We start from the raw sequence: 123,003 nt of genomic DNA, 5'->3' as shown, positions 1-123,003 counted from the left end.
GAAGACTGTACCACCTCAGTCAACCGTGACCATGGGACCTGTAAAGGGCCCGAAACGTCGGTTTGTTTGAAAAAACAAATATACGCGATTTAAATCCGGAAAAATAGTTTCATTTCCTATGTGTAACAATCGCGAAAACCTAAGAACTCGATAAAACATATTAATTAGTACTGCAGTCTTATGCCTGTTTGGGATTTTTCAACAAATAAATAATTTAAATTTTAAGTAGCAGTCCTGCGAACGAAGGCAATAATAATTGAGCGCCATAACTATGACATCAAATTCCACGTGTATTCATGAATGTAGATCCTACTGTCAAAATAATTATCAATGATTAAAATAGCATTCACTGATCATAATTTTTTTGCAAAATCAAATACTTTTTTAAAGTTTAGTTATATTTTTCTAAACTTTACTAAGCAAAACCCTGTATCGCGCGTAACATGGACACACACACAAACAACCACAAACTACTCCCAAATTCACGAGACAAATAAATTGTAGGGGATATAAATGTTTCTCCTGTCTCGGGAATCGAACCTGGGACCTCTGCGTTGCAAACCAGCACGGTAACCGTTCGGCCACGGAGCCAGTTGAATAGTTTCACAACCTATCGATAAAATTATATGACCATTTAAAATTTTACGAAACTACAACGTCTACAAACGTCGTTTTACTTCGTCTTTTTTATAATACCAAGTGACGGGACGAACAAGTCGTGCGCCTGGTGGTAAGCGACATGTCTGTCCATAACAGTTGCAGTACCCCTCGGAGCTTTTGCAAAGATACTGCACTACCTCTACGCCGGTTGCGCTGATAAATAAATTGAAATAAGTACGATGGTGGTTCTTCCTAGGACGAATTCTATCACAACGAGCTCTAGGTACTGCTACCAAAAACCGTCTTCAAAAAAGACAGACTACAAGAATAATAATAATAATAATGTATTTATTTAGAAGCATTAGTTCACAGCAAAACATTAAATCTAGGATAAGATTAGAACATTACAAGATATATTCCCTGATTCTCAAACTATGATAATCTGTGATATAAGAGCCAGTGTTCCTTCGTGTCTTAATTAACAATTCTACTCCAAAAAAGAGTGACAACAAGGTTTATTGTATCTATTCTTAGATAATTTTTTCCATCCTCTAAGCTTGTATTACACTGTAACCAGAAAAAAAAGTAAAATGTAATAATGTAAAAGAAAAAAAACATCAATAAGAATAACTCAAATGCAAACTAAACAAATTAAAATAATAATAAAAAAGAATATATAGACATTTCATCCAACCCACCACATAAATTACTAACGTAAATAATAAATCTTTCCACTTGAAGCGCAAAACACGGAAAATATGCATATGTCATAAAATTCGTGTATACAATGTACCTATAACCTTACATAAACATAAATTTTCATTTCCACGTACAATTTATATATGTTTGAGGATCAGGTTTTACAACCAATGCATGTGTGCTGCTCACTAGAATGTAAAGCGCAGGCCACACCGCGAGCGAAGCTAAACTAACTTAGCTCACGTGGCTGCATGCAACCAACTATGCGACCTTAGCTCGGTTAGCTTATTTCGCGATATGAACAGATGTACGAAAAAATGCCGCGGCCACGTGAGCTAAAGCTAACTTAGTTTAGCTTCGCTCGCGGTGTGGCCTGCGCTTAAAATTTGTACCGACCCGAGGCGGCGCGAGCGCAGCCACGCGGCGTCACCCACCAGCGCTATATTTTTCAGATGTTTAACACTCATAAGCCCGTATTAAAGAAATCCTGTATCGCGGGTGACATGGACACACAAAAAACAACCAAAAAAATACACCCAAACTCACGAGGAAAATAAATCGACACCTCCAATACGCCAACTTAGTTTTTGGAGCTGTTCTGTTTTTAATTTTGTTTTTTGTTTCTTTTTTCACAAAATTCGTTTTTTTTTGTTTTTAAATATAAAAAACTAAAACATTGTTTAAATCGACCTTTATATTCACTTTCAACTTTTTGAACTTATGCTCTATTAAGTAGCTAAATATCCTTCGGTCCCCAGCTGCTTAATTTTCGAATTTCGGAGATGCTTTGGCGTCGCCGCCAGAGCATTGAGCGTGCCGACAGCTTCGCTACCAAAACGGAAATTTTGAACTTGAATTTAGAGTCAACGGCTTAGCGGTGTCAACTGCTAGTTGTGCAATGTACAACGGGAGGTTAGCGAGCAAACAGCCAGCAACAGCTCCGGCAACCATCTGAAAAAACAAGACACTAGCATTTTGAGAACCGGATGAAGCCTATATCAACGGACTCATCTAGGGTCAGGACCTGACTGATAAGGTTCCTGTGCAGCCCTGCTTGGCAGGGCAGATACGGGAAGGGCACTACAGGTAATAGTGCCCTATTACCTGCAGTGCCCTTCCCGTACCTATTATCAAAGGTTAATAGAAAGAAGCACTATAAACAAAACTTAGCAGAAGACATGGGACTGTACTTTATCAGGTAGGTATGTAGGTACTGTTACCGGCAGTAACTTAATGAATGCTTATAAAAAAAACAATCACATAAAAATAAACGCTCTTAATTTAAGTCTAGTATGAATTTTAGCAGCAGTAGAGAGTAGGAAACAACGTAAAGTTCAACTACCAATAAAAAATATTTACTGTGTAGACAGGTGTTACAAAAAGGAGCAACCATATTGTAGTGGAAGTAGAGAAGCAGAGCTCCTTGTGAAAGAGTACGTCCAGGAAAGTACTGCTTGGCGGCAGGAATAAGTTTGTGGGAGAACTATTTCTGCCGCCAAGAAGTAATGTGAGCATTACTGCATTCTGGTTTTGATAAAGGTGGTGGTGAAATTACAGGGACATGGAACTTGTCAATTTATGTCTCAGAGTGACAGGCGCAGTATTAGTGCCCCTCAGATCTTTGCGATTTAAAGCTCTGAGCGGCACTGCATATGTTATAGACAGGCGTGTCGCTTAGGCACCACCAGACACACGACTTGTTCGTACCGTCTCTTGATATAATAAATCTAGCGTGAGTAGGATGCACGTACACGGGAACGTAATTCCAATTTTTAATTTGTGTTTATATGATACAACGACACATCACGCCCGGGCGCGAGACGGAAAATGCGCCCGCGTGGTGTGTTATCATCCATATAAATACACGGAATTACACCCGCCGCGCTCCCGACTCGACACGCGCCGGACTGCGCTGCGGGCCCGCTCTCTGTGTGTTTCACGCTTTAAAATCAATTTTTTTGCGAAATAATTACAATAAAAACAAATTCTTAAAACGTCATTCACTAATGATGCCATAAGAAGTCATACTAAAATAAATTTTACGGCTCACCTGTTAAAGGTTAAGTTTGTTTAACAATTCTCTTAACACTATGTACTCAGTCTCAAATGGTCGATCAGGTGGTGAGTTATCTTCGGGCATCGGCAGTACAATATTTAAAGTACTTTCCCGTGTTCCATAAATTCCTGTCAAAATCAATAACCAGCAATCATTGACTTACAATTAAAAGTCAATGCCAGCAATAGTTATATAACAATCTGTGATTAAACCTTTATTTTATAATTAAAGAACGGTCTACAAATTATACTTATTTTAAGCTTAAATTGCCCAATATTGCACTTGAAGAGTAAAAAAGGTATTTTGTCCAAAAACGGAGTAAACGAAGTTTTCAAATTTAGACACCGATTTACACTTAAAAAAGTCATTTTTTAAGCTACTGATCGTTCACTGTGCTTCCCTGATGCAAGAAGATCTATACTCTAGGGAAACTCTAGGGATTGCTCTATTCAAATAATAATAATAATAATAATAATAACGCACACACTCAACATAGCCTCGCACTAGGGAAACTCTGTGTCGCGGGGTAGGTACTCTATGGCGGGTGCCATGGACACACACATAGACAACCACAAACTACACCCAAAATATAAGAATAAGAAAAGGAATAAGAATTAGAATGAGAGCGAGAGCGACACTGTAACATTTTAAACTTAAAAGTATAACAAATAGACAAAGAAAAGTAATTTGCATACAAATGTAATTTACTTTTGATAATCTGAAACATCACAATAAACACAATAATAAAAATAAATTACTGTCGCGGCACACGCAAACGGGACTTGCTCAGCGTTTATCTACGGGCAGGAAATTCTACCTGTAGCGCTGGTTTTCAGCAAGCCCGATTGAGTGAATAGAATACAACATAGAATGAAAGTTGGTATGTGCTAAAATAATGACACTCAATAAATAAATAAATACATAAAGTGGCCCGGAAATGGAACCTGGGACCTCTGCGCGGCTGTCCGGCATGGTAACCGTTCAGCCAAGGAGGCAGTTGAATAAACTAAACTTAAATGCTATGGAACACAATTTGAATAAAATTTGTGTGGAATCTAGAGTCACGTCGTCTTTCCATGCATCTTTATCTAACACGTAGACTTCAATTTTGTAATATGACTTTTCAATTAAAATATTTTTAATGAAGGTTTTATACTTAGGAAAATGATAATCTTAATATATGCTCCGGAATCTTATTGTAAAAACGTATACAGTTCCCCATAAAAGAGTCATTTGCCTTAGTTAAACGAAATTGTGGTATCTCGAATTTGGTCTTAGCTCTAAGGATAATATTATGGACATTCTTCTTTCTTAATTAGGTATATTTTTCCCGGCACAAGATATATGAGTAAATGTATGTAGGTACTGCGATGCCACAGTCATGATACCAGTCTCCTTAACTTTTCTCTGAGAAAAACCCGAGAACCTAAATGGTTCACACGATGATTCGCTCGTTTTTGCAATACAAATATTATTTGTATATCTGCCACTATACATACACAAACAACAACATTAACAAACAAGGAACAAGAAACAATAATTCAACATTATTTAATTACAATAATTGAATACCAAGTACCGAAACACTTAACAACGGCAAAACTATTTCAATTATTTATTTCTTGACCGCAAATAAGATTTAAAGTGTTACATGCGGACATTGCATCGTTAAATATAAATGATAGGTACCGGAACGTTCTGTTAACCATTACCGGTATTACGTATTGTCGGTACACAGTAATAGTTATTTAATAGAGTGCTTACACTAACATTTACGAACCAACTGACTACATTGGATTCAATTGACAACCGTTGCATTTGACATTGACAAGAAGAGGCTTATAGGTAACTCGTAAAGTTACCTGCTTATGGGTATTTTACAGGATATATCACAGAGAGTGTGTGATGGAATTACAGGATTTAATTCCGCCTTCCCCTTTCCACCACCGGGGGACTACGCGTAGGCTTAGGTTCCACCCGTATCTTGTGGATATTCTAAAGATTCGCACGACGCGTTATGCTTCCACATTTATATGGCGAACGGCTATGGAGTGGAATTCCCTGCCTGCAGACTTGTTCCCTGAGCATTGGAGCTCCCTGTGAAAGAGTTTGTCCAGGAAAGTCCTGCCACCTTTAATATTTTGCCGCCAAGCAGTAATATGAGCGTTACTTCTTTCCGATTTTGGAGAGTAAGAGATCTGGTGAAATTACAGGCATATCAGTCCCTCAGATATTTTCGATGTAAAGCTCTAAATGACACTGTAACTGTTATGGGCAGGCGTAATGGCAGTGTCCCTGAAATCTTCAGTTCAATTCAATCATTCAATTATTTATTGCTTATCACATTACAATCTTTGCGATTGCAACTGTTATGGACAGGCGTGTCACTACCGCCAAATGCACGACTTGTTCGTCCCGCCGCTTGATCACAAATCCGAATTAGCAACTATTCCTTATATTACCAAAGTGATCCACAAAACTCAACGAGAAATTGTATATATTTATACAGTCCGTAGACATTTAACATGTTTACTACTGTTTTATTTTTTTATTACATAATTTAATTTTGTTTTGTTGTGCATGAATGAAAGTGATAAAAATAAAACGAAGTGCGTGAAACAAATTATGTACCTATACAGGAAATTTTCTAAGAGCGGTTACACATGGCGACTTTTATATCCTATAAATCCCAAGTGTAGCGATGCAATCGCGCGTTTGTATCGACGCATACCGCATACACATCGCCGATGCATCGCTGCTAAAAATCGCCGTTTGTAACGGCTCTCTCTCCTATTTAAGCATTAAAAATTTATCGTCTCATTTCGTTCGTAGAATCTTTTAAGGCGAGCCACTCACAGGAGAAGTAGGAAAAACAGTCTTGCTATATAGGTTTAGGTATTTACTATTAAAGAACGGTCTTAGAAAAAATATACGATACACCTTAGGATATTGTCTAAAGAACATCCTAATTTGTTACATGATAGGATGTACAGTATCCGATCATATAAAATGCTAAAAACAGGCTGAAATAAAAATCTAATACGAATAATTTTAGACTAATAATTAACAGCGTAACGCGCTGTTAAAATAGTTGATTACTGTTTATCGAGATATCGAATACTTAGTCTATTCGCTAAATCATTGACAGTGGTTATTATTTGAAGCGGGCAACACCGAATGTAGTAAGTAAGTGTCAGTTTTTCGGCGGGGAAGAAGTTTTACAGATCGCCGGTTGTGAGATTGCACTTACAAACCCATTGCCTGTAAATTTAACTATTTTGACGTTATCATTCAACGAACTTATAATGAAGAACGTATAGACCAATTATCAAATAACTCCTGACACAATTAGTGACGAAGTCATTTCCCTTAACGTGTCCCCTTTTACGTCTTACTCCGACATACATATATAACTTTGTACGTAATTTTTATACGGAGATATTTCTCTTTAAGTACTACAGAGAAACTGCACAAAATTTTGGTGTTCAACTGAAGCCCTATAGTTATTAAATTCACATTTATCCCAAAATTTCGACGTTGGATCTAAGTCAAATTTTCTCCGCCTGTTCATATTTTATTCATATAATTTTGAGCGAGCAGAGTGCGGGACGTGTGGGACGACCCCCCCACACCTCACCTCCTAAAATCTAGACTCGCGTTAAAATGCCTCGCTTTAAATCCCGGAAAGTTGTCATTTTGTTAACGTGGCCTTATTACACCAAATCAAATTAAATTACTTTATTGATAAGTAGGTTTATGTTTGCTTAACTACCTATCATAATTAAAGTTAATGATAAAATAATTTGAATTTAATCGTATAGTTAACGGAAATAGGACGCATGTTATCATCATTTATTTTTAACCGCCTGGAAAAAAAAGGAAAAGATTACACGATTGGCTGCATTTATGTTTTTTATGTATGTTGTCCGATTTCTCCGTCAATTGTGAACGAATTTTGAAAATTCTTTTTTATTTGAAAGGGTGGTGGAAGTAGTCCCATTTTCCCATAAAAATCGTGATCGTCAGGATGGCTGGTCGCCATTGGCGTCTGACACTGAGTGTATATTCAAGAATTGCTTACCTATTTGCTACCTTTTCTAAATAAATTGCTACCTTTGATATATTCCGAGAAAATTAAAAAAATAATTGACCAGCCATTCTAATATCAGGATGGCTGGTCGCCACTTTGTTCAGCATGAAGGGAGCAGATTTTCCAGAAGTATGTATTACCATTAATTGCTACCTATTTGCTACTTTCACGAATTAAAGGTATACGCTTCCTATCTACATTAGTTTAAAAAATATAAACGATTGAAAATTTTACGAAGAAGTGCCAACGCCTGCCCTTTATTATATTATAACAATAGAGCACAAAAAACTTTCGCTTTTTTAATTTAATCAGGGACTTCGTCAAATTTTTTTTCCACTGTACCAATTCTTGTCCAAACCTACGAGTATTATACCTATAATTTTATTAAAATATTATTGTTATGTGCTACCTACTGATCGGTTTGAAGTTTTACTTTAGGTACCACTAAAAAAATATTGATGCGTAGTAAATATCTACAATCTAATTAGTTAGGAAATGAAACTATTTTTCCGGATTTAAATCGCGTATATTTGTTTTTTCAAACGGTATGTTTGAAAAAAAAACAAATATACGCGATTTACATCCGTGGTCACGGTTGACTCGACATGGTCAACAGTGACCATGGGACCTATAAAGGTCCCGAAACGTCGGTTTGTTTGAAAAAACAAATATACGCGATTTAAATCCGGAAAAATAGTTTCATTTCCTATGTGTAACAATCGCGAAAATCTAAGAACTCATAAGTTAGTTTAATATAATAATAATACATATATTATAATTGAATGTCATTTATTTTGAATTTTATTTTTTACTTAATTATTTTACATTACGACACAATACAACCAGTTACAATAATGACGGCCTCCGTGGTCGAGTGGCTTGTACACCGGTTTTCATGGTGTCGCCATCTCTGAGGTCCCGGATATCGATCCCCGGCCGGGTCACTGCATAAAACTTTTCCATATTGTCTCGGGTCTGGGTGTTTTTGGTACCGTTGTTGTTTTCGATTTCCATAACACAAGTGCTTTGGCGTACATTGGGATCAGAGCAACGTATGTGATATTGTTGACTAATAACTAAAGAAACATTATCCACAACTTATAATAATTGTAGAACATTAAGTACCTTTCGAGCATCCCTTTTCACAATAATGCAAACCTACTAACAATATTCCTGATTTATTATTTTTTATTTAATTTTTAATTCGGAACTTAATCACGTATAAAACATATTTTATTTTATTTACCTCGACGTTTCGGACATATTGCAACGTCTGTGGTCTCGAAGTCGTGCGAGTTTTTGTAACTACCCGCACTTGATCTTCATTATTTATTTGTGCATTAGGGTTATCACTAGACCCACACACAACACTCACGACATCCGATGACTTGTCGGGCGATACTTGATGTCGTTTACGCTTGCTGATAACCGGATCCCATGACGATGAAAGCTAAAAACCATCGTCTCGGTTGAAATTACGGTGTTTTTTAATTTCAATAGCTTCACGTACGAATATTCCTGATCATCCATCCGAAAACAGGGCTGGAGGCAACGAGAGAATTGAGAGCCGACTGGGAGCGCGATATAGGTGAATTAGCACGCGCTGCGGGACCACGGGGTGGTAAACAACTTTTGTCTTCTACAGCGGTGATAGTTGTTAGACCCATAGTAAGACACAGCTCATCATGCAAATCTGGGGAATCTATATTTCTTTCTTCTTTCATATAGGGGTAGTACCCATTTGCACGTTTGTACAAGTATCTAAGAAACGCTTTCTGTTTCTAACATAATGATATATGAGCTTTCATGTGGGTTCTACACGTACATGGTACTCTCCAATTTACTGCGCACTAATTAATTAAAAAGGAGTTTGACCACATAGACGCTCTTAAAATCCTTAGAGTTTCTAAGGACGAACCCCGAACGCCGAAAAGATTTTTTGACAAGAGCTGCTATGGGGTCATGAAATGTTAACTTCCGATAAAAAATGACACCCAAATCTTTCATAGTGATCAAGATCATGCTATCTCAATATTTATATCATAGCCATAAGTTATAAGCGATAAGTAGAAAACCATCGTGATATTCAATAAACTTAACATTAAAATGTACCTCTACTACCTCCTACCACCACTGTTATAGTGTATTTATTGTGTTCGCTCTATGGCGCCTAGCAGTGAACACTCTAGGCGAAAATTGAATAACATTTATATTTTAATAATATTAATAGTTATTTGTGATGCAAGGGTTAAAAAAACTCGAGCAAGCGAAGGAGGCTAAAAAAAAATTTTATCTTGAGCGTAGCGAGGGTTTCTAGGCACGAGACGCAACAACTTTGTTACCGAGCGAAACACACAACTTTTCTCCTCACTACAGCGAAGAAAATGGTAGATGAAAGAAAAGCAGTTGAACTATAACAAATCAATTTTTCATCACCGCTAAACTCAGACTCGCTCATGTTTTGTTTCTTTTCAATTTAGTACAGTAGTATATTCAATCCAAATTATTGAAATTGAAGTGATTAAAATGAAAATTTGAAAAAAATAAGTTTAGTTTTGGGTGCGTTCTGAATTTATACCACATACGTTTTCTTCTTTGTATTATAATTTTATATGGTTAACGAAATTATTTTAGTTCTTCGACAAATTCAAATAATCCAATAAAACAAAAATAGCGTTATCGTTGTCAATTTAATGTCAATAATAATAAGAATAAATGATATCAACGGATTAATATTACATGTACTAAACTTTACTTTAAACTTACTTTAGTACCTATAATACATAGGTACTAAAGACGATCGCGTACGGAATGCGTCACAATTTTTTTTTATTCAAAAGAAAAAGTTTGTCTTCGGATGCGTTTTATTTTTATTCTTGGATGGACGAAACGGGTGCCGCCGATGGGGCGACATCTATTTTACCAAATTATAGGGCAGAAATCCTAGGAACGCAAAGTTATTGGTTTAAAAGAAATTTTTTGCATATTTGACCAATCGGTTGGAAGTGCACTTTCTTTCTAACACGTTTATCTTTCGTAGCAGGATAGTTAAAAGTGTTAAGCTTGATGTGCTCCTGACTGTACCTGTACTTATAATTTTGTGTGATTATTGAAATTATTTTAGTTCTTCGACGAATTAAAATAATTTAATAAACAAAATTAGTTATTGTGGTCAATTTAATATCAACCATAATAAAAATAAAATATATTAAGGGATCTAAATTTCATATAATATAATGTACGACAAATCACGTAGTTGAACGTGTCATTATGTCCATCGTCAGGTTCCAATTTCAAAAACCTTTTCCACGCTAGCGTGCAATAAAGAAAGCCTTTCCGAGCTAGTGAGGTGAAGAAGTTAATCATTCATTATTATAATTCAACAATTCCGAGCAACGGAAAGTCTACGTACGATTTAACCCTTTCATGAACAGTAGGTACTTATCTTGCCGTAGTGGTTATATTGATTCAATATAAAATTTTCAAAATCATTGGTTTTTGTATGTTGTTGATATTTCTCTATATGTATAAACGCAGTAGGCGACAACTACATACATAGAAAGCTATAGGAAATAGCACTTTAAACCCCGTAGTTGGTTTTTTGTGATCCATAACACAGCGAAACGGGGTACCCCGTACTATCATATTCTAATACTTATTTAATTTTACGATAAACGCTGTTATTGTCCATGAAAGGGTTAAATAAAGAGCGTTTATTTTGTGTGATTGTTCTATACGAACACTCTTTAACTTGATTATTTTTAGTAACAGTATTAAATATTTAGTAGCATTAGAGCTCCTTGGGAAAGAGTTCGTCCAAGGAAGTACTGCCAACTTACCTATTTCTGCCGGCAAGCACGCTCACATTATGACCATTACTGCGTTGCGGTTTTGAGGGGTTAAGGTGCTAGTAAAATTACAGGCACATGGTACTTGTCAACCAACGTAGTGGCATTGACCCTCAATGCTTTGCAATTTAAAGCTCTGAGTGACACTGCTATGGACCGGTGTAACGCTTACAACCAGGCACACGACTTGTTCGTCCCGTCACTTGTTTTCATTATATATAAGCCATGCTGAAAACACGCCGCCCCCCCCGCCAGTTGAAAAAGTATCAAACGCCGCCACCCACCGGCCAACGACGATCAGCGCACGCGGCGCACATCTCTATATCTTATGCGTCATAGAGTTGAAATTCAATGTTATATGTTAAACTTGACCTACCCTGAGCCCTGTGCCTTAAGTATTTATAACTCCTATGTTTTACGGCGGAAATAAAATAGTTTCTATTAAATACAACTGCTGGTTCTCGTAGCTTATAACAACTTAATGTCTACGTATATGATTGACAAGTAATATACGCCTTCCTACATTTTATATCTATTATAGCTTCAATAATAAATAGTTTGATCGATAAATCGAACTAGTACGCTACGACAAGTTTTTTTTTTACAATGCTGTGATAAAACTGGAATTGAAAGAAGAACCCTTATATAAGTTTTTGCCATTTAGCATGTCAGTAGCGGTCGTTGACCCAACTCTCATCCCGAAGTCACAATTCGCAAATAGTTTCCCAAAGTGGTACCTACCACTCCCTCCCTCCAGTGGACGCTGAAGGTTACTTTTTGTTCTCTGGCTGGAGAGATCTGGGGGGGCGGTAGGAGTCTCGGAAGCAATTGAGGAGCGTTTATGATGTCCAGGGGGTGCTACCGTGTTTGAAAAAGTACCTGAATTATCTATATAACCTACACTACATATACGTGTATAATTCTTTTCCTCGTGATGTTTTGTGTTAAGGTAATAAATATAAAAAATACCTACGTGTTTTTACAATTTTAATGACACATAAATGACTATTGCTCAAAATATTTGTAACATTTACAAAAAAGGGAGGGGGTGTGCCCCGAAACAGTAGAAAAAATACTATGTTTTTATAATAAATAAATAAAATAACTAACTTTATTTCAGACTTCTGAAGGTGGTCCATACAAAAGCGTTAGTAAAACAAAATTAAAATCTTATGGAACTAAGTGTTAGTACACAATAAAAATCTAAATGAAAACAATAAAAATATAAAATCAGATCGGCGAACATGCCGTACAAAATATATTCAATCGTACAAAATAAATAGGAAAATTTTAAAGGATAAACATTAGTTTTTAATACTACGAAGAGTGAAAAGTGTAATCTTATTATTTCATTAATTATTCCAACTTTTTCTTAACAATGTTTTTACTCTTCATACAAAAACAAAAATTGCCGCCCCCTGACCTCAAGTGTTTGTCGCTTCATAAAATACGAAATGTCATGTCAAATAATGTGCATGTTTTTGTATTATAGACCTTGATTGAATGTAGTTTCTGTATTAAAGTGATTTGATATGTGGGTTCATAGTAAAAATTTAAATAAAATGCCAAAAATAAAAAGAGTCATACCGATTTATTTTTCTTTCGTTACACTTAATTTCCACTTTAAATTATTTTCCGAACTCATCCGTTAGATTTTTGCACGGGCACCACTAGAATTATTCTTATTGGCTGTTGCTTTGGCGTCCTCGGTCATATTTTTCATGACAATCAGTCCAAACGTGATGGTCAATATTTTCGTGACATTAATACTTAAGAACTTTTTCATGATAAGGTGAGTCTTGATTTATGTATCCTTCGTAATACATGTAAATTAAAAGTTTTATAAGCATATTACATTTGTAATATCAAGTTATAACAAACCATTGGCATTTAAAAACTCGATTATGATCATGTTTGTACTAGTATTTCGTAACATTTTTATGCATTTCGTTACGTAACGGGATAAAGTTGAATGCACACAGTTATCACCCGACTTCGGCAATGCAAAAAAAATAATGAATTTGGCAGTAGGCAGATATTGTCAATCTTATATTTTGCCAATGTATAATACGCATAAAGTTAGAATTTTTTGTAGTATTTCGTAACGTGCTTTTCGTTACGTACAATTAGTTTGAGAAATAGTCAAATATGTTTAATAAAACCATACAATATTAATTACGTTACAGTAATGTATGTACATTCTTACTTACTTAGCGTACTTCACGCTTGCGTGGCAGACCAGTTTTTTTTTTATAATATCAATTGACGGGACCAACAAGTCGTGTGCCTGATGGTAAGTTACACGCCTGTCCATAACAGTTACAGTGCCACTCAGAGCTTTAAATCGCAAAGACTGAGAGGCACTGCCACTGCGCCCGTCACCCTAGGACATAAGTTGACAAGTCCCATGTGCCTGTAATTTCACCTGCACCCTTACTTACCCTTCAAAACCGGAACACAGTTTTTGCTGACATTACTGCTTGGCGGCAGAAACAGTACTACCCTGGACGAACTCTTTCACAAGGAGCTCTACTGCTACTAACTTTCAACAAAATACTAAGTTTAAACAAAACAACACACAAAGCAGGATAAACAATGCAGTAATAATAATAAACAGGATAAACAATGCAATAAAGTGTTGACTGCATAGTCACACTTTGCAGTTATCGCCAGGCACTAGCCAGTACACCAAGTGGTGTAACGGGCTAGTGTCCGCAACTCGACGTCAAGGCGCCTATTTTCCTTAATAATTAAGTTGTAATGTAATGTAAGTTGCGGACACTAGCCCGTTACACCAAGTACCAAGTACCAAGTATTAAGGACCTATGAAGCTACCTGACGAAACCTACGTTACGGATTGATCTAGCCTTAGCAAGTTTTATTATATTTAATTTTTAGTCATATCGTAAGTAATCTTTTCTCTATCAAGCATTGCTAAGCGGGATTACTCACGCAAGGTCATTAAAAAAAAAGTTCACTATTCAACACTATCAAAGCACAAAGTTTTTAAGGTAATTCAATTTTATTACAACGAATGGAATGCTTCTTATTAGCGTCAAAGTCAAGGTGTGAATTTGTTTGCTATTCAAATTAGATGCTTACGTGATTACTCAAATATTCGCCTGTTATATTAGCGAATGATCCTATGCAGTTATTGAATAGGGAAGAGCAGCGCTGAACGCTCTGGTTTTCAAATAACTTGAAGTTTTATACTGAAAATGAAAGGTTTGATTTTCAACATGTGGAAATATTGAACAAAATGTTTATCGCTTTCTGTAATAAATCAGGCACTTCTAACATCTCTATAGTTTTTTTACAGAGGCAAATTTTTCACAAATTTCGAAACTTTTTTTTACTCTCTCTCTCTACGTGATGTTTTGACAGCTCCACGCACATAGCCCTTAAACTATGGAAAAAGACATAGCCACACTTCCGTCGTTGCTAGAATAACTGAAACTCCTTGCGAATACAGTGTTCTGTGAACTGAAATGGCTGCCGGCAAAACGCGTCACCTGACACTTTAACGACGCGCTGCATATGTATTGCGATATCTTTTCCTTGCAAAGTTATTGCTGTAGGATACAACTTACCCCGGGAACTTCCGGTCTCCCCTACAGGTGAATGAGATTTTCCTTCGTACAAATTTAGTTATTGATCTATTCAGACTTTTAAACCAGAGCCTTTGGTTTTTTCCTAGACATTTATGTTTTATAATAAATGTATTTTACTTACATATTAATATACCATGTTTCGAAAATCTACTTTTACAAATCTTGAAAAAATAGTTTCTCGTCTTGTAATGACCATTTAATTATATAAAGCGCCATCTATTGGCGACCTAAGTAACTAGTTTATTTCTTGAATTTCATTCTAGTTTCCACCTTTTACATTCATTCATTTCGTTCAATTCTATTTTAAAAGCAACACATGATACGTTTGGTCATTCGTTCGCTGATTGTCCAAGGAAGTAGAGAATTTGAGCAGCTGACTTTGTTTTCCAAAAAACAATAAATATAAATAATACACAGCTTTCACCATACCATAACCATAGAAAGCTGTTGTATTGCAGAGTCTAACGTTGCCATAAACTTTGATAAACAGTGTGCTATACTAGAATAACTAGAATTTTGTCAATCCAATAACTTAGTCAAACTTATGGCGCAAAATTAGTAATAAAAACTTGTTTGTGTTGTAACAAAACGGACTTTGGTCGTTGTTTGTTGCGTGATTACTTGATTTATTCGCTGTATCTTCACGATGACTATTGGTAAGCGTTTACAAATTACTATTATTTCTAGGACATTAAATGTATACAAATGAGTTTGTATACATTTAAGACACACTACTTACCAGTTTTTTTTGCAATTTTGTATTATCACAAAATACGTTGCAAGAACCAGTCGAATGAAGAGTGACCAAGCGAATATTATAATAACATATCTCTTTAAAACCAGTACATGGATGAAGTAATGAAGGCCAATTAAGAAAGTGATTACACTGAACGATAATAACTGAAGGTATTAATTAAACTGACGTATAGATCTTTACTAAATACCAAGTACTTTTAATAAACTTAATAATGAACTTGGTGGCCCAATGGTTTGCATTGTGGTGGTAGCTAAAGATGTCCCGACTTCGATTCCTGGTAGGACCAATAGAGAACTAAACTTTCCTAAATTGAGAATTTTCGGAAGAAAAACTGATAAATTTTGAATCTAAGTTCGTGTAGTCGCATTGAATGGATTTATCAAGTCACTCGATCCATGCATTTGAAACATCGCACTCTGTTTACAATGTTAGTCAATCAACTAACCGGAATTGGAGAGGATGTGGGTTATACTTTTCAGTATCTAATGGAGCAATAAACGTTTTCGATGTAACTCCACTTGCCGTTCTTCCATGAGGGGTGCAATATTTTTAAAGAGGATTAATTGTTGCTTTGGATTAACAGTTGCTGTTCATAAATTATACGTGAAACATATGAAAACTGCCACTTGGCATTAAAAAAGAAGAATTAAGTCAAAATGTTGTCAGTTTTTGTTCCCTTGCTTCTCAATTGGTGGTCTTGGTGCATTGGTTATTGCCCCGACGTGAATTCTGTTGCTCTGATGCACTTGATACTTAATTCCTTGGCTTGAGACCAGGTATGGTTATCCACCATTAAAAAATGAGATTTGAGACAAAAAAGGTACCCGTAATTTTGTTTTGTCATGAACAATCAAGAAATTTTTTGTCAAATAATATATGAAAAAAGGAAACAAAAAATTAATCACAGGATTTAGATATGAGTAAAGCTTGATAAAATTCTTAGTGACAATAAATGACTGCAGTAATTTGCACTGTCGACACAGGATGAGGAGTTCCAAAACCCAGTTCCCAGTAGAATCAACATGGGAATTAAACTATCTAAATTGGTTCTCATTTAAGTGTTTGGGTAGTGCTCTGGAGTGAATTTCATTGCTCTGATATTTATAGTCCAGGGAATTGTTTAGTTTGTGATTAGGTAATTGGTGTAGTTGTCTGGCACATTATAATTATTTTTACCTAATGTGATCATCACTAACAGGATAGTAATACTTTAGTAGCAGCAGATCTCCTTGTGAAAGCTTTCGTCCAGAGATGTACTGCCACCTTACCTATTTCTGCTTTCAAGCAGTAATGTCAACATTACTGTTCCGGTTTTGAAGGGTAAGGGTGCTGGTGAAATTACATGAGACTTCAACTTGTATTTCTGGGTGACGGATGCAGTGGCAGTGCCCCTTAGATATTTGCGATTTAAAGCTCTGAGTGACACTGCAACTGTTATGGCCAGGCGTGTAGCTTGTACTTGATATTAAAAAAAAAACTCATTTCAATTAAAAGCCAATACCAACAGCATTGAAGATCATGTAATATTAATAATATGATGCAAAAATTTTTAATCCCTATTGATAAAACAATTATCATTTTAACACTTTGGAATCCAAGATTAAAAGTAATTACATTATCGAAAAACAAATGTTGCTGCAGTTAGCTGAAATTTTTAAGTATGTTAAATCATCACGATATCTTGTACTTTGTCTTTTTTATATAAATTATTGTAATATATTTTATTTTAATTATTATTATAATGTTAATTGAATTATTATTATATAATTTAATTTTAATTAATTGCCTCCGTGGCCGAACGGTTACCATGCCTGCCTGTCACGCAAAGGTTCCAGGCTCAATTAATACATTTATTTCTCTTGTGAGTTTGGGTGTAATTTGTGTTTGTCTATGTGTGTGTCCATGGCATCCGCGACACAGGGTTTCCCTAGTGCGGAGCCATGTTGAGTGTGTGCGTTATTATTATTATTATTATAATTCTACAAAAACTCTAATGGCGTTAATACTCTACTTGATATCCCCAAAAGGCATAACACAAAGTAAAATCAATGCATAAAGTTTATTTTTAATACATATATATATATATATATATGTATATTGATGAGGCTACTGCCACGTAATAATCAAACAGGGTGACCCTGAAAATTCCGCAACATTCTGATCACCAACATAAATAACTTTTACTATGGGCACTTCTCTAAAATCACAAAAGAAAATTAATAATAATAATTGCCTTTGTTACTAAATTTATGGAGAGGCTCTCTGTGTGTGTCCTACCGTCTTTATATTGGAAAGGGCTCTGAGAAACTTTTCGAACTGGTGCCACTGTCTCGTTTCCATATCGCGACTCCCGCTAAAGGAGTAGAGTCCATCCCCACATCTTAGATGCCTGGCATTGTGAGACCACTCTGACATCTTGTTCGTTCCTTCCAGGAACCTGCTGGATGTGGAATAATCTTCCTCCTGAACTATTGATGCAAACAAATTCGGTTCATTGATCATTGCACCTAAACACTAGTGAAATTATATTAATAATACATTATACACAATACACGGTGACTGTTATATCTGAAGTATAATAAGTTAACAAGTCCTATGTGCCTGTAATTTCACGAGAAAACCGTAATGCTGACATTACCGCTTGACGGCAGAAATAGGTAAGGTGACAGTACTTCCCTGGACGAACTCTTTCACAAGGAGCTCTACTGCTACAGAATCTACTGAACTAATCACTGTTATAAAACCACCTTATATTAATTCAATTCTCCTAAATCAAACAAGAACATAACTGAACATAAAATGCAACTATGAATCCATACTTACCTAATATACAAAGAACACATGGAATATTTATTTATTAATTTCAATTGAAGATTAAAGGGTTTCGTAGACGCTTTAAGGCGTCATTGGCGTATCAGCCAAGTTAATGTAAGACAATTTAAAGCGTCCACGGCGGCCAAACGCTTACCTACTTAAATATAAAACAGCAAGTTTTTTCCTCTATTTTTGTTGCTACCATCAATTACAACTTTTTGTAACAGCCCGTCTATTAAAGTGTAATCTTTGCCATTGCTTCTATTGCGACCATCTCAACTCAATGAATTAGGTACAATAAACAGCACATCAGACTACACATTTTTGTTCGGAAATCGCCTCTAGTGCGAAACAAAATACGTCAATGTGTACCTTGATATGCTGCCGTCTGTAACTGCAGGAAAAATTTACACAAAGAACAAAGTCTTATAACTTTATTAACCTCTAAATAACATTTATATTTGATATCAGCTTTTGGTTCAACAACCGATTACGTTTACGAGTTGCATAACAATGTCATAATAAACAAATTCTACATGGTAACGGGGTATTCCTGATAAGATTGTCAAAAAAAACTTCTACATAAAGGTCAATGTTGATTTACATAATTACACACATGTTTATACAATATTAACTGAAAGTGATAGTAACTATAAATAAGCTAAGTCATTCGTTATTAACTAATTGTACTACAATCGGTTAACTAAAAATTTGTTATTTCAGTACAATTCAATTAATTTAAAAACTGAATTAATTACATATGTGAATCCGCAACGTAGGCTTCGTCATATAAAAAATAATATTACAATTCGCCAAACTTAGCAATTTTTATCCAAATATTATCAGCCGTCAATATGAATAAATCATATAGATATGAAAAGTACAAATACTTTCCTTAAAATATACAATCACACGTACACACGCACACCACGCACGTACACACACGCACGCACGCACACTCGCACGCACGCACACACAGACACACACACACACACACACAGAGAGAGAGAGAGACAGACACACACACACACACACACACACACACACACACACAATGACTTTCTGGTTTTGACCTAACCATCATCGATTTGGTTGATATATTTACGCCAAGGTCGACCTTTCTCCAAATTCGCTCTATAAATTTGTGTCTTTATTATACTAACATCCAATCTACCGAAGCGTTCCATTTTCTAAGAATTGTATAATTGAATCAATTATTTTCCATTTGTTACAGGAACCGTTACTTCGAAGCCGAAGGCGGCTAGCATCCCCGAGGTATGTATTACTTACTTACAATAATATTTTATTCGTTTCTCTATTATAGAAGCATTTGCATCGCACTTGCCATTTATTAAGATAGTCGATTGACTATCTAAACTGGATATAGAATTGACTTGGACATCATCAGTTCAGACATCTGAATGTAGAATTCTATAGATACAAGAAGAGAATTCTATAGATTCTATATCCAGATGTCACCTTGTGACGTCCAAGTCCGATTTGTTAGTGTATTTTAGAAAGTCATGTTAAAACCAATTTGATACCCTGTCAATAACGGTGATTAGTTCAGTAGATTCAGTAGCAGTAGAGCTCCTCGTGAAAGAGTTAATCCAGGGAAGTACTGCCACCTTACCTATTTCTTCCGCCAAGCAGTAATGTCAGCATTACTATGTTCCGGTTTTGAAGGGTAGGGGTGCTGGTGAAATTACAGGCACATGGGACTTGTGAACTTACGTCTCAGTAACGTAACGTGGACGTTATGGTACTAGATGTACTAGATGGACTAGTCTTGACTTTTTGGTACAGGTCTCAAAAACCAAACTGAAGTGAAAAGTAAAAAAAACACTGCGTAATTGTTATTGTGTCACGCCAGTGTGTCTGTGTTTACAAATATAAAGAGCTTTAAAATACGCATCTTTTGAGTATAAATTACATGGGTATTTAAAAATAGAACAATATTAAAATGTTAAAAAATGAGGTCGAAAACTTCGATCGCCTCTCCTGTAAAAAAGTGAACTTTTGATATGCGGCCGTTTAGCTTTTAAGCGACGATATATATATATATATATATATATATATATATATATAGATATATAACCAAACCATGTAGTCATAGATAACTAAAATAATAAGATGCATAAATCTTAACTCTTCAGACGGTGCAAAAGGCACACGATGCTTTCAACCGCGGGGTGACAAAACCAATGGAATGGCGCCGGAAGCAGCTAAAGAGTATGTTGCGCATGTACGAGGAGAACCAAGACGCGATGGTCGAGGCTCTGCGAAAGGACCTGCGCAGGAGCAAGATGGAAGCGTTGCTGCTTGAAGTTGATTACTTAATCAATGATTTGAAAAACACACTGCACCACTTGGATGAATGGGCAAAACCTGTGAGAGTAAGTCTAGACAATTACTAAAAAACAGTTAAAATTTTTTAAACCTTAAACTTTAGGTACTGTGACCAGTAATGTAGAGACTTATTGCATGTAATAATATACTGCTGATTGTTCTGATATGCAATACAATCATGCAAAAACAAAACATGTGCAAAATTTTCAAGTTATTGCACGCTGGGACAAACATATAATAATAGAAAAACGACAGGTACAACAGGCGGCCTTATGTCATCAACCGTTAAAAGAAAAGAACAATAATATAAAAATAGGATCAAATATAATTTTTAATACCAAATATTAATTTAGTATGCTCAAACATAATGATAGTGTTACCTTGAATGCAGTTCATTTATAATTTATCCGTAGATCAATTAATATAGACGGGCCAGTTAATAATATAATATCAAACATAAAAAATAATGTTTATTTAAAGAGTGCCCATGCCAATTATATCTTTGAAGATCAAATAATATTATCCCATTTAATATCTGTCTGCAATTGTTATAAGGTTCTATTATAAAGTCTATAAGGTCTGTTATTAAGTCCTAATCAATCAAATTATTTACCTCTTTGTCCCGTGCTGAGCGACTTTAAAATCATTTTTTGACTGACAAAATTTTCTTTCAGCCATCGAAAACCATAGTCAACATGCTAGACGACGTAGTCATCTACAACGATCCCTACGGTGTAGTTCTAGTCATCGGAGCGTGGAACTACCCACTTCAGCTTTTGCTGCTCCCTATGTCGGGCGCCATCGCTGCCGGCAATGCCGTTGTTGTCAAACCGAGCGAGCTATCTGTAAATTGTGCTAACTTCATAGCTGAAATGCTGCCTAAATACTTGGACAATGTAAGTACAATTGTGGTAGATTTTTTTACGAGTCAAATAGAATGAAATTTACTTATCAATATTATTAATAATTAATAATACGGCAAAGAAGTCGTTTAAATAAAAATAAACACAACAAGCACGTAGAGAAATTCGTAAGGTCTCCTCGTCGTTCCGTAGCTCAGTTGGGAGAGCGATAGCCCCGGTATGGCGAGGTCGCTGGTTTTCGTTCAGCCGGACTAAAGGAATTTTCCTTCCTGTTTGTTCGATCAATAATAATAATCGCGGATAAATTTCCACAATATGCTACCAGAGAATTCTAAAGTATTTTTAACCCACTTCAAAAAAAGGAGGAGGTTCTCAATTCGATTGTATTTTTTTTCGTGTATATGTCACGCGATAACTCCGGTGATTTGTGAATCAATTTTGATGATTGTTTTTTGTTGGAAAGAGGGTACCTCAGTAGTGCTCCCATTTAAATTTGATGAAAATATTCCACATCCAAAGGTGGCAAACTTTGGGGTGAATCCGATTTTGCGCACTTTCCGGTAGCCGATTTCAATAAAACTTAGCAAATTCCACGAACTTTTGATGTCGGTTTTTTATTATTATATACTGAGATTATGGTCATATAGCTGATTACCTTGACAAACTGATTGTGGTGAGTAAGATGGAGGGAAAGGGACTCCACGGTAGATCACCTAGCTGATGGAGTGACCAAATGACCTGAAATCACTGGCCTCGTTATAGCAACTGCCCTGATAGACACTGAACACAGACCAGTAGGGCTAGCACGACAGGACGCGAATAGCGCGAGAGCGACGTAGAGCGCGAGATGCTACTATTCTCGCATAGTGATCTCTCGCTTTATATTGCTCTCGCGCAAGTCTCTCTTGTCGTGCTAGCCCTACAGAACGCGTTTGCTGCGGTTCGCAGTGAGTTGACGATAACCAGTAGGGCTAGCACTGATGGAAGAAAATAGTCCATAAAATCTCGAAAACCTTTCGGGGACACGACCTTCAGCAATGAAGAAAACGACTAAAAAGATCAATAATAAATAATAAAATGTTTGTTTCAGTAATACAATTAACTGCTCATTACCATTGGATGGTACCTCCTATTATACTTATCAAGCCCGTGTCCGGAGGTACCGCTCTCCCATAGCTATAAATGCACATTTTCCATTTTTAACTTAACTTTCGTGTTGCCATAGTCTAAGAGAGTAATGTTTTTAAAGCAAGTATTCTAGGAGATCTTCGGTTTCCTCATATGTTTTGGACTGTAGCCCTTTTTATATAAGTTTCTTGCAGTCTCTATAACTTTTGGTGTATATTTCTAATTCCTTATTAATTAAATTATACAAATGGGCCGATCGCTTGTTGAATTGTCTGTTCGCAAATGTTGTATTTACTTTATATACTTGTACCGCACTGTCTTTCCTTCTCCTCTTCGAAATATTTAGATCATATTTTAAAGACCTATGTTGCCTGAGTACAGTTTTACAGTGATATAGAGTTTATCAATAATAATATTAATAACAATTGTTCATGTTATATGTGTCCTTGTTGAGTCCATGATGCCAAGCCAGCAATGGAAGCGAAGTTCGTCACAGAATCACACAGTTTCATTACATTTACATAAACATTTCATTTTCAGGACGCAGTCCTAGTGGTCGAAGGTGGTCCAAAGGAGACAACCGAGTTGCTGCAACAAAAGTTTGACTACATCTTCTTCACGGGCGGCACTGGCATCGGCAAGATTGTCTACGAGGCGGCGACGAAGTCTCTGACCCCCGTCACTCTTGAATTGGGTGGCAAGAGGTATGACGTCATCCGTTATATCACTCCTATATGCGAACACTGGAATGCTCCATCCATCAATGCCATACATGTTGCCATTTTACTGCTATCGATTCTTCCCAAATTAGAGCGGTTACTTGTTGACATTAGCGATTTATAATGACCTTATTAAGGACAACAAACAAGTAGATATATTTAATTCTAATTGTGACTTTAAAATGTCCGTCTCAGATATTCTCAAGTAGTCCAGTTAGGGCGCGTTCCCACTTTGTCGTGACGTTTTATTTCCCGTCAGACGACTGTCGTTCTAACTGTTCCCATTATCACGACGGTCTGTCGTCGTAACGACAAAAAAATCGTGAAGGACAGTTAATCGTGACGTTTTATATGTGAACAACTTCATTTAAATATACAGACCACGACACTGTAAACTGCACGACTATCTGTCGTCACGACATAGTGGGAACGCACATAGTATAAAAATTTTAAGAAAGATATAGCAATTTTGTTTTAACACTTATTTATCTTTTTTGTGTTTCCTTTTATTTATTTGTACCAACATAAATTTTGTCATTTATAATTTGACAGTTGCTTTTCTAAACATGCCGTATGTACACGCTCTGGTTGGTATTCTGGTTCAAATCTAGTTTTAAGCAAATTAATGTGTTAATCTGTTCCCATTATGCCGTAACGTTTTATTTATCGTTGAACGACTGTCGCGTCTAGCCTGTTCCCATTAGATCGTGACGACAATTTGTCGGTTCACGGCATCCGCCTTGTCGTTTGCACGACAGAATCGTTTAAAGCTAAGATTATTCTGTCGTCACGTCGTGACGTGTTATTTGTCGTTTGACGACTGTCGTTCTAGCTCTTCCCATAAAGTAATAATTGCGCTTGGCGGCAGAAACGACTAAGTTGGCAGTACTTCCCTCGGAGAACTCTTTCACAAAGAGCTGTACTGCTACTATACTCCGTCCAACCATTTATTTAACTTTTGACATATGCATGCCTCCGAAGTTCCGTAATTATTGACATACAACCATAGACAAAAAATGCAATACATCCTGGACTCGTTTATTTTTTATTTTAGTGAAACGACGTGCTAGCTCCGATGTTTATCGAGCTAACAGATTATGTAACGAAGATTATTCAAGTTGATCAGTTTTGATACCTGTCTAATAAATCATAATGAAAATAAATAAACTATAAATAATTATAATAAATTCTTATTGTTTATTATAATGAATCGTCGGTTTCTTCTCCATATGAACTGGACTGAACCTGAACTGAACCAGCACCCTTAACCCTTCAATACCGGAACATCGGTAATGCTAACATTACTGTTTGGCGGCAGAAATAGGTAGCTCTGCTGCTACTACATTGTATTTTATATTATTAAATGCTACGTTATTATTATAAATATTATGATTATTGCCTTACAGTCCAGTCTACATTGACAATACAGTAGACATCGTGGTGTCAGCACGCCGCATACTATGGGGCAAGTTTATAAACGCGGGCCAAACTTGCATCGCACCGGACTACGTCCTGTGCTCCAAAGAGGTGCAAGACAAGTTCGTGGAAGCTGCTAAAAAAGTGCTCTATGAGTGGTATGGCGAGGATCCCCAGAAATCACCAGATCTTTGCAGGATTGTCAATAGCAGGCATTTCAGGTACTTTTTATCTATGACACTTATAGATAGGTTTAACCATAAAGCGGCTCCCCATGAGGAGACCTAACTGAGAGAAGATGATGTTTTACTACCGTGATTTTCATAATTCCACGCTCGAGAGATACAACGTCTAACGTGCATTTGGACAACATTACAGGAGAGTGAGTTGAAGCAATTTTTTTTAAGAAAAAATAATCATAAGTCTAATTTTATTTGTTATATGGAAAACTTCTAGTTTCCGCTGTTAAATGGAAAAAAATTAAAATAGTTTTTCTTAAAAAAAATTGCTTCAATTCATTCTCCTGTAATATTTTCCGAAATGACGCCTTGCTTTCACAAACTCGTATCTTAAAGCACACAGTTACTGAAATGCAAAACATGGATTGTGTATACAAATTTTGCAGTCTGATATCACATTTCCTTCATATTTACACGCTGGCTTTTACCTATTCGTAACTGTCGTCATCGCCGAACGGTTACCATGACTACCACGCAGAGGTCCCAGCTTCGATTCCCGGGCCGGGAGAAATTAACATTTACACGCCTGCCTGCAGGTTGAATAATAATGCACGGAGAATGGCACGTCTTTCACACACTTTGATTTCAGCTCTATACTCGTAGAGATAAGGCGGTACAACCAATGCGTTAATCCCAGCGTGCTGTTGAATGCACACAGCACGTCAAGTGTGACACTAGACTACGGGCCACAGACTACATATGGGCTTTAAACTGGAACGATTACACACGGCGTTGTATGGCCTACATTTATTTCTTTCTTGAGTTTGGGTGTAATTTGTGATTGTCTATGTGTGTGTCCATGGCACCCGCGACACAGGGTTTCCCTAGTGCGGGGCTATGTTGAGTGTGTGCGTTTTTATTATTATTATTAAAGTAATGCATCCAAAGTTGTTACTTTATCAAGGGTGTTCCCTTGATAAGAAATTTAAAATAAATAGAAAGTTTTGTCCTCTCCTGAATAATCACTCTTTATGAGATACGAGTTTGAGAAAGTAAGGCATCGAAATGCCCGCTAGACGTTTTACCTTTCCAGGGTCGATATATATATTTTTTGTGTTGTCTATTTTTACGTATGATCACATTTTTTTTATACCAAGTGTACGTAGTGTCTTCGTAATCTAACTGAGAAAATTTACTCGACTTTATAGGCTAACTTTAAGTTAATTCTAGACCTTGAAATGGTTGCGCAGTTATTGTCTAACGCCAACGTGTGTATATAACTCCGCGCCACGGCGAGAGTTCAAACGTCAGCCTTGTATAATTTTATTACCTACTTTTAAAAGTTACTTTGTTGAAATACAATAGAAAAATAAGGAAATACGTGATAGGTTATTCGCGGAGTAATAAAGTATTGTTGAGACAAATAATTTTTCTCGGCAAGTGCGAGAGGATAGATGTATATGATACTAACAAATTTTAAAGGATGGTCCCTGTGACACTTCATTTGACGTTTGTCATAGAGATGAGGTAAAGTCGATAGATTTTTGGTTTGATTTTGAAGCAAAGGTTCTCTCTTATACAGCCTTGTATAATATTACGGATTTAAAAAAATTTAGTTTTTAAAATAATTAATTCCCATGAATTGTATATAAATATTTTTTTTTTATCCGATCTGATATTTCTATGGAGTAGGTACCGGAGAAGAAATAAATTAAATGTAAATGCTGTTTCTGTTTATGATTCAATAGCCATCGCCAGCGATAGGTTAACAATAATTGCATATACAACCAATTATAGCGTCCTAAAATCTATGATTTTGTTCAAGAATACTTTTGACGTTGATCTTGACATATATAAATATGTGTCAATTTATTTTATTACGAGCTGACACCTTGTTTGTGCCACGTATTTATTTGTTGCTGTTGTGTTTTCCGTTAAAGTTATTTGTTTTTATTTGTTGACTTTTAGTATGTTTAATTTGGCTGTTGTTGTTTAGCCATGCTGAAAAGACTCCAAAAGATTGTCCTCAACAGTCAAGTTCGGTAAATTGTAGTGCGTCTACACGATTATATGGATCGGGAGAAACAAAATAATGGACCCTGGCTCTCGAAAACGTTGTATAAATGTATGAAGTGTTTTGTATTGCATTAAAGGCATAAAATACCCCACTAAATTCAAATGCCATTGTAATTGATATTTTAATCAATTTGAGACTCATAATTTAGATTAAAAATATTAATATCATATCACTAATTACCTAATTGGTTAAACTAGTGTACGCACTATGTATTTATTCATTAAATCATCGAAAACTTTTTCTCAATATGCCTCGTCTCTAGCAAATGCAGTCTAATGAAGTAACCTATGTACGTTGTCGTAAAGATAAATTAATTTTTGGAAAAAAAATGTTCTCTGCTCATTTCGCACTAATTTGGTATTACTTTTACTTTAATTAAATTTTTTATGTATTTGCTTAAACAAAATCTTTTCACTAAAAAGCGAGACATAAAAATAGTGTATAAAATACGTAAATTAGTGGACGTCGTTACAAGGTTATACTGTGTCGAATTTTGGGAAATGTCACAGGGATCATCCTAGAAAATTTGTAGTTTAATAATATTGTTATTATTTATTAATATTATTGTATATGTATCAACTTCAATTGACGTTTGATCTTTCATTTCATTTTGTCAAAATCAATAATACACCTATAGATCTAAAAATATAGACAAATTCATTCCGCCATTACTTGTTAAATAGCCATTGTGAACATACTTAAGTATACATTAATTTTATTGAATAATAACAAATATTTATATGCCGTTAAGGTACAATATCCCCATGGCTCAGTCTTCGATTAAATCTTTTACCATTTTGTGTTCCTTTCGTACGCATACTAAGTGTAATTTCAATTCCATTACCAGCCGTCTCCAAAGCCTTCTAGACGCCTCGGTGAACAAAATCGTAGTCGGTGGAAAGACCGATGCGCAAGACCGTTTTATCGAACCCACGATCGTCGCCAACGTGACTGAGAAAGACAAAATCATGGAGGGCGAAATATTCGGCCCTATTCTGCCGATTGTACCCGTCGAAAATGCTTATGAAGCCATCAAGTTTATCAACGCCAGGTATGTTGACATTAAGGCCCATTATCCAACAAACATAAGATGGAAAATATCGCACACCGGCTACAAGAGTATCACAAGTCAAAAATCTTCATATTTTGGGTTCTGTATGGGCGTATACGTGAAGTTCCCCAGTTTTTGGTAAAGAATTTAGAACAATATGGCAACATTATATACTCAGTCCGAAGTTACCTAAAAAGTTACATTTGATGACTGATCAGTAACATTACCATGAGTTGCACACGCGTGAGATATTTATTTGGGGAATTAAACAGTTCCTGACCTAGTGGTCACGACTATAGATCTAATGGCACCATGAGTCCCTATCCCTATAATTTTCGATCGAGATCGAGAATATCGAGACATTCCCTAATGAGTTAAGTTTGGTTGTAGTTTATTACACTTTCGGTACTAGAGTCACTTATTTAACAGGTGTGAAGGGTATTTATTCGAAAACATAACCAAGATATATTTACTCGCCGCTTTTGTAATTTTTTGAGTTGTGATTGTGTTGAAGCTGATGTGGGATATAATTAATATAATGGATTGTATTACAATGGATAAAGAGCCAATTATTTTTAAGTACCCTCTGTACTTCTTAGTACGTAGATACACGATTGATGCTTCTATCTTCAAATTATATAATAGGAATTGGTGTTTTAAAGAATCCTCTGCAGTTTTGTACACTTGTATGTACTTTAGAAATAAAAAAAGATTAAGTATATTCCTACTTTAATATGGACCTAAGTAGTTATCGATAGTTCCAAATGTGAATCATCGATAACTTTAATTACCAATATCCGTACTATAGTAGGGATAAGTGTAATAAAACTTCAGAGGCATTTTTCTACACTAGCCGAAATATCGATAAATCCAAGAGTGTTGCGATAGGAAGTGTGTTCTTGCGAGTGTCTGTCAAAATCACTGTGCATTTCAGTCAAAAATCTATGTGAGTTTCACAGGCTTTACTAGGGTTGTGTGTGTCTCGTTTGCAATTTTCGCCAAAGGACCCTGTATACAAAGTTCGGAATAGTGGTTTTCTTTTATTTGCTCAATATTTTGATGTTTGATATCCTGATTAAAAATATGAATATTATGTGCGACTGTCGATAATGAATACTATAGTAAAGAAGTAATGAAGTCAAAGTATCTACGTTTCGCACCCCTCATTTCAATTAATTTATCTGGAAAACACTTTCCGACTTTGAAAGCTATGTCCTTTAATCAAAAGGTGGCTGTATTTGATTTAATTGATATTTTCATTGCAACTTGGGTAAATACGGACGATCAAATCAAATTTGGGTTGCAATTGGCAAATGAATTTTATTTTCACCATTGGACTATGGTGCATTGTCCTTTCACCGTGATTGCCATCGCCACTTGAATCGATCGGACCTAAAGGAAAACAATTTGCACTTGATCACATTATTTTCGTGTCACAAAGCATTATCACTTTTACAATTTTATTCTAAACAGATGGGTGTATACTACATTTTTATAGTTTCCAAATATAACTAATGCATCCATAATCGACTTCTCAATTTTCTGAAATACCATAAAATAAAGTTAACTGGAGACTGAAATAATATCTCACTTCCTTTCAGTCTCAAAGTAATACGCAAAAAATTGGACAAGGGACTTGTGCCTCCGGTTAATTTATGGTATCGGAATTAATGAAGTGCAACCTTATATCCTTTAACTATGATTCTATAATTTATATATCTATAATGTGACGTCATGATTTTACACGATATAACAATTCCTTTACCCGAGGCAAACCTAACTTGTGGCGTAATAACATTGTAACGCAAGATAAGGGAGTCACCAACTTATCAACACGGAATCACATTAAGCCGGACAGAAACATCTTTATGTACATGTAATAAGAACGAAGAAAGAGGAAGCGAAACGTCTTTTTCACTCTTATTGCATGGACATAAGGGTTTTTCAAGGCGGTTCCGTGTGAATAAATGTGATGAGTCCCTAAATTTAAAGCAAACTCTTGAATGTAGAAACATTTACTATTTTATTTTAGTAAGTGGTGTTTATCTTAACTTGTTTACAATGGTGTAACGATTATCAGTCTGGATTAATCCTGGGTTGTCTACGTCCTTTTTAATGAAAATTCGAAGATATAATGCGGTATATGCCATTGTTATACCAAAAGAAAATTCATTTACTTTTTTTAGTTATACTTCTGGGGGAAAAAAATCCCAGTGATCCTGTTAGTAAAAAGCATATAAAAAGTGTGACACCATTATATCTTCTCTCCCCTAATCTCCATCAAACGGGTGATCCCCCATCAACCCATGAACCCGCTGGTGGTATTGCAGGGAGCGTCCGCTAGTATTATACGTGTTCAGCGGGCAGAACAACATTCAGAACCTGTTCACCGAGCAGACTCACTCGGGGAGTATTAGTATGAACGACACGGTCATGTTCTACGCTGGTAAGCGCACACGGAGAAATTTGCTGAAACAAAATACGATTCGTTTTTTGAATATTTTTAGAAAATTGTTAGCTTTTATTATCATCAATAATATAATTTCGAGATGCCGTATCAGAATACCTATCAGATGTTTTTTACAAACCTAGACTAAATGAATGCTTTTAGTCATTAGGATACAGTAGAATATATTATATACTTGCTAAAAAATTCGTAAAGAATACTGGCTAGTTCATATAGCAAAATTTTTTAATGGCTACCAAAATTTTGTTTCTGCAAAATCTCTATGACTTGGCATCAATATGGTTTGGCTGTTTTTCCAAAATTCGTAATTAGAAATCAATATGGTCGTGTGGTTTAGTCGTTTCTACTATTCCTAATTCGGTTTTGGTGCCATATTCCCTTAGCACTGTGGTTTTTGTGACATTTTCTTTAGGTTTTCGGTGTTGGTTTTTTGGTGAAGGTTGTTTCTGGTGATGGCTAGATAATATTGCAATAAACTGTTAGCTATAAGTTTTGGACACATTTAAGCGTTAAATTAAAGCATGATTCTGAAGCTGTTTAGTCTTATTGCTATTTTATGTATGTACTTAACAGAGATCGAAATAGGCAGAATAAATGCTGGTAAGGTAAAACGTGTAACGTGCGTTTGGAAAATATTACAAGAGAGCGATTTAAAGATTTAAATTAAATTTTTTTTTTTAAGAAAAAATCTTACTTTTATTTATTATATGGAATTTTTTTTTTTATAATATCAAGTGACGGGACGGACAAATAGTAAGCTACACGCCTGTCCGTAACAGCTACAGTGCCACTCAGATCTTTAAATTGCATAGATCTGAGGGGCACTACCACTGCGCCCGTCACCCTGAGACATAAGTTGACAAGTCCCATGTGCCTGTAATTTCACCAGCACCCTTACCCTTCTAAACCGGAACACAAATGCTGACATTACTGCTTGGAGGCAGAAATCGGTAAGGTGGCAGTACTTCACTGGACGAACTCTTTCACAAGGAGCTCTAGCTAGCTCTAGCTCTTTCATATAACAAATAAAATTGGAGTTAGGAATGTTTTTTCCTTAAATAAATTACTTTAAATAGCTCTCCTGTAATATTTATCAAATGCTTGTTACACGTTTTGCCTTTCCATGGTCGATATATTTGTAATTTTGTTCAGGATTTTGCCTTTTTTTTAACTATTCTATAACTTCACAGAGGGGTTTTAGCCAATTTATGAGTATTCCTCGAGTTTTAGGTTAAGATACTCAGCCTATTCCAATATCTGGTAATTAATATAAGTTTCTCAGAATAATTATTTGTTGGTGACACTGAAATATTTGAAACGTGTTCTCAGCCTCCACTTTTCTCGTAATACAACTAAGTTCTTTTCCTAGTAGTGCTGCAAGGAAATTTGTTTGGAAATTTGTGTTGTATGGTTTTTCATCTTTTTGTTTCTTTAAAGAAAGTTACAAATTGTAAAACATCAAATGCGTTTTCATAGTGACTAAATCAATGTACGTATATTTTTAATCTAATATTTAAATATATAACATCCCTTAAAAAGTATTTCAGTTTACACCAACACAGTTCTAATCGAAAACTTCGTAAATTTATTACTATTACTTTTATTTTTTATTTAGTATTATTACTACCGGTGGTGGTCTCATAATGTTCCTTACTCGTAGAGAGAAGCCGTTAACAATGTACATCTTCACGACAAATGCAACCGTTCGGGACAGTCTCCTCAACAATACAAGTAGTGGAAGCGTATGCTGTAACGATACGGTCATGCAAATGGGAGGTTTGGATCTTCTTTTCCTTTTTTATGCTTCAAATATATTTATCTCTTAGGCCGTCTCTGGTAGCGTTAGCGATTTAAAAAAAGATTTTGTACCAACCCTTAGACAACTTACTGGAAAAAAGAAGGACTTACTTACTATTCATAGAAAGTTATTTCATCGAAGGACACTTCTACGCTCTTCGACTTCACCACGAGTAAACTTAGCTGCACGCGAGTAACTGAATTAATTGTACCATTTTACCGGTAGATTATTTATCATTACGCCTCATTGTGAATTACTTGTTTGATAAATTATTAATTCTCATCGTATCTATGGCATACACTATACCTAATGCTGGCCCACTGTTTAGTCAAAAGTACAGTAAATAAAATGGTCAGTGACGTACACTTTACCAACAGTGCATTTCTTCGAATACCATATTCCCGAAAGATATATTCTCAGTTTATGAAGTAGTAGTAATTAGAGTTGTTCAACCGATTATAAGCTAGCTTCTTTTCGAATTTTAACGGTGCACACGTACCTTAGGTTTTTTTTGTGGGGTCTTTGGTTGTGGCCCAACTTGAACCACATACCTAAGGTCCCACAATCCAAGTTTATGTATATTTCTTTACTCTTTTATTTGTATATACAAGATTTTTCGTAAAATTTGCTGCCAATGCTTGTATTTACGCCTGCCTGTAACAATAATGCTTTGCACTATCTTTGAATAATAGCATGCCCAGTGTTGACATTTTTTTTTTGTGTTGGTTTTATGTTTTTAGGATAATGAAAAAGTTTTAAGCTCCTCACTGAAGCTTATTAGATTTATCTGTTTTATATTTGAACAAAAATAACGCTAAACATAAGAGAAACTTCGGAACAAAAACCTATCAATTTCGATTCTAATTCCGTCTAGTCTCATCGAACGGATTTGTCACATTGTGTTCCAGATTTGTGCATTTGAAGCGTATTTTAAGGCGGATCTAGCGGTTGGTGTTGAGGTTGGATAAATTATTCGTGGAAATGTATAAAAACTCCCGTTTCACATTAAAAGGCAAGAATTAGGGCGCCCACAAATTACACGCTTTTAGAAGCGCTGCAGTAGGGCACTAATCTTCAATAATGGAATGAATGAAATGAAATAATGAAATATTTATTCGCAAGCAAACACGGTAAAAAAAGATATTATTATTCAAGGTGTCAAGAACACGTGTTGCACCAGATACTGGCACGCAAATATTAAAATAAATTGAAGTTAAATAATGGCATAAATTAAAATTATACAATTCGTCAAATAAGCAATGTCATATAAAATTAAGTAAAAATGCCAATAAATAGTAACAGCAACAAAATCATAAATTAAACAATATCAAAGAAGTAAGAACAGCACAAATATAAACAAAATGTGAAATACAAACAAAATGTCAATTTCTTTTTATTATTAAAAAATCTTTGATATCGTATAAACACAGATCACATAGCAAATCAAATAACTTTTTTTTAAATATTTTTATAGGTAAATCTGCGATAGCTGCAGGCAAAGCATTATATATTTGTATGGCCATGTTATAGCAAATCCTATAAAAGCAAGTAGTCTTATGGGAAGGGCCAGCTATGCGGTTTGGATATCTAGTTAAAAAATTACATACTTCACGTTTCCTAGTAAATAAGACCAAGTTTTTTTTAACAAACATGCATACCTCATATACGTACATGGCGGAAAGCGTTAGAAGATTTAGCTTTCTAAAAAACGGTCTACAAGATTCGAGCGGACCTACTCTACATATAGCTCTGACACATTTTTTATGGATAGCAAATACACGGTTTATTTCTACGCAGTTCCCCCAGATGATGAGGCCATACCGCAAGCTTGAGCAGACAAATGCATGGTAGGCCATCAAGGCAGTCCTCTGATCACATATGTGCGTTAGACGATGTAAACCAAATACAAATCGATTCAGCTTTGACATATTGAATCAACCTGTGGTTTCCATGTTAGTTGAGAGTCCAATACTATACCGAGAAAATTGCTGGATGAGCATTCCACAATTTCATCTCCATGACAACTTACAGAGAGTTTCTGGGGCTTTCCATTATAATATATAAAATTGTATGAATTTTTTTTTTTTGGAAACATTTACTTTCAGATTATTTATCTTAAGCCAGTCAATAATATTACATATTTCTTTTTCATAATCTATGTCAGAATTCTTATTAATAATGATTGATATGTCATCTGCAAAAAGAGTGCATGGATATTTTTTCATTTCAGGGAGGTCATTAACATATAATACAAACAGCAATGCACCTAAAATACTTCCTTGAGGCACACCGTATTTATTAACTTTAAACTCTGATCTGTGGGTCTCAATCTCATTATTATTATTTAACTTCACTACCTCCACACACTGAGTTCTGTTGCTAAGGTAACTTGCTATCCAGTTACGCACCTGGCCACGAAAACCGTATCTTTCTAATTTGGATAGTAGAGTTCTATGGCAAACGTAATCGAAAGCTCTACTCATGTCAAATAAAACAGAACAGACAGGTACTTTCTAATCTGCAAAAGTTGAGATACAATATACTGGGTTATTGTTAAAATAACCTCGCAGGAGTATATTACTAACATTACAAACAACAACTTTTGTTCCATGACTTTATACAAAACATAATTAATTTACCAAAAATAAACATTTAAGTTTTTGTTGTACTGACTCTTTTTTTATCTGTATTAGGTAATTTCAAACGTGCAAGCGTCCTCCGCGCCTACTTCCACCCCCCGTCCTGCACAGTTAAAAGCGGTTTATTTAAATATATTTATTTTTGTATGAAAGTAAAATATGTTGAATTATTAAAAGTAATGGAACAAAAGTTGTTAATTATGATGTTAGAATAATAGTCCCGTGAGGCTGTTAGTACAAATACAATTTTTTTTTATTTTATTTTTTTTTTATTTTATTTTTTTCAATATAACCAAAGTGAAAACTGCCTTTGTCAGCGATTGCAAAAACTTTTCAGTTGACACTCTACCGTTCGGCGGCGTGGGCCACAGTGGAATGGGCGCATACCACGGCAAAGCCACCTTCGACACTTTCACGCACAAGAAGAGTTGCCTTATCAAGAACTTCGCTGCCATCGGAGAGAAGTTGGGATCGTAAGTTCCATTGTATTAACCTACAAAAACTTACGTTTTTATCCTGCAAATTTGAACGCTATGTAAATGGCGTAAGGTACTATGTTAACAGTTTGTATTACTCTAGCTGTGGCTCTTATAAGATAGAGTTTTTTGTGTTTGGCTGTCTTTTTAACTGACTTCAAAAAAAGGAGGAGGTTCTCAATTCCACTGCTTTTTTGTTCGCGATAGGCCTTGTGAACCGTGATATTTCTGAACCAATTTTGAGGATTCTTTTTGTTGGAAAGGAGGTACCTCAGTAGTGATCCTATTTAAGGGTGGCAAACTAGGGTATGTATCCGGTTTAAAACTTGGCTAATAAATTGAATTCCACGAACTTTTGAGGTCGGTTTTTTGTCACTATATTTCGACACGACAGAGTTCACTATAGTCAGTACGCGCAGCGTTTGATATCATAATGAGTCATTTTTCATTGCCACGGCACGGAATATAAGTTTTTTTGTCTTGTCTATTGCATGAAATTTATGTCACTTGTGCAACGTACAAACTAGATACGATACGGTAGCACCGGGAAATTCCGAGACAAACTTAAATTATATGTTTATGACTTGTCACTTGCGTGGTCCACCGAGATGAACCAATCGAGTAGTCCACGAGCAAGACGGGCTTATTTATTGTTATAGTTATTTGCTCCTTGTTTGTGTGTTATTTATGTGTGGATCGTCTAATTGTTTTTTCTTTTTCTTTTTTTTAGTTCATGTTATAATTATGTATCATAATTTGTTAAATGTATGTGTGATGTAGTGTTTCTTTTTGGAGTAAACTATTTCTATATCAAAGCAGACAATAAAACTGTCGTGTAGCTAACGCATAAGGCATTTTCTAATTGAGTACGTATCTGAGACCAAAGAACGAAAATCAAATCTGACAGCATTGTAAAAAAGGACATACGCGCCATAATTCTGCCCTCGTAACGAAAGAAGGCACAACTATGCGTACTTTATACGACAGTTGTGCCCTGAACAATTCTTGTTTCCATAATGTCTGCGCCAATATAAAGTAAGCCTATAGGTTCAATAACTTAGGCAGAATACTAATCAACACCATTAGCCGGTTTTAATCGTCCAACTTCCTCCAGGGGCCGCTATCCACCCTACACGGACTCAAACCTGAACTTCATTCGGACTTTGATGCGCAAGCGCCAGCCTCCCTCGCTGAAGTTTCTGCCGTATCTGCTCGCGTTCGCGCTCGGCGTCGGGGTCACCTATGGCGTTTTCGCCGTTCAGAAGGTAAAGAAGTAAACTGAGTAATTTGCGCAACCATTTTCCACTACATAACACAAGCACTCAACTCAACGCAATACATACACAAATGGGTACTTGGCTCGAGATTACATCCGGGGGTTAACCGTATGTATAGGCTTTTAGTACATAATCTTTACGCGTTATGATCCCTTATTCCCAGTCGTCACCAATGGCTCTGTTCCGACTGGCGACAGATGGGGAAAAAAATCCCGTATGTTGTTGTTATTAGGTTATGGTTAAGAAGCCATGGTTTTTCATAGGATTCTATTACCATAGTATAGTAAGACAAGTAGTGTAGCCGAACTTGTTCCAGTTAAATCATCCTCCACCCATTATTCATCCAATTACTGAGCTCAAGTTCATTTGAATTGTCAATTTTTGTAAGTTCATACATACATGCACTGTATTTAGGACTACGTATATGAAAAATACTAAGAGGAGGTATATTACAAAGTTGTTCATTTTAAGGAGGTATATTACAAAGTTGTTCATTTTAATTCAATATAGATAATCAAATCCGGCTATTCTGACTCTCTCTCTGTACTAATAGATCAACTATCAAAACAAGAATAAAGAAGGCAATTAGTAATCATTAGAACGTCGTAACATTCACAATTCAGTCTTTTTTGACAAAATTTAATCTTCTTTCAAAATCTATCGATAAAACTATCGTCAACAACTACATAACTATTTAAAATTTTATGAAAATGTACAACCCTACAAATGTCATTTTACTCCGTCTTCAACAAAGACAGAGTATAGAGTTTAGTTGACTGTACTAAAAATAAATAAGGTACAAAAGTTAAACAAACACATACAAATAGAACATATTAATACAATTTTCTTTTCAATTCAGGCAATCATAATATGCATTTGTTTACTATTCATTAACGAACATGTTTGCCAACATATTCATCGTGAACGACATGTTTGACGTAAAATATCGAGTTGTCGGCCAACTAAAACGGTCAACACGACCGACATGGTCAACGTGTTCGCTAATTTCTCGCTTTACTTGTATTAGTCTGCAGTGAATCCAGTGTACGGGTTAAAATTGTTAAAAATTAAATAAAGTTTATTTGCTAACCGAAATTTTGTTTTCTTTACCTTTGTTCTAATTCATAACCTGAACATTGAGTTCTTTAATAACAGACTGGTACAGGGTCAAAACAACATGAATTGAACAACATTGGTACAATAGTCCTGCGAGATTGTTAGTCTTTTACACATAACCCTGTATAGCCGCCCTCAATAATAAAGTGGGGAATTTAAAAAAATATAAAACGTGTATGTAATGTACATCGAGTATATAACCAGAAATAGAGACTAAATGTCATTTAATTTGTTTGAAAACCTTTCTGTCAAATCATTACGGTGACAACTGCGCTCCGATTGGCCGACCCGAATTTCGAAACAATTGACGGGTGTCGTCAATTGTTTCACTTCAAATCGACCAGTTTAACTTGAGCTTTGCTATAATGGACGAATATTGAAAAGTTACATATTTAATTACCAATGAAATGTGATTCCGTTTGTTTTGTAATTAGATGTTATGCTATTTTTCCTACACCACCGAATGAAACAGCCCCACATATTTAGAGAAAAATAAATACAGAATATTTTTGGAATATACAGAGACGTACACGCAGGTCAGTTGTTGACGCTGTACTGTTTCAGTTTTCTAATTTGTGATTTCAATGCAAGCGAGAGTTGATATTTAGAAGTGTATATTTATATAAGGCTCATTTGCCCGATGAGTTGCCAGGGATGGAGGCCCTTATTTCGTCTCTATTTCTGGTCATGTACTCGATGGCAATGTAAATCGTCGTGATATTCAACAAACTTAAAAATTACAATTATTAAAGAGACATCTCTTGTTTAGTGAAGAAATAGATTAGGTTTCTGTAGTAGTAGTAGAAATAGATTTCTCACAGTTGGCGCTACGGCAAAAAAGTCGTTAAAAAACCAGAAAACTAAATTGTTACACATTCAGTTTAATTGTGAAGCAAAATCAACGGAGTTAACATATTTTACTAGCAAAAAAACTTTAGGTGCCACGATCTCCAAAATTACCGAAATGCATATGCGTTACTTACGACCATAGGTCGGAAAAAGGTGTTCCAAATCTATAGTTACATGTATAGATATAGCTACAAGGAGTGACATATAGTTGTTAGAACCACCAAATTTTAATTCATTACTATTTTGGAATTCCGGATTTCCGGAAATGGTTTTACTCCATGGCGGAAGAAATAAGTATGGTGGCAGTACTTCCTTGGACGGTAATAATAAGCACCATCAGTATCAAAACACCATCAGTAACATCAGCATCATCTGCAGCACCAGGCTCAACAACATTATGTTTATATAAGCATCATCAGCTGCATCAGCATTATTAGCATCTTAGTCAATTTCATAATTTTAGTAGCAGTAGAGCTTGTGAATACGACACTTAGTAGTACCTCTTACGTGTATGTGAGCATTACTGCGTTGCGGTTTTGAAGGGTAGGGTACTAGTGATATTACAGACATATGGGACTAGTCGAGATTTTCAGTACACTCTTTGTAACGTGTATGGTAGGATGTAATGGACTAGAGGTAGGGTGATTAGTTTCATTTCCTATGTGTAACAATCGCGAAAACCTCGATATCTCGTTATGTCCCAAGGTCAGGCTCAGTGGCAATGCCCCTCAAATAGAGATGCGCCGAATACAAGTTTTACCAACTAACCGAGTACCGAATATTACTCGGTTTAACATTTGCCGAGCCGAGTACTCGGCCGAGTTACTCGGTTCATTGCAACCGGAACGCGATGATCCTAAAAGTCCCATTGCTCTAGAATTAGACCGATATGTCAATGAAAGTTTATTGTCGCGAGAGCAGAGTCCTTTCCAATGGTGGGCATAATAAAACAAGATATCCAAAACTGGCACAGTTAGCATGAGTGTTTTTATGTGCACCTGCAAGTTATTTTCCGAAGCGGGTAATGTGTATGAAGAAAAAAGGAACAGACCATTACCTGAACGCGCAGAAAGCCTTGTATTCCTACATTAAAACCTGCCTTTGTTACATTTTAAATATGAATAATATAAACTTTCTTTTTAAATTACTGAATTGCTACAAATTGTTAAAAATTTCTAGAATTTCTAGTAATAAATCTCTTCTGATTATTTTAAATGTATTGTTGATTTTACTTTAATATGTCTATAGCTGTAATGCTTTATTTTAACCGAGTAACTTTTCTCATGAACCGAGTTATTCGGCCGAGTACGAGTAGTAAAAAAACGGCTGAGTACACCGAGTACCGAGTAGCAAACAAGTACTCGGCGCATCTCTACCCTCAAATCTTTGTGACTTAAAGCACTAAGAGACACTCGCAAGTGTTATGGACAGGCGTGTCACTTACCATCAGGAGCATGACGATATCTTTAAAAAAAGAAAAAACTATGAACATCGGTTAATTGTGTAATCGCACCTAATAAAACTTTTTAGAACGATGCGTTTAATTGAGTAACCGACTTCTTACGGTGGTTATAACATCTCCGTATCGTATCCTTTTAATTTTGACGTTAGACATTGACTATCATAGGTACATTAAGTTATGTAGACGCGGCAACAGCGTTCGGAATTTTTTTGAGTTTTCGAGTTTTAATTTATTTATATTGTTTTCCCGATATTCAATGTTTATTCACTACGTCTGTAGTATTGGAACAGCTGGTATTTTTAAAAGTTTTTTAATTTATTTCATGACCTTGGATTCAAGTCATTCGATCGAATGCAGAGATGGGCAGTGGGTAAAAACCCAATCAACCCTCCCGGGTGTTAACTGGGTTTTTACCCAAAGTGCTGGGGCTTAACCCATTGCTGCCCAAAATCGTGGACAAAACGGTGAATACGGAATTGGGTATAATTCCATACTTATACCAATTTCGATTTAAAAATCTTTTTTAGACTAAAAGGAGGCAGCTGTGGATTCTCACTACTAAAGATGCACATTACGATTCCGTTTTTATGAAGATCGGTTCAAATCTATGCAATGTAACAATTTTTTATATCGATTTATTTCAATGTGCTTTTCTAACAAACCCAATCATAGAAAGGCAAATCAGATCGTTCAGATCAGAATACAATAAACATTTTCTAATAATATCATTCAATTTGAACAAAACTCTATTTAGATAAAACAAATATTTAGTTGTGAATAGTATTTGCCCTTCATTTTGGGCGTTAATGGACTTTAAACCTGGTTTAAAACCGACGTTATCAAACCGCCCGGGTTAAAACTCAGGCGCTTGCCCCTCTCTGGTCGAATGTATTAGAAATAATAAACATAAAAAATAGCACGATTGTAAAACGATTTTGTATGGTATTTACAATGAATATTTGAGGACCCCTCCAGAATAAAATGTATCCGTACTAAAGGGTAAAATGACCCTGTAAAATATTGTGTAACATAAAGGTGGATACATCGGCGACTTTTAGCAGCGATACAAACGCGCGTTCGTGAAACGCGTAATTGCATCGCTACACTTGCTATTTATAGGCGATTGCATTGATACAAACGCGTGATTGCATCGCTACACGTGCGATTTATAGGCGATTGCATCGCTACACCTGCGATTTATAGGCGATTGCATCGCTACACTTGCGATTTATAGGCGATTGCATCGATACAAACGCGCGATTGCATCGCTACACTTGCGATTTATAGGCGATTGCATCGCTACACTTGCGATTTATAGGCGATTGGATCGATACAAACGCGCGATTGCATCGCTACACTTGGGATTCATACGCGATTGCATCGCTGCTAAAAGTCACCGTGTGTAACCGCTCTAAACAACTCACTATGTATACTTATCATTTCTGTACAATAATAATTAACTCATTATGTTCACCTATATTTTTTTCTTTTGCAGATGTCGTCCGAAGACTTGTAAGCAGCTAACATGACTAAGGAAAACGAGGGAGCAAATAGTAGAGTTATGCTTCATTTGTCAGATCGCTTTAGCAAGATTGAGTATCATTAAGGTGCGACTGAGTAGGCTCGTTCATATCTGGTAGACTCGTTCCATCGATACATGAATATATTAGTAGAAAACACGATGTATATATATATAGACACGAATATACAAAAGGTTTTCTTAGAAAACAAGAGAGTGAAATACTATAGTTTGTTCCAATAATGTTAAACAAAATATAAACAAGACAGTTTGGTTAAATTTCAAAGCAAGAACGCAATAAATCGAATAAGTAACACTTTCACGGAAATTTCGAAGATTTTGACTTGATATCTCATCACATTTTCTAACAATATTCCTTTGAATAACATCGTTAAATCGTATTTGAAAAATGATAGTCAAAAAGTGAGGTTATATTTTAATTATAGATGTATGAATAGTAATGATTGCATAGTGCCGTACGGAACAAAAAATATTCAGTTCATTCAATTAAATTTTTTTAAACGATTAGTAAATCGAAAATTTCAATCGCAGTTGAACGAGTATCTAAGTGTAAGGATTCGAAGGAGGATTTAAAATTAACATTCCGGAAATTTTAAATATGCTTTTATGGATTATGTAATGAAAACCGCTTGTATAACTCAATTGAACAAATCGATTCATTCAAGTAGTTAATCGATTTGTAGTTGGCATTAAAATTGGCCATCACTAAACCGTTTATACCATTAGATGCGAAATTATTATAGTTATTAAATGGTATAAAAAAACTAAAAGGGTAAAGGTAAAGTGTATCTCAGAGATAGCGCCTTATCAGGGCAGTGCGGTCGGGTCAGTGACTTGTTTGTGCACTTTTTGTTTAAAATGGATTGAAACGAAGTATACTTACTACCTTAAAAGTGGAACCGCACTACGCTAAACTGCACTACAGTGGCATTATTATCACTGTAGCGTTTTGACAAATGTAACATAAGTGTTAGTGTAACAATGATATTGTGATACATTTTTGTAATGGTGAGACTTATGTACCTTTATGATTGCCCAGCTAAAAAAATATTGTTTTTTAAAAATGCACATAGGAGCTTATACCGGAATTTGTATTAATATTGTCTGAATTTAATAATTTGTGGTAAAGTAAGCCTTTAAAAGGCCGTCTCCTCTTGCTCCTACTGGTAGGAGTAGGAGGACTAACATGTCCTTATTCTCCTGACGTGACATCGTATCTAATAAGTACACTGAACTAGAATAAAAAAAAAATCAAAATAAAATAGTCAAAAATATCTTTATTTCATAGGCAAGAAGAAAATTACACTGAAATCGTCACTTTGCGCTCTTTCGTAAGGCAGATTCCCCTAAGAAGAAGTATCAAGAAACTCTTGGGGTTGCTCTTCAAAATTAATATAGTAATTTAAATGTACATACAGAAACAACCTGAAAGAGCTAAATGGATCACTACCATGGAAAAACATAACTTTGCTCTTTTTTGTTTGGCGTGAATGCATATATTAAAAGCTCTGTATTTATTTCATGTGAAGGACCATAAAGGTCTCCATGAATGATTAGCAATTGAGAAAAAGGTTTAGGGCAACTTTTAAAAGTAGCGTCAATAAAAAATTCTGAAACACTCAAGAAGTTTGCTTCCCTGCTCTGTACAGAACACTATAATTCGTGAATCATCTGTTATATAATCTCATCGATAACATACATACGAATACTACAATATCAAATACATATAAATATAGGTGACAGTACATTAGTAGGAGCACGAGGACACATTTATCCTTTTGGTCCTACCAGTAGGAGCACCCAGTAGGAACATTAGGAAACGGCTCCTTAAAATATTGCTAATGATTTATTAATACCCTGAATTTACTCAAATAAAAACCAATATTGAGTGCATGAGAACTCGCCAATTTGTTTGTTTATTTTATGTAACAATTTTAAGGGAAGGATTTATTAAGTTAATGTTTTAGGTTTGTGGGTTGGCAGCAATCTTATTTATGCATTTACTTTATTATAAATGTTTTGTATATTTTTTTTAATACATAAGCACAGAAAATCTATAGTACTATTTTTAATAAAATTTTGACTTATTCTCGGTCGTTAGTTTTGTCACAGTGTGATTCAATGTTATGTTTTCGGATTGGGTGTAGTATTTTGTTAGTAAATGTTGTTATTATATAAATTCCAAGTTAATTGTGAATAATAATCAATAAATCAACAATAGTTTAATACATATCATGTTATAGTAGTATACATAAGTCAACTATATGTCAATTTCTTATGGTCCTAGTACAGTTGGGATAATATAATCCTAAGGACAGCCAAGACCACATCAAGACATTTTAGACTTTAACCTATGCCGTGCAAAGTAGAATTTAACTGTTAAAGCTCAATTGACATTGCCGCGGGTAAGAATAGAACCGAATGTTTGTAATAAAGTAGTAAATTTAGTCGCAGTACAGCTCCTTGTAAAAGAGTTCGTCCAGGGAAGTACTGCCACCTTACCTATTTCTGCCGCCAAGCAGTAATGTCAGCATTACTGTTCGGTGACATTACAGGCACATAGGACTTGTCAACTTATGTCTCAGGGAGACGGGCGCAGTGGCAGTGCCACTCAGATCTTTGCGATTTAAAGCTCTGAATGGCACTGCAACTGTAATGGATAGGCGTGTAGCTTACCACCAGGCGCACGACTTTTTCATCCCGTCATTCGAAATTACAAAAAAAAATTGTACGTAGGATAATGAACTTAATGTCATTTCTTTAACGTACAAACTAGACACGAGTATCTTCGATACTCCCTCTGAGTCACCGAGCAAATTTCCTATTACACTCCCTCCATGATATTTATGAAACTAACAAGTAACGGACATTGGCAGAATTGAGACAATAAATTAAACCCACAAGCCATTCGTTAAGAAAAAAAAGTAGATACGAAACGGTAACTGCAGGAACTCCCGAAATTGCGCGAAAATTCACTGGAAGTCGCGCGACCTGTGTTAGGCTCGTATCTAATTTGTAGGTTACACAATTGACGTTAATTTTGCTGTGGTTACGAAAATTCGCAAATGCGAATTGAGCCTAAGTAAGAAGCATGACGTGCTCTTGAAACTGTACAGCTTAAAGTCATCATGTACCGACAAATATTTATCAGCATAAATCTGTGGCTCATTTTATTTTCTCGCAGTTCTGTATAATATCGTGTTCTTAGGTTTTCGCGATTGTTACACATAGGAAATGAAACTAATTTTCCGGATTTAAATCGCGTATATTTGTTTTTTCAAACAAACCGACGTTTCGGGCCCTTTACAGGTCGGTTTGTTTGAAAAAACAAATATACGCGATTTAAATCCGGAAAAATAGTTTCATTTCCTAAGTTCTGTATAATGTTTTATGGAGTACGTATCTTCTGGGTGTTTAACACTGAAATGTTTTTTTATTATTTCTTATAATGACATTCGGTAAAATAGATTCCATGTTAGTTTTGTGTACCTAATTTCGGTGGTAATTTTTATTTTTTAAAGATTCTGGAATATTATCATGAAGCATTATTTAATATTCGAGCGTAGTATTCTGAAACATTACGTAATAGTTCTCGATAAAATACTTGAATACACAATAAAAATTGCCACCAAAATTAGGTAGAAAAAACTAACCTGAAAATTACCCATATTAAAAGATATAAAAAGTTGATCAAATATTGTATGTTTTACACACATGCTAGATAGAAATAGCACAATAGATGTAGAAAATCAAAAATAGTGTGAAAATAGCTGTTACGGAAAGTAAATAAACACAATACACAAAGAATGCCTATCGTAAATGTAAACTCATTCCTTTTTTTCTGTACATAAGCCATATTATACTTTGTAATCTTATGACATATAAAAAAATATCAATTATTTTTGTAAATAAAAACGGGGTTTAATTGAGGTCAAAATATAGTGCTTATTTACATTATTGTTTGGTTTTATTAGTCACCCTGATGTCTAAGGTGAACTCTCATGATGGCTACCAGCGCTTCCCTAGTATTACGCCTATGTATTAAAAAAAACGCGAGAAACGGCACACACAGTACATCATGCTACACACTGACGGATCTTTTTCCGTTGCACTGGAGACGATATTCGAACAAAAGTGTAAAGGTTGATGTACTGTTGACTGTACATACTGAATCTATCTACATGAAAGGCTTTCTATTTTCTTTGATATTGTAATAAAATGTTATTTAGATGATTTTATGACAATTTTTAGGAAAACAATCAATCTACCTGTCTCGTTATAGAATTTTATCAGTTATATTAAAAAAACCAGCTGAGGTGCTTTCTCGGCTTACGTGGCTTACAGCCTGTTTCTTGAAGATTTGTAAATTATTCCAGAGTGCCTTTTAGGTCATGTCACGACTCGGACATCCGCAATGAACAATAGCATCGATGAATGCGGTTGCGGATATTTTAATTTATGCTGTTTATGGGTCAAAACACAAAACTGCCAATCGGGGCGATGCGAATTCGCAACGCAGAAATCTGTGACACAAATTGCTGCGATGCGATTTCGTGTGACAAAGCGTTTCACTTCGACAGTTCGGGTGGTCATTCCTTCGACAATCGTCAACGGTACCTACTGAACGTATTTTTTAAACTAGGTGGCGACAGGGACCCAAAAGAGTGTTGCACAGCTGTTATTGCTAAGAAAATATAGGAAAAAAACACAAAAACATTAATATCGCAGGGATGCGCGATGCGGAGCAAATCGCAAATTCTTGCGATGCGCCGTGCGAGCTTGTAGATTTGGATGCGATGCGATGTCGCATCGCAGTTTTTGTTTCGACCCTTAAACCCTGCGGTCCTCTCCATGTGAAACTGCATTAAACCCCCTTTGCTCTTTCTTACTAATTGTTCTGTGAACGTACCCACCATAGATTTATACTAAATCTATGGCACCCACTTTATAAATGAAAAAAAAAAAACATTAAACATATTTTCATTTTTAACCTTCTGCAAAAAAGTAGGTTCTCAATTCAACTGTATGTGTTTTTTTATATTTGTCACCTTAGAATAATAACGCATAGAAACCTAGTCCGCACACGCTAAGTGAGGCAAATTGAAGCGCTCCCAAAAGGGCCTACACGGGCGGGCGGGCCTTCAGTGCTCAAGGTCAACCTGCACCGCGAACAGATCCAGAATTTTAGCTAAAATGACGAAATGTGCGGTAAATGAGTGTAAAAATACGTGAGACAAACATAAAATAGATACTAACATCACATTCCACAAGGAAGTAACGCGTTTCAACTTGTATTTTTATATAAATATTCACTAAAACCGAAAATTAACCTACTAAAAAACTAGCCTACATGAATTTGATTTTTGCCTCACTTGTGACAGTTCGTTTGATACGAAACTATCATGCTATGCGTTATTATTCTAAGTATGTTACACGATAGCTCTCTAATTTGTAAACCGATAGTAGCAATAAAGCTTCTTGTGAAAGAGTTTGACAGAGAAGTACTGCCACCTTACCTATTTCTGCCGCCAAGCAGCATTACTGTTTTTCAACTTATGTCTCAGGGTGACGGGCGTAGTGGCAGTGCCCCTCAGATCTTTGCGATTTGAAGCTCTGAAGGGCACTGCAACTACTGTTATGGTATTTTTTTCCGGGACACGGAAATGCAGCGAGAGTGAAAGTCCTTGTATGTGTTTTATTATTTCCTTAATGGCGGCCACTAGGTTGGGCCAGTGTCAGTTTCGATGAATGCAGTCAGTTATTAAATGGTCGAAGCGCAGTGACGGAGCTTTCTTGGTTTCCACCTTATTTTTTTGTATCCTCTCTAAGGTTTCTACTCAAATTGTATAATTTCCGAACGAAGTTTCTGCAACGTTTTCAGTGTTGCTACATTTGTGGTTACATTTCCTACACTTTTTCGTAAGTTTTGACCCTCTTCTCGTGTAATATTTACATAACTTTTGTTCTGTAACCAATTTTCGTAACTTTATTTGTTATTGTAAATACTTAGTTCGCGAACGCATCACAATAATACTTTATGGTTTAATTTGGATGCGTTTCGCAAACTATTCAGAGATGGCGCAAACGTAATGAAAACCAACTTCTAGTTTAAGCTTGATTTTTAATATGGTACCTACCTTTTACTTTATTAATAATTTTGGCTTGGACACAAGTCCTCTGAGGCATGTCTTCGTTTAATTATGTTTCTGTAAATATGGCCGCCACAAAGAGGATAGGCAATTTGAGGCGGCGTACTTGGATTGACTCGGAATTCCTTAGAACGGGCCGATACGGGTATTTTAGTTCGAGATTCGTATAATTTCGCGTTTCAATCTTCGATTAAGCAATAGAAAACAATAGCACTATCCTATTTCACTTTAAACTAGATTTCACAAAATAATTGAAAGTCAAAATAGAAACGACACTTTTCCCTCCAAAAGGCGAATGGGTACCTACCCTACATGGACCATTCTCATATCGGCAACTTTTTTATGTATTAAAAAACAATATACTTGAATTACTTAGTAAATTCCTTTTTATAAAATTAATCGAGGTAGTTTATATTAATATGGTTTTTATTTATACTTACACAATATAAATATTTATTTAAATCATCATTAAGAAAGTAACGAAAATGTCACTTCCATGTCATGTGCAAAGTCCATTTACAATAATACAAATTAAAATTAAATATATTTATCTGTAATAAATAAACTAATCTACATTATTTTTCACGATAATACATAGAATAAACTTTGTAAAAAAGACTAAATAATTACAACATAAATAAAATAATGGATTCAAAATATTTCATAACGTTTGCGCAGGAAAAAATTTTCACTTCCATCATTGACTTACAAATAAAATAAAAGTCAATGGCCTCCATGCATAAACTTATTGAAAGCAGCCATAATTTATTAAATCAGTCAACCACGCAGTCAACAGAGCTTCTGAACAATTACCTTAGACTATGGAAACTAATATTTTCCATCCTCTAAGACAATTACAGACAACAAACACAATGCCATCTTGAAAGTTTTTGACAGTTTGCCACTTCCGGGATAATAGTTTTGGCGCACAGACCTCTAAAGTATGATTTTTCAACAATTAGCCTGCTATTTTGGTCACTTTTGTGGATAACGTATCATATTATTTTATTCAATTAAGATCTATCAGATATCGTAAAATTATGGGCCATTATAGCCGTCATCTAGGCATTTCATCATTTATTTTATAAATAGAAATTGAGGTCACGAAAAATCGATATTTAAGTTTAAAATATCACCTCCATGGACGTGGATTACCGTTATCCATGGAGGTGACACAATTTCCATGGAAGTGACAATATAATAATGGACCCTCTTTATTAACGTAAATAATAATATAACGCACACACTCAACATAGCCCCGCACTATGGAAACCCTGTGTCGAGGGTGCCGTGGTCACACACATATACAACCACAAATTACACCCAAACTCACGAGATAAATAAATGTAGGCCATACAAATATTTCTCCCGGCCCGGGAATCGAACCTAGGACTTCTGCGTGGCAGTCCGGCATGGTAACCGTTCGGCCACGGAGGCAGTTAATATAATATCAACGTAATTAATTTGATTTATATACTTTAGTAGATAATTATAGCGCCCACGAAAAAATATTAGGAAGAGGTAGACATAAGAAAAAGAATGCAAGAGGAGCAATCGGGACGAAATGTAAAAGTAGGGCCAAGAGCACGTCAAGCTTGACACTTAAGATTTAAATCCAACTCTATGTCGCTTAGGATAAGAACGGTCCAAAGTCGAGCTTGACGTGCTCTTGACTGTACGTTACAGAAAACGAAAAGGAGAAAAGAATAAGTAGGTATTATCTATTGATCAAATGTCAGAAAGAAAACAGAGAAAGGAATGGCTTAAGAGGCTCAAAATTCGCAGAGATGATAGAACATGCAGGGAAAGACTTTTAATCTGTCTGCGTGATGATTCACCGCCTTCAAGCGACATCGAAAATAAACCGATGAACCGATTGCGCATCTTCCTTCTATTTCAAACATCTCCTTCTGTCCCAAGCATACGATCTTGTTCTGTTTCAAGATGTCTTTCATCATCCAGATACTCATCTCCATCACTATTGGTAAATTACTTGCTTAAGAGACTTGATTCACAAATTTACAGTAGGTAGTACAACATACCCAAAAAGAGGATTGGATTGAAGACTGCAAAAAGTAATCGCCACCACCATTATTGAAATAGTGGTCAAATTAGCCGAATGGAATAGAGACATTTCCTTTCCAAAAAATCATCCTTAAACTTTTTTACAAACACGACTTAGATTAGAGGCGTCCCCTGACAGGCAGTCGATCCTTCAGCAACCCTATATCCAAGCACACACTGACGGCAATTATGTCGCGGCATCCTTAAACATGCCACGTTATCCTTAGGCATCTTTAGGTGTGCTAAAGCATACCGTCGCTGCATCGTTGCGTGACGTGTTTTGAATGCTATAGTTGCATGGCGTCAAGCTAAAGGTGAGCAATCGCGACGCGGAGCGTGCGTCCTGAAACCTATCGAAGCATCCTCAAGGCTGCCGAGGCATCCACAATACTGCCGACGCATTCATAATACTGCCGAGGCATCCATAAGGCTGCCGAGGATCCATAAGGCTGCCGAGGCATCTCTAAAACTGGTAAGGCATCCCTAAGGTTGCCGAGGCATCCATAAGGCTGCTGAAGCATTCCTAAAAACTATTATTAGACATACTGGCACCCTTGTGACCTGATATTAAAAACTGAATAGAAAACTGTTCCAAAAAAAATATTTTAATAATAACAAAATTTACATAATTGAATATGCCTATACTTTAAAAAGTCTACAATTTAATCAATATCTAAGTGATTACGTCAATAAAGATAATTAAGTAAAAAATACGTTTTATTCACAGTACGTTTTATATAGATACATGCTTCATTCAAATTAATCTAATATGTCATTATCATGGACTTATGTCACTTCCGTGGAGGCATGTTTTCTTTTTTCATGAAAACTACAGTGATAATGGCTAGGTTCTTAAGTGAAACATATTGTAGGATATGGTACATTTCATTTGAGACTACTTTAAATCATATCACAAAACATTGTTTTTTATTATTATTTCAAGTCAGTTTTTGAGAATGATCCATATAGGTACCGTATATAATCCAAATAAAAATAAATGGAACATATCATAGTTAAAAAAAGGAAGAAATATTTATTTATATATTTATATATATATTTCTTCCTTTTCTTAACTTTTTAATCACAAGATACCTAATGTTATGGACTAAGTTATTTGGCCTTTTGGTTAATCCCGATAAATCTCAAGCTATTATTGTAGGCAGTAGCAGATTAAGGTGCAAGTTGGATCGGTCCACTTGCGCTGGTATGTGATGGAACTCCTTTTGCATATACTGACAAAGCAAACAAATCTAGGGCTAGTAATGGACTGCACCTTGGTTTGGACTTCTCTTGTCAATGAGGTTAGCAGACGAATGAGCTTCTCATGCTTTCTCCTAAAATTATGCTTGCGCAAACTCTTCTACTCCCCATACTCGACTATGCCGACGTTTCGTTACTTAGTTGTGACTGAAGAGCTTCTAAATAAACTAGAACGCCTACAAAACCTGGCTATCCAATTTATTTTCGGTCTCCGTAAATTTGATCATGTTTACGAATTTCGCTCTCGGTTAAAATGGCTCCCAATTCACCTTCGCCGTGATTTACATATCCTGTCCGCCCTTTTTAATGTACTTCATGACGCTTACTCCCCTTACCCATGGTCCCAGTTCCAGCTGCTGCCTCCTCTCACCCGCTCAAGACGTTCATGCATCATTAAATGCTTGTTCGTCCTAGCTGTAAAACAAATTTCTTTTTTTACTCCTTTTCTTCCAGTGCAGCACAGTTGTGGTCCAGACTCCCATCCCATATCCAGTCTAGCCCGTTATCGCTTCTTTCAAGAAAGGTTGACAGCGCACTTTCTTGTTGAACTCTCTTTGTTTTTTTTTTTCATATTCTTTTATGTAAATGTGTATATATTTATGTGTATTGATGGTATTGATACTATTTATTATGATTCATTATAATACTTATGTAAGTAGCGGTAATTTTTTAATATTATTTATGTAGTTTATTATATTTCTTTCTCATTCTCTCTTGCATGCTGTTGCCCGCTTATAATCTTAGCTCTCACTGACCTGGGTTGGCTGGTAGAGATCTCTTTTAGAGATAAGTCCGCTTTTGCTCACCTTCTATTAAGCCAATATTTCTGTTATATTTTTTTGGTGCAATAAAGAATATATATTAATTAATAACTTTGAATTTTAAGAATGACTCAAGTATTAAACGCAAACGTAAGAACAGTCTTACGTTTGCGTCGTATGCTTTAAGATGTATTGTATATTTACTATTTAACATTTTATCTATTTACACCTTGAATCATGTCACTAATGATGACCTAACAGGCAGTAAAAGATAAAATTGCTGACTTCTATGAGAATGATGATGATCTCATCGCTTTCGGTGTCATTGCTATTATTTACACGTTCATTGATAAAAACCGTTTAAAAACAGTACAAGTGATCGATGACCTTTGCTGAAACAGAAATGTATTACAATATTTTCGAATACATTGACACATTTTTTGTATTTTACATTATTCGATATATTTAAAGAAAATCATCACATATTGTATTCATTACTTTTAGAAATATATCCGTATTTTAGTTACAAATGGTTTACCATTACATCCCGACTAAACATTTTGCTATTCGTGACCCAATGATCAAATTAACTTTAACGTAGTAACCACCACCACGTCCATTAACATAAAAAAAACGTGTATCCAAACGTAAATGACGGCCATTTTTGTAAAACGTCAAACTACTGTCACGTTGTCTTATTTAATGTGGCAACTCAAAAAAGTTGTTTTTCGCAATTAAATAACATTCAGCTGTTATCCCATTAGAATTGTGCTTTACAGATATACATTGTAAGTAACTTGACAAAAAAATAAATACAGTTTCTATTTTACAAAATCCCTTGTCGATTGAAATCACACCCATGATTCATACATTTTTTTCCATGTTGCAATACTGGTTTTTTACGAACGAAAGTGCTTGTGATGAGCAAAAGTGTCGATAAGCCAATATTCTACTGAAATTAGCCAGAATCTTCAGGTATCTACAAACTCTAATAAATAACCACCCTCGCATGTGAGGGTACTATGTGGTGGTGCTGTTCTTCTTCCGCTAGCTCAGGTGCTTATTCACGTTTGAGGGCTTTGACTACTCCCTACCCATAATCCTATACGGCGGCCATATTTATAACTCATAAAAGGCGTTGACGCTGACCATCGTAATTATTTGCGTTTTAACGTTTCACAGGACCGATGGCTGCGATACGCAAAAAATTGGTGATCGTCGGTGACGGCGCGTGTGGTAAAACGTGTTTGCTGATAGTGTTCAGCAAAGATCAGTTCCCGGAAGTGTACGTGCCGACGGTGTTCGAGAACTACGTCGCCGATATAGAGGTGGATGGCAAGCAGGTGGAGTTAGCTTTGTGGGATACGGCTGGTCAGGAAGATTACGACCGGCTGCGCCCGCTGTCCTACCCTGACACCGACGTGATACTTATGTGCTTCTCGGTGGACTCGCCCGATTCGCTCGAGAACATCCCGGAGAAGTGGACGCCTGAAGTGAAGCACTTTTGCCCCAACGTACCAATCATTTTAGTGGGCAACAAGAAGGACCTACGCAACGATCCCGCCACGATTAACGAGCTCCGCAAGATGAAGCAGGAGCCGGTAAAGCCGCAGGAAGGCCGTGCTATGGCCGAGAAAATTAATGCGTTTGCATATCTAGAGTGCTCGGCCAAGAGTAAGGAGGGTGTGCGTGAAGTGTTTGAGACGGCGACGCGCGCCGCGCTACAGGTTAAGAAGAAGAAGAAGACTAGGTGTTCCCTGCTGTAAGTGTGTCGTGATCGGGAGAACACTGATTTATAAATCGTTTGCATACTGCCTGAAACTTACATTGAACTGGTTGGACCGCGGCGGTCGCGGCGCCACACAGTGCTTCCTACGACCGGCGCCCGAGGGCGCGCGCACACCCACTCAGTATTCGTGTGGCTACACTTTCACAATTGGTACTTGTATATTTTATAGATTATCTATAAAGAGTAAGCATAAATGCCTTAACAAATGTAGTCGGGGGGCGAGTAAGGGTCTCAACCCGGCTCGTGAGATTTTTTCGTGCTATACTATCATGTTATATAATCTAGTAGCATTTCTTCAACATATAGATATATTCCTCAGCCGGTGTCATGTCACCGAGACTTTTAGTTTGATATTTTGTATTTTAATTTTTCAATAAAATAGTGATGTATAAATGTTAGGATGTTTATTTGACATGGAGCGCAAGCCCCATCTGACTCTGCTAAGTGCCTGTCAGTACGTCTCAGACGTCCTTTTCTCTGTTCTCATCCCATAGGGCAGTTATTGTAATCTATTGTTTGTGTGAAATTAACGTCGGTATGATCACTTGCTAATATAATTTATTAGTAATAAAGGACCCCATGTTTTAACATTTCTTTTGTAGACTCTTTTTGACTTTTATAAAAAATGAAAATCATTACAGCATTTACAAAACAAAGGTGTTTAGGAATGGGAAAAATATTTAAGTTAAAAAACAATCAATCTATGTTATGTTTTATTAGTATTGTAAGTACAAAATTATCTTTCAAATATACATGAATTAACATTACTTCCTTTATATGATATAAGATAATTATTTTGGATTTACTCCAATTACAAATTTATTAACTAACTCGAAGGTTTCAATTTAGGAGCTCCTAGACATTTTCAGTAGCTGTAGTGGGTTGAAGCGTCGTTTTGGCGTGAACATGAGTTGCCGGTGGTGGTAGACAGAGGCAGTGCGGTAAGGCACTTGAGTGTCAGGAGGCAATGTGCGCTCTAGCCCTCGCAGTTCAGGCACCCAGTCCGCGTACGCCACAGTATTAACATTAGACAGCTGGAAGTCCGGTGTCGGCGTGATGATATACACTTTTCCTTTCTCGACATCATTTCCGCGAATAAGCCCTGTCAACAATAAAAGTCACTCTGCTGTATCTGTGTATCATCATGCTGTACTTATCGTCACTAATCAGCTATTTATTACAACTCTATTGATAACATATATTATGCTTCTTTACAAAACTTGTCTACCCTAGAGGGATGTCAATATTTAAACTTGCGTTCCACGTTTGCAGCTGATTCAGTACACTAAACAATGTGTGTATGGTACGGAGAATAGATGTTTTGTTTTGCAAGTGTATTTAAAAAGAGTGGCTAAGCTGAAAAGTTGTTAGTTATTTAATAAAATCATATGCCTTAGGGTTTGAATAATCAACACAAAAATCGTAATAAGAATATAGGCCCTCTTGTTTGTTATAGAAGTTATATTTTAGTAACTAAAGGCAGTAGACACTACCAAGCTAACATGCCAGGTAGCTGTCTATATACTAAAATTCAAAATGTCTATTTCATAAATAAGTAACTTACACTTGAGAACAATACTACTTATTCGTAAGGTAGATTCTTCTGAAATTAGGAATTGCTCTTTGTAAATTGGTATACAATCACATTTATGGGTAAATTTCGGGAAACTCAGTATCGCGGGTGCCATGGACACACAGAGACAACCACAAATTACACCCAAACTCCGAGATAAATAAATGTACGTCATGAAAATATATCCCCCGGCCCAGGAATCGAACCCGGTATCTCTGCATGGCAGACCAGGATGGTAACCATTCCACCACGCACATATAATAAATGAACTCTGGTGGCAATTTTGATTATTTAATTATTCTAGAATACCATGAAGTGTTGTTTGAGTGTTATAGAGTGTAGTATCCAGAAATATTATTTAATATGTCACGATAATCTAAAAACACTTAAACAATAAAATTGCCATTCAAATTCAATACAGAAAACTAATCTGGAAATTATCCTGGTCATTTATTTTGAAATATAATAATAATATTATAATAATTAATTAAAGTAATTATAATAAATAATATTAATTTTGAAATGGCAAAAATAACCTAATAGACCTAAACAGATAACTCGATTTTTGATATTCAAATTTTCATCTGACTTTCATCGTAAATATTGTGAAGACATATTCAGTCAACGCCTTCTGCTGATGATTGAATCTTAAATTCAATGCCAAGTTTCAAACTTGCCACTAAATCAAAGGTTACTTGGAAAAATATATCACGTTGAAATCGATATTGCCACTGCCTTTAGTTTCATTAAAAGTCAACTTTGTGAATGGTCATTAAACTTGCTGAAATTAAGTTTAAATTTGAAAAAGCGAGAATTTCGTTTAGTGATGATGTTGTTTTCAACGTGACATATACATTCCATATTATATTGTAGAGTTCCCAGAAAATCCTGAGGACTAGCTGCACCCTGGGTGATTGGGCTAGGGGATCCTGGGGGATAGGGCTAGGGCGATCCAGGTGGACTGAATGCAGCCGTCTGTGTCCCACTAGAGGGACCACGAGAGAGACTTGTTTCTCGTCAAAACGGCGTCCTAATTGAATATTTATAGTAATTAAATGTGAAACCCACCACACCCGTGCCACTGCAGAGGTTCGTCAGCAAGCGTGGAGACTCCTGCCTTCTGATCACTGCTGCACAGCGAGACCACCTTCCCATTCCAAACTGCACTGACCACATCGCCGCTAATTTTTACGTTCAGGACCACTGCTATATCCTTTAAATCCACCCTGGAATAAGTTTGAAGTTATAATGTTATTTTGGACAAAATTAGACAAAACTATTCGAAAACAGTCTTCTCCATAGATATAGAAAAAAAGGTCTCCTCTAATCAGTATACCAACAAAGGTAAGTAGTAGATATTAAGGCCTCTAAACGTTGATTTAAGCGGCATATAGGTAGCACGGGAACGGGTAGGACCCCAGTATTCCCCAGTACAACTTATATGCGTTGGTACATGAGTTGGTAGTGTATAAGTAAAATGGTGGTTGATCTATATAACAGATAGAATACTAACGTAGAGTAAGTTTTTAGTTGAAAATTAAACTTTACATAATTGTAATTTATAGGTAGGACAACAATATAATGAAAACTTCCACACGTCCACAACTAGAAGTTCCGTGAAGAAAATTGGCTATCTATTAACAGAACAAATTGGAAGAAAAATATTAGTAGTTCTGTCAACAGAACTAGTGGGAGTAATCGATGTTTTTAACCGACTTCAAAAAAAGGAGGAGGTTCTTAATTCGACATTTTGTTTGCATGTATGTTACGCGATAACTCCGGTATTTGTGAATCGATTTTGATGATTCTTTTTTGTTGGAAAGAGGATACCTCAGAAGTGGTCCCATTTAAATTTAAAGAAAATATACCACCCTTGGGTGGCAAACTAGGGAATGAATGACTTTTGAGGTAGGTTTTTTTAGTACTCTGTAGGTACTGAGATTATTTCAATTGTCCACATGGATTTTGTAACTGGTAAATACTGTCATGGTGTTCGATTTTCGGTAATGATTGGATTTTACATCTTAAATAAATATATAGTATGCATATATATACACACAATAATATATACCTTTGTTTAAAGTATTTTACAATTTAGCCCAGCCCTGTACATAAAGGGTGTATAAATCTGCAATTATTAAAATTTGTAAACATTCGTTGATGTTGATACGTGTGGCGCACTACAAGTTTCCGGAATGAATAAGAAAAAAAAATACTATAAATGGCCAGAAATGAATTTATTGTTTCTCAAAATATTCTCCGTTAGCGTTAATGCACTTTTTCATACGAATGAACCAATTTTGAAAACATTTATGCCACTCCTCCGTGACAATCTCTGAAACATATTTTTCACACTCTTCGACAGCCTCTTCAGGTGATGAAAGTCGTTGACCGCGTAACTGGTTCTTCATTTTTGGAAATAAATAAGTCCCGACCTGTCACGGTTGGGAATGTACTTAGGATGGTTCATAAGGTCAACGTTGTTCACCTTCGAAAATTCATTTATCTGTCTGGCCGTGTGAGAACTGGCATTATCGTGGTGCGAGATGATACGGCGTTTACGGTTATTTTTAAGGGGTTTGTCAATAACTTCCGGTAAACAAATGGTCGTGTACCAATCACTATTCACGGTATAACGATTCTCCCAAGCAACAGTAGCTACGTGTCCAGTTTTATTTAAAAAAAGAAGCAATCATCTCTTTAAAAGCACTTTACTCACTCGAAAGACCCATACGCTCGATTACTGCTTTGTTTTGGGATCGTAACTATAAATCCATGTTTGACGAAACATGGATTACCAGGTGACGTAACGTACTGGAGTAACAGGTGACGACCTGTTACTATGTCCCACACCAAATTTGGCGCCCCTTCGTTGAATCTGGTAAGCATGGCATTGCACCAAGTGACGCGATCCGTTTTTTGAGCCTCAGTCAAATTGTGTGGGATCTCTCGGTGGAGCACAGCTTTTTCACACCGAAATGTTTGTGTAGTATTGATTGTATTTGACTCATGCCTATGCCTAAAGATGCCCGAATCTCATGGTATGTCACATGTCTGTCTGTTTTTATCATACGGCACACAGCATCGATGTTTTTTTGTTCACAGCAGTGGACGGGCGGAATTCGTCACTGAGATTCACAAGACCGCGTATGAATTCTGCAAATCACTGAGATTCACAAGACCGCGTATGAATTCTGCAAATCAGCTATAAATAGTCGTATTGCATGGTGCTTCATCGCCAAAAGCGGTTTGAAGCCGAGCGAAGCCCCGCTGCGCTGTTACATTACACTTAAAGTCTTAGAAAATCATACTACGAAAATTTTCACGACTTAAATCCATGATGATGTGACAACCAATTTCTAAAATGATGCCACAATGTAAAAACAAGTGACAGTGAGATGAAACAAACTGTATTCTACAGCCAAAGAGTTCCATTTTCAAATGTTGTAATTACCTTTTAAATATTGTTTATGTAAGTGGCCAGTTCCGGAAACTTATAGTGCGCCCTATGTACAAAACTTCTTGTATACTACAGTCATTTTGTGATCGATCACACGTAAATTAAAACTTGACGATCCTAAACAAAAGATCTATCAACATTCATTTACAACGACAATAATACGAGAATAAAACAACTTGATGCTGTGGAGTAAGGGACAGTCATCTCTCCGACGGGACGATGATGTCATTCCAAACTTTACATAATAAACATACGACCTTTTCAATCGCAAGAACATTACATACAAACTAACATTCTATATTGTATGTAATCGATGACGTCACATTCTTAGGAATCTTAAAAGAAACATGTATATTGAGACTCAGGTTTAATTTTTAACCGTCCTCAAAAAAGGAGTTTTTTACTATGTATGTTACGTGATAACTCCGGCACTTGTGAACCGATTTCGATTATTCTTTATTTTGTTGGAAAGAGGGTACCTCAGTAGGGCTAGCACGATAGGGTGCGACTACCGCCAAAGCGACATAAAGCGCGAGATACTGCTATTCTCGCACTTTATGTTGCTCTCGTGCAAATTGCATCTTATCGTGCCAGCCCTACAGGAGAGGTCCCATTTCAATTAGAAGAAAATATTCCACTTCTGTGGGTGGCAAACTAGGGGATGAATGACTTTGGTTGTTTTTAGTACTCTGCACTGAGATTATAATTAAATAGACCAAACAACAAGTCATGCACTTAGACAAATTTTAGATTACACATTATAAATTAAATAGTGTTGCCTGAATTACAGAATACCACAAAGAATGCAACAGTCAAATAACAAGTCAGTTTCTCAAGTAGAGAGTCAACAATCCGCATCGAACACTCAACAAGGTTCTGAAAATAACAATAATGCACAATGGAAAATTCGTTGTAAAAACGATTTTATTAAAAAATTATCATATATATTATTATATACTTAGAGTAAAACGCATAGAATGATAGTTTCATATCAAATGAACTGTCCCAAGTGAGGCAAAAATTAAATTCATGTAGGATAGTTTTAGTAGTAGGTTAATTTTCGGTTTTAGTGAATATTTATATAAAAATACAAGTTGAAACGCGTTACTTCCTCGTGGAATGTGATGTTAGTATCTATTTTATGTTTGTCTGACGTATTTTTACACTCATTTACCGCACATTTCGTCATTTTTAGCTAAAATTCTTGATCTGTTCGCGGTGCAAGTTGACCTTGAGCACTGAAGCTCAAAGCGCTCGTGTAGGCCCTTTGGGAGCGCTTCAATTTGCCTCATTTAGCGTGTGCGGGCTAGGTTTCTATACGTTATTATTCTAAGATTATATATTATTACTAGTGTTGTTGAAATTACAGGCTCAAGGGACTTGTCATCTTATGTCTCAGCTCAGGGTTATGGACGCAGAGGCAGTGCCCTCAGCGTGTTCGAAATCAGATGGGTTTCTGAGCGAGAAGATGAACCTGATTCCTACTATGTCTTTCTAATTTGTGAGTTAAATCAACTATTGTTCCGATTAGAAATGTCAAAAATTTCCGATCGGCCAGTTGTGAATCGCAATTATGCGCCTCGACTCGGAAGAGACGCAGTTTCCGATCGGGAGAGGCAATCAAAATCCAGCTGCAGATCTTTGCGATTTACAAATCCTAGCGGCACTACAACTGTTATGAACAGGCGTGTCGCTTACCAGCAGGCGCACGACTTGTTCGTACAATATTTGATATCATAAAAAAAGTTCCATAATGCAACCCATAAAAATGATCCAGGTTCCACTTTGAATTATTAAAAACAATTTTCTTTAATAGAAAATTAAGTTTTGACCTCCATCTCACCTGATGGAAAGTGACGATGACGTCTACGATGGAGCATGCACTTTAAAGAATGCCTATTGTACAAACTAAATACCCCGGTATCTATACGTTCAGATTACAAAACTTATAATCAAGAGATATAATTTATAGAAATTTTTAAAAGTAAATGGGTGCAATATCGTGTCCCCCGTGATCCCCCGTGCATCCGTTAAATCCTTGGTGAGGGAAGCACCATTATCACGGACGGATACGGATATGTAGCAAATGTAGCAAAGCTTTTTAGGGCGCTCATTCTTGTGACGTCACCGGAAAACGGTATCTGTTATATAAACATTAATGATAATCCGTCATTATATACTTGAAAGTAAATAATGACGATGACTCATTGAATACCGACAGGCGATCTTTATCTCCATTCTTACTCACTCAGCTAACGTATTTACCCGTAAACGACCTCTGTGGTTCAGTGGTTAAACAATCTTGAGAGTCCGGGTCTGAATCCTAGTGGAAGCAATTTGGGAAACTAATTTTTATAATTGGTATTGCGAACCGGCCGCTCGACGGGACAGATACTTTATACTTTTTTATATTTTCTATTACTCATTGTTTATGTATTTTTAACCGACTTCAAAAAAGGAGGAGGTTCTCAATTCGATGTTTGTGAATTTTACGCAATTTTGATTATTCTTTTTTTGTTGAAAAGAGGGTACCTCAATAGTGGTCCCATTTACATTTGAAGAAAATATTCTGCCTCTAAAGGTGGAAAACTAGGAAAGGAAAAGGTGGAAAATTACTTTTGAGGTCGGTTTCTTTAGTACTCTGTAGTCAGATTGTCTATAGGTACTTGGTTCGTCACTGTTTTAGCTAGTTTTTGTTAAATTATAATTATTTATATTGCTTTACTTCGAGCCTGATTTTTCGACTACTCCTAACATTTTGACCAAAAAATACGTAAAAAATAAGTAATAGAAAATATAAAACAGTGTTTATATCTGCCCCATCCAGCGGCTCAGGTGTGCAACGTAAAATGGTTAAGATCAGAGTAGTGTCTTTAAAAGTAAATTTTGTTCTCAGGTAATCTTAATACACGACCGACATTTATAGTGTAATAGACTTTTGCCGCGTAACGTAATATGTGTTTTTAATATCTTTTTTTATCCCTCCTTCTACTCCCCCAATATTTATTAGTAGCAGTAGAGCTCGTTGTGAAAGAGTTCGTCCAAGGAAGTACTGCCACCTTACTTATTTCTGCCGCCAAGCAGTAATATGGTGTTGGTGAAATTACGGGCACATGGGACTTGTCAACTTATGTCTCAGGGTGACGGGCGCTGTGGCAGTGACCCTAACATCTTTGAGATTTAAAAACAATTTAAATAATTAAACGTCGAACAAAAAAAACTAAATTTAATAATTAAATTAAAAGCACTTTAATAAGTCATTCATAAATTTCTTATTCTATTACGTTTCTGTGGCGCTTTATAGGTGTTCCTTATATTCCCCAGATACGTACATTTTCCAGATATACCCCTTAATTTATCTCAAAAAAGTTTTCAATATCAGATGTCTCAAACATAGATCCTTTAAATATTATATCGAGGATTTTTGGGATTGCTGCACATTGGAAATGAAAACATTTTTTGGGATCTAAATCGTGTGCATTTATTGTTATTTTTTGTTTACATTAATATTAGACATACCTGGTTGAAGACTAGTACCATCTCAATCAGGCAACCGTCACCATGAGACCTAAAAAAGTCCCGAAATGTCGGTTTGTTTGAAAAAAAATATAATAAAACAATTTTCGTAACATCCTGTTGTTTAGCTTTTACATCACGTCCACACTTAAATAATAAAAAGTACAATAATAACATAATCGTTTTAAAAAATATCTCAATAAAACAAAATAATAAGTATACATACATCGATACAAATATTTACGTGGACTATGGTTCATAAAACTCAGTCTTATCGCGGTATGGTATAAACACGACTTTTAACAGCACTCGTATGACACCTGTTCAATTAATGTTATGCCAGTATGAGTTATGTGTACGGTTTTGAATTATTTTTACAATGTTGTTATGAAGTTCAGAAGGATGATTTCAAAAATATTGTACTCCTTTTGGCATCGCCGTGATTGGCTAAATGCTGCATTCTGTGACACTAATTATCTGTGTGTAAAACCTACTTATGTAATGTAAAATAATTGTGTTGAAGAAATAATATTTATTTAATATCGGTGATAAAATTAAGGCTATCAGCGCAAGTGGTTTAAAGCACATTTTTATTTTTCTATAATATTTTCTTTAAATGATACATACTAAAGTACATAATTATTATATATTTAAATGCTATTGTCATGTATACAAAATATTTAATTATAATTACTTTTTAATATTCGTTATTTTTAATTTTTAACTAACACATTTTTTATCCAAATATAAAATAACTAGGTACTTTCGTATCACGTAAAGTATTCCAATATTGCGCTGATCATCATCAGCCTATCGCGGTCCATTGCTGGACACAAGCCTGTCCCAATGCGCGCCATTTCCCCCAATCCTCAGCTTGTCGCATCCATCTGCTGCCAGAGGGCCTCCTACATTACGTTTGCCGAGCTGTGATCTCGACTCAAGAGCTCGCTTAACCTATCGGTTGTCGATTCTTCGACAGATATGGCCAGCCCACTGCCACTTTAGCTTGGTTATTCTACCAGCTATGTCAACGACTTCGGTTCTCTGCCGGATAACCTCGTTCCGTGCCTTGTCTTACCAGGACCACGATTCAGAACTCTTTGTTATCCAACAGGGTTTTCGAAGTTAGTCGGTGAAATAGATTAGAAGAAAAATGAAAATCCTTTTCTATACAATTTTTAAGACTTTAAAGGCCTAAAATATAGAAATGCATTAGTCTTGCATTAAAATAAATTAATAAAATTGGACAAAATCCATACTTTATTTCAAATATTAACATATTTTCATATTACATTCTTGCTTTGTAAACAATACGATGTTCGGTAACTTTAATTCGATAACAGTATTCTGAATAACGCTTGTAGCCTTTCCCGCTCGAGAAGTTCGGGTAATCGTACGGGTGTGACGTCATTGTCACGGGTGTTGTGAGTAAAAATGAAAAGAAATCCCACGACAATAGAGTTATCGTAAAGTTCTGAATGGACCCCTAGATAAACTCCGAGCATAACTCATTCTATAGCTCCCGAGCGACTTTTAACGGATGGACTAACCATATCGTGAGTGTACACGTCCCGGCTTCGTATGTCATAACAGGTCGAACGTACTGTTTGAAGACTCGACTTAGTTTACCAAACGCCGCCCACCCAAGCTGAATCCTCCTATTGGCTACCCTCTCGAAGTTGTTTCTACCTAATCGCAGAATTTTCCCGAGAAAAACCAAAATTTCTAACGTCAACTTGTTACTACTTGGAGACGGTCACCACCCAAAGCTCTCTGGACCAAATCTCAAAAAGGCACAACCCTTATATGACTATTGACTTACATTATTAGTCAAAAGAGTACTTTTTATTTTTTTACTATTTATTTATTTTGTATGTACAACTTACACTGGCTGTAAGTTGTACAAAATAAATAAATATCTTCTAGGTTTATTAAAGCGGTTTCTTTTAATGCGTACCAAACAACCTATTGGATGTAAAAATGTTTTACGTCGAACAGAAAAAACTTTATGCTTGTTACGTATGTTAAAGATGTCATTCGCATCGTTTCAACTAGTATGAGGCGGTTCGTCATCGACCGGCAACGAAACGGGATTTCGCCGTTACTTTAATACGCGCAATGTGATTGTGTAATCGGCTTAAGTCGGATTCGTGTCGACGACTGTAATAGAACCCTTAGGAGTTTCAGATTAATAAAAACAACTTTACATAAATCTATACTATTATTCTTAGGTTTTCGCGATTGTTGCACATAGGAAAGGAAGCCCCTGGTCGACTATGGGACCGTGATTATGAGATCTGTAAAGGGCCCGAAAGGTTAGTTTATTTGAAAAAACAAATATACGCGATTTAAATCCTGAAAAATAGTTTATTGACCTATAATCTAACGTTAAGATTTTTTTTTAGGTATGGGAAGGTACAAATCGCAGGGGTCCTGTTCACTGTTGAGCAAAGGAATTTTCTTTATTATTATTTTATTTTATTCAATGAACAAAGTTTCAACAGCATTCTTAAACTTATTTGACAAATGTGTTTAAGCAGTACAAAAGCCAATTACACTCAAACGAAACTCATTATATACAAAATATGTGATATTATGATTACAACATTGGGTAGAAAAATAAATTGAAATTGGTACAAAAAAACTGAGTTCATAACTAATTGTAAATTACTGATATAAATTGTCGTGTAGGTATATGTGTGTATGTGTGATAGAGCGTGAGTGTCTGGTTCGCCTCCCCCTATTTCCTCAAAGAATGTGCAAGGCAGGTAAAACTAACAAAGAAAGAAACTGCTCGCATCGTTAGTGCTTGCAACTCGGCTTACATGGCGCACGAAATCGACGCATAAAACTGTTTAAGAAAATAAGTTAAAGTAAAATGGTTCAATTATAATAGCTGAGTTAAATTCAAATAAATTATATAAAGTTAACGTTGATTAATTAATAAAATGAGAATTTTATTTTTAATTATTTATTTATACCTCTGATGTTCCCAAGCAAGGCAGTTTTAAATGTAGTTCTAGACATGGAAAACAGGTCAATGTCAGAAAAATACTTGTTGTATGTTTTAGGCAATCTCACGGTCATGTCGTTAGCCTCGTAGTTTGTCCGTACAAGCGGTACATGAAAAAGCTGCGTATGATGTGACCTTTTCTTAGGAGCTTTTAAGCTGATTAACCTATGAACTAATTCTGTACAATCTAATTTTCCTGAATATATATCGTACAAAACAGCCATATCTTCCATACGACGTCTATCGCTAAGTGTAGTGAGGCCATGTTTACTACACGACTTCCTGTAATCGTTTATGTTATTAGTTCGAAAATTTAAATATTTTATGAATTTTATTTGCAGGCGTTCGATAGCGTGTTCGTTCGTTCGTCGTTCGTTTCTTTTATTATTATTATACGCGCCGACGACAGGCGTTATTCGCGCGTCATCTGCGCGTATACACGCCGCAGACACGCTGTAGTGAATTCAAACGCGCACAAACATCGCGTTGCAAGCAAAAAGCTTATAAAATATACTCCACTGGAGTTTACACTTACAATTTCATATAGTTGCTTCATTTAAAAAATTAACTGATATTAACTAAAACTACCGCTTGTTAAACTGCACGATTATCAGTTCAATTAAAGTGATAAATCCCATCACTACCTCCCGATCCGAACGCTCATAACACAAAAATCAACATTACATCATTGACGTCACGATTATCTTTCTATTAATCTAAATGCACCTTTACGTTTGAATTAGGTTTCGTATTTGTCAAATTCTTTTTGTTTTTGTTTTTCAGTTTACAAATTTTAAGGGCATTTAAAATTATTTATTGGCATTGAACCAGCAGCGTGGTGGACTATGTCTTAACCCTCTCCTTAAAGAAAACCGGTGCCCAGCAGTGGGATCTAATACTTCAGAATCTTTTGCAAGCACAACAACTCGTACTCTTGGTATAATAACGCCACATGTGGTCATACGTCAGAAGTGCTTTTTAACATTAAACAAATCGATACCTCCAATGAACATTACGCCAACTTGGTTTTTGGTCAATTTATGTTATTTTTATCAACAGCCATATCTATTTACTAATATTATGCTCCCCGAATTTTGTGACAAAAAATAACAAAGAAAAACAAAATTCGAAACAAAAAAACAAAAAAGTCTATATTTGTGAAAAAGCAAAATAAAAACAGAACAGGTCCAAAAAATGCACACGGGTCTAATAAACAAATATAGAATAATTTTTATATTCGCACTGTTATAACTCAACCTACCTAATACTATCATTTTGCAAGGGTTGATACATTTATTGGCGTATTTTTCCATAATGCAATGTGCAAGTTTCGATATTTTGCGTGAAACACAAATTGTTAATCGAGTCAGTTAAAAATCGTAAAGAGCGGTACGTCGCCCCGGGAATCGGGAAGTCAGTCAGTTATCGTCTATGTATAATTTTTATCAATAAATCGGGTGTTGGGAAAATTAGTTCTTTTTAAATTATATGGAGTTAAAGGGCCTATTCATTATCCTGCACTGTAGCCGAAAAGGGGCATTCATTATCCTGCATTGCAGTCCGCCTAGCCGTCTGCCGCGTAATGCAGATTATGAATGTAGTTGCAGCTTGCAAGCCATCCTGTAATCCTGCAATGCGTCCTGTGAGACTCCATACGTGGGCCATACGCAGGATAGTGTGTGAGCAGTCTCCAACCTGCGCGACGGACACCCATGCAGGTAGTTAATGGGTCATTTAATGAATGGGCCCTGTAAGGTTGATTGTCGTCTAATGGGGAGACATTTTGGGCTCCCTACACTTAAAAATTGGCCATATTAAATTTATTGAATATCACGATGTTGTTATACTCTACTAATTGTAGAAAGATCGAACACAAAAAAAAATCATTCAACCCGGCTGGAGTCGAACCAGAGCCTTCACCATACCGTGACTGACGCTCTCCCAACTGAGCTACGGAACGAACTAGTAGACCTTGCAAATATTGCTATGTGCTCGTATGACCAATTTCAATGAGAATTCGTCACATATAATAGAAAGTTTACTTACTCATATGGTACAATTCCCAAAATATCCCCAGAGTGTGTGTCCAATAATTCTCCAAAATACGCCAAATAATTCAAATATCTCTCATCCCGCGGCGCCAGCGAAAAGTTATTCTTCGGAGACTTCTCAGTGTGGTGTGATATCAAGAACTTATAATCTACTTGCGATTCCGTAATATTTTTGAAAAATGGATCATTCTGGAAATCTTCGAAATATAAATTTCTAACGGTCTGCGGGTAAAGATGGAAGTCGAATCTCTTCTTTTCATTTTTCGAGTCGATTTGAAGAAGGAATGTAGGTTTTATTTTCAGAATGGTTAATGCGATAAACTTTAGGCCCAAAGCGTTTGTCATCCCCATGGTGTTGACGACCCAAGGCATGGTCTTAAGTCTCTCATCAATGTAGCAGTAAGAGATTAACATTTCCACGGCATTAACGTATCTCTTTGGATGATCCATTGTGTTGATCATAGCTACATGGAGTGACCTGCAAACAATTTATATTAGGAAATTAAGTCTGTTCTCTATACGCTTTTAAGCAACATATGAAAAAAACAATGTTGACCACGTAGAAAGAGACACTCCTAGGACTAGCCTTGCTGTGTGCCAATAGACAAATAAATAAAACAGATTACATTATGCAAATTTGAATTTTTTACTGTGATTGATTGATTTAGGATTAAAGTGTACAATATACTTATACATATAAATAAGTAAATAGATACAACAGATACTTATAGATAGAGCGGTGTAAAATATATATGTTTAGTTGAATAGAGATTATTTATTTATGAAATTATTCGAATTTAGTTTTGTAATTTTTATTAATTTTATTATTTAGTTAAGATATAAAACGGTTCTTTAATTATATTTGGAGCATTAAATTATGAAAGATTATGTACTGAAATAAGTTTGCGAAACAGGGCCCAAAATACACAATGTGATTTCAATAATCAAGGGCAGGCTGAAAATCAGTCCCACACACAAATAATTTATGTTTTGCACTTCAAAATAGTTTTTTTTATATAAATAAATAGTTTAAATGGAAAATGTTATAGTTATCTACATCTAGTCAATAATAAGGCACAATTTACATTACGGCAGAACGGTATGAAAGCAAATTTTTGTAACAAAATTGTACATAACATAATGAGCTAATATAATCTATTGCGATACGGTACCTACGGAAATTTCTGAGACAGCACGTGAATTCCCCAGAAGACGCGCGACCTGTCTTCTGGCTCGTATCTAGTTTGTGTGTTACACAATTCTACAAAAATTCGCTTTCGGTGCAAAATGTAATTTCAGCCTAATTCAGAAATTATCAATAAAAATGGAAGTAAATTAGGAGGATGGTAAAATTAATTGTATGAAAAAAATATTCAGCACAAACGCAGCTATTTTGCACGATTTAACCTTCACTGGGTTCGCGGAGTAGCAAATTAATTTACTTCCATATTTATTAATATGGACTTCCGCAAAGTAACGCCTGAATCTATTAATGACTCAGAAATTATCAATCAAATCACAATACAGGAACCATTAAGTACTTGAAAATACATTAGAAGTGTTGTGACCGGATAGTGTCCGGAGTGAATTCCGTTACTGTGGTACTCATTGTACAGGTAATTAATTTGAGACCAATCGGTTCGATTGTTAGGCACATATAAATGATATAATCATCATAATATATACATATATGCAGACAGGTCTATTTTGCATATATCCACTCGCTGATGTCGTACGGTTCACTCATATGGGGTAACTCCACGGATGCCAATAGAGTCATGCTAATGCAAAAACGTGCCGTACGCGTATTGGTTGGGGTAAAACACAGACATTCCTGCAGAAATCTCTTTGTAGCGCAACGCATAATGACTCTCTCTACTTCTCTCGACTACTCACTCTACTTATACGAAATTACAATGTATGTTAGAAATAATTTGTCTTCATTTGGTACTGTGAATGTTTCTGGCATCCCACTTCGCCGTACCGGTCATTTGAGAACAGTCCCTCGACGCATGGCACTTGCAGAGAAAAACCCGCGTGTCATCGGACCTATTTACTATGAGCGTTTACCCGCTACTCTCAGACTTGAACCGTCTGACGAAATATTTGGGCGCCGGCTGAAAGACCTTTTCTTGAAAAATCCTATATACTCCGTAAAAGAATTTATGGACTTTAAATTGTAACGAATTCAGTATTTTCTATTTTTATTCTAATTTTTACCGCATTAACATACTCTTGTATAATTGTTATCAACTTATGACGACCCTTGATGGAGAATGATATTTGATATATAATTTAATGGCAACAATATTATATAATGAATTGTTAATTTTCTAATTATTGTGTCCTTTTCTTATAATTTTCCTTTTTGACGATCTCAATATAATTTCTTATACTTTGACATGTAGTGCAATTTATACTGTAATGTTATATTTGAGAAATAAATGAATCTGAATCTGAATCTGAATGTTATATGAATTAATTAGTAACATTTTTAATTTTCAATTTGTGTATACCCTTACATATATGCGTATGACTGAGTAAGTAGGTACCTATCTACACGGATGGCTGTATCTGCGAACATTAAAGGCGTTGCGTTGCTGTAGGGAAACTATTGTAATTAATGAGCTACTGGTATTAGCTCTGACTTATAATGGTGGTGATCACAATAAATCAATTACTAATCGCAGCTGCATAGGCTCTGAATGAAGCTACCTTAACAATAATGGTCAAGAAAGGGAAAACACATATATCAAATTACACACATCAAATGTGTCTAGGGAACAAAGTAATTTTTTTAAATATTTGATTACCCTATTAAACTTAAATAAAAATGTACAGTCAGTGCCCGTGAGGGCACCGAAAGCGAATTTTTGTAGAATTGTGTAACACACAAACTAGATACGAGCCAGAAGACAGGTCGCGCGTCTTCTGGTGTAAACTGTAGTGATACAGTACGCACTATTTGTGTAGTACTTAGTACAAACAGTGGATACCTAAATGAGGGCCGGTGCCTTAATAAGGTTTGGTACCCTACCTATATAAATTTATTAAATTATTTATTTAGTTACGGAACGAACCAGCGGACCTCACGAATTTTTCTATGTGCTTGCGTCGTAACTTTGTATTTGGTTTTTCAACGACTTTTTAGAGATGTCGCTGTTCATTGTATTTAAATCTCTAGTCGGGCTAGTAGCTGTAAAGGTGTCTAACTAGGTGACGAAATATCATAGATTTCTCATAGATGGCGCTACGACTAAAAAGTTGTTGAAAAACCAAATACAAAGATACGACGCAAGCACATAAAAATATTTATTTAGTTACTTATTTTTTATGAAATTGACCAAAAAACTGTTGGAATTAGAAACATTAATTAAAAAACCTGATTTTCAGTAATTGGCAAAAACATGCTTGATCCCTAGATATTTTTTGTATGTGTGTAATTAAAATATCTTTAAATCAGTTAGGAAGTTTAGATAATGTTAGATTATTGGCAGTGTCCACCACACTGCCAATAATCTAACATTATCTAAATTAATAAAACGATATTGAGAAACAATCGCTTATAGCATAAATAACAGTTGTTATAATAGTAACATACAAACTTACAACTCCGGAATCCCCAAATGTGTAAAATTCGGTCCCAATAAAGGCTCTGTGACAACCGTGGCCGACACGTTGCCAGCCACAGTGAATTCACACTGCCCAGGGTCCAGGTCTATGACCAGAACTGGTCCCTGAACAAGGAGTTTATTCACATAGTAACGTAGAAATGTGGATTTGCCAGCACCTTTGCCTCCACATATTATGCCCTTGCTAATATGGTCAGCTGTGAATAAAAGAAAACTGTATTATACACAGAAAATAGAACAGGTTTGAGAATATTATATATACAAAGCAACAAGTTCTTACTCACTGATAGAAATAGAACGCATACTTGCCGATATGGTGGAAAAAAGATATTTATACCGTTGTACGCGGATAGGTGCCAAAGCAAAGAATCAAACATGAGATGACCTGAGTGTGGAAAATATGAAAGAGTGATCAACGGCCTGCAAAAACTATAGTATATGGAGGGGATATTTGTGCACTTTTTATTATTATTATTGTTATTATGAGGTACACCCTGGTCAATTTCCGCCGGATGCACAAAATGTTCGAAATTAAAATAAACAAGATCGCCGTCATACTCGTACAAACTTCAAGGTCTTCTATCACGAAAACTATTAGAGATAGGTGTTGGATGGAATGTCATAGAGGGTAACAGCGGTCAACAACTGCCTGTGTCAAAAAAAATTCAAGATGGCGAACTCAAAATGGCGGTCGAAGAAAATCTTACTTCGATCCGGCTGAAAATTGGCATGCGGGGGTGTTTAGGTGCCCTTAATCATAATTTGCGGTCAAAAGTTTATTTTCACCATTTTTTTATATGGCTGCCATACATTCGTTTTTTTGTTAAAAATAGCTGCCGAAAGGGACTTGCTCTGATTCGGCTTAACATTGGCATATGGAGGTTTCTACTATTTGTGGTCAAAATTTGTTGTTTGCTATTTTCAAATATGGCCGCCACAGAAGCGTTCGTTGGCGGCCGAAAAAAATTTGCTCTGATCCCTTTGAAAATTAGCATGTGGGGTTCTCTAGGAGTGCTTGATAACAATTTGTGGTCATAATTGGTTTTTCGCAATTTTCAAACATGGCCGTAATACAAGCGTTTTTTGGTGGCAGAAAAAAGTTTGGTCTGATCCCTTTTTCGCCATTTTCAAACATGGCTGCCACATAAGTGTTCATTGACGGCAGAAAAAAATTGCTCTAATTCTACTGAAAATCGGTATGTCGGGGTCTCCATGGGTGCTTAATAGTAATTTGCGGTCATAATTTATTTCTCGCCATTTTTCAATATGGCTACCATTCAAACTTTTTCTGCGGTAGATAAAAATTTGCTCTAATTAGACTGAAAATGGCATGGCTTCAATCATAATTTCGGGCGAAGCCAGAAGCGTCCGCACACCACCGTACGTAGATAGTATGCGAAACTCTATTACGAGTACAATATTTCAAAATGGAAGGCACACTTAGCAATGTAGTTTATTTATTTATTTATTACTTGGAAACTATGCCAAAGATAATTATTTAGGGAAAAAAATGCCAATCACACCAAATTTTTGGACTCAAATTAGGGAATTTCCTGTACTATGAATACCAGAACAACGATCACTCCGAGGGTAATATCCCAGAATACTCAGACTAGAACTAACTTAGAAATGTCCGTTTCCTAATTTGGCCCAAATCGGGAATCGAACCCAGAACCTCATCATCAAGCGCCCATAGTACTAAACGCTGTGCTACCGAAGAGCAAAAGCACAACCTGCAGTCTAAACCCGACCACGCGCCGCAGGCCGAGCCCGACCCCACCGTTGGTGGGGTACACAGCTTGTATTTCATAACATTCCAAAAAAAATGCAAAACACAATAAACTTAAAAGTAAAGAAAATAAAACATAATAAAAACTTCACAATATATTGGCTTCTTATTCTCATTTTCTCATAGAGAACAGAATATTTTACACGATTTTATAAAAATAGTAAAAGCAAAATGTTATTTAAAATAAAATTATCAACGTCTTACCCAGTCCATATTGTATGACTTGTTTCCAACTGACTGGTTCCTGTAAACTCTTCAATGGCTTTGACAAATACAGCGAACAACCTAATAAGTTAGAGGCTTTCTTTAAACAATTATCAACATTCCTATTCTGCTTGCTAAACAAATCAGTTACATTGAAATTAGTCTGTACAAATTCAATTTTTCTGCTCGTCAATGGTTGCAAGTAGATAACTGCATCATGCTCTCCAATTGAAGTCACTACTTCCTCAGCATCTGATACAGATAAACCGCTTGCTGTGAGTTTACCAAATAAACCATAAAATGCATTTGCATTCTCTACAGTTTTTATGCTTTGTGCAAAATTGTAATGTGGTGCATAAATATCATATGTGTTTTCTTGAAGAGTATACCCAAATATCTCTACAGTACCACCTAATGACTTAACTTTGACTTTACCATGCATGTAAACTTGAGCAGGATGTTTCATAACAAGAATGCATGACTTTTTACCATAATATACTTTAATAGGGTTTATTATAACAGGATTAATAGAGTCTAACGATTCTTCCTTTTCTGTTATGTCTTCTGATTGCAAAGTTTCATCATAAACTGTGCTTTCCTCATTTGGGTTTTGTGAACTTGTATCCAAGTCTGTAGGTATTTCCATATCATCTACAGTTTCAGTATTATCTATCTCAGGAATGAGACTCCCAATTTCATCATTTGGTTCAACTAAATCTGTAATATTTTCATCTTCAGTTGTAAATATCCCAGAATTATCAATAGAATTTATGTTCTGACTTTCAAATGGCACATTTCTTACTGTAGGATGACAATAATCTCCTAAAACATCACTTAGACTTTGACTTGGTACATTTGCAGCTAATATAGACACAAATGGTGTGGGATCATTGGATTCTTTCATAACATCATCATCTTCAGATAAACTTTCTGATATGTCACTAGTATCTAGATCTGAATCACTGCTTTCAGAGCTTTCACTGGTAAGATAAATATCCATATATAGTTTTTTAGGTAATGGTATCTTAGACATCTCCGTTTCAAGAGATACCATTTCAACATCTTTATTAATATCATCGTTAGGCCTGGAAGGACCTTCACATTCATTCTCTTTTTTGACATTGTTCCTTTTCTTTGTTCGTTTCATATTACTTGGATCACGTTTTCTCTTTTCACCTTGTTTCCTGTAATATCTCGACTCTTCTAATCTTGCAAGTATTTTCTGAGCTAATGAGCCATCAGGGTCAAATTCGTCATCGTCAGACCTTGGGTCAGAATCTTCCGATGTAAAATCAAACATGGTATCGTAAGCTGAATGTGGATATTTTGGAAGATCAGCATCTTCAGGAGGTGACTCAATCTCTTCATTGTAGTCTGACAGGGACTCAGCACTGACTTGACGATTTCGACCCTCAGCTGAGCCTTCTGGTTCATTTTTTGGATTTAATTTCTGGCAGCTTTCGCGCTCTTTCTTGTCCTTTAGTTCTACTTCTGATGAATTTACATCTAGACTACTTAAGTCCTTACTATTAAATGGGCTTGTATCTTTAAGATCACTATTCGTTAAATTTGGCGGTTCATCGCCTTCAACGCTGGAACTAGTAAGGTTGAGATCGGAAACTCCGCTCACAGAACTTGAGTTTTCGAAATCTATTTTTAAGTCTTCAGATTCTTTAATTAGCTTGTTATCGCTATGTTTGTACCCATATAGCATTTGCCTCAGTTGCTCTTTTTTGTTTTCTCCCGATTTAGTCTCTTTTTGGGAACAATCTTTGGTTTTAGCAACGTGTGCTCTCTCGAAAGACTCCATTATTATTAGCGCTAAGTTTTATATTAAAGTGACATAAAATAATATATACTGAGATCGTAAAATTCTGGTAAACACTATATATTTCAATGTGTACGGGATTTTAGACAATTTATTCAGTAACATTAACTATTTTAAAAACCGGCTCAAACTCACAGTGACAGTACCACAACGTGCTCATTTTTACTGCCAAGCTCAATCAGCCGATCGATAAACAGTTCGCGTATTTTTTTTTAAATTTATTACATCTTGGCTAAGAGGTATGTAAAAAAAAATTAAGTTAATTAAAAATATCTGCCACGATTAAATAATACTGTTAGGTATTGTTGGGTAAATTTCCGAAAAACTTCAAAATATGATGCAAATTTTTCCCAAAAAATTGCAAAAATATAATTTCGAAGGCTTAAATTATGTTTTGCGCCTAGAAATATTTATTTAAGTTTTATTTAGCGTGAATTATAAAATAAACTTGTGTAGCTAAAGAAAAACGAGATTTAAAATGATTTGACCACAGCGAAAAAACCTTTTTTATCTGGGTCCATCGTTTTCGTTCAGTAACTTCAACTTTTGACAGGTGTCAACATAGAAATACTTCTCCCAAACTTACACGATGCTCCTTAAGAATGCTAACGCAAACTAACTCCTCCTCATAGGAAGGAAAACTCTCGGTGGCAACGTCAAATGTGGAAAATTAAAGGAAAACTTCATTTTTTTCCATCCTCTAAGGAAAAATATGATTTTTTTCAAAATAGAAATTTTTCCATGACCCGATACTAGTGTCATAAATGTGGGATAATTACAAAACTTCAAAAGATATTTCTAAACGTAGAACTTAGAAGTCTTCCAAATTACATTTTTCTGGATTTTTCCGATCAAAATCCACTATTTGAAATTTTTCGGAAAATTTCCCAACAGTAAGCGCAGGACTGGTTCGACCCGTCACTTATATTATAAAAAAAATATTTCTACCGTCTAAGTAAAAAAGTCACGTCTTTTTGATAAAAGATAACTATATTTCTGCATTTATTTCACGACATGGATCGGAAATATTTCGGCTCTGCCGATATGAATAGATTTCAAGTGATACCAAATAAAACGCACAAAAAAGTGTATGATGTTTATTTATACCACTCTTTCCTTTCGAGATAAATACATTCCATGATTGTATTCACATTCAATACAGTGCATACAAATGATAAACTACAAAGATTTGCTAGTGAGACCACTGTGAGGCACAGTGGTTTCACTAACAGAATCGCTTAAATATTGTTACCGAAATTTGAAGAAGGACTGTACCAACAATTTTACGATTTATCCGAATATTGGCCAAAACTACGTTTACGTATGGTTTATCGTACTTATACTGATTACTCTTAGGAAATTCGTATCATCCTTTATTTGCATGCATCTGAATGCATAATTATTAACGGGGCATTTTCGACTTATATATGGTACAGTTCTGCGTCAAATTAGAACGTCAAAAAACGTCATTTAAGACGAGGCCGAGTAGGTCGCGATGAAGTCGGTGACGATCTTCTTCAGTGCCTCATCGGATTCCTTGGTGATCTGGCCGTCCTTTGCGATGGTGGAGAGCAGGCCCTGGTGGCTGGTCTTGATGTGCGCTGTGAACTCCTTCTCGAAGGAAGTGATCTTGCTGGGGTCCAGTTTGTCCAAGTGACCACGGACACCGCAGTAGATGATGGCGACCTATAATACATATAGTTTAACAAATTTGATATGATAAATACTGTTACATACAAAACTTATTTAAAAGATTTTAAGTGACCTTGGTGTAACGGTGTAACTGGTGTCCGCAATTCGTCGCCAGGGCGCCTATTTTGCGTGGTGATTTGAAGTGATATACAACTTTTTTATATAAAAAAAAATCATCATAAGTTCGATTTATGGGATTACATCTAATTGCCAAGTTTTATAGAAATCGATTACTGGAAAGTGCGCCACACCAGAGGTACCCTTTCCAACAAAAAATAATCATCAAAATCGGTTCACAAATGCTGGAGTAATCGCGTAAGATATCGACTCATCCGAAGAACAGAGTCCGATGTGATTATACAACGAAAAGAGGATAAATACATAACCTCGTTATTCAAAATAAGACCTAGCTGTAGGTGTTCCCAGAATTTTATGTATCATTTCGTTTCGGAAATATAAAATCGAACAACCGTCGATTTGATATCCACAGTTAAGAACAACGTACAAAATCTACGATGTCTTGAGAATAAGCAAACTTGCACATAGGTCTTTGTTCTTCGGATGAGTCGATATGCACAAAACAATACAGTCGAATTAAGAACCTCCTCCTTTATTTGAAGCATGCAACGCATAGGGCGGATAATAGTGTTCATGTTGCATGTACCGCCGCATGGCAAAAATATGGTACAGATGAAACATGTGAACTGAAGTTTCATTTGCTTTTCGGATAAAAACTTGCTGCACTGCTTTGTAAGTACAGGCATATAAAGGTAGCAACTAACCTGCTCCTCAATAGCCATGGGCACATATTGTCCTTGCTTCAGCAGCTCAGTCAAACGCTGACCACGGTTCAGCAGCTGCTGAGTAGCAGCGTCCAGATCAGAGCCGAACTGAGCGAAGGCGGCTACCTCACGGTACTGGGCCAATTCCAGCTTCATGGAACCTGCCACCTAAACAACGGATTTAATTAGTTATAGATACCACTCACCCAAAACCCCTCATAAAAAATATTGTCAAGTGCTCTGTATCTGATTGACAAACAACAAAACTGCAGTGGGAGGAGGAAAAAAATTTTCTATCATTTTTTTCTACAAGCAAATAAGGTTTGGTATTTTGCCGAAAGTGTCGATTATGGAGAATCCTGTCTTTATTGAGAAGGCATTGCCCCAACCATGTTACATGCTGATATTTAAAATAATACGAGTGTAATGGGACATCGCAGATGGACTGTGTGCGCGAAAGCGATATGTATAGATAGTTGTTTATAAATAGGTCACTGTATATAAACGATATTTAGATATGAAATGCTAATATGATCCCAAATGCTAATTTAATTTTTATTAAGGAATTAAACATTACTACGGGAACCCTCCATTTTAATTTGTCTTATAACAATGGTAATTGTTGCATTTGATTCTCGGAGTACCGTTCGCATTGAATACAGTCAATGGTTGGAATTGAATTGAAATTGTAGATCGGCAGTCTGTTAGCACCCCAAAGAATTTGTTCTTGCACCAAATCATTGTATATCAAACCCATATTTAGGTAATTTCTCGCAAATGTAATACTTTGCACTTGGATGACTTATAAGGCCTTTTTACCTGCTTCATGGCCTTGGTCTGGGCAGCGGATCCTACACGCGACACAGAGAGACCGACGTTGATGGCTGGCCGGATGCCCTTGTAGAACAACTCGGTCTCCAAGAAGATCTGTCCGTCAGTGATGGAAATTACATTGGTGGGAATGTACGCGGACACGTCACCGGCCTGCGTCTCGATTACTGGCAGAGCCGTCAGGGAGCCACCGCCCATTTTGTCGGACCTGAAAAATTTATTTTTATTTAGAGATTGTATAGCTGATGAGAAATTTATATTGGTGTATACTGTACCTGCTCATGATAAACTATTTTATTAAACGGATGCTAAGAAACGAACGACTTTTGTTCCATACATGCGTCATGTGCACCTCAACGGTCCGCACAGTTGTCAAAATCAAAACAAAAACGGTATGTTACTTTTTTAATGTACAAGTAGCAGTAGAGCTCCTTGTGAAAGAGTTCGTCCAGGGAAATACTGCCACCTTACCTATTTCTGCCGCCAAGCGGTAGTGTGAGCATTATTGCGTTCCGGTTTTAAAGGGTAAGGGTGGTGGGAAATTACAGGCACATGGGACTTGTCAACTTATGTCTCATGGTGACGGGCGCAGTGGCAGTGCCCCTCATATCTTTGCGTTTTAAAACTCTGAGTGACACTGCAACTGTTATGGACAGACGTGTCGCTTACCACCAGGCCCACAACTTGTTTGTGGTCATGTGGTCATGTGGTCAGGTACAAAGTCGCATTTATATATTCTTTTTTTATTTTTTAAATCTGGAAACAGATAACCTGAGCCAACAAAACATTAAGAGAGGCATCCCATTATTTCTAAGTATTTAGTTTAGTAGGCACCCGAAAGACTTTTTATATTTATATTGTATTTTTAACATTACAGATTACCTAACAAAAATTTATAAAGAATGTCGATTGCTCTGCTCACAATTTCATCTAATTTGACTGGATTTAAAATCGTTTGCCTTTCTATTACATAAGTAATTAAAGAGAATGATACTTAATCATTTTATATCAACCGGAATAGTTTTGAAATTATGTGCAGTAGAAATAGGCTAGGCGTAAGAAATATATCAATGACACTAACATTGTTTTGGGGCAGGTTTCAAAATGATTATTTTTTAAAGTAAACTTCACCGTGCCGTAAAAGTAAGTTAAGAGCCGTTTTGTGCGCTTCAAAGTAACGTTTAAACCCTGTAGTCTATGTTTCTTTATGTACCATAATATAACGTTGTTTGCCCAGAAAAAAGTTATTTAGTAGCCTTAACAAAGCAATATTTTCCCTCTCATTGCAACAATATTGTATAAATAGATCAACAGACAATCAGAAAAACCAAATAATAAAATATAACAATAATAAATTTAAGGAGTCTTTTTAGTTTAAAAAAAATTATTCAATGTTAAAATGTGTTAAATTAAAAAAAAAGTTTATATGAATAAATGTAGTTTAGTTTGGTACACTCCGTACCTTCAGTGAACACTATTTGTCAAAAAAATTATAGCAATGTCTTGTATTTCAAGCTCCGCTATAAATTGCGGCGATAATCACGTCCTGTTTTTTACCATTAGTTGCACATTAAACCTACCATAGAGCAATGAGACAAGTAGGGTAACTCCCGCCTGTTCGGCGCGTAAGTGCTTACACTTCGCTCGGAGCGTAGGGTTGTCATATTCTTGCGCTATATTGCAATAACCTTTCTTAAATGCAGTACTTACTTATTGATATTTTTATACAGCATCGCGGAATGGTATCTCGATTATGGGAGTATAATTATGAAATAGAAACGGAATGCTGAGCAATTCTAAATTTGAACAAGAGGTGTATGCGAGTGTATGGAGTTACCTTACTTGTCTTATTATATTATACGCCTACTTACATCTTGGCGGCACGCTCAAGCAGACGGGAGTGGAGGTAAAATACATCACCAGGGTACGCCTCGCGACCCGGGGGACGACGCAGTAGCAGGGACATCTGAAATGTACATTTCAACCTAAGTCTTAACTAAGTTCATAGCCATATAATCTAAAGGCGGGTACTCAATAGCGAGTTGTAACCGTTGCATGTTATGTTACCAAAAACCATAGTGTGTACGTGGTTCGCGAGCTTGTCGCTGCATCTAGTCCCCCGATGATGGAAAGGGGAAGGCGGAATATATCTTGTAGAACACCGATAATCAGGCAACTAAAGGGCGGCGGTGTTCAAGGCTCTGCAGATACTAAATCCGAGTCAGCTTCTTGGCAAGCTTTTGAACTCAATCTAAAGTGACAAAGTGACCAGATTCAAACCTTATCCAAACTAATCTACTAAGACAGTACAAAGATTACTGTAACGGACGTTGCCGCATCTAGGCACATCGGCTTCTACAGTCAGTGGAAATATAACATAACATAACTCAAAAAAATGTTATATTTCCAAACAAGTCTGATCTGATGTGTTAACAATTGCAACATAAACCCGGATACTCACTAGCGAGCTGTAACCATAACTGTTGCATGTTATGTTACCAAAAATCAAGTCGAGATCAATCACGAATTAACAAACATTATTGGACTTCCCGAGCCCTCTAATGAAGATTATCCTTATTCATTTAATCATTGCATCATATGGGTGACAATCTTCAAAAAAACACAATATGTATTGAGTTTTGTTTTAAATCAAACAAAGTAATGGAAATTGTAATATTAATAAATTTAGTCTACTGTAACCAAATTCCTTTATGTTAAAAAATAAATTTAAATCTAAACTTTGCCCACTACACCGTGTTTGTTACGAGCTGCAATAGTTGCATGAATTTTTTTTTTCGTTTATAATATTTTTCCATTCGCTCTGGACCTTTTGGAGGGAAGTGTCGTTTTTATTTTGACTTTCAATTATTTTGTGAAATCTAGTTTAAAGTGGAATAGGATAGTGCTATTGTGCCTTAATCGAAGATTAAAACGCGAAATTATGTGAATCTCGAACTAGAATATCCGTATCGGCCCGTTTTAAGGAGTCAATCCAAACACGCCGCCTCAAATTGCCTATCCTCTTTGTGGATATTTACAGAAACAAACTTCATGTTTAGGCTGATGGCTCTGCCAAAGCCTTAATAAATAAAAAAATATTTTTCCTATTTAACTTCTAAATTCAATTTTTTTTGTTTCTGGCTACTTTGTAGGTCACTCTTTTTTTTTTTTTAACGCACACACTCAACATAGCCGCGCACTAGGGAAACCCTGTGTCGCGGGTGCCATGGACACACACATAGACAATCACAAATTACACCCAAACTCACGAGAGAAATTTCTCCCGGCCCGGGAATCGAACCTGGGACCTCTGCTTGGCAGTCCGGCATGGTAACCGTTCGGCCACGGAGGCAGTTAAGTTAGTTCTTTGTTGTTCTATTACTTGTTTTATGTAGCTATCTTTATATTGTTTTATATATTCATATCTTATTCATAAGCACTCAATCCATATTGATAAAGTCCGCTAGTGTTAATTAAAAATCTTCACTCATCAAAAGTTACTCACTTGACGGTAGGCTACAGCTTGCTTCGACAAGTCATCGTAGATGATAAGGGCGTGCTTGCCGTTGTCACGGAAGAATTCGCCCATGGCGCAGCCCGAATATGGCGCCAGGTATTGCAGCGGCGCAGCATCGGAAGCCGTCGCGGACACAATGATGGTGTAGCCGATGGCGCCTGGAATGTTTTATAAAGCCCATTACACCCGAAAAGCGAAAAATGGTTCAGAGATGTGTAAACAGTAAATGGGATTTCGTTAATTTGACATCTCTCCGCTTAGTGAAAATAACGAAAGCAGTAATTTGATCATTATATTATTAAGGTCACAACTATTTCACTCATACTGAAAGTGTTATTAACGTACAATGGGCTCCACATAAAAATAAACAATGTGTCATAATTCTTTGTTGATTTAGATCATTTACATAAGCGTTCAAAACCTTCAAGAGGTGGTAATAAGGCTTTGGCAGCATATCATGTAAAAAATAAAATCTGTGGTCTTCTACACAGTTAAGAAAGCAAAAGTTTCTTTGTAGTAATATTATAACAAACTAGTGGACTAACTTAAAAAAAAATTGAATATCATGGTGATCAAACATTTAACAAAACTTAATTATAATCACAGCATGTTTGTAAAAAAAACAAACAAAAATAAACACTCTTTAAATCTACTATGAATAGGATGTTTGTAGACACTATCTGTAATTAATTTTAATTTTACGGAAATATTGTATTGAAATACAATATTATAATAATGATACTTCTTTAAAATAAATTTCTCGCCACACCGATTTTGGGACATGCGACGGTGTGGAAAAATTCTATGGTCGGCGGACTATAGCACAGGGATTGGATTCTGACTAAATCCAACATCATTCATTTCAATTAATACATCTACCACCTAAAGTACATAAGTCAAATTCATTTGTTACTTTATTAATTTGTAACTTTTTCTAGACTCGTCTTTTTCAAATTTATCATTCTCTTCACATCTTCCAACGCTATAAACAACACAAAAAATATATAATTATATTGATACAAATGTTTTAGTCCGCCGACCTTAGAATTGTCGGCGGCTGTGGCGCGACGCAAGTGTCTATTTGGTACCCTTGGCAAGTTAGTGGTACAGTCTGACATCTAAATCTATCCAAGAATAAACGCATGTCTATCCAGGGTGGTTAAACATGTTCCTCACCAGCGTCAGTCAGCCTTTTCACGATCTGAGCGACAGTGGACCTCTTCTGTCCGATAGCGACGTAGATGCAGTACAGCTTCTTCTTCTCGTCCTGGCCCTGATTGAACCGTTGCTGGTTGATGATAGTATCGATGGCCAGCGCAGTCTTGCCGGTCTGACGATCGCCGATGATCAGCTCACGTTGACCACGACCGATAGGTACCAGGGAGTCCACGGCCTTGATACCTATGGAAATATATGTTTAAGAATAGGTAGTGAAATTGTAATGTCTCGATATAAAACAATAAAGGACAAAGTAATATTGTAGCACAAGAGCTCCTTGTGAAAGAGTTCATCCAGGGAAGTACTGCCACCTTACCTATTTCTGCCGCCAAACAGTAATGTGAGCATTACTGCATTCCGGTTTCGAAGGGTAACGGTGCTGGTGAAATTACAAGGACATAGGACTTATCAACTTATGTCTCAGAGTGTCAGGCGCAGTGGCAGTGACCCTCAGATTTTTGTGATATAAATCTCTGATTGGCATGGCAAGTTAACTGATTTATAAGTAATAATTTTGTGCTAAAATTACCAGTCTGCATTGGCTCGCGCACAGATACACGGGGGATGATACCCGGGGCTTTGATACCGACTCGCATACGGGTCTTGGTGTTGATCGGTCCCTTGCCGTCAATGGCGTTGCCCAGAGCGTCAACGACGCGGCCCAAGATCTCTTCACCCACAGGCACATCTACGATGGCACCAGTACGCTTGACAATGTCTCCTTCCTTGATGAGCTTGTCATTACCAAATACTACCACACCTACGTTGTCAGGCTCCAAGTTGAGGGCCATACCCTATTGGAAAGAGTACAATGTCGTTAGTTTCTGTCATCTTACAAATTTTGACTATGGTTCATGCAAACACTAAAGCCAGTATATATTTTGCAATGATGTGTTTTCTGGAATCTTAAATCAGACTTATAGTTTTATTTTTTTCAAATCTTGGATGTAAGAAAGTGTTTAAACAAATGATGCCTGTTAGTTCAAGTCTGCAAAATGTAAGCATTATGTTTTATTTTATATTGTTTCTTTGTGTAATGTAAATAAATAAATAAACATCATTTAGAAAGTACTTGATGGTCTACTTATACATTTATACACTATAATAATATATTTAATTGTTTTTCCTCAATATATTTCTCCACTCTGCCTGCTCTTCCTGTGACCTCCATAGCATGCAATTTAAATAAAATCTTTAAAATATATTCTCAAGATTCAACTTGTGACAAAGGAACACACCAATTTAATTAATATATTTAATTAATATAATATCTTACCTTGAGACCAGAGGAGAATTCCACCATCTCCTCAGCCTGGATGTTCTTCAGACCATAGACACGGGCAATACCGTCACCAATACTTAGCACGCGGCCAGTCTCCTCCAAGTCAGCCTACAGAAAAAGAGCCAAATTACATAGGGTCAAGGACATAAATAGTACACATATCAAGGGTTACATTGGTCTTTATTTATCTCATTGTGGTTAGAACACTTGATAACTTTAAGGGCAATAGATAAATCTTCTATTATACGCAACACACCATTTAGCAACTATGGTAAAATTATTTCTTTAAAGTCCTAACTAACCCTGAATTATAAGGAAAAAGAATTTGGTGCAGTACAAAAAAAAATAGTTTTGACATTGTGATGCAACCTGCATATCTTGGTACTGCCAATGTAGGTTTGGTAGGCTTGGTAGGCTAACTTTATTTTTTGGTCATTTTCAGTTATTTTTGCAAACAACCATATTTATTTGCTAACATTATACTCCTGGAATTTCGTGACAACAAAAAATAACGAACCAAAAAACAAAATTGGAAAAAATAACACAAAAAACAAATTTTGTGAAAAAAAGAAACAAAAAACAAAATAAAAACAGAACAAGATAAAAATTAAGTCAGCATAGTGTTAATTGGAGGTATCAATCTGAGTAGGTTTACACCCCTTGGAAGATGTGTGAAATTCTCAACAGCATAGCAGATTGTGGTCTACACCCTAAATTGCACCCTTGGTTGTTATAAGGCCATATCTGCAAAGTATCAACTATCAGGAAAAAAATTTAAGATTCTAAAAACAAATTCATGCCTAAATAGGATAATCATGTAATTTTGTTTCATGTAGTTCGTATTACTTTCATGCGATAAAAGCACTTTTGATATTATGATCATGTGGCTTTAATATACCAATGGTTTAAAATAAGGAATTGATTAAAAGTCTATTCACAGAACTGTAGAAACAGCCATTGGTAAAATATTTGGGTAGAATTTTTACTAAACCTTGTGAACAATTACTATAACAGTTGATTTTATTACTTTTTTCAGGAAGGCATAACCATTGTAAAAGTCCTTTGGTTTCATATGCTGAACAGGCCCTTAAAATGATGTCCTAGTCAGGGGCCAAAAAATAGGGATTTGTAATACCTCAAGGCTAAGCAATTTTTTATACGACAGCAGTATTTTCTTATATAATTTAATAATTCAAAAGTTAAGTCCAGTAATAAATAAGACCATAATAATAAAAAGGACCATATAAGCACAAAGTTACTGAAATGCAAAAAATGGATTGTGTATAAAAATGTTGTAAGCTAACTTGACACCACAGTTCCTTCATATTTAGACACTAGATTTTCCATATTCTTAAAGTAATGCAACCAAATTAACACACTTGATAAGAAATTTAAAATAAATATGGAGTTTTGCCATCTCCTGAATTTCTATTACTATGACTCTTTATTAGACACGAGTTAGAGAAAGTAAGGCGACAATTTGTGGAATAGACTAACCCCCCTTCAATGGTTATTTTTAATATGCTTCTGTGACACCTATCAAATAAGGATAAAATATTTTTCATCTATATCTGGTTCACAAATATTTAAATCACTGCTTGATTTATATAACTAAAATTGATATTTTCAAGATTACAATTCTCACTACAATAGATGATAAGTCAGCAAAACTTGTGGCAGGTAGATGCACGGATATGTTTATGTAACAAGAGCAAATTGACAGACCTTGGGTGCGGAACCGAGGATTCTCTCCTCCAGGATGGTGGATATTTCGGCAGCCCGGTTCGGTGCCGAGATGTGCAGCTTGCGCGAGGCAACCGCCATCGCGGGCACCGCGACCTTCGACACCTAGACATAACCAAAATCATCAGCAACTTAACACTTTTTTACCGAAGTTCTCACTACTATTATTTATTATATTCTAAGTACGTCAGACACATTTTTTTGAAGTTTGCCGCGAGTTTAATTGCCATAGGCATGTCCCGGTAACAGAAAATACTTGACCGACACATTACATAACACGGTTCATACATAAGACATTTAGTTCCCATATCATGATTTATAAATCACATAAAGGTCAGGTAATTCACGAAACAGAGTTTAACACTAATCCCGAACACTCAAAGCGAGTTATTCACGAGAACGATCCACAATTTGGCACAAAATGGGCAGATTTCGGACATGAACACCGGTCATCTATCGCTTATTGCACTTCTCCGGAAAATTGTAACTATAATATAAAATAACGCATACCTGTGTCGCGGCATTTGGTAAACGCCTGGCCACAGAAGAGGCCAAACGAGCGGAGATCAGCGACATTTTTCACAAATTTATTAATTTCTGTGGCACGGCTCGTGTACTTCTCCGCTCGTGTTTCGTCGGCGGTCGAACCGGAAGTGAGGTAATTGATTTTATCTATGGCCTACCCGCAGAATCAAGATCGTTCAAATATCGTGAATAGTTTTATTGTTGATTAGAATGCATATATATCTATATCTTTATTAAAAAGTATTTTTATAGCTTATTTACAAGATTATATTAACCCATATATAATATAGCTCAAATAGATGATTTTATTTTCAAAACAAGGAATTATATTTTCGGTTTATAACTGTCTGTGAGTTAATTGATACTGAATTTTGAGCGTACTGCTAAGAAACGGAACTGAACCATAAAGTTTCTGTATCGGTTAACGTTCATATATTAGTATATTTTGAAGACAAAGTTGTACAAAGAGAAACATAACTTAACAATTTAAAATTTACTATAAAATATTTTTACTCTTATCATAAATGCTGTGAAAATACGAATAATGTTGAAAATTAAAAAAGGAACTAAAAATGACAAATTATCAGCGACAGCTGACAGCCGTCAAATGAAGGTTATATTCGTTTAATTTTTGTATAGTTGCTGTTCTTGCTTTTTCAAAAATAAATTAAATATAAATTAAGAGACCGGTTAACTCCTGTTTATAAAGTGGGCCAAATATATTCAAATTGAAAAATTAAACTTTAACATATTTTTTAAATATTTATTACATTTTCAATAACGTTGTGAAACTTGTGTTGTGAAATGAACGAACAATCACTCTAGTTGTCAAATCCAGAACTTCAATTTCGTTTCAGTTTCTCGGACAATTTTCTGTTTTTTCCCTAGTGATAACAAAATGATCAGTGCTTGTCATCGCTAAATAATACTAGACTAAATTGTAATGAATGCAGCTACATCTTGGCCGCCGTGATGGCTATATTCGAAAAAATATCGCAGAGCAGAATTGTTGTGGACGACACTGAGAAACTAATCTGTGTAGTAGAAAATGCACAAAACATTAACAAACACACGGTGAGTGAGGTTTTTGTTATGAAATGCTCACGGTCTAATGAGTAAGTCTGTTGAATTCTGTCGCCTACACGTAGATGGTTGTTTATGCATTCCAAAGTTGCATAATGTTGGTTTTGTTTTTGTTTGTAGGAGTATATTTTACGAGTGCAAAGGGGGCCGAATAAGGAGGATAAATGGAATGTGTCTCGACGGTACAGGGATTTCGCGGCGCTGCACGCGAGCCTGCAGTCCGCTAACATCGAATTGCCATTGCCACCAAAGAAACTTATTGGAAATATGCAACCTTCCTTTATAGCTGAGAGACAGATAGCTTTACAGGTATTATTCAATCCATGTTGAATGGTCAAGGAAAAATTAGAAAATAATAACATATTTACTTCCCCCCTTTGTCTCATTGGTGTAAGTAGAGAACACAATAATGTTAATGTGCCATGCAGCCACAAAACTTACCTGGTCTCAAACTAGAGAATGCTCAGTATAGTTGATGAAATCTAGACACCATCAGTATAGTGCAAACAACTAGTTTAAATACTTTACTTGCTGGTATTGAACTTAATATTCTGAATAATAGTAAATGGTAAGAAAATTGTCAGCGGCCAATATTTAACAAAGTACCCACAGTTTACAAAACAATGTCAGAATGTTGGTGGACCAAGATCATTAAGTACATGTATGCTTTAACTAAAAGAAGTGTTAATGGTTTTATTACCTTATTGTAATTCAAAGCGATAAAATTCATCAGTGCAATTAATATTTCTTCAACTATACTATGTGTACTGGAGTAATATAATAATATAGAGTAGTAATATAGTAATATTAAGTAGTAATTTAGTAATATTGAGTAGTAACATAGTAATATTGAGTAGTAATTTAGTAATATTGAGTAGTAATATAGTAATATTGAGTAGTAATATGGTAATATTAAGTAGCAATATATTAATATTGAGTAGTAGCAGTAGAGCTCCTTGTGAAAGAGTTCATCTAGGAAAGTACTTCCACCATACCAATTTCTACTGCCAAAGAGTAATATCAGTATTACTGTTTTCTGGTTTTGAAGGGTAAGGGTGCTGGTGAAATTACAGGTACATGGGACTTGTCAACTTATGTCTCAGAGCGACGGACACAGTGACAGTGTCTGTCAGATCTTTGCAATTCAAAGCTCTGAGTGGCACTGCAACTGTTATGGACAGGCATATAGCATACTATCAGGTGCATGACTTGCTCGTCCTGTCACTTGTTATTATAAAAAAAAAAATAATGTAATTGATTCCATACGGCTATTAAGACACCCAGTTCAGAACCAATTTATAGAACAGTTAATTTCCCTAATAGGTCCTACTGGAAGTCTTACCCCAGGCCTTTTATTTGCTATGATCTTGACACAAGAAATAGTTGTTTGTTAATGCAAGAGCAATTGTGTTCCTGAATTAATTTAGTTACAGTTCTATAGTATCTGCAATCCTTTAAACAACAGTCAATGTCAGTTAATGTCTATGTTATTCAAGTTTTTATCACAAGTCAATTTATTATATGACAAGGGTTCTTAGACAAAACCCAATAAGTGTGTAAATTTTTCTAAAATGAATTGTCAATTTTATTATAGTGTGCTTTTTATGCTTTTTTCTATGGTGGAATCCATTAAGCAGATTTATGAGTGTAAGACAAAACATATTTAGTTACAACATGCTGTTTTATAACTTACAACAACTTATGTGTGAGGTATTGATGCATTGCACTTTAAATTATCTCAACACTCAGTAAGACAGGGAATAGACTTAGGGGATAGATACAAAAAAAATTATGTAAAGCTTTTATTTCACAGACATATATAAATCAAGTGCTTAAACACCAGATCCTGGCTCTAACACTGCAAGTTAGAAGCTTCTTGGACCCTAGCAACTATCCACTAAATTTAGCAGGTAATATTTATATTTATTAATAATTAAAACCAGTCTGATTTGCTTTATCCTGTTTATATCCTCTGTCTAACTTATGACGCAAATTTGCATCAGTTTTCTGTGCGAACTGCTTGTGCTCTTCAAGCTATTTATTATGTATATGATTAATGTAATTTCTGGAAAAGTAGTTGTTGTCTAATATGCAGAATCTGTATAAATTACCACTGACAATTCTTTTATATGGTAGGGTCTGAGGCCGCTTTTATGCTATTATTACGTATTTCGTAGTCTATTGCTAAATTACACACCGTCTGGACCATCCAATTGTTAAGTCCTTTAAACTGATATGAAATTACAATTACTATAGTATTACAGAACCAAGTAATGCTTGCTGACTCTGCAATATGATACACTTATCGTTTTTGTTCAAGAATATATAGACAGAGTAAAGGAATATTAACAGGAAACAATAAATATAGAGTGTACTTATTATGAACAATTCTGATAAACTGTAGTTTCCTGTAACAAAGTGTAATATTGCTTCTGTCTTGTATTGTATTGTGTACTTTTTCCTTTTCTTTATAAATGTAAGGCAGTAGGCACTATTCATTCTCCCTGATGTCTATTGGCACCGATATTGTATACCCTCAAGATAGCCCTTGTCTTTATGTTTTATGTGAATTACATATTGCACAATAACATTTTTTTTCAAAGAATTTACTAAACGTATTTATGTTATTTTAGAACAAGCATTACAGACCGTATCAATAGCTTTAAGAGGTGATGGACGGTATGATCTTAAAACCCCACTGCCTGACATTGGATGGAGAGTACGAAAGCACTATTTCATTGTGAGTATACCTAATCACAGTAGGGTTGTTAACTATATTTATATAGAGTAATATCTAAACAGTTCCTTAGTTATATAAACAAGCATTAAGCCGACCTGGTAAACCGAGAGTAACTCCAGAAGGAGGATAATAACCAACGTACAAAAGGTGGCAATGATATTGACTTTTAACACCAATGTTGAAGTTATAAGTACAAAAGAAATTCATGGTGATTGAACACAGCACCAGCTTAGACATAATAAATAACTGCTTTGCCTGTACATAAGTTTATAAATGACGATAATTTTACATCGCCGTCTATGCGCCAAGAAGGAGAAACTTGCGAGGATTTATTTTTCTTTGCCTGCGTTATTGTAAATTATCTGTGCAAAATAATCTACTCTGCCCTGCTAAACCGAAAGGCGCTATCTCTGCCCTTCTAGTTTTTTTTATACTATTCAATAGCTACATAGGACGATGAGATTCGGGTGCCACATGTCACACAGCTAATGAGACGATCAATTTATTGCAAACCAAATTTGGTGATCGCGTAATTTCCCGAAATTCAGCTGTTAAATGGCCAGCCAGATCGTGTGATTTAACACCACTGGATTATTTTCTGTGGGGCTATCTTAAGGACAGAGTCTATACGGAGCCAATCGAATCGACTACAGCCTTAAAACTCAAAATCCGTGATGTGATAGCCGAAATAGAACCGACATTTTGCCAAAAAGTGATTAAAAATTTTGATGAAAGAATCGACTTCTGTCAGCGTGGTCGTGGTGGACATTTGCCAGATATCATTTTTCATTCATAATTGCCGAACTTTTCTCTTTGTAATACAATAAAAATTTGAATCATCTTCATCTAAATTTTTTGTTTTATTTTGTTTTAGAAAACAAAGTTCTTGTTGAAAGACCCATTATAATGAATTGTTTTAGAGACCGAGAAAAAGGCAACATATCAAATTAAAACTACCTGCTTGTTGTGGTGTAGTTTACTCATGTATAAATAACCACTAACAAATTCCACCAAATATTTATTACAAGCAGGGTTATTTGTAAAATAATAACATCCTCTCTGGACTGTATTACTATCTATAACAATATAAGTTATGTATTACTATCATCATACACAATAACTTTTATTCAATGACTTTTTAAATCTGTATTTTTAGCAACGTCTCCCGCGTGCTGTCATACGTCAAAATTTTGGTAATGGTGCTTTCTTTTGCTACCGCACAGAGTTATCACCTTTTAGAACGATATATTTGAATATTTCTATGTTATATATATAAACATATAGAAAATAATTAAATATATTTAAGTATTTTACAAATTATCGTGTATATGGAAACCAAAATTAAATTAAACTTGTGAAGGTTAATTAAAGGAAGTAAAATAAACAAATAGGCAGTTCTCATGAAATTTCCAAATTCGTGCTTCCGATATTTATTAAAATTTTTATGAAGAAATTGTATTTATTTTTTGTCACTTTCATAGTACTTACGTAAATCGTTTTTGATGATATAGTGGTCCCCAAAATAAATGACTTTTAAGAAAATGTATAGGGCAGTTAGAACATTTGAGGGTGAGGGAATGACGAAATCAAAATAAGTTAAGAAAAAATAGCGATATAAACTTACTTTAGACTTAATATTTTGTGTAAGCTTGCTGCTACAAATAACTCGTCTGAGTGAATAATTAATAAATAAAATCATATGCTTAACTTCTTTCTAAATAATGTGAGGGAATGACTGTCAAAAATGTAACTTTTAGAAATTTAAATTAAATCTTTTCGTAGTAGAAACTTTTTACATACACAAGCTGAATTTCGTCATTTTGAAACGTTTACATTGCTGTTAACTTTTAAAAACTTACAAAATGCATTTACCAAAGATTAAAATTGCGTTCACAAATCGAGTGAAGGTAAAAGTGAGATAATGATTTTTTGGTTGAGACATGAATAATATACGTTTATTAAATTTATTTTTGGTTTTTTACCACAGGATAGCTTTGATTTCGCAAAAACATATTTTATTTGATCGAATGTTTAAAATTTAAATGTTATTTTTGTTAAATGTATTGATTTAAAGCACAGAACGTGTTTGATAATGGAACTTGGGACATAGTGAGGGAATGATTTTAGGGACATTTTTATATTATTATTTTGTTTATTTAAATAGACTAATCAATATTTTATGTGGGCATTAGTAGCAATTGATTATAGCTTGATATTAAATATTAATTTTGCGGCAAAATTCAATACTTTTTTTTAAACGCTAAAAGACAAGAATTTCGAGGTTTTGTAAGAATTACCCAAATACTTTCTTCATTGAAGCATAAATTAAAATTATAAATTTGAAAATTAAAGTAACTTTTATGTTGCATTGTATAAAATAATTTATCATAACTGAAGTTAATAAGTTATGTTTTTCGTGCCAATTTTTGTACATGCGTTAGTCAGACCGAATAGTTTGACCGAATATTCGGTAAATATCCTTTTCCATACATCACTACTAATGAGTAATTTTATAAAAACTATTCATAGAATGTGAATCATAAATCTCAAACAAGTTGCACTCAGTACAAGAGTTATCACTAATTTTCCGATAAGATCACCGCACTAGAGTTCATGGCTCTCTTTATATACGAGAATAATAAATGTTATCTTTATATAAAACGATACATATACATAAAATAATGCACATCATATAAGTCGGTGGTTCACCCGTCATTTCATACTTTTATCTCAATACATCGCACATTGAACCAATACGTCACTAATCGGAAAAGTAACACGAAAACATTTTGGCGAACGACTATTAACGTTTCTGAAAATTTGAAAAAAGAACGACATTTTCTTTACATGCAACCATTGACTTACAATTATATGGACGTCGGGTCCGCGCTAAAAAATGTCCGCACTTGTAAGGCGCTAAAATCGTATACAGAGCGCGACACTCCGCTTTAGTCTTCATTTGTTCTACTGACAACGCGATACTGCGATGACATAACAATTTAAATTTCGAATAGGTTGACTTGGGACATTTTTTTCGTGGTTTTTGTATTAGACCCGTCGTCCATTTATTTGTAAGTCAATGCATGCAACTTTATTTTTTTCCATCCTCTAAGCATGCAACATATCGATGACTTTCTACAACAGTGGCCTATATCAAAAACATCCAATTCATAAGGGAGATTGTTTAAGAAATAATGAGTCTTATACGGCGCGCGCATCCGAAGTATACGATCCTAATGAGATTATTTTAATCAGTAGAAAGCTCGGTGTCTTAGCACAACAAAAAATAGCATGTCCTGAAAACAGCTGTGTAAAAAGTAAAACGGATTTTTGTTTTGGTTAGAGCATAGGTTCCCAAACTTTTTGGCTCACCGCCCACTTAGGCAAGATAAAAAAATTTTAACGCCCACAACCACAAAAAATAATGAAAAACACGAATTTTTTAACTTAACACGTAGTACAGTATAATTTTTTTTTTCAAATGTTCTAGCACCCCTTGAACAGCAATGCCCCCAATTGCTTCCCTAGCACTAGCACCCTAGCACTCTTCAGCGCTCACTTAGGGCGGTAGGGACCACTCTGGGAAACTATGAGTTGAGCCACTGTTCGTGGAAATTAGCGACGTAATCTACCAAATCTGGCTCACAGATTTAATGGCAATTGCGACAGTTGTGGCAGGCACACCACCTATTTTGAACGCAGTAATCAGTAAACTGTATGTGAAAAAACCGACCTTAAAAGTCATTCATCCCTTAGTTTGCCACCCTTAGAGGTGGAATATTTTCTTCACATTTAAATAGGACCACATCTGAGGTCCATCCCTCTTTCCAACAAAAAAGAATCATCAAAATCGGTTCAAAAAAAAGTTATCGCGTATGTGTTACATACAAAAAAAAACATACAGTCGAATTGAGAACCTCCTCCTTTTTGAAGTCGGTTAATAAATAAATAGTAACTAGGCAAGTTTTAATAACTATAACATAGTCGAGTGATTACTTTGATTTGAAAAAATTCTATTAATGTCTCAGTATTTGTTAAATAGTAATTTTACGTAAATACTCCATGTTATGTATAAGTTTTATCAAAAACGTATGGGCAGGTGCATTGACTTTAAGTCAATGGGCAGGTGTCAATATTTTCTTTTCGTTTTTGAACCGATTGTCCGAATACCAGTTTGCGGGCTAAATAAATAGAATTTATTTAATAAAATTCTTGCATTTAAATATTGCTGTTGATTAATAATCGAACACTATTAATATTCAACCGAATTAAAACACGCATGATGCAAATGAAGCTTCATACTCGACATTGATTTTTAAGTTGGTCGAGTGTTACTCATTGGACATATTATTTATATATTTCAGGTAACGGACAGAGATACTCGAACAAACTGCCTATTATCGTGGCAGAACTATGGCCCTGACAGGCATCTATGCGATAAGGATTTGCAGACAGCTTTCAAGAGTATACAGAATATATCTGTAAGTATTTTCCTTTGTATAGTCAACAGCGTGCTTTAAATTTACTTTCAAATTAATACTATATTTCTTGGGATAAGAACGGTTCAAAGTTGAAATTGTAAGTGTGTTATTTTTTATTTATTGATTTTTTATTTTATTTATTTATTTAGTTCAGGCCACATGACCCATATAATATATATCTTAAGGACTAACATACATACAATATAATAAAGCACTATTTCTAACTAATCTACACGAATTGCATTTGTCGGCGATGTGTGGCGCAAGTCAGGTAACCGGCCGTGGTATCGCCGATACATGACTTCTTTCGGCCAAAACTCTTCCGTCATGAAACTCGATAGATAGACCGAAAGATCGGCACTCTCACCACAAACGAATAAAAATTTACGTTGTGGCGGGACTCCAACCGCTCGACCGTCAGGGTGTATTTGGCTTTGAAAGTTGGTCTCCCTCTCTGAAGTAGAGCAAGTGACCTGACTCGAGAGTTATCATGTCCTCGCCCTGTCTTCGGACTTCAGATAACCCTACTACGTCCCATTTGATGCGACTTACCTCTATTTCGTGTTCCGCGATTTGCTCGTCCAACCGCAGCGTGCTTCAATAATAATGTGCCAAACCTTTTTTATATTATTTAGTGACGGGACGAACAAGTCGTGCACCTGATGGAAAGCTAAACGCCTATCCATAACAGTTGCAGTGCCACTCAGAGCTTTAATTCGCAAAGATCTGAGGGGCACTGCAACTGTCACTCTGATACATAAGTTGACAAGTCCCATGTGCCTGTAATTTCACCAGCATCCTTACCCTTCAAAACCGCAACACAGTAATAATGACACTACTGCTTGGCGGCAGAAATAGGTAAGGTGGCAGTACTTCCCTGGACGAACTCTTTCACAAGGAGCTCTATTACTACTCCAATGACCTCGTCTCAAACTGGGAAATTTCATATTACTATGAGTACCAGAGCAAAGGAATTCGCTCACGCGCACTACCCAGAACACCCAAACCAGAATCTGGGACTTCCACATACAACGCCCACAATGCAAACCGTCAGACCACTAAGATCGTCCATTGTTTAATGGCCTCTGTGGCCGAACGGTTAACATACCGGACTGCTACGCAGAGGTCTCGGAGAGGTCTAGGAGTTTGGGTGTAATTTGTGGTTGTATATGTGTGTGTCCATTGTACCCGCGACTCAGGGTTTCCCTAGTGCGGGGCTATGTTGAGTGTGTACGTTATTATTATTATTATTATTATTGTAATACAATCACGTGTCTTTCTTTTCAGCATCCATTTATAGACTCAATCCTCGCAATTAACAATTTAGAAACAGGTGCATACGTAGTTAGAAGGATACACGAATCGGGCACTGTTAGAGACATGTTATACGGCACGGACTACACGAAAAATCATTTATCTAAATATGGAAATCCAAAAGTGAGAAAACCTTTCACGTCTGGACAGATAGCTCATTACGGATATCAAATGTTGGTGGCTCTGAAGTTTTTACATGAAAAGGGATTGCCACATGGTGAGTTACATTTTGATGCAGCCTCAAAGTATGTCCTATGTTCATTAAGGAATGTTATAAAGGCAATGTTGACTTTTTATTATATTCACATTACGTATGGACGTTGGAGGATGGCCTTTCCTTATAATCAAATAACGAAGCATTCCTTTTTACGTCCTATAACAAGTGCTATTTACCATGTCAATAGCGATAATGAAAATGAAAATAAAACTTCATCCTACCACTGTATATGTTATTTGTGAAAACGATATTCTCCATAACGTGCGAAAGTGCTATCGTTAGCATATCGTGGTAGAAGTCACCTTGACACATATTAATCAAATATTATTACATTTCTTATAATACCAAGTGACGGGACAAACAAGTCGTGCACCTGGTGGTAAGTGATAGATATGAGAAATAAGGGCTATCCATCCCTGGCAACTCATCAGGCAAATAGACCTTATATCACATTTAAATATCAACTGTCGTTTGCACTGAAATCACAAATTAGAAAACTGAAGTAGTGTACTACTGATGACGCCAACAACTGACCTATGTGTACGTCTTCGTACATTCCAAAAATATTCTGTATTTATTGTAATAAAGATAATATGTCTAACTATGGGTGGTTCCCTTCAGTGGTATAGGAAAAACGAAAAAAAAACGTCTAATTACAAAACAAAGGGAATCACATTTCATCGGTAATTAAATATGTAATTTTTGAATTTTCGTCCATTATAGCAAAGCTCGATTGCGGTCGATTTTAAGTGAAATTATGGACGACATCCGTAAATTGTTATGAATTCAGGCTGGCCAATCGGAACGCAGTTGTCACCGTAATGATTTGGCAGAATAGTTTTCAAACAAATTAAATGACATTTCGTCACTATTTCGGGTTATATACTCGATGTCTATCCATAACAGTTGCAGTGCCACTCAGAGCTTTTAATCATGAAGATCTTAGGAGCACTGCCACTGTGCCCGTCTACCTGAAACATAAATTGACAAGTCCCATATGCCTGTAACTTCACCAACACCCTTACTCTTGGAAACCCGAACGCAGTAAAGCTCACGTTACTGCTTGAGGGCTGAAATAGGTAAGGTGGCAGTACTTCCTTGGACGAACTCTTTCACAAGAAGCTGATTACTGATATAAAGATCGAAGAACACCAAGAAAAATTCCTTCGATCTGACTGGACTCGAACCAGCATCTGTTGCCACACCAGGGCTACCGCTTTTACCAACTAAGCTACTGATTGAGTCAACAGATTTTACGAATTACTCTTTGTACTTGTTGCAGATCTTTGTATTGGGTTTAAATGGCTTTTTTGCCGTCAGCGCCATATATGAGAACATTATGAAAGCTTTTGCACTTTTTTCTTACAATTATTCTTTTGAATATTATCCCTTAGGTCACATTCACCCCGGGAATATAGCAATTGAGAACCAAAAGGTCCAACTACTGGATCTCGAGAACATTCTAATGGGTGTACCATGCCACGACCGGCCGTACTTACTGGAGCTGAGAAAGACGTCGTCCATGGAGGCCGTTGACGTGTATTGCTTTGGAAGGACGTTGTATGAGATGGCTTTCGCTGAGCCATTAGACCAGTATTACAGGGACATTTATCCTTCTGGAATTTATGAAGACTTTGGTAAGTATGGAGTTTTTGGTTTTCGCGATTATTACTCGTTAGATAATTATTATTTGTATTATACGTTTTGGTATAATAATAAGATATGCAATGTACAGACATACTCGCATTTAATTTCTATTTTATCGATCGAAATCCCGATAATCGAAATACCAATTCGCGATCCTGGTAAAAATATCAATGTAAGTATTATCAGCATAGGAAGTAGAGTAGAAGTATGTAGTAACTAAGTGTTATTAATTAGAGCTAGAATGTTTAAGTTTTTGAGATTGTTTGATTGTTTTAGAGATTGTTTTTCTTTTAAAATAGGTGCCGTCTGTCTGTGTCATATAATAAGGACCTACATGTTATTTAAGACCTTTGTAACCTTAATATGGAGCTATAAATTTAATGGAATTGAATTGCATTTGACAAGGTTATTTCCATATAGCACGAGTTTAAAAAAAATAATTTAGATGTTCACTACTTCATAGTGATGAACATCTAATTTTTAATTATTTTTTTTCTAAAATGCTAACTAGTACTTCTTGTAGGTACACAACTAAAATAATAATGTGACAATCTTTCGCGCCGATCAGACGTTCCACTACTTATGATATTATGGTTTTGGGCTTCCATGGTCATTGCTGTCCTTACTTTAGTTAATCACATCTTAAAGCGTATCTTTAATTTTTTTTTTATTTATTCTTTCAGAATCTGTTCTCCGCTATTGCCTATCAGCAGTTTCAAGCAAACATGGCGTCCCGAAATTAGACAGCCTACTCAGACTACCTTTTTTCACACGTTCCGTACTCAACGGGATCACACCACGGGACGATAGTAGAGCTCACCTCAAGTTCCCTTTAAGCGTGAAGGATGAATTAAGGAATGCCATTGTTGCTACAGAAACTAGATTGCGGAGTGAACAGAAATTGGTAAGATAATAGAACAAAGAACAATTCGCATCCTTTATAGAAGAATGGCGTAAGTGGAGTTACGTTAAAAATTTTTATTGCCCCATTGGATATAGAAAAACATAACCCACATATTTTCCATGAGGGGTGCGAATTAAATAATTTATTATTATTCGTAATACAAAGATCGCACACATACAAGGAAAAATGCCTTCCGTCCGCCTGGACTCGAAACAAAAGGTCTACTCTCGCTCTCTGTCCGAAACAATTACGGTGAAATAAGCAATATTCGACCAAATTAAAACACGCATGATGCGAATGAGGCTTCATACTTGACATTGTCTTATGACTTTAATCGAGTCTTACTTATTTGACAGTAATTGTTTTGGACGGATGTCGGACAGAGAACGAGAGTAGTCCCCCAGCTTCTGTCGTCTCAACAAGCTTCGATCTGCAGCTCAGTTGGTAGGAGATGTAACCGCGTTGAGACGACAGACGCTGGTTCGAATCAAGTCGATTAGACGGAATTTTTCTTTGTGTTATTTCGATCTTTTATATCAATAACAAACTAGTGGAGCATTTTCACAAAGTATAGATGAACATCGTGGTAGTAAAAGCATGATATTCAATTGAATTAAATATTTCATAAATTCAGGCGTTACTTCAGGCGCAAAGCCATATTAATAAAAATGGAAGTAAATAACCTTTCATAGCTTTAAAGCTCCTTGTGAAAGAGTTCGTCCAGGGAAGTACTGCCACACTACCTATTTCTGCCGCAAAGCAGTAATGTGAGTAATTACTGCGTTCCGATTTTGAATGGTAAGGGCGTTGGTGAAATTACAGGCACATGGGACTTGTCAACTTATGTCTCAGGGTGACGAGCGCAGTGGCAGTGCCCCTCAGATCTTTGCGATTTAACGCTCCGAGTGGCACTGCAATTGTTGTGGGCAGGCGTGTAGCTTACCAGTAGACGCACGACTTGTTCGTTCCAGTTACTTAGTATCATAAAAAGAAGTTATTGACCAGAAGACCATAACACAGGTCTAACCTAGAGCTCCTGTCTCCCGGCTTTTCGTTGTATGCGACTTAACCGGCACACGGTTAGCGGAGTAGCAAGGTACTTCCATGTCTATTAAAGAACAATAATTACTTATAATTAAAAATACGTATGACAATGTGGCAGATAATGAAAGTCACGCGTCTCCGTTTTTCCAGGTGCGCACCTCAAAAAGAGAAGTGCGAATACAAGAAATATTGAATTCTGAAGAAGAGTTGCGGAAACAGAAAAGACGAGCGGTAAGTTACAATCAATTGCTTCTGAGGCCCTTCAAGACGCTAAGACTCTTCAGCGCCACTGGATCCACTGGGGCGGTAGGGACCAATTTGGGAAATTATGGGTAAACGGAAAGTGGATGAAATCCAATAAGCTGCATACCCTAATTTGCCACCCTAGGCTGCCTTTCCACCAGAGAAATGCGAGGTAGCGAGGTGGTTAGAGGATGTGCAGCGGCGCGGTGCGAGGATGCGTTACAAAATCTTTTCAGCTATGCGCATGCGGGGTACGGTGTAGTCGAGTGAGCGGTGGCGATGTGTCAGTGTTAGTTAGTGTCATACAGTAGCTCTAGTACACAGTTTTGCATACATTCCTCGCCCGCATCCCTCGTACACATCTCTCGCTATTTTGTATGTACAAATACTTCGCTCCGCTAACCCTTTTCCACGGGAGCTGCGCTAAGCGAGGCTATGAGAAAGAAATAATCCTATTGGTAGATTTTTTCTCGCACACCGCCTCGCTAAGTCGCACATCTCTGGTGGAAAGGCAGCCTTAAAGGTGGATATTTTCTTCAAATTTGAATGGGACCACTACTGAGGTACCCCCTTTCCAACAAAAAAAGAAACATAGAAGTCGGGTCACAAATATCGGAGTTATGGCGTAACATACACACAAAAAAAACAGTCTAATTGAGAACTTCTTTTTTTGAAATCGGTTAAAAATATAAGTCGTAATCTGGTTGCAATGGTGTTAAATATGAACCTTTACGCTATTGTTTTAAGTACATTATATATCAACACCTAGCAGTAGTGTGATCATTAAGTAAAAATATACAAAATATAATAAAATATATAAATTCGTTAAGAAAGAAGATATCCATAGAAGAAAGATGATATCGTTAAGAAGATATCGTTAAGATATCCATAATATTAACCTTAGAACTACGTCCAAACCCCGTGATACCACGATTTCGTTTGACTGAGGTAAACGATTCTTTTATGGGGAACTGCATACGTTTTTACAATAAGATTCCGGAGCATATATTAAGATTACCATTTCCTGAGTTTAAAACTTACGTTAAAAGTATTTTAATTGAAAAGTCATATTACACAATTGTAGACTACATGTTAGATAAAGACGTATGGAAAGACTACATGAGTCTAGATTCCACACAAATACGATTGAAAGTGTATTTATTCCATAGCATTTAAGTTTGTTTGAAGGGAGCAATCCCTAGAGTTTCTTGCTCGTTCTTCTCAGGGAAGTCGGCACAGTGAACGAGCAGTAGCTAATGACATTTTCAAGTGTAAAAATTTTACCTATGGAATAAGTGATTATTTGACTTTGACATTACTGCGTTCCTATTTTGAAGGGTAAAGGTGTTGGTGAAAAACTATAGGCACATGGGACTTATCAACTTTATGTCTCAAAGTGACGGGTGCAGGGACAGTGCCCCTTAACTCTTTGCGATTTAAAGCTCTTAGTGGCAATGCAACTGCAAGTAGCGTGTCGCGTACCACCAGGCGCATGACTTGTTCGTCTCGTCATATGACACGATACTTCTTGTCGCTTTTAAGCTAGCACAATGGATCTGTAGTAAATATGTGTGTGTTGTGTGCAGAAAAAACGAGAAAGCGTCTGGAAGTCCACGTCGTCTTTGGGCGACGCGGCGCCATCGCATAGCGCTAGTACCACCTCGTCGCCGACACCGCCTGTTGCTTGTAAGTTACATATGTCTTTAAAACTCCCAAATCAACATTAACAAGTCACAGTTAAGAGAAAATGAGTTCAATATACAGGATTATTTACAAATATACATGATATTTTGTAAAATAATATAATTCTTGCAGGAGTATATATATTACTATAGTCCGTTTTTTTTTTGAAGACGAAGTAAAATAACATTTTTAGGTTTGCCAGTTTTCATAAAATTTTGAATAGTTATGTAGTTGTTGTCGATAGTTTTATCGATAGATTGTGAAAGAAAATAAATTTTTGCCAAAAATGACTGAATTGTGAATGTTACGACGTTCTAATTACCTTCTTTATTCTTATTTGGATAGTTGGCCTACTAGTATCGAGATTAATTTTTAGTCATATACATTTTAACAAGATTTGATTATCTGTATTGAATTAAAATGAAAAACTTTAAAATACGTCTCATTTTTGTATTTTTCATAAACATAGTTCTAAATTCAGCGAATGTGTGTATGAACTTACAAAAATTAACAATTTAGATGAACTTGTGTTCAGTAATTGGATGAATAATGGATCGAGGATGATGATTCAAGAACAGTGGCCCAAATCAAAATATATTGTTTTTTGGCTTGTTATACAGCTGTATTCAGAAGATACTAAATTCAAATTTATTTATTTATTTATTGGTTCAGCAACAGCTTAACACACTTAACATTTTTAAATCTACATTTTATATTTATGTAAGACTAGTCTGTAAGCCAATTACAGCCGAACACATCATTCACATAATCATATTAAAACATCATTTAAAAAAGAAAGAAAAACATTACCACAATTTAAAAAAAATAAAATGAACTATTAATAAATTATTCTATTAAAAATATACATGTAATAATTATTTATATGCAATTTAAAAAAAATATTCTTTAAGATTTTATAGATAACAATACAACAAAATAAATAAAACAACAAAAATTGTGAATAAGACACCGAGATTTTCTTTTAAATCCTCTTCGTGATGAATTAATAGTTTTGAGATAGGCCGCTATCCCAGACAGCCATCGAATATCATAAACAACAACTAGAAATTAGAGTAGCGTTGATGAATTCCAGCTCGTCAATGTAAAACAAATTGCCTACAAGATGGTTACTGTTCGCGACATGTAGTGTACCTATAGGTATTAAATACCCGACTACGATGTCATGTGTCGCGAGTAGCAATCCTCTTCAGTAATTGGTCAATGATATTGGTAAGAAATTTCCTATACGAAAGTTGCTGAAAACTATTTTTTATTCTAACATAGGTATAAAAGTCGAGTTATGTAAGCGATAAAATTTTATTGTCAAGTTACCTAATCAAGATATCTGTGATAATGCATATCGTCATCTTTATCACAGGTAGACGTAACATACAACTGTGATACGAATAATTAAAAATTGTTATAAATTAAAATTAATCAAACCCCCGTACATACAAATCAGCGTACACTAAAAATTCACCATTGCAATTTCTTGGCAAGGTTACTCACAATAATATGGTATATTAATACCACTTGAAAGGTCAATGCCCCGTACTAATACATTTATCAAAACCTGCGTAGATTTTAACAAAATTTACATGATTTCATGAGATATCAATTTTTTTTCAAAGTGAATTTATGTAGCAATTCTCTGTCGCTCAAAACATTAAATTTGTTGAATATAATTGGCAAGAAATGTCTATTTGTTCTTTTACCATAATAGTTGTTTACTTTTCGGCATACATATTTATTTTCACGGACTCCCCTAGTAATATATTTGTTCGACTCGTTAATTTTAAATTCAGTTTTATAATAGTTTTCAATATCGGCCTAATATTGATTGAACTTTTGCTTTTACGGAAGTATTTTACAGTAGAGAAATAGTTTGTTACAGTCTCCCTTACAACTATACTTGGTTTTATGACTTACTAAATATTTTAAACTCTACCTGTTAACGTTAATTAATTCTTTTTGATTTACAGCGGTTGAAATAAACGGCCACGACACACAAACACCAGCTGCAACTAGTCCATCCGATGGCCGGTCCGCGCTTCTTGACGCGATCTGTTCTTTCGATATATCCCGCCTCTCCAAGGTGAATGGACGGTGAGACTCGACCTCCTACTTTTCATTACTTCGTGATTATTGTAATCGTTTATTTTTGACGCTTAGATAAGCCTCGATTCAGGAAAACGTAAACTAATTTAAAACCAGTGCACGTCTCTCATTTTAAATAGGATTTCATTTTAGTTTAAAGCTGTTAAATTAATCGGTCCCCCATTGAATATTCCATAATATCAAACGGCATGCTTTTCTATCTTCTTTTTGCTTGTTAACAGTGTATTTTTATAAATTTGCCAGAGTCATTAAAATATATATATATTTTTTTGTTTAACTTCCGCATGTCATTAAATTGCCAAAGTTTTTATAGAATATATAATAGCCACATTCTTAGTCATAATCTCACCTGATACCTATTCACTTAAGTTCGGAGGGAAATCGCAGACCTTGTTATTTGTGTTTCAATTTCTAAAGTTCAAGAACATGTTTCCGAAATGTAGTAATAAGCATTTCATTGTGAAGTTCACACTGACTTTCAAATAATACGGTTATGTGGTCCGTAGACCGAAATAACCCGCCTGCAAACGTGAAACAGCGAATCAGTAAACTATAACCGATTTGTTGTGCGTAAATATAAACAATGATAATCATGGTGGAGGTAGACATAAAATAAAATTTTGAGCTCTGTTTCTTAAGATCTATCTCTTGTGTATCGCTCGCGTTGTTGGTCCGTGGACGAAAAATAACTTCCAATGGAGAAAATCCAAAATGTCCTAAGAAATTGATGTAAATTTTCAAATTTCTCAAATGTATTCCTCGTGAAAATTTATGTTTTATATTTTTCAGTCATTATATTACATTATTAAAGTTTTTTCGCTTATGTGCAGTTACTGGTTACACACGGCGATTTTTAGCGCGTCTGCAGCGATTCAATCGCGATTACTGTTTGGTAATTTTCCGAAAAATTTCCCGAAAAATTTGAAAAATATAATTTCGAATACTCATAATATTATATTCTACGTTTAGAAATATCTTTTGATGTTTAAATTTAGCGTAAATTATAAAATAAAGTTTTATAACTAAAAGCCACATTAAGAGGAACGAGATTGTTTGATTGAATAAGTTAATTTATTGAATAAGTTAAAGTAATAAAAACCTTTTTAATGGCTCCATCGTTGTCGTTCAGTAACTTCAACATTTGACAGGTGTCAACATCAAGTGTGGAAAATTAGAGGAAAAACATTGGAAAATAATCCGAAAAAAAAAATGTTTTTTCAAAATGGAAATTTTTTCATTACCCAACATTAGTCGCGATACAGTTGCTAATCGTGTGTCTTTACACACACGTGCGACTTAAGCAGTTTTTAATGATTCAACATAAGGGACTGCATCGATGCAATTGCGTCTTTGCTTCGATGCAACCGCCTATAAATCGTAATTGTCGCGATGCAATCGAGCGTTTAAACGCGCGTTTGTATAGCTTCTAAAAGTCGCCATGGTTAATCGCTCAAAATGATGCATTTTTATTATCTTCGTGTACCTATTTGAGATTTTTATGTATTAAACCAAATATTGTAACAGAGGTGAACGCACACTAGTCCGTACTAATTTACGAGACGTCATTAGTCTCAACGGCATATGGGAAACGGCTTACTGTGCGTTGACCTTCATAAAATTTAAATAAGGGTCCTACATAATAAGGCTCTATGTAACAAACAATGTATTATAGGGTTAAATTGGCTGTAATAAATGTAAATTGTAAATAAATTAGAATAATTAGTACAATTGGGTGTCAATTCTGTTCCACATGGATGTATAAGATATAGCTGATTTCACAGGTATGAATGAGGGTATTTTATTATGAAAACTAACGCGGTTATCACACATTATAATATGAAAGTAACGGCACTTACTCGCGTAGTTTTTTAGTCGGAATGGTCAGACTAGTTTCGACCATAATCGATGGGTTTTCTTCAGGGGTTTAGTGTAACGTTCGCGACCGCGTCACGTCTAGCACTGCGCGCGCGCCGATGACGCAGTCCGCAGTGGGGAACTCGGGGGGCTGATGTGTTGCGTCAGCGCGTCCTGGAACTCTTCTTCGCTACTGCTGTCCGTAGGATTGTTGTCGGCACAGTCCAGCACACAGAGCTCACCACGTCGTTACTACTAACATCTGCAGCTGCTTACCGAACGCCATGAAGACACGGGTTCCAGGTCGGTGGCAAGCTCTAGCCTCCATCTTTATTAAAATTTGGTCGCCTACTTATTGCAAGAGCTTCTCGGATTTTGCGGGGCACAAAATACTTCTCCCGCGCTAAAACCTTAGCTTTATCAAACCCAATGTAGTGACCAGTACCGGAGCTCAGAAAGTGGCCTGCCACCGCAGATCTATTGACATCTTGGTTCTTCATGGATCGGATATGCTCAGCTAGCCTAGTAGCCATGTTCCGTCTCGTTTCGCCAACGTAACACTTGCCGCAGTCACAGGGAACCATATAGTACACCGGGGACCCCCAGAGGGTCGCTGTCCTTTGGAGAGCGAAACAATTGCCGCAGCTGTGTGAGAGGACGGAATATTGTCTTGATGCTGTATCTTTGGCGTAACAAGTTTCCAATCACATCCGTCACCCCTGACATACGGTAAGCACGCTACCCCTCTCTCTACCGATGCTGGTCGAGGCCTCGTTGATGCATTTGCCACACGCCAACTCTGTTTCTACTTGTAACCGTTACCAACCAACACATCCTTCACATGATTTAGCTCAGCATCTATGTAATCCAGGTCGCAAAGTTTCAAAGCTCTATTAATGAGCGTCCGCGGAACTGAGGCTAAATGTGCCGAGTGGTGATGTGAATCTGCTCTCAGGTATCTATCCACGTTCATTGGTTTCCGATACACCGCATAAGACAACCGACCGTAATGTTCACGTCTCACCAACACATCCAAGAAAGGATGAACCCCGTTCTGCTCACATTCCACGGTGAAGGTGATCTTCGGGTGAACGCTGTTTAGGTGTGCCAGTAGCGACTCTACTCCCTCTTCAGGCATAATGGCAAATATGTCATCTACATAGCGCCACCAGTATCTCGGTTCGAATGGAATGTGCACCGGTGCAGTATCCTCAAACCATTCCATAATATGTTAGCCACCACTGGAGCTATCCGTGATCCCATTGCTACGCCACCGATTTGTAAAAAGTAATTAACCCTCCACATAAAGTATCTCCTCGTCCGAGTGAGTACACTCTTGACATATCAACTTCATATAACCGACAGGTAAATTAATATACTCTACTAAAACAGATACAATCATAAGTACGTCCTCTATCGGTATATTTGTAAACAATGACACAACATATATCCCGTTATCACTAACACGTACTCCTTCCAACAACTGTACAAAATGTGTAGAATCTCTCACATAACTTGATGTTTTACCCGTGAAAGGAAGTAGTATATCTGACAGGAAACGAGCAGTCTTATATGTTGGCGAATCTATTTTACTCATTATAGGATGAAGGGGCCATGCCGGTTTGTGGATTTTAGGCAACCCATAGATCTTCGTCATATAAAAGGTCATCCGGCAGAGATTTTAGTAACCTATTCAGCCCATTGGTCACTCTGTTGGTAGGGTTATAGGTAACTTGTTTATAGGTACCACTGTCACACAACAAGTTATTCATCTTTTCTTCATAAACCCGCGTGTCAACAATGACAGTGGCATTACCTTTGTCCGCCGGCAGAACCAGTACATCAGAATCCCTCCGTAGTGCATTCAACTCGGACCTGGGTATACTGGGTGTATCAACCCCTGAAGGAGACCATCGATTATGGTCGAAACTAGTCGGACCGCTTCCGACTAAAATACTACGCGAGTAAGTACCGTTACTTTTACATTATAATGTATAAGGGTATCTTTGTCCCGTTATAATGATAGGCAGCTAGTAAAAGAGCAGGGTGCGTGGATACTGATTCCATTGTGGATAATTCGAAAGATCTTGACGTAGGCCACTAAAACGCAGAAATCGTGTTCAGAAATGAGATTAACTATATGCATTATTGATTTTATTGAATATCATGGGGTTTTACTACCACGATTTGATAAATTACTCCATTATACTCCGTCCAACCTTTTATTTTACTTTTACAGCTCGAATTCTAATCCATTAGTGATGTCCTATTGCATTTCCGATTCGATGTTTTATAACAATCGATTTTATCTATGACGAAGTTTTAATCGCGAATGTGAGCTAGTTCAAAAAAGATATTGTCTGATTGGGAACGTGATGTTTCTTTTGACAATTTATATACTCAAAAATTTATAATTATTTGTTGCTACTGAGGATTCAAGTGATGATTCCCGTTCATGTACAGAAGGATCTGACGATTAATTATAATAAACAATAAGATTTTATTATAATTATATTTATTAATATTTATAATTAATTTCATTTCATTATAATTTATTAGACAAGTTCCAAAATTTATCAACTTGAATGATCTTCGTTACATAATCGATAAATATCGGAGCTAAAGTGCACGTCGCTTCACTATAGTAAAAAAATCCATTTGCATTTTTTGTCTATGGTTGCCTTAGTAGACGATGGAGTCTTAAAATGGTTGCATGTCAATAATTACGAAACTTCGTAGGCATGCTTGTCAAAAGTAAAATAAATGGTTGGACGCAGTATAGTATAATAAAATAAGAGAAGTATGGTAACTTCGTACAAAATAACAGAAGTATGGTAGGTAACAGCGTGGCTTATAAGTGTGCGCGACTGCCGCGCACCTTAGACGGACGTACACTTTCGTATAATAATGAAAGGCGCGTTGTGACGACCAGTGTTTTGCAACACGAGTGCATTGCGAGATTATGCGAATGTGTGCGCGGCGCGGGCGCGTACATTTATAAGCACGCTTCTACGTTTGTACACTTGTCTTACTGTACTATGCCACTAGTTTGTTATAATTATTAATACAAAGATCGAACACAAAGAAAAATTCCTTCTAGCTGACAGGATTCTAACCAGGGGACTAGTCCCGGGTGCACCTGACGTAGACGAAAATGAAATAATTTCAAAACAAATACCGTTCATTTAATATAATTTTTACTTGGACCAATTTCACTTCCTATAATTTAACTTCATATAAATCTTGTTTGATATAACATTCATATTTTATAAGTTTTTTTTATAAAAGCTCATATTATTTAACAATCATTTCGTATAATCTCAGTTTACATAATTTACAATTTAGAAATAGAAACCATTTATTGTAACGCCACATTATAAAAAAAAACACAGAAACAAAGACTAATATGACTAAAACAGAAATAACACAAAGAACAGCGTAAAAACATTTCAACAACAAGTTGCATAATACTATAGTGACATGTGTGCGGCTGTGGCGTGTACAAAAGGATCCCATTCAGCTAAAGTCACAACCAAGGCTAGGTTGTGACACTGGTTTTCAATGGGCCCTAGGCCCTAATTTACATAACTGCCTCCGTGGCCGAACGGTTACCATACTGGACTGCCATGCAGAGATTCCGGGTTCGATTTCCGGGCCGGGAGAAATATTTGTATGGCCTACATTTATTTCTCTCTTGTGACTGGGTGTAATTTGTGGTTGTGTCATGGTACGTCCATGACACCCACGATACAGGGTTTCCCTAGTGCTGGGCTATGAGCGTGTACGCGCTATTATTATTACATGGTGTTAATATCACTTTTCATAAATAATAACTTTAAACCCGGCTCGCCATGGTACTACTACTACTCTGTTCGATACTCGAAGTGTAATTTAAAAGCCGAGGGTGCGGAGGGAGAGTAGTTTTCCTTAATATAGTTTATAATGCTGAAGTTCATTTCGACTAAATTGTTATTGTTAGACACTGGATTCTTTGGTGTCATACAGTAAGTTAGGTTAGAACATGAAAAAAAAAAGCACGAGTCGAGCGAGCGTGTCTCGGCAGCGGCCGGCGATTGCCTGAAACGAATTTGTTTGCATTTCCAAACACGTTTTCGAGCTAAATTATAATTAATACAATATTAGTTTTAGGGATACCGGTTTTTCGGAAATAAACCCATTTCTAGATGAAATGAAATTTAGATAAAATGTCGAGTGAATGAGTGTTACTTATAAAAAATGAAATTATAGAATGTAAGTTTATATTGAACGTTCGTTATATGAAGTGAATTACTATTATAAATTAGTTTATAGGAAGTAAAATTTTGCCAAATGAGCGTTATGTGAATAATATTTATGTAATATATTGCACACCCGTGTACTCCCATTCTCCTTCCGCCGTCCGTCCAAGACAATTACTGTCAAGTAAGTAATACTCGACCAAATGAAAAGATAATGTCAAGTATGGAGCTTCATTCGCAACATGCGTTTTTTTAATTTGGTCGAGTATTACTTACTTGACAGTATAATTGCTTTGGCTGGACATTGGCCGCAGAACGGGAGTAAATCCCCGCTTTGAGTTGGCCTGAAGTTACAGATCGAGTCTCGATCTGAGGCTCAGTTGGTTTGACATATAGACCCATGCGAGTCTTGTGTCCGATCTTTGTGGAAATAATTTTTACTAAACAATCTCAATAAAGAAGTTACTAAACAATCGCCGCTTAGTATGGTTCTTATTTATCGATGGCAATTGCGATTGTGGCATATAATATAACCTTTGGTTTTATAACTTGTTGATCATTAGGGATGTGGGGACATAACTGACATCATATTCGTTACAAAATTGTGAAATGCAATTATTTTTACGTATATAGTTTGTTTAAACATATTTTTGAACAAATATTAAACATTTTAATCGGAATGCATTATTATTATAGCATTTATCTAAGTTCTAGATTGTGACGTAGAATTAAAAAAAAAATAAGTTAGAAGTGATAAAACCGGCTGGTCAGTCTATTGTTGGCTTAATTTTGTCTTTATTAGAAGCTTTAATTGCGTAAATTATAATATGTTTAATATATTTTGTTATAAGTGAAGAGAATATACGAGTCTATAATTAATTTCGTACGTTGTTTTTTTTACCCTAAAAATTCGGGATTGCCTTAAAACTAAAAAAAAGTATTTTCATGTTATCGTGACGATGCGATTACATTTAACATGTTAACTGCATCCGTGGCCGAACGGTTACCTTGCCAGACCGCCACGCAGAGGTCCCAGGTTAGATTCCCGGGCCGGGAGAAATATTTGTATGGCCTACATTTATTTCTCTCGTGAGTTTGGGTGTAATTTGTATTTGTCTATGTGTGTCTACATGGCACCCGCGACACAGGGTTTCCCTAGTTTAGCTATGTTGAGTGTGTGCGTTAACTAATCATACACTTCTATCCTTATTATGTTAATTCTAGAATATAATACATTGATATAATACATGAATTCTAGCACTCACGAAATATAGAGAGTGCGTGCTACGATTCAATTAGGAACATCGAGTATATAACCAGAAATAGAGACGAAATGTCATCTAATTTGTTTGAAAATTATTGTGCCATGTCATTAATGTGACAACTGCGTTCCGATTGGCTAGCCCGAGTTCGAAACAATTGATGGGTGTAGTCAACTGTTTCACTTCAGAGCTTTGCTATAATGGACGAAAATTGCAAAATTACATATTTAATTATGTAATTTTGCAAGAAATGAATAGAAATGAATGTTTTTTCCGACACCACCGAATAGAACAGCACGGCATTGTTACAGATATTATCTTTATTACAATAAATACAGAATATTTTTTGGAATATACGGAGACACAGATCAGTAGTTGGCCTTCTATATGTCAGTGCAAACGGGAGTTGATATTTATAAGAGCTGTATCGCTAATGTGTTACCAGGAAGATATGGCCCTTATTTTGTCTCTATTTCTGGTTATATACTCGATGATTACGAATGATGACCTCTGTGGCCCAACGGTTTGCGCTGTGGACGCTGGATGAGAAGGTACAGAGTTCCATTCCCAAAGGGATCAGTTTGCAAAACGTACTTTTCTAAAATGCTCACGGGTAGTGCCCCGGGGTGTATTCTCTCTGATTTCTTTTTATGATATCGAGTGACTGGACGAATAAGACGTTATGGTGAACTACACGCCTGTCCATAACAGTTGCAGTGCCACTCAGAGTATTAAATCGCAAAGATCTGGAGGGCACTGACCATTGCGCCTGTCACTCTAAGGCTCCATTTATATTGCGGCGGAACGGAATGAAAGCGAATTTTTGTTAGGATCATAGATTTAGTATATAGGGACCTATATACTAAATTACTAATCTACGATATTTTGTGTGTATATAACGTAATGAACTTTATAGTCAATTGTGTAATGTACAAACTTGATACGAGCCAAAAACCGTCGCGGAATTCTTGCGCATGCTCGAGAATTGAACTTGAGAACTGGGAATCTCCTTAGTGTGCTTCTCTGGTATATTATTACTATCATTAAAACGTACAATGTCATATTTAATTTCAATATTTATTTGACTTACAAACTACAAAATATACGTAAAGAACATATTTTAGTTCTATAACATAACATCGAGACAATTTTCAAATAAAAATCAGTTCTTCTTGTACCAATATCCTAATAATTTTGCACAGAATAAAAAATACAGTTTTTATTAAAAATGATAAACCCAACTAGGAATAGGCAGTTTAAAGTGTCCATTATTTCAATATATTCATCACAAACCTACATTACTAATAACTAAGTCTTTAACATTACGCAAAAATAATTTTGATGCCTATGGCTATATACACATGCAAAATTTACGAAATAAGCGATTGTTTGTATTAAAAAAGAATATTATTAAATGGATGAACGAAATTAATACTTTATTCCATATTAAAAATAACAATGATAAAACATAAAAGTAAGTGAAACTTTTATGTTTATTAGCTCTAATATTGGACTGGAGGACTTGGTTCCAAGGTCATGAAATAAAAAAGTGTAACAAAAGCAAGTTCTTCCTTCTAAAGGTGGATTGACAATGAACAAAATTCTCGCAAATTGAGTTGATCAATCAGGGGCTAAAGTCCAGCTCCTGATTAGTTAACTCAAGGTTATATCGCGCAACGCGATAAATTACGGCAATATATTGCCAGAATTTGTGCATTGTGAATTCACCTCCACAGTAGAAAAATAGATACAAAGAGAGCACAACGAAAGAAGACTTTTTAGGGCGACTTCAATTAGACGAGTTGCAGTAGCGCGACTGTGATGCGGCCGCCGCGCGTCTGTAGCGCTTCAGTAATTTTTAGTTCACTAATTGTGACTGCAAAGGTGGCACGCGTGTCACGACAATCACCCTGCAACTAAGCTTCTGAATATTGTATGAAAATTAGTAGCCGCGCGGCAGCAGCGCCGCTGTGGTGCTACTGCAGCGCATCTATAAGCGTCGAATTTGAAGGCCCTAATAGAAATATTTTAAATACATACACTTCATTTTAAATACAAATAATGCATACGTAGATAATAATAACATGTAGTACACAATACTTTTGTAGGAAAATGTAAGAAGTAAATATACGGCTAGGAGAGAAAATAATCGACTCAGGAGCTAAGGAAAAGAAGTTCCTGACACGTAGTTTCAAGGAGTTAAGCGAATGAGATAGGTTCAGGAAATAAATTCCACAGACACTGTACAAGAGTTTCAGGAAAAGGCAAAGGTTTAATACGTATGTTTAGTATCAGGCGGGCAAAAGAGACGGTAGAGTGTACAAGAGTTATAAAGCGTTGAAGAACGGTAAGGAGAGATAAAATAATAAAATAGTGAAGAGTAAAGAAGAGAAAGGATATTAAGGTATAAGGTGGGCAACCATTTAAGGAATTGGAAGATAATGGTCAAAATAAAGTTTAAAGATAAATCTTGTATACCTATTTCAGAGCTGTCCCAATTTTTCGAGCTTTTAGCATTAGTTGCATTAAGACGCCTTCAAAGCAGACGCTGAGCTTTGAAGCGCGGCAGCCGCGACACTATTACTTTTCATACAATATCTGGAAGCGCAGTCGCGGCGCCACGGTTGTGACACACGTGCGTCACTTTTGCAGTAACAATTAGTGAAGTAAGACGCAACGCGCGGCTGCTGCGCCACTGTAGCGCTTCTACAAGCGTCTAATTTGAAGGCGTCCTTAGTATTCGAATATCACAACTCGCTTTTAATAATGCTCGTACGCCTGTTGAAAACTAGACCACGATCCGAAATGTTATTTAATTGCACCAACGACAGAAACGATCTGCAGGTAAAACATAATCAGACTATGCCATATTTTATGCCTATAAGGCATATTTCGAATATTTCCAAAAATCACACTTAAAGATCTTTCAATTACTACCTGATCGATTTCTCATAATCACCCTTTTTTAATACAAACACCTTCAGTTACAAACTTAAGAACAAAACAGATCACTTTGTCAAAAACACAAGATAAATTCTACAATCAATATTCTGATTCATATCACAATGGAAAAGAACTTAAAATCGACTGTACTTTACAGTTAGTTCTAAGGACATGTAGCTTAGTTTACGAATAAAAAGGGAAGGCTACTACTATGTATAGGAGCACTTGTGATGCACGTCAATTGTAAAAAAACTGATATTCTCCAGACCCCAAAAAACTAGTTACAATCTTAGTTTGTTTGTTCATTTGGTCATATCACTATTGATAATTATGATTGTATTGATTGCAGGGGTTATTGATGAATGGGAATACAAACATTAGTATCGCCGTGGCGAGGTTTTGAGGCACTTTGGAACGTATTTTAAAGCGCACCGTTTTTGTTGAATAGCTAGACTGCAGAACCACTGGTTCTTTGTTGTAAAGTTAAGCGGTTACAATATATGGATTCCAGTTATAATTGTGCCTAATTGTATTTCAAGTAATTTTGAATTCCAACAGCAGTCAGTGTCAAGCCATAGACTTTCCGTGATCACAATGCATGCAAAACATATCGTGCTAGTCGACAATTAAGGTACACGGTACGAAATCTGAATCAGATAACTGTGCACTGCTCATAAGAATTATATTTTATAAATTTGTCGTACAAGATAAGATAATGATATCTAATCGATACAAATACTTATTAATACATTACTATAACCCTACGCTTTTCCTATACAAATAGAGGAGTGGTTATTTCTACCGAAGTTAACACTTCCACGTGTGACAATTTTCATACATTCAAACTTTGATATATTTATAAAAGCAAATCAATATACGAATCGAGTTCAATAATGTCGAAATAGTATGGATACACTTGTTTTAACGAAAGCATCTCAATTGCAAGAATATCTTACTAATAATAAATGCCAATTGTATGTACCTCAACGAGTTCTCATAGATTAAGGGTCGTATTCCAGAACTCTACTCAATACTCAAGTCAGGACATGCGTGTTGCAGTGAGCACTGAAAATCATACTCAAGACCTTGCTATTAGGGTGGTATTTCCGGTGCTTGAAATCGTACTCAAGTCTGCTCAAATCCTGACTTGAGCATTGAGTAGAGTTCTGGAATACGACCCTTAGTGTTGTCAATTCAAAAACGGAAATACGACCCTAATGGCAAGGACTTGAGTATGATTTTCAGTGCTCACTGCAATGCTCAAGTCCTGACTTGAGTATTGAGTAGAGTTCTGGAATACGACCCTGAGTTTATAAATACAGGAAATATCGCGGTCATTCTCGGACTAGTGTTCACTACGTAATTTCCGTGGCAATTTTTATTGTTTAAGTATTCGATTGTTTATCGTGCAATATTATTTAATATTCGAGTATTGTATTGTAAAATATTATTTAATATACTTGAATATTTAAATAATAAAAATTGCCACGGAAATTAGTTAGTGGACACTAGTCTGAGAATGACTGGTTGACATCTCATCCGATATACTATTAATACCAGACTCGGGCTTGGCCTAACATTGGTTATTAGTCATTTTAGTTGCAGTAAGTAAACAAGATATTGTTTGAAGACTCCATTACTTGACTAAAGATGGTCCAGTTAATAACTAGGTGTTCTACATCTCTTTTATCTCTAAAAACCACACCGTATAAACGGGTTGTGTGATATTACTCCAATTCAATGATGTCAATATTCATGTCAATGTTAGAATTATCATTTTCATCGTCGCAGTTGAAGAACCGCAGGTCATCTAGAGCCGAGCCTGTAACAGAAAAGCAGTTTTAAAGTTTAACACGCGAATTTTAAATTCAATGAGAGTTTTACGACAGCAACAACGGGAAAACTTAATATACAGCCTTATTGAAACTTCTGGGCGCATATCGCCGGATTAGAGTGAATACCTGTTAATTAGAGGTGATCATTATTACAACACCAGATTAAGTAATCCTTTATTCTTAAGCAATATATAACTTAGTATCGAACAACTGTCTAAACTGCTGTTGCGATTGGGTCGCGCGAACAAGCACGTACGCAATAAATAGCCCATAGGCAGTGAGATGATTAGACGATGCAACGATTTGCAAATGTTACGATTATAATATTTCAGTGCACAGCATAAAGTCTCTCTTTCTCAGCACAAACTCGTTCTCATTTTATGTTTTATTGTTATTAAACTTATTATCTTACTGTTATTAGTCAAATATATGAAACTACGATTTTGAGCTTTATGCAATTGGAATAATGTCGATTTTAATATTCGATATCGACAGTTACTATTAATCAATTTAAGTACAGCTTTTACAATTTGTTTTTTGTTTATTGATTAATGGCTACAATAGATTTATAACAATAACAATTTGATTTGAATGAATTTGAATCGCGGATAGTCGCCCATTATCTGCGAATGTCTGAAATCTCAAATAACAGGTTCCACAACAGTGTTGCCGTGGTGTTGCCAGGGCCCTTGAGTCGAAAATTACAAAAGTTATATTTTTGTCTACGTTTTACAAATTTAAATTTTACATTTTACAAGTTCGTTTTATTTTTAAATTAAAAATTGCAATTGTAAAATATATTATATACGCTTAAATCCTAAAAATAAAAAAGTAAGTACGCTCAAGAAAAATCAAGCTATAACCGGTAATTTATTGATTTCACCTTATTAGCATGATATCTAAGTTAGTTTTTGGTTTAATTTGGGTGCATTCGTAAACTATTTAGGATTAACAATAACAAAATCTAAACTAAACTAGTACTTGGTACTTGGTGTAACGGGCTGGTGTCCGCAACTCGACGACAAAAAAAAAAAAAAAATAGTAACTTTTTTTTTTTAAATTGCCTTAACAAAAATTATTTACGTATTACGCCAGAAGATTTTTTTTATAATATCAAGTGACGGACAATTCGTGCGCCTGGTAGCAAGCTACACGCCTGTCCATCAAAAGTTACGAAAAATGTAAGAAATGTAACCGTCTGGCAACACTACACAATAATCATTCGCTATCATTGTCATATTGTATGCAAAATTACAAAACAGCAGAATAACAGGTTTTCTGACAACAGTTTACAATAACAGTTGTTAAAAAATCGCACAACAGTATAATTGTTTTTTTTTTTTTTTAAACGCACACACTTAACATAGCCCCGCACTAGGGAAACCCTGTGTCGCGGGTGCCATGGACACACACATAGACAACCACAAATTACACCCAAACTCACGAGAGAAATAATTGTAGGCTATACAACTATTTCTCTCGGCCCGGGAATCGAACCTGGGACCTCTGCGTGGCAGTCCGGCATGGTAACCGTTCGGCCACGGAGGCAGTTCTTTGAGATTATTGACAAACAGACGTTTTTGCCATGTCTATCTATTATGTAAGGTTGACATTAGCAAGAAAAGCCGGAGTTTTCAGTAGTAATAAGATCGAAAATCTCTGAACAAACATTGCAACAAATTTTTTTATGGTAAATTGAGTTATTTTCAAATTTATTAATATTATTACAAAATGCTTCTATATGACTATTACTATTCCCATTGAAGCCAATCTATGAAAGACCACGAAATGGTCATGCAGGCACAAAGCGAGGAAGGGAGGTGAAGCCGGATGGCGGGCGGCGGGACAATAATCTTTTGTTATTTCTTTTGCCAAAACTCGGAACAAATCCGGAATGAAACTCTACTCGTATTTGATTTGGATATAGATTGTCAGAAATAATTGTCTGTTGTAAAATGTTGTTGTTAGCATATCTTGTTTTGTACTAAATGGTTTTATTCATCAAACGATGCTTTTTACACAGTGTTATTTGCAATATTACGAGATATTCTTTAAAAACATTAAATAAAAAGGAAAGGTCTTTCTTATATGTGTGACCGAAATCTTCACCTTCACTCTAGGCGTAATTAAATTTAAAAAAAAATTAAAAAGGCAATAAATCACTATATGTAACCTAATAACACGTAGATGTAAATTTAATGAGCCCAAATATGGTAGTTCACTGTAAATAATTGAAAAGTTGCGTAGAGTGCAAACTGCTCTGGTTGCAGCATCAGATCAAGATAACATACCATATAGTAGTATCATCGGATATCGATAGTATTACAATTAAATTTCAAATAAATCAGACAAGTGGAAATACTTATTTATCTTATGACTTAGGGTCGTATTCCAGAACTCTACTCAATGCTCAAGTCAGGATTTGAGCAGACTTGAGTATGATTTCAAGCACTGGAAATACGACCCTAATGGCCAGGCCTTGAGTATGATTTTCAATGCTCACTGCAATACTCAAGTCCTGACTTGAGTATTGAGTAGAGTTCTGGAATACGACTCTGAGATCCCTATAGTAACTGGGAGGATAATTATGTTCATCAAACACTAAACATAACTAAAAATCATCTCAATAAAATTAAATAAATAATAAATAACGCACACACTCAACATAGCTTTCAAATAAAAAAATCTCTTTGAGTAGAGTTCATCCGCTTGGGTGCTACGTTGCCACACACAGACAAAGGCAGACAAGACTTGATGCATTACTCAAAAATGTGCATTTTCTATTTATTTATTTTTAGTGCTTCTAAAAGCATAATTTTATTTATTTTTAAGCCTAAATAATGAATTTTTAAGATTCTTAAAAAAATATCCAAGCTATTGAATTACAGTATTCGCAGCGCGCACTCAACGCAATGAAACTAGTTATACTTTCAGGAACGTGGGGAAATATCGACCTCGTCGTATATACGAGTATTTCAACCAGAATGAATGTATCCTAAAGTAGAGCCAAGAAACAGGTGAGTACGAAAATGTGGGCAAATGTATGTGGAGGAAGCTAATGAGTTATGAGAACAGCGTAGCGGGTGGAAATCCATAGCTTCCGCTTACCACAGTGGAATACAAACGTGATAAAATGTTTCCATGAAGCTACCTCAAAGTACGTGTAAGTAGTAAATGTGCTCACCTGTCTTTTTCTTTTTAGCGGCACTAGTTGAGGCAGTCGAGGAGCGTTTCTTCGCAACCGTCCAAGATTTGAAGGCGGGTGTCGCCGGCATGATTTCAACGTTAGTCACGCGAATCGACTTCTTTGCCCTGCAAATGTGTTTCATTTAAATTCGTTGAAGTGCTTGTACACCGCTTTAGCCAATCGTTGTTAAATTCTTTTACAAAGTTTAGGCTCCTTTGGGCTCCTAAAAAGGAGACAAATACACCGTGATTGGCACGGTTGTCGGGGCAATTTATTATAAAATTATGATACCCAGATGTTTTAGCAAAAAATGTAAAACTATAACGTTATGTCACTTAACAGAATTAATTGATCGATGATGTCGCAGAAGTCTTCCCTCCGCTGCATGCCTCTCTCCTCCGTGCTCCTGTGAGGGTTTATCGCTACGCGCCCACTCCCAACCGACCACCCGGGACTGCTTCTAGCTAAAAAGACTTACGCGCGCGCTTATCTATATACTCAGTTTGTAGCTTTGATTATTTTGAATTTAATTTTTCTAGTAAAGATATATCTACTCAATAATATTCTTCATTATTTCTTCGCCTACCTTGATACCATTTATTTACATGTTCCCGAACTAGTTAGGGGTAGAGACCTACATTATCGTATAATGTTTAGTCAAAGCAAGGAAATACGAAAACTTGTAAAAATAATACTTACTGGTTCTCTACAGATGCCACCGTAGCTTTTCCACTGCCTGTTAGAATGATATTCTTCGAGGTGCCGACTATCTTAGTAGGAGTATTGTTTGACGCTTTACCAATCTTTATATCCCTACTCAGTTTGTCTAGGACAGAGCTCGTGGAAGGAGTTGCGTCAGTCAGATCTACTGAATCAATTTTTCCTATATTCTGATTCTTTCCTTTTCCCTCAGTCGCCGGCCCAAATACATCGTTCAATTTCATTAACACTGTATTAGTTTTATTGATTTGATCTAAAATTTTATCTTTTTTAGCTTGTGACACTTTAGGCATAGGATCATTTTGACTTCTAGTAGCTTTAGAAGGTGTTGAAGATGCCGACTTCTTTGTTGAAGTGCTTCCGACAACCTTTTCCGGTCGTAAATTTGATTTTGTCGGCGTATTTTCGACGGGGAAAGGATCTTCTGATGCTTGAATGTGCACAACGTCTTTCAATATAGATAAAGGATCATTTGGACTAGATGGTCTTGAACTGTTGTCACTGCTACTGCTCGATGAAGATATTTTACGAGATCTTTTTGTTTTTTTCGTTTTGCTTTCGACCTTGCTAAATTTTGAAGAAACTCGTTCAGGTTCCTCGTCGTCCGACAGTGAGACTGAGGTTTGAGGGTCATTTGTTTGTTTCTTTGATGTAGTTGCTTTAAGCTGGCCCACTGCAGCATCATTATCATCCCTATTGAGAATTTCCACTTGACCAGTTTTTGTGATACGCAGTATATCACCCGGTTTGCATAGGGTTTTGTTTCTAGCTTTGCTAGACGCAGGTCCTGGTTTTGACAAGGTCTTAGACGGAAGAGTTGGGAGTATTGATTCTGAACTGCTTACATTTTGAGTGGAAGTACCCGTGGTTGATATTGATCCAAGGTTTATAGTCCCTATCGGCGAGCTAATTATCTGTGGGGCTGTAATTACTTTTGTCGGGATAGTACCAACTATGTTAATATTTTGAGGTTGTAAGGTGAAGGACGATGCTTGAGGTCCAACATTCAAATTTTGATTCAACATGTTCAGATTTTGAGGTATTTGGTTGACAAAGTTGAGGTTTTGGGGCATTTGATTCATTATCACACTTTTTGAGCTTAGTAAGCCGTCTAAATGAGGATTTAGCAAATTAACGTTATTTGGTATCTGCATTGGGACTGCGGTGTTTTGCGAGCCAACAAAGAGTCTTGAAATGTTCACATTGGGTGGTATGGAGCCCTGAGGTAGTTTGGTAAGTTTACTGGCATGCGATGCTGGGATTACAACGAAATTCGCATTTTGGGATTTTCCAAGATTAATGACTCCAGTTTGTAAAGTTGGTATTGATTCAGGAATAATCTGGGGTTGTCCAGGATTGATCGGGTTCGCCGCTGTCAATTGTACAGGCACAGGTTGCTGTTGCTTAGCAGTAGATTTCACCGCTACTAATTTACGAGCGTTTGAAGTTGGTTGCACAGTAGGGGTGATAGTTTCTTCTTCGTCACTATCTAAGCAGATCGTATCACTTGCAGTATCAGAAACAACACTGGGTTTCTGTACAGTGGTATTTGCTGGTGGTATAACTAAAGAAGGGGATAGCACTATTTTGCCTTTTGAGATTTTTATTTTCGGTATTGGAGGTCCTTGTGATGTCACTTTATTGACTGGAAGGAGATGCTTATTCTTCGGAGCTAGATTATCCGATATAGTGGGTGTAAGATTGTCACTGATGATGACGTCGTCGTCAGGTAATATGCTTTCTTCTTTCGGTTGTGTGGATATTTGAGTTGTCTCTGCTATGCTGTGTGCTCTTGCAAACCTGTGTAAAAAATATACAATTTAAAAAACTAAACGCAACTTTAGAGCTTCTTGTGAAAGAGTTCGTCCAGGGAAGTACTGCCACCTTACCTATTTCTGCTGCTAAGCAGTAATGTGAGCATTTCTGTGTACTGGTTTTGAAGGGTAAGAGTGCTGATGAGATTACAGGCAGAAAAGTCCCATACTTTTCAACCTGCCTCAGGGTGACGGGCGCAGTGGCAGTGCCCCTCAGATCTTTGCTATGTAAATCTCTGAACAGCACTGCGACTGTTATGGAAAGGTGTGTCGCTTACCACCAGGACGCACGACTTGTTCGTCCCGTCACTTGGAATAAAAAAACCGCAATGTCGCCTGTAGTAAAATTATAAACTGAATCACGAATTTTCTGTACAAGTTCCATAATCCATACCTATAGCTTGACCGCTATTGTCTCCATCTTACACATAACACCAAAGATTGACGAGTACGATCTCCTTACACACACCGTCATTGGCAGAAGGATGGTAATTTTTGGATAGCGTTTTTTCCCACAATGTGTCGGACAGCCCAATCTATAGATGCCACGTTTTAATGAGTAGTATTCAACTATAATGAATATGCAGGATTATTTTTTAAAATAATAATAACCTCGCAGGATTATATTATTATTACATAAACAACAACTTTAATAAATTTACAAAAAAATAGTTTTTGTTGTACTATCTGACACTTTTCAGATCTGCAGTAAGTTCAAACGTGCAAGTGTCCTCCTCGACGAAACCCAGCCCCGCTCTTGCGTTTTGCATCGGATTGGTATTTACGCTAACGCTTTCTTTCATTACCGCACAGAGTTCACTGTTAGGAGCGATCTATTTAAATATTTTATTTTTTATAAGTAACGGAACAGTTGTTATTTACAATATTAGTAATAAGCGCTGCGAGGTTGTTAGTATGTTACAAAATCCTGTGTAGAGTGACAAGCTCCTTAGTGGTGCTGCGAAAGGAGGGAGCAAATATCCAATGTCCGGTGGGGTAATGAGCTGTCAATACTGTTCATAACACAAGGAATAAAGGAAATCTCTAGAACAGAATTAACGACGCGGTGTCTTTCCACATGCATATTTGCTTATAATCAAAGAAAATATACTCACA

The 123,003-nt window shown here is 36.0% G+C and overlaps 8 protein-coding genes across 11 annotated transcripts in view; 3 read left to right on the top strand and 5 right to left on the bottom strand.

The window, feature by feature from the left end:
* Window positions 1-15,429: 15,429 nt before the first annotated feature.
* LOC113231158 (aldehyde dehydrogenase, dimeric NADP-preferring) lies at window positions 15,430-43,335 on the top strand. 4 transcript variants are annotated; one of them, XM_026465354.1, is made up of 12 exons: window positions 15,430-15,560; window positions 19,710-19,750; window positions 20,632-20,871; window positions 21,499-21,720; window positions 23,356-23,519; window positions 24,941-25,171; window positions 28,054-28,257; window positions 30,588-30,703; window positions 35,499-35,634; window positions 36,752-36,902; window positions 41,837-41,948; window positions 43,170-43,335. In XM_026465354.1, exons 1-11 carry the CDS (start codon window positions 15,551-15,553, stop codon window positions 41,855-41,857), a joined length of 1,536 nt encoding a protein of 511 aa, XP_026321139.1. In that variant the 5' UTR covers window positions 15,430-15,550; the 3' UTR covers window positions 41,858-41,948; window positions 43,170-43,335. The 4 variants fall into 4 exon arrangements, with proteins under 4 accessions (XP_026321139.1, XP_026321136.1, XP_026321138.1 ...); XM_026465351.1 differs by lacking the exon at window positions 30,588-30,703 and adding an exon at window positions 32,385-32,500 and having other exon boundaries at window positions 15,436-15,560; XM_026465353.1 differs by lacking the exons at window positions 30,588-30,703; window positions 43,170-43,335 and adding an exon at window positions 32,385-32,500 and having other exon boundaries at window positions 15,436-15,560; window positions 41,837-42,524.
* Window positions 43,336-53,039: 9,704 nt separating this feature from the next.
* LOC113230679 (ras-like GTP-binding protein Rho1) lies at window positions 53,040-53,931 on the top strand. The gene is made up of 2 exons (XM_026464715.1): window positions 53,040-53,171; window positions 53,298-53,931. The coding sequence occupies exons 1-2, from the start codon at window positions 53,138-53,140 to the stop codon at window positions 53,879-53,881; spliced, it is 618 nt and encodes a 205-aa protein (XP_026320500.1). The 5' UTR covers window positions 53,040-53,137; the 3' UTR covers window positions 53,882-53,931.
* Window positions 53,932-54,525: 594 nt separating this feature from the next.
* Window positions 54,526-74,069, bottom strand: LOC113230678 (polynucleotide 5'-hydroxyl-kinase NOL9). The gene is made up of 5 exons (XM_026464714.1): window positions 73,143-74,069; window positions 71,127-71,346; window positions 67,513-67,995; window positions 56,546-56,703; window positions 54,526-55,006 (listed from the first exon to the last, which is right to left on the bottom strand). Exons 1-5 carry the CDS (start codon window positions 74,044-74,046, stop codon window positions 54,750-54,752), a joined length of 2,022 nt encoding a protein of 673 aa, XP_026320499.1. The 5' UTR covers window positions 74,047-74,069; the 3' UTR covers window positions 54,526-54,749.
* Window positions 74,070-74,090: 21 nt separating this feature from the next.
* LOC113230922 lies at window positions 74,091-75,092 on the bottom strand. The gene is made up of 2 exons (XM_026465031.1): window positions 74,295-75,092; window positions 74,091-74,122 (listed from the first exon to the last, which is right to left on the bottom strand). Exons 1-2 carry the CDS (start codon window positions 74,950-74,952, stop codon window positions 74,091-74,093), a joined length of 690 nt encoding a protein of 229 aa, XP_026320816.1. The 5' UTR covers window positions 74,953-75,092.
* A 1,211-nt stretch (window positions 75,093-76,303) lies between these two features.
* Window positions 76,304-86,684, bottom strand: LOC113230623 (ATP synthase subunit alpha, mitochondrial). The gene is made up of 10 exons (XM_026464619.1): window positions 86,546-86,684; window positions 86,018-86,140; window positions 84,287-84,400; window positions 83,540-83,804; window positions 82,969-83,193; window positions 81,781-81,950; window positions 80,147-80,241; window positions 78,264-78,483; window positions 77,445-77,612; window positions 76,304-76,656 (listed from the first exon to the last, which is right to left on the bottom strand). The coding sequence occupies exons 1-10, from the start codon at window positions 86,609-86,611 to the stop codon at window positions 76,441-76,443; spliced, it is 1,662 nt and encodes a 553-aa protein (XP_026320404.1). The 5' UTR covers window positions 86,612-86,684; the 3' UTR covers window positions 76,304-76,440.
* An 842-nt stretch (window positions 86,685-87,526) lies between these two features.
* On the top strand, window positions 87,527-104,850 carry LOC113230967 (PX domain-containing protein kinase-like protein). Its single transcript, XM_026465082.1, has 11 exons — window positions 87,527-87,634; window positions 87,764-87,952; window positions 89,457-89,553; window positions 90,277-90,383; window positions 94,748-94,864; window positions 96,152-96,395; window positions 97,790-98,032; window positions 98,726-98,946; window positions 100,141-100,221; window positions 101,820-101,919; window positions 103,899-104,850. The coding sequence occupies exons 1-11, from the start codon at window positions 87,533-87,535 to the stop codon at window positions 104,024-104,026; spliced, it is 1,629 nt and encodes a 542-aa protein (XP_026320867.1). The 5' UTR covers window positions 87,527-87,532; the 3' UTR covers window positions 104,027-104,850.
* A 1,843-nt stretch (window positions 104,851-106,693) lies between these two features.
* Window positions 106,694-107,026, bottom strand: LOC113230920. The gene has a single exon (XM_026465030.1). The coding sequence runs from the start codon at window positions 107,024-107,026 to the stop codon at window positions 106,694-106,696; it is 333 nt and encodes a 110-aa protein (XP_026320815.1).
* An 8,835-nt stretch (window positions 107,027-115,861) lies between these two features.
* The window catches only part of LOC113230919, a 41,070-nt gene continuing 33,928 nt past the window's right edge, over window positions 115,862-123,003 (bottom strand). The window contains exons 20-23 of the mRNA XM_026465029.1: window position 123,003; window positions 120,053-121,873; window positions 119,351-119,478; window positions 115,862-116,153 (exon numbers count right to left, since the gene is read on the bottom strand). The exon at window position 123,003 is cut by the window's right edge and continues 343 nt beyond it. Coding sequence (XP_026320814.1) covers window positions 116,059-116,153; window positions 119,351-119,478; window positions 120,053-121,873; window position 123,003 — 2,045 coding nt within the window. The 3' untranslated portion in view covers window positions 115,862-116,058. The remainder of the gene's footprint in view (window positions 116,154-119,350; window positions 119,479-120,052; window positions 121,874-123,002) is intronic.

The sequence above is a fragment of the Hyposmocoma kahamanoa genome, unplaced genomic scaffold (assembly GCF_003589595.1).
Source record: "Hyposmocoma kahamanoa isolate Upper Pololo Valley unplaced genomic scaffold, ASM358959v1 64, whole genome shotgun sequence".
Classification (NCBI taxonomy): Eukaryota; Metazoa; Arthropoda; class Insecta; order Lepidoptera; family Cosmopterigidae; genus Hyposmocoma; species Hyposmocoma kahamanoa.
The sequence above is the reverse complement of the archived record's forward strand: the minus strand, read 5'-3'. Positions and strand labels throughout refer to the sequence as shown.

What these genes read in the sequence shown, in the direction of transcription:
- LOC113230920 (XM_026465030.1), bottom strand. Translation starts at nt 107,026, where the DNA reads ATGCCTGAAGAGGGAGTAGAGTCGCTACTGGCACACCTAAACAGCGTT.
- LOC113230678 (XM_026464714.1), bottom strand. Translation starts at nt 74,046, where the DNA reads ATGAAAGAATCCAATGATCCCACACCATTTGTGTCTATATTAGCTGCA. An exon ending in CATTTGGGGATTCCGGAGTT is followed by an intron (nt 67,996 to 71,126) that starts GTAAGTTTGTAT and finishes AATTGTTTGCAG; the next exon opens with GTCACTCCATGTAGCTATGA. An exon ending in TTGGGAATTGTACCATATGA is followed by an intron (nt 56,704 to 67,512) that starts GTAAGTAAACTT and finishes AACTTATTCCAG; the next exon opens with GGTGGATTTAAAGGATATAG.
- LOC113230967 (XM_026465082.1), top strand. Translation starts at nt 87,533, where the DNA reads ATGGCTATATTCGAAAAAATATCGCAGAGCAGAATTGTTGTGGACGAC. An exon ending in TGAAAAGGGATTGCCACATG is followed by an intron (nt 96,396 to 97,789) that starts GTGAGTTACATT and finishes ATTATCCCTTAG; the next exon opens with GTCACATTCACCCCGGGAAT. An exon ending in TGCGGAGTGAACAGAAATTG is followed by an intron (nt 98,947 to 100,140) that starts GTAAGATAATAG and finishes CCGTTTTTCCAG; the next exon opens with GTGCGCACCTCAAAAAGAGA.
- LOC113230623 (XM_026464619.1), bottom strand. Translation starts at nt 86,611, where the DNA reads ATGTCGCTGATCTCCGCTCGTTTGGCCTCTTCTGTGGCCAGGCGTTTA. An exon ending in TACCAAATGCCGCGACACAG is followed by an intron (nt 86,141 to 86,545) that starts GTATGCGTTATT and finishes GGTTATGTCTAG; the next exon opens with GTGTCGAAGGTCGCGGTGCC. An exon ending in AATTCTCCTCTGGTCTCAAG is followed by an intron (nt 83,805 to 84,286) that starts GTAAGATATTAT and finishes TCTTTCCAATAG; the next exon opens with GGTATGGCCCTCAACTTGGA.
- LOC113231158 (XM_026465354.1), top strand. An exon ending in AATGGGCAAAACCTGTGAGA is followed by an intron (nt 20,872 to 21,498) that starts GTAAGTCTAGAC and finishes ATTTTCTTTCAG; the next exon opens with CCATCGAAAACCATAGTCAA. An exon ending in TGCCTAAATACTTGGACAAT is followed by an intron (nt 21,721 to 23,355) that starts GTAAGTACAATT and finishes TTTCATTTTCAG; the next exon opens with GACGCAGTCCTAGTGGTCGA.
- LOC113230922 (XM_026465031.1), bottom strand. Translation starts at nt 74,952, where the DNA reads ATGGAGTCTTTCGAGAGAGCACACGTTGCTAAAACCAAAGATTGTTCC. An exon ending in AAAGAGAAAACGTGATCCAA is followed by an intron (nt 74,123 to 74,294) that starts GTAATATGAAAC and finishes TTATCTTACCAG; the next exon opens with TGAAAGCTCTGAAAGCAGTG.
- LOC113230679 (XM_026464715.1), top strand. Translation starts at nt 53,138, where the DNA reads ATGTGGTGGTGCTGTTCTTCTTCCGCTAGCTCAG. An exon ending in TTCTTCTTCCGCTAGCTCAG is followed by an intron (nt 53,172 to 53,297) that starts GTGCTTATTCAC and finishes AACGTTTCACAG; the next exon opens with GACCGATGGCTGCGATACGC.